This window comes from Bubalus bubalis, chromosome 1, assembly GCF_019923935.1.
Source record: "Bubalus bubalis isolate 160015118507 breed Murrah chromosome 1, NDDB_SH_1, whole genome shotgun sequence".
NCBI lineage: Eukaryota > Metazoa > Chordata > Mammalia > Artiodactyla > Bovidae > Bubalus > Bubalus bubalis.
This window is the reverse complement of record NC_059157.1, coordinates 150,991,689-151,135,867: the sequence shown is the minus strand read 5'-3', so window position 1 is coordinate 151,135,867 and position 144,179 is coordinate 150,991,689. Positions and strand designations below refer to the sequence as shown.

Sequence of the window (144,179 nt, the reverse complement as noted above, 5' to 3'; positions counted from 1 at the left end):
GTTGAGAACTGTGGTAGATGGGTCCAATCATCCATAATGTTGCCTTGGGCATTGTTTGGAGCACACAGGACATGCTGTTACTGCATTAACCAAGTCACTGTACTTCAAGGGCAATTTGGCATCCTTGGCAACATGCCATTCTACCCAAGCACTATGGTGGCTACCCCTTTTATACACCCAAATCCACTGTATCTATTAAAGGATCAGTTGCTAGGGCTCATACCTGAGCTGGAGCATCAACTTCTGTATTGCCAGGGGGTGTCAATGCCTTATGAGCCAGGATGCAGAAAACAGTGAGGACTGCCTCTGGGGCAAACCCAAATGTCCTTCCACACATCCTGACCCACAGGGGCCCACTCATGAATCACCTGTACTTGCTTTCCATTGGCCAGAGCTGGGACCACAATCAGAGGGGCACTCTCTCCCTCTTTTCTCTGTCATGGTGCCTGACCCATACCTTCTGGAGTCATAGGCATATCCAACTCAAAGGGCAGCTCTGCTTGGGACATACCCAGAGCTTTAATTGGCTTCACTGGTATTTTTACCTTCTCACAGGTGGCTTGCTGCTCTGACCCCTGGTCCCACATGTGCCCTTTCTTTAACACTGTGCTGGGTAGGGAAGAAAAGTCCTATAAAAGCATAAAATCCTTATGAAAGCTGGCATCTCTTTCACATTAGGGATTGTACAGGCTTGCATTTTATCAAACACAGCTTCTGGGACAACACAGGTCTTACCCTACTAAACAACTCCTGTCAAAACTTTACAGTAGTGCCTGGGCCTTGACTTTTCTGTGAGTTCACTCCCATCTTCTCGCTTGTAGAGGTTCTAGCAAAGCCTGTAAAGTGTCCTGCAGCAGAGGCAAGTCTTCACATGTTAGTGTGATATTATCATCAAACAAAACAAGACAGTATATCTTCAGTGTAATGGGCCATGTTCCTGATGTGGGGGAGGAGGATAACAGGGACAGGTCTTGGCCACCATCACATGACATAGTTTGGGACTGTGCAGGTAACGAAGCACTTGAAAGGTCCATTGTTGCCTCTCCTATTTGAAGGCAAATTGATCTTAGTTATCAGAAGCCTGTAGTTTTCAAAATCTTTTCTACGACTCTTTTCAAAGATAAGCACTTTTGCAGCTACACTTTTGTCAAAGCAGCAGAGTAAAATAATAACTGCCTGCTAATGACAAAAGACAAAAAATGACCAAGTTAAAGGTCTGATCAGAGTTCATTATAATGCATTATAATGCAATTATCAAAGAACTTGGTTATTTCTGTCACATACATTTTAAAGTTATGACTGATAACATTATACTAGGACATATCAGTTTTGAGGAATTTCATACAAGTATAACCTAAAGAAAATGTTTGACCCCTTCTTAAATTGACAATGCTTCCCATGACATTTAACATATACCAAAAATTATATAGTTGTAAAGCACTTAGCTTCTTTAATAGAGAAGACTGAATTTTCTTAAGTAATCAAAGACCTGATAAAAACAAAATACAAAATCTTTGTTTTCTAGACAGATTAAAGTAAAGAAAAAATTTTGTTCATAATTCCTTACTAGAGCAAACCAATAATTTAAGAACGCTTTGTCCTTTTAACAGGGAGAAAACCAGATTCTAATTTTGTATTATACTTTGATATTAAAACTTTGTTTTATTCTTTTTAAATATATCTATTTCAATTTTAGCTTGACTACACACAAAACTTGTTTCTCAATAGTTTTTTCCTACAAACCTACAACTTTTTATATCCATTCCAGGTTTTGCCCTATCTTTTTTTCAGTCTTGAAACAATCATTTTACTTTAGGACAAAATTACTTTCTTTGCCAAAAAGGTTAAACAATGTTCTTCATACCTTTCTTTATTTAAAAACCCCACATTCTATTTTTTAAAGCTTTTTTTTCATATACAGTCATTCTCTTTCACCCTTGTCATTTCTAGTAGTTTTGTAAAAGACCTTAGCTCTTTTACAAACAATTTTGGTAATACCCTCTGCAGGTAGGAAAAGCTCACACATACACAAACATATGTCTATAGACTTATATAAACATACAGACAAAAACAGAAACTCCATGGCTTTTATCCCAAATCTTTAGCTATGAGTCAGGTACCCACTCATGGCTAGAGCTTTTTATTGATTTTTTTGATCTTATGGAGGCTGTGGACTAGATGTTTGGGCAAAGGAACTTCTGCAACAGTCAGTATTTTAAAAAGTCTCTTTCCCTGTCTTTTTTCTTTTTTCAGTCTCTGTGAGCAGTGTTTTGGTTGTCTCCCAGGGTGTTTATATTTCCAAGACTTGATAAAGATTTACAACTTCAAAAGATAGAGGGAAAAATTTGAGTTTTCTGCTAGGGTTTTGAGGTAATTGCTATTTAAAATTTCCCTTTGTAATTGGATGGCATCAAGTGTTTCTATCTGCTTCCTCATCAATCACCATAGCATTCTCTTTATTCTCTTCACATTCCCAGGGATTTCACCTCTTAGTGAAATCCTAAGTGTCCTAATCAGGCTTTATCACAAGCACTTGGACCTATCCATGACAACTCGTGTCCTCTTATCTTTGCAAAATGGTATGCTAAGGTCTCAAACTTATTGTCCTATCCTCCCGTCTTGTCCGGTGGCCCCAAACCTAAGAGTAATGGACAGTTCCATGTCTTTTTCTAACCTCAGCTTTTTTTCCAACTTTTTAACTCAAGTTCTGGCCTACAATGGAGCTTTGATGTCCAGGGTCAAGCCCGGGTCTCCTGCATTGCAGGCGGATTCTTTAAGAATGCAGGAGTTTGATTCCTGGGTCAGGAAGAACCCCTGGAGAAGGGAATGGCAACCCACTCCAGTATTCTTGCGTGGAGAATCCCATGGACAGAGGAGCCTGGACTTGCAAAGAGTCAGACAAGACTGAGCAATAAACACTTTCACTTTTAGGCTTCCCTGGTGGCTCTGTCGGTAAAGAAATCGCCTGCAATGTGTGAGACCTGGGTTCAATCCCTGGATTGGGAGGATCCCCTGGAGAAGGACATGGCAACCCACTCCAGTATTCTTGCCTGGAGAATTCCATGGACAGAGGAGCCTGGTGGGCTACAGTCCATGGGGTCGCAAAGAGTCAGACATGACTGAGTGACTAAGCATGGCCCACAGTAGAGTCCAGCCCATTGCAGCAGCCCTTCATTTTCCTTCTTTGGTGCAGTGTGCTATGTGCCAAACCCAAAATGCCAGCTGGCATTTTCCAGGCATCCCCACACTCAGGTGGCAGTCCACAAGCATCTGATTTACAGGCCACCCATCCCCACACAGAGATTGATGGTCAACTCAGGATTTCCCCCATGGATGCCTCTTTTTCAAAGCCCATTTCTTCAGTCTCCTGCCTGACTTGCCAATTGTAGGCTTTCAGTCTCCTTGGGAGCTTCCTGGGTATAATCAGAAACTGACCGCTATACACAGAGAGCAGGGAGAGACCCAAGAAAGAGGCAAATCATTCCAGATTTGTACGGGATGGGTTTAATAAGCAAGGGAACTTACTTAAGAGGCTTGCTTTGGGCAGCAGCATGATAAGACGATTTCTGGGGACTTCCCTGATGGTCCAGTGGCTAACACTCCCAATGCAGGCAGCCTGGGTTCAATCCCTAGTCAGGGAACTAGATCCTACATGCCACAACTAAGACCCAGCACAGCCAAATAAATAAATATATATTTTTTAAAAAGTGGATTTCTGCACCCACCTGCTAGAATCTGAAAAGTTTACACAGAGGCCTAAACTGGGTTCAGTTGCATCCTCTGTCCAGACTGTCCCAAGGATTCCATGCTTTCTCAAGGTTGTGTCCTCAGAACAGCTGCCACAGTGGGAGTGGTAGGTAGAGTGTACATTCCAAGAACAGACAGTGGGTAAGCAGCCACTGATTGCCTGGGTTCAGCTCAAGGATCATGTCTTTTCAATAACCTCCCCCAACACTACTGCACTTGGTTGGGGTTGTCAGGAGAGATTTCTTAAGAAGGTTGGGATTGGTGATGAGTCTTGAATGTTGGATAAAATGTTAGAGGATTGCCTGCTAGGGAGAGACTGGCATGAGGCAGAAACATGTGTATCGTGTTCGGGAGTGTGGGTTCTGCAGCTCCCTGCTCTGTCACTCCATACCCACTAGTCTCATTTGATCTTTCAGTGAGCAAGTTGGTCCCAGCTCTGCATCTTCACACATGAGCCTCCTCTGGGTCTTGGGTCTCACTTCTCCTCTTGTCTGCTTGGCCATCCTGGGAATAATGTTTTCTTAGAGAAGCCAGACTCAAGTATATCCCACCTTCTTTTGCTGTCTTCTACTGTGTCCTTTGCTTTTACACAATTTATATGTTCATTTGTTTAGCAATTGTTAATATTTATTGAAGACCTGTAGTATTACTGGCATATTATATATGTCTGTTGGCCATCTGTATGCCTCCCTTGGAAAAATGTCTATTCAGATCCTCTGCTCACAGTTTAATTGGGTTGTTGATTTTTTTTTATATATTGAGTTGTATGAATTCTTTATATATATTTGGATATCAGCCCCTTATTGAATAGATCACTTGCATATATATCTCTCATTTGATAGGTTGCCTTGCCACTTTGTTGATGGTTTCCTTTGCTGTGCAAAAACTTGTTAGTTTGGTGTAATCGCATTTGTTTTTGCTTTTGTTGCCCTTATCTGAGGAGATATATCCAAATGCTAAAACTAATGTCAGAGAGCTAACTGCCTGTTTTCTTCTAGAATTTTTGTGGTTTCAATCTTTCACTTAAGCCTAATTCTTTTTGAGTTTATATTTGTACATAGTTGAAGAGTGTGTTATATATTTTCACGTTACTAATTAGCATCATCTTATTTCAGCTGGAAGAACTCCTTTTAGTATTTTTTACTGCCATTTCAATAAGGTGGTAAACTATTAGTGGTGAACTCTCTCAGCTTTTGTTTGTCTGGGAAAGTCTCTATGTTCCTGATCATTTCTAAAGGATGGCTTTGACAAATACAGTACTTCTGGCTGGCAGATTTTTCTTTCAGTATTTTGAATATATCATCCCACCATCTTCTGGACTTTAAGGTTTATGCCGAGAAAACCACTGACAGCCTTATGGGGGTTCCCTTGTACATAACAAGTTATTTTCTCTTACTGCTTTTAGGATTCTCTCTTTATCCTTAACTTTCACCATATTAATTATAATGTGTCAGGTGTGTGTTTCTGGACTTATCTTATTCAGAACTCTCTGGGATTCCTGGACCTGAATGTCTGTTTCCTTCTCCAGACTAGAGATTTCAGTGAGCATTTCTTCAAGTAAGTTTTCTAGTCCTTCCTTGCTCTCTTCTTCTGGGATCTCTTTAATGTGAATTTTATTCTATTGATTTTGTCCCAAAGGTCCCTTGAGGTATCTTCACTTTTAAAGTTATTTTTTCATTTCCCTTCTCTGTCTGGGCGAGTTAAATTGTTTTGTCTTCCAGCTTGCTGATTTATTTTTCTGCCTCGTCCAATCTGCTATTGAACTCCTTTAGGGTATTTTTCAGTTGTTATAACTTATATTTGATATTTTCTTGTATTTTCTATCTCTTTGTTGAAGTTCTCACTATGGTCATCCATTCTTCTTCTGAGTTCAGTTAGCATCTTTATAACCATTTCTTTGAACTCTTTATCAAGGAGATTGTTTATCTTGTTTAGTTTAGTTTTTTGTTTAGTTATTTTTCTGGGGTTTTATTTTGTTCTTGGATTGGAACATATTCCTCTTTCTCCTCATTTTGTGTAAAGCTCTGTGCTTGTTTCTGTATATTAGGTAAATCAGCTATCTGATTTGTCTTGAAGGAGTGGCCTTATTTAGGAGATGTCCTGTGGAGTTCAGAAGTGCAATCCCACTGGTCCACCAGAGCCAGGAGCTCAAGAGATGCTCCTTATGTGGTCTATGTCCCCCTTCCTGTTGTGGTGGGGCCACAGCTGCTGTGGTGTGCTGGTAGGCTGGGCTATTGCCTGCCTTTCCCCAGCTGTGAGGCCCGGCTGAGCTGTAGGGATGGGCAGGACCCTCAGTGGGCATGCCCAATGATGCTAACAGATTAAGGAGAATTCCAAAATGGCACCCTCCAGTGCTGGCATTAGTAAGGTAGCTTGAGTTCACAAAAATGGCTCCCATCAGTGTCTCAGTCCCTGGGGAGTGTCCCAACTGGTTCTTTCCTCTCAAGTAGATGATAGATTATGATAGAAGATAATGACTTAATAGATTAGTGAGTCCCCTTCACCTATGGTTCATGTGCTTTTCAGCCTGATGTTTTTCTGCTGGATTTTGGGTTGAGTTAGCCTGCACATGAGCTCTTTGAGAGTGGATTTCTGTTACCTACAGTTCTATAGTTTTCTTTGGTATATTTTCCATTGATTTTTAAAGTCAGGTATTCTAGGGGTTCATTTCTCCTGTGTAGGATCTAGGGGCTGATGTGGAGCTCTAATCTCTCATTCCTTAGGGAAAAGATCTGTACCTTTGTGATCTCTCTTAATTGTGGATCACTGTGACTGGGATGTGCATTTTTTTTCTTGGTGAGGCCCCATATCTCTGCCTCTCCTCTCAAGCTCAGTGTGGTTCTTTTGCCTTTTGTTGTGGAAGCTCTGTTCATCCAGTTATTCTCTATATAGTCATAGGTATGTTGTGTTTGTGGGAGGAGATAAGTCAGGATCTTCCTATGCTACCATCTTATATACATGTTTGTGAGGGATTTTTTTAATGTGTATATTATGTTGGAAATGTTGGTATTCAAAAAAGTAGTTTGGATATATTCTAAAATCTAAAAATTTAGATTTCATCAATTCATTAAAATCAGAAAAAAGTTAATGGCTTTATTGTTAAAAGAAATGTTCATTCTTTTAAGACTTAACTGAGACTTAATTTATACATAAATGATTGCTTGCCAAAGTATCAAACATGAATAGCAGGGTAGCCAGAAAATAAATGAGCATAAATAATTATTTACACAGCAAAAAAAACAATCAACAAAGTGAAGAGACAACTTACAGAGTGGAAAAAAATACTTGTAAACCATATATTCAGGAGGATGGTTAACATAAAAAAATATAAAAACTCATATAACTCAACAGCAAAACAAACAGTCCAACTCAAAAAATGGGAAAATGACTTGAATAGACATTTCTTTTCAAAGGAAATACAGGAATGGCCAACAAGTGCATGAAAATATGCTCAATGTTATTAGCCATTGCATGCGTGCTAAGTTGCTTTAGTCGTGTCTGACTCTGAGACGTCATGGATTGTAACCCACCATGGAATTTTTTGTCCATGGAATTTTCCAGGCAAGAATACTGGAGTAAGTTGCCAGTCCCTTCTCCAGGGGACCTTCCCAACCCAGGGGTTGAACCTATGTCTCCTGTGTCTCCTGAGCTGTCAGGCAGGTTCTTGACCACTAGCGCCACTTGGGAAACCCATTAGCTGTAAGGGAAATGCAAATCAAAATCACAGTGAGATATTACCTCATGCCTATCAGGATGGCCATCATCGAAAAGAGAAGAGATACCAGATGCTTGTGAGGATCTGAAGAAAAGGGAACCCTTGTGTACTATTGTTGGTGCGATTGTAAATTGGTACAGCCATTATGGAAAACTATATGGAGATTCTTTAAAAAATTAAAAATATAACTACCACATGATCCAACAATTGCACATCTAGGAATATATCCAAAGAAAAGAAAAGAAAAGCACTAACTAGAAATGATAACTTCACTCTTATTTTCTTAGCAGCGTTATTTATAATATCTAAGACATGGAAACAGTCTAAATCCTCATCAATGAATGAGTAGATAAATAAGTTATGGTATACATGTAATAGAATATTACTAAACCATTAAAACACACACACAAGAAAATCCTGCTATTTGCAGCAACAAGGATGGACCTTAGGCATTATCCAAAGTGAAACAAGTCAGGTAGACATTGACAGATACTAATATGATTTTAGTCATATGTGAAATCTTAAAGCAAAACAAACTCATAGAAAAACAGATTATATTTATGGTTACCAGAGGTAGGGGTGGGGGAGTAAGTAGAACTGAAAGAAGGAGGTCAAGAGGTACAAATTTTTGGTATATATATAAGTACAAAGGATGTAATGTATGACATGATGACTATAGCTAACACTACTGTCTGATATGTATATATATGAAAATTATTAACAGTAAATCCTAAGAATTCTCACCACCAGAAAAAATTTTTTTTGCTTTTTATAAACTGTATCTATATAAGATTATGGGTCCTACATAAATTTATTATGTTCATTTCAGAGTATATGTAAGTCAAACCATTATGCTGTACACCTTAAACATATACACTGTTATATATTAATTACATCTCAATAAAACTGGGAAAAACAATTATTTAACCAGCAGTAATAATCTACTTATATGCAGAGTACATCATGAGAAATGCTGGGCTGGAAGAAGCACAAGCTGGAATCAAGATTGCCAGGAGAAATATCAATAACCTCAGATATGCAGGTGACACCACCCTTATGGCAGAAAGTGAAGAGGAACTAAAAAGCCTCTTGATGAAAGTGAAAGTGGAGAGTGAAAAAGTTGGCTTAAAGCTCAAGATTCAGAAAATGAAGATCATGGCATCTGGTCCCATCACTTCATGGGAAATAGATGGGGAAACAGTGGAAACAGTGACAGACTTTATTGTTTTGGGCTCCAAAATCACTGCAGATGGTGACTGCAGCCATGAAATTAAAAGACGCTTACTCCTTGGAAGGAAAGTTATGACCAACCTAGATAGCATATTGAAAAGCAGAGACATTACTTTGCCAACAAAGGTCCATCTAGTCAAGGCTACGGTTTTTCCAGTGGTCATGTATGGATGTGAGAGTTGGACTGTGAAGAAGGCTGAGCGCTGAAGAATGGATGCTTTTGAAGTGTGGTGTTGGAGAAGACTCTTGAGAGTCCCTTGGACTGCAAGGAGATCCAACCAGTCCATTCTGAAGGAGAACAGCCCTGGGATTTCTTTGGAAGGAATGATGCTAAAGCTGAAACTCCAGTACTTTGGCCACCTCATGCGAAGAGTTGACTCATTGGAAGACCCTGATGCTGGGAGGGATTGGGTGCAGGAGGAGAAGGGGACAACAGAGGATGAGATGGCTGGATGGCATCACTGACTCGATGGACATGAGGTCCATCACACCATCACCATCACACCAGGAGATGGTGATGGACAGGGAGGCCTGGCGTGCTGCGATTCATGGGGTCACAAAGCGTCGGACACGACTAAGCAACTAAACTGAACTGAACTGAATAATCTAGACTACCTTATCACAAATTTTGGATGCACAATGAACAGAAAATATTCTCATAAGATTTTGCAGCATACAAAAATGTTTGATCCTAATTCATTATCATTAATACTCCTGTCTTCTTTGATAGTGATGGAACTAATTTATCTTCTGTCAATTCACTAGGTTTACTTTATTTTTTAATTTTTTCTGGCTGCTCTGCCACAGTTTGTCAAATCTTAATTCCCAGACCAGGGACTGAACCCAGGCCCTCGAGAGTGGGAGCATGGAGTCCTACCACTGGACTGCCAAGAAATTTCCTCATTAGGTTTATTACATGAGCCATAATATAGGCATATGTGCAGGATAGGGCTGAATGCCAACATTTGTCATAGAGTACTTTAAAAAGATACAGGACTTCACTGTTGATTTCGTTTCCTAGGTGTAACCTTTTCTTTTGAGTTGGATCATGCTACCCTTTTGTTGTTCTTTTCTTCAGGAGGAATGAATGAGCTGCAAGATCGACAAGTAATGCACTTAACTGCTAAAACAGACAATAGGCAAAGCAAGAAAGTAGAGAAAACCATCTCATCCTGGGGGATCCTGGCTCTGCAGGGCTGGGATGGCTCAGGATACACTGGAAGCAGCCCCTGTCCCATACAGGCCATGTTTTCTCTAGCACATTCCTGGAGTACCTTCACCTTTAGTTGAAACTGCTGGTCCTGCACCGACATTGGCTGCCTCAGTCTTAGCTGGGCCATACTGTTGCCTATGGCTATAGCTTGTTCATTTTCTCTGCTATATAGCATTCCATTGTTGGAGGCTGCCATAACTTATTTAATTTGATGAATTCTTTTTTAACATCTCTCATTCCTCTAGGCTGATCTGCCTGCAATGCAGGAGCCATAGGAGATGCAGGTTCAATGCCTGGGTTGGGAAAAGAGCACAGCAACCCACCCCAGCGTTCTTGCCTGGAGAATTCCACGGACAGAAGAGCCTGGCAGGTTATAGTCTGTAGGATTGCAAAGAGTCAGACATGACTGAAGCAGTTTAGCACTTGTGCACTCTAGGCTGCATCTCCACATAGGGTCCAATTGATTTTTTGTTGGATAAATGGATACTAAGTGGATGATGTGAGATAATAAGGGAGAGGTAGTTGGGGTCTTATTGTAGAGAAACCTAAAAATATATTAAGAAGTGTACACTAGTTTCTTGGACAAACAAGCTTTAGGGAGGTGAGGTTAAAACTACAGAGTATGGAGGCAGCCTATTTGGATTTGAAGGCCAGTTCTACTTACTAGTATTTACTGGCTACGGAACTTGGGGCAACTTACCTAATATTTCTGTGGCTCAATTTCCTTATCTAAAATGAATGGGTATCACAGGAAGATTATAAAGATTAAATGAATAAATCTAGTAAATTATAAGATTGACTAGACCAGTACACAACACTTAGTTCTATAGCAGTAATTGTTTAATAAAATGAGAATCCACTGTAGGTTTTTGAACAGGGAAGTGACATTTTTGGTGTAGGATGAAAGGGTAGTAAAGGGAGGGCCAGTGGTCCAGTTACTATTTAGCTACTGTTTTTGTCAAGAGGCTGATTCTCACTGACCCAAGGTGAACTGACCGCACAGGAAATACTAAAGAGCAACTCACATGTAGAGAAAAAACTTGAAAATTAGAATGAGATATGTACATTTCCAAGATTCCATCCTTTGCCTCTATGGACAAATTGTGAATGGGTGGTTTGGAATTATAACCTGTAATTAGAAAACTTTCATCTTTTGTAATTATCAGTTAGCAAACTGTAGTTGCTACAGCAGTGGAATTTCAAACCAGCAGGAGAGGGTTTTTTCCATTCCACTGAAATGGCACAAAGTAAGAACTGCCCTCTTGCCTATGTACATGGCTGGTCTGGTGAGATTTGCAGAAATTTCCACTGGGAGTTTCCTGCAGTGAAGTTGTCTGGGTTGTGCTATCTCACACACAACCTGATATCTATCCAGGTTATCTCATGGATCAAACTATGGAACAGTGAATATAAAGGTATCTGGATAGAAACAGATGCTACACTCCAACAGCATAATTTGAAAATAATATAAGAAAAGGAACATTTATGGAGAAGCCTGGACTAGATAACTTGGGAAGACCTGGCCATCCTAGGCTGAAGAGGCAGTGGGAGGGAGGGCTTATCAGAACCAGGAGAGGACTAGAGACAGATGTGGGAATTGGTAGAGGAGAAATTCAACTGCTAGCTCCCTGGTAAGGAGGGAGCTGCGAGAATGAATACAGGATAAATACCAGACTTTCCTCTTACCCCACCTAATCTCCTGCCAGTGCACCCACTGGCTGCACCTGTCTGGAAGCTGAAAGGCATGGGAGTCCATAGATGCCTTCATAAGGGTCATCCTTTCAAAGATGCTGAGCAGGTGGAAAAGACAGAGGAGTGGACCTGAAGAGGCAAGTAACTAAGGTCCAGCAGAAACAGAATTGTGGCATGGGCCAGGTAGCCCATTTGGCTACTTCAAAGTCAACCTAATCTCATAAAACAGCTGTAATTAATATTAGTAGTAATAATTGATACAGTAAAAAAAATGTGGCTTTTATCTATTGGGCATCTCCTATGGGCCAGGTGGTATACTCAGCACACTGCATACTTTATTTTATTTAATCTTCACAATAGTCCCATGCCTAGTATCAGTGCTGTCTTGCAGAGTAGGAAAATTGAGATTTAGAGAAATTAGATGACTTGCCCCAAATCCCATAGCTCATAAGATACATGAGAATTAAAGTTTAGTCCCATGTTTTCTAAAGCGAAGGTCCATGCTTTTTTTTTTTTAGATGAATTTATTTGTATTAAATGGGAACAGTACAGACATGATAGACTCAAAAGTTCAATTTTATCTCTGTCCCTCCAAACATGTCCCTCTTCCGGGAGTTGGTGATGGACAGGGAGGTCTGGCGTGCTGCAATTCATGGGGTCGAAAAGAGTCGGACACGACTGAGTGACTGAACTGAACTGAACTGAACTAAACTGATGTCTCCTTCCAGACTCTTTTTTCTATATATTTACAAAGTTGCATATTTATAAGCACCTACATAGCTATTTTATTTTACAAAAATAAGATCATTTTGGTTATAATTTGTTCAACTTATTACTCTGGTCTTTTTTTTCCTCTTTGGACCCCTGCCTACCATAGTGACTTGAATTATGTTATTATTCTGTGGCTTAAATACGAATAGCTACATAATTAGGTATAAAATTCCTTGTGCTTCTAGGTGGTACACAACTATAAAACCAGAATAAATTAAGAACCAACAAAATTTCAAAATAAAAATTAAACTATCATTGTTAATGTAATTCAGTTTAACTTACTTGAATTAAAATTGCCAATGCGTGTGTGCTAAGTTGCTTCAGTTATCGCTGACTCTTTGTGACCCTATGGACTATAGCCCGCCAGGCTCCCCTGTCCATGCAATTCTCCAGGCAAAAATACTGGAGTGAGTTGACATGCCCTCCTCCAGGGATCTTCCCCACCAGGGACTGAACCTCTGTCTCTTATGTCTCCTGCATTGTCAGACAGGTTCTTTACCACTAGCGCCACCTGTGAAGCCCGTAAATTGTCAATGGTTCGGTTTGATAATAGGAAGGACTATTAACAAAAACATTTTCCATGTATTTCTACAATTACATGTTCTGATAGTGAGCTTTTGCAAGCTAATTAGATCAGAGGGCTACATACACTTTCTTCCTAGATGGTACTAATGATTATATTACTAATCTGGATTAATGTGTATGGAGTGATACAACTCTTCAACAAATATTTCCCTCCTCAAATTATTATTAAGCTTTTAGACTGCACAAAATGAGGTAATTTGGCCTGTAGTTGACCTTGGTGCCTCATTTCCATTCTAGGTCTGCTTCAATTCTTTCATTAGACTGCTTCACTAGAGCATGTTTTACATACTGTAATTTTCATCATATATAGCAAAATCTCAGTTTATTAAGTTACTTAAGAAATAGAGTTTTAGTCCATGAGAATGTCTTTCAGTTTTGAGTATCACTTCAAACTCAAGATTTATCTTTGTAATTGGTTAACATAAGTACGATATCAGACATAGAATGTTGTCATTTGGATGTTAGGACATGCCAGCTCAAATGCCTTCAGTTATGCCTATTAGCACATAGAAGTTAAATGCTATCCCTTCAAATGATCAATTAATAATAACCTGATTATAAACCACAGTGCAAAATTATGAGCACTGGAATTAGTATCTGCTGTCAGTACTGAGTGACCCAGATTGGTCACTCAGAATATACGTATGTTATTTTTTTCAAGAGTTTCAGTCATATGAGAATAAAGAATGATAATAATCTCAAGGTATTTGTGGATACCATTCCCTCCAATCCCTAGCCCCTCACTCTAGTATAAGTGAGCATTTCCCAGTTTGAGAATTGGTGTGCACTATGTTCCATTAATACTTTCCTGCGTGGAGTACAAAGGTCATCAAGATTGGAGGCAGTTACCACTCTGCAAGTTTGTACTGTGGCTTGAGCCCCCTTTTTCCTGTTTCAAGATACATTCATTCTAAAAGATGAGAGGGAAAATCACAATGGTGAGCGTATTGGTATGTAATAACCTCAGAAATGTATTATCCTGCTATGTAACTCATCCAGGAGGCACTAGTGCCAGACATGTGTTTCTGTTTCTAGAGCTTTCCTTGCAATTCAATATGAGAATATCTCATTGAAAATGTCCCTTTAAAATGCTCCTTGTTTTCAAAGTTCCTGGTAGTTAAGAAAAAGACACAAAAAGTTAATTTACCTTTTTTCCCTCCCTCTCTCCTTTTCCTCCTTCCCTTTCTCCTCTCCTCCCCCTCTTACTATTTTTTTCTAAAAAAACATCCTATGGGCTACTTTCTTTGGCTTGGAAGTACAAAACAGACACATTCCCAAGTTGATAAAGCTTATTAGAGCAGAGCTATTACTAGACTAGGATCTCCAAGGCTCCCAGGGCTGTGCTATCCATACTAGACATCTGCTGAGTAGCATAAATCAATATTATATTAGGAAACATTCCTCTTTACTGAATTCCAATAATAAATATAGAAGGAATGAGGGAACTACAAGCCACCATTAGGCAAATACCACAGTAATAATTATTGCAGGCAAGATTTACTGATGAATAAAATCAGTGGTTGAAAGCTATTTCTAAACAGGATATTAGCAAAATCTCAAAACTGTCTCTCCCTAGGGAAAAATGATAACTTGTAACAGTAATTTTCAATGAAGAAATCCAAATGGTCAAGGTCAATGTCACTGGTAGTGAGACATAACAGTATTTCTTACCTCTTTATATAATGCACTGAGAATTACACAAGATCACTTTTGCAGGTATCTTGTCAAAAAAGATATAAACTTCTCTTTAATCATGAGATAACATCATTTATGTTGAATCCCAGGGACGGGGGAGCCTGGTGGGCTTCCATCTATGGGGTCGCATAGAGTTGGACACGACTGAAGCGACTTAGCAGCAGTAGCAGCAACATCACTTAAACCCAAATTGAGTGATATTCTACAAAACACCCATCTACTGCTGTTTAAAGGTCATAAAAGACAAAGAAAGACTGAGAAATTGTCACAGATTGGAGGCGATTAGGGAGACAGTCAAATGCAATGTTGGATCCTGAATTGATCCTAGAACAGCAAAAGGACATTAAGAGAAATACTGGAGAAATTCAAATAAGATCTATAGTTGTCAATTGTACTGACTGAATATTGGTATATTAATTTCCTGGTTTTGATACTTGTGCTAAGGTTATACAACATGTTAACATCAGAAGACAGTCGTAAAGGTTATATGGAAACTGTACTACTTTTGAAATTTTTGAATTATTTAAAAGTAGAAAGTTTTTAAAAAATAAAGAGAGGACAGAGATTCTGTCTTCTTGAAAAGGGTAGAAACAGTTGACATCTTTAGGCCTAACTTTAGAGGATCAGGCAAGTTGACAGGATAAAGTTCTTTTAGAACATCAGTATATTGTAGTTTGCATGAGGAATTTTACCGATTTTATTTTGTATTCCCTTTCTCATTCTCCATCAAAATATCTTGCTATTCCTTGGCAAGTGTGATTTTAAAAATTGTGTTGTTTTTTAAATGTTATTTTTTAAAATTCTGAGCATGCAATTTTTTCTGTTGAGAACTCATTTCCAACTCTATAGGAAGACAAAATGAGTTTTGATTCTCCCAGTTAGCTGTGGTAATCTGCTTTGAGGGACTGTATCTCATCTTTTAAATGAGTCACAGTTGTATCTAAATCTAATAAAATTAATCAATCATCAAGTGTCTCCTTACCTCTTGCTGAGAACTCAGAACATAGCTGCTGTCTTCTATTGAACTTATTAGCTCACAACGTCTTTGAAGAAACCAGGTGAACACTGAGAAATCAGGGCAAAACCTTCAATGAAGCCCTGAATGAGATCCTGGTATAGGATTTAAGCACTGCTGGAGGAGAAGGGGTTACGGACTGGAATGGTCAGTGTAAGTTTCCTGCACACAAAATTATTTGAGTATTAATACATCAATTTATACATCTTAAATATATATAATTATATATTAAAGGTAATCTCCATTAAGCTGTTAAAAAATAAATTATTCTATCTCAGTCTTAAATTGTGAGCAGAATTCCACAGATGGTAGAGAAGGAAAAGATTTCATAGAGATAACGAACCACCCTGGGGTGGTCAATGACAGGGACAGCCTACCTAGAGCGGGCAGTGGATGCCAACTTCAGGCACTGGATGACCTGAAGTTGGATCAGTAAGCAGTAGTAGGGGAAGAGGGGAGGTTGGATTATGGAGATTCCTGAAAAGCAGGTCAAGGATATTAGAGTACAAGTCTGCTGCAAATAATAGAGAGCCTTTCCATGTTTGGGAATAGGGAGGCTGTTGTAATAACCCAGATGGGACCTGAGACCATGCTAGGTTTGCATGTTGATAGTGGGGATGAGGAGAAGGCAATGGCACCCCACTCCAGTACTCTTGCCTGGAAAATCCCATGGACGGAGGAGCCTGGTAGGCTGCAGTCCATGGGGTCGCTAGAGTCAGACATGACTGAGCGACTTCACTATCACTTTTCACTTTCATGCATTGGAGAAGGAAATGGCAACCCACTCCAGTGTTCTTGCCTGGAGAATCCCAGGGACGGGGAAGCCTGGTTGGCTGCTGTCTATGGGGTCGCACAGAGTCGGACACGACTGAAGCGACTTAGCAGCAGCAGCAGCAGCAGTGGGGATGGAGAATGGATATGGCATAGAATTCATAGGAAATGTTAAGATTTGATGAATATGAGATATGAGGGAAATAGAGAGGAGTCACAAAGGACATGAAACTTTTAGTCTCAGATGGGTGGATACCGCTACCACTGACAACAGGAAATTCAGGAGGCAAAGGAATTTAGGGGAAAAGGATATCATTTCGATGTAAAGTTTGAGAAATTGCAAGAGATTCAGATGGAAATGTTTTAATTATAGTTTTATCAACATTCATTCATTCAACAAATGATTACTTGCTTTGTGCTAGGATTTAATGTGAGGTGTTGAGGATTAAAACAAACCTGTGATATGGAGCTTATCCTTAGGGAATCTGATAGAAACAGACATACATGCTATATTTGTAGGGAGAATGTAAAGATTCTAGGAGGGCAAAGGAGGTACAATTCCCCCAAGGTTTGGGGAGTATAGGATTACATTAGTAGCTCAGGCAAAATAGGAAACATGTGAAATTTTTTGAGTCATTAGCAAGAAGTAGTAAGTGATATCTAAGATTGACTGAGTCCAATTTTAATGAAAAAAAAAAAAAGGCAGGTGATCAAGGTGTGAGTCCCATTGATACTCTCACTGAGAGAATAGGAGAAAGTTGAGAATCAGTGACAGAAACAGAGAAAGTACTGGAAAAGTTGGAGAATCTGTAGTGGTGTCACAGACACCAAGAGAAGAGTTTCAGGGAGAAGAGAGTTTGCCAATTGCTTGGATTTGAAACAGATTTGAGGGGATTAGTTCAGTGAAGTGGAAAGGGCAGAAGCTGGACAGTAACTAGAGAGGAAATGAGCACTGAGCGCTCATTTGAAAAGTGTGTAATGAAAGAAAGTTGTGCAATAGGAAGGTAACCAGAGTGGGCACCAAGAACTAGTGCAGTAAAATCTCCACTTGTTCACTCTACTCAAAAAATATTGATTCATTTACCAGGCACCGGAATGGGTACTTCATATATATATTTCTCTTGTAGTCCTCATGACTTTTTGAGTGGGTATTAACTCTTCAGCAAACATTTACTGAGGGCTCCTTGGTAGCAGATAGCATTTCAGGTGATGATGATACAATAGTGGACAAAGGTAGTCACAGTTCCTGCCCTCTTGGCACTATTGTCTGAAAGGAGAATTCACATTAAATAAATCATGTCACACATTATGAAAAACTCCTACGGGAAAGAAAGCATACTAGTATGGGAAATAGTGATCATTCACATAGGGTGGTGCTCCGGTTCAACTTTGTCCTGTGAACAAAAGCTTTGCTAAACAAATTAGCAGAGGAAAGGCCATGACATCTTCATGAAAAATGTTCCAATTTGCAGAGAAATATGCAAATCCCTTACAATTATACAGTGGAAGTGAGAAATAGATTTAAGGCACTAGATCTGAGAGACACAGTGCCAGATGAACTATGGATGGAGGTTCATGACATTGTATAGGAGACAGGGAGCAAGGCCATCCCCAAGAAAGAGAAATGCAAAAAAGCAAAATGGCTGTCTGAGGAGGCCTTACAAATAGACGTGAAAAGAAGAGAAGTAAAAAGCAAAGGAGAAAAGGAAAGATATACCCATTTGAATGCAGAGTTCCAAAGAATAGCAAGGAGAGATAAGAAAGCCTTCCTCAGTGATCATTGCAAAGAAATAGAGGAAAACAATAGAATGGGAAAGACTAGAGATCTCTTCAAGAAAATTAGAGATACCAAGGGAACATTTCATGCAAAGATGGGCTCAATAAAGGACAGAAATCGTATGGACCTAAGAGAAGCAGAAGATATTAAGAAGAGGTGGCAACAATACACAGAGGAACCATACAAAAAATGACCCAGATAATCACGATGGTGTGATCACTCACCTAGAGCCAGACATCCTGGAATGTGAAGTTAAATGGGCCTTAGAAAGCATCACTACGAACAAAGCTAGTGGAGGTGATGGAATTCCAGCTGAGCTATTTCAAATCCTGAAAGATAATGCTGTGAAAGTGCTGCACTCAATATGCCAGAAAATTTGAAAAACTCAGCAGTGGCTGAAGGACTGGAAAAGGTCAGTTTTCATTCCAATCCCAAAGAAAGGCAATGCCAAAGAATGCTCAAACTACTGCACAATTGCATGCATCTCACATGCTAGTAAAGTAATGCTCAAAATTCTCCAAGCCAGGCTTCAACAATACATGAACCATGAACTTCCAGATGTTCAAGCTGGTTTTAGAAAAGGCAGAGGAACCAGATATCAAATATCCAACATCCATTGGATCATTGAAAAATCAAGAGCATTCCAGAAAAGCATCTATTTCTGCTTTATTGACTATGCCAAAGCCTTTGTGTGGATCACAATGAACTGTGGAAATTTCTGAAAGAGATGGGAATACCAGACCACCTGACCTGCCTCTTGAGAAATCTGTATGCAGGTTAGGAAGCAACAGTTAGAACTGGACATCGAGCAACAGACTGATTCCAAATAGCAAGTCTGTATATTGTCATCATGCTTATTTAGCTGATATGCAGAGTACATCATGAGAAACACTGAGCTGGATGAAGCACAAGCTGGAATCAAGATTGCCAGGAGAAATCTCAATAACCTCAGATATGCAGATGACACCACCCTTATGGCAGAAAGTGAAGAAGAACTAAAGAGCCTCTTGATGAAAGTGAAAGAGGAGAGTGAAAAAGTTCGCTTAAGCTCAACATTCAGAAAACTAAGATCATGGCATCTGGTCCCATCACTTCATGGCAAATAGATGGGGAAACACTGGAAACAGTGTCAGGCTTTTTTTTTTTGGCTCCAAAATCACTGCAGATGGTGACTGCAGCCATGAAATTAAAAGACGCTTACACCTTGTAAGAAAAGTTATGAATAACCTAGACAGCATATTAAAAAGCAGAGACATTACTTTGCCAACAAAGGTCCGTCATAATCAAGGCTATGGTTTTTCCAGTAGTCATGTATGGATGTGAGAGTTGGACTATAAAGAAAACTGAACATCGAAGAATTGATGCTTTTCAGCTGTGGTGTTGGAGAAGACTCTTGAGAGTCCCTTGGACTGCAAGGAGATCCAACCAGTGTGTCCTAAAGGAAATCAGTCCTGAATATTGATTGGAAGGACTGATGTTGAAGCTGAAACTCCAATCTTTTGGCCACCTGATATGAAGAACTGACTCATTGGAAAATACCCTGATGCTGGGAAAGACTGAAGGTGGGAGGAAAGGGGACGAGAGAGGGTGAGGTGGTTGGATGGCATAACCGACTCAATGGACATGAGTTTGAGTAAACTCTGGGAGTTGGTGATAGACAGGGAGGCCTGGTGTGCTGCAGTCCATGGGGTCACAAAGAGTTGGACACAACTGAGCGACTGAACTGAACTGAACTGATGCAAATGGGCACACTGGGTTTGCTGTTACTTTTAGGGCCACTTTGATTGTGGACACTGATGTTAGATGACTTCAGGTGGAGACTTGTTCTGCTGCCCTCCTAAATGTTTTGACTCATGAGTGGTATCTTTTCAAAGTCAGAAATGGTTCCAAGAATGTGCTCCAAAAGTGGTGGAGCTGGTGTTTGGCACTGGACACTGGATCAGTTTGACCAAACATCCCCTAGTCCTCAACCTCTCTGGAATTTAGAACCTTCAGAAACCCCTTACCAGGGCTGGGAACTGGGGAGGTTTGGGCAGTATTCCCACTCCAGGTGCTGAATTTTCTCACTTCGGTCTGGACTCCCTCTTTCTGTTCTCCTAGCCCCTGATTATTTTCCCATTTTCCCAGATCCTGATGGTAAAGTGAAATCACCTCTGACTGGTTTCTTGTTGTTTATAAGTCAATTTTTGTCTGTGGAAGAGTCAGGCTTCCACCCTCCTGTTAAATTTTATCAATTTTTCCCCTTGCCCATTATCTGGCAGGCAGGCACCTTTAAGTTTCCTGGATATATGATCATCTTTAAAGCAGATAGAGTTCTGAACTGGGTTTGAGTGTCCTCTTATGGTAATTAACTCAGAGCCATCCTGGTGTGGCTTTGGAGAAGTGAAAAGTGTCCTTCCTGCCTTTCTTCTCTGAGCTTCTCAATGCATTCAGGTAAATGTGTCTTACAAGGCTTGTATCTCTGCTTGGCTGTAGAATAAGGCACCATTGTGGTCAGGTTGAAAATTATTCATTATTATAATACATTTGAAAATACATGACTGTTAAAGTCATGATCACCAAACCAGAAACAAATAAAGATGAAGTCCAATGTGGTTCCCTCTTATTCTTTCTCTGATTAGCGTGCTTTCCTATTAGCTCAATCCTCCCTAAGCTAGGTCTCAGAGTATAAGTAGAATCAATTTTTATTTGTCTGAAACTCACCAAAATGTAGCATCTTTTCCCTCACATCCTCATGGAGTTACCGCTCATTACCTTTGATTTATTGGAGAGTCTGAAGTCTTGACTGTAAGAAGAAACTGTTTCCCTCATTCTCTTGTGTCCTGAAATATTTGGCTCCAAATATTTTTTGGAGCCAAAAAGATTCCTAACTTTTTGGAATCAAGAGTTTCATTAAATCTTTCCCTCCCTGTCTAACAACCCAAGGACATCATCTGGAAGTGACCTTTTAAAGCTTTCTACATGTAAAGTAAGCTACCATGATTATGATGGGACTGATTTTTTTTTAGTTTCAGGAAAAGTTACTATGAATCCATTCGCATTATATTTAGGTTCATGAGTCATACCCACATTATGTCCCTGGTAAAAATTATGAAAAGCCACAGAAATAGGAGAAAAGGACCATATGAGTGTCTATTTATGGGTCCATGTTTGCTTTCCTACCTCAAATAGAAATACTCGACTCCACACTCTCTGGGAAAATTAGTCTTTGATTCAAAAAGATGTTCTATGACAGTATTACAGCCCTAACCATACCATCAGCCCACCAGGAAGAGAGACAGGAAGGCAACCAGAAGGACAGAAACTTCCTCTCACCAGGAAGTAACCAGCTCCAAACAAAAGATGAGTCACTTGGTGCCACCAGAGGAAAGATAATTTAGCCATTGTGTTCATGATTAAGAAGCATTCCAATTCACTCATGGAAGACTTTTAGTGTCACTAGTGCCTGGAGCCAAATGTAATCTTTCCAAGCTGTGGTTGGGATGGAGAGTCATCTACAGAACAAGGTCAATTTGCGACCCTGGCTGGGCACTCAGTAGCTGAGCTTGGGTCCAGACCAATCTCCACAGTCACAGTTGCCCTGTGCTGTGACCGTGGTGCCCATGAGCAGAGTTGCTGCAGCTCACCGAAGGTGTCCACAAGGAAAAGGGCTCGCAAGAGACGGCGCAAACAAGCTGCTGTGCTTAGGCTCGGGTCCATGCTATTGATGGTCAAGCAGGACAAGTCAAGGTGGTAGGAATGAGACAGGCTGGGACCTGGGAATCTTTACTGGAGGGCTTGCACTTGTACTTGGACAAATATCTCCTCAAGCAAGAGAACATAAAGAAACAATTAGGGACTGAAAATAACTACGCTCATGGGCAGGTGGGGCAAATTATGAACAATCAAATACAAAATGCCACAAACCAACTAAGCTTTCTGATGTGCTGAGAGCAAAAGCAAGGTCCTACCCATGATACCTGCACACAGCACTACCAAGAGGGTGAGCAGACCATGTAAGCCACCCTTCTAGCCTGACCGGCCTATCCGCCCTCCCCTCCCTCCATTTAGGAACCAGCATGCCTTCCTTGGAGAGTGGAGGAAGGGCACCTGTTCATTTTCTCTCCCTTTGCAGCAGCGTGAATCCCAATAAAGCACTGCCTGAGTTCTTCATCTGGCCTTTTATCAATTTCTATTGATTAAAATAGAACTCCTTGGAGCTTCAGGCATTGCCCCCAAGGAGCATCAGCACTTGTGCTAATGTTCAGGCAAAAAGACCCTCTAGGTGTCCAAGGACACTCTCCAGTTCTGCCAGGACATGTTGGCATTTCCTGCTGCTCTCCTCAGCAGTGGCTGGAGATTTCTTCTTCACCACGTCCTCTCCCGGGTCTGCACTTCCAGTTCTGGGGGTACCATTATTATCCTAGGACTGAACTTTATTCTAACAGGTAATTTAGTGTTTTCTTTGAATTTGGGGAAGGGATAGTCAATTTCATTTACAAAAGGATGTATTCTGGAGTCCAAACAATATGATAAATTGGCAAGGAAGAATCTTTGTATTAGAGAACAAACTGATCCTAACTCCCAATTTTAATGTGACTAATTGGTTTTTATCCCTAAATAACTCAGTGACTCAGGCATCGCTTCATGAAGGAATGCTTCTCTGAATTTCCCCACCTCCTTCCAAAGACACAGAGTCAGAAAACGAGAATGTATGGTCACCCTCTATAAAATTATGTCTCAATCTCAGAGTGCTTTCCATACTAATAGATCTTCTGTACTCACACAATCACAAAATGATAGAATGCAAAAAAACAAAACAATACAAAACACAACTATGGTATAGGGGATGGTTGTCCTCGATATTCAGAAGGTACCATTTCATCCAATGGTTAAACACATTTCTTTAGAGCAGACTGCCTCGGTTCACACTTCAGCTCTCTCACTGACTGTAATCTTGAGCAAGTCACTTAACCTGTGCCTCAACTTTCTCCACCTGTAGAATAGGAATAAATAGTATCTACCCAAGAGGGTTGGTGTGAGAATTTAATGAATTATATGTACAAAATGCTTACAACACTGCTTGACACATTGTAAATGCTACTGAAGTATTACCGATTAATATTCTGGCATATGGTTGGTCTAGTAAAAGAGGTAGAATTTGGGATGAAGCTCAAGGATAAGTGAGTTGGATAAAGAACTTTTTACCAGGATTCAGGAACACACTTTAATAAGGCTATAAAAACTAGTGGTTAAGATGATGTAAATAGTTGTTTTCATTTTATTTCTACTAGTCTCTATTCACAGCAGTGGTCTGGGAAAGTAATCTTTCGGTATTTGGCCCAGTGGAACTTACACTCCACTTCCCTACTCCTGAGCTCATGACAGATTCTGATATATTGATAATGGTATTCTTTCCAGTGAGAAGATGCAACCTTAAAATGCTTCTCACCATGGGCCTCCTGGGAGGCCCTGCCAATGATTGGAGGAACCAAGAAGATAAAACCACATACGGCATTCCCTGGTGAGTCCCTTGTTTCACCATAGAGAGACTTAAAGTCTAAAGAAGTTAAGTGACTTGCCCAAATGTTACACAGCCAGCCAGAGTGAGAACTGGAACTTGGACTTTTCTACTCTTTGGTTGATATTTGTCATTCCATCATATATAATGGTATTTATTTTCCTAACATATCAGTTGGTTAGCTTAGTTCCTAATTAGAATGGCTTCTGACACCAAGTACATTGATGTAATTTTATTAATAAATGGTTAAATATACATATATATAAAATACATGTGTATGTATGTGTATATGCATGTGTGTAGATGGGTTGTCAAAAGCTCATCAGTAACAGAAGTAAAACCAATGAATCATTGAACTGGTAATCAGTAAAAGTTTATTGTGCACACATCACAAAGACAGTTCACGGACCAGGAGCCCTCAAACCAAAACATGGAATGAGGCTCAAAGTGTATTGCTAAAAAACAAATTATTCATTGGAAAGACAGTGCCTTTTTATTCTTCACCATGATTGGTTATAATATTAGAATTTTGTTAAATGATAGGGAACTGGGTTAGTGATTGCCACATAATCTGTTTGGGGAAACAGTTGTAAGTTTTGCTTTTGATTTTCAGAGGCATAAGCAAGAAATGACCCAGGTCAAGTCGGTCTTATAAAATAAACTAAGCTTTGCTTGTATGATTGAACTGATTTTTTCTGCTCAGGGAATTTTCCAGGCTGGTCTCTGTTTGTTTCTGATTTTGACAATATCACATATTTATTAAAGACATGTAGATGCAAATAATGAAAAACAATAGGAAACATGATACACTCATTCATCCAGGAGATGCCCTACACCATTGTAGTGAAATTCATAAGCCTTGCTTTCTCTGCAGCAGTCCTGATGGCACTATCTATCAGGCTTAACCAAATTATTGTGACATGATCTTGTACTCAGGTTGCAAATTGAAAAGCTCCACCAAGCTCAACAGCATACTGAGAATACTTAGAGCTTCATGTCTGTAAGCATAAATTGTGATATTTTACAGCTTTTAAATGATGCACGATGAAATGATTGAAGACATCATTACGTGGAACAATATCCAGCAGACAGTGTGATGTTCTTAATGATTTAGCACTTCAAGCCCTTATGGGAGTGTTAAGTACTTTTACTAAAGAACTGTAGGGAAGTGGTGTTTGTTACAGTTAAGAGTGAATCTAGACCAACAGTAGAGTCTTGACCATATCATAGACATGTTCAGGGAACCTGGCAAATGGGAGAAAGTAAGTGGAGTGTCTGGCTCTAAGCTGAATGTGAGTGACTTACTGAGCATTACTGAAACCCTGGTAAAGTGGTTCTCAAGCTTTGCTGAATATTAGATTCACCTGCGGACTTTTAACCCTCCCATGCTGGGGGTCTGTTCTAGGGATTGTGGACTAGTTTTTTGGGTGGGGCCAGGCAGTGGTGGTTTTCAAAGCTCCCAGATGATTCTAATGTTTATCCTAAAACATGAACCAATGATGTGGTCCTTGGGGAGCAAATGTATCAATTAGTCTTTTTTTTTTATCCTCTTTTTTAACAACTCTCCTGTAGGGATTGCTGTGAGAATAAATGTAGGAGTGGAGAGAATGAGCAACAGGTAGGAAAATACAAAGGATGGGGAACAATTTCTCAAAACCATCACCTACTTGTTCAGAGTTTGGAAGCTCTCCTTGTAGATGAATCATTCAATACAATTTATAATGACAAATCATGTGTGGAATATGACTATGCTTCCTAACATGGATTCAGAAAAATGACTTATTCATCAATTAAATTCACTTAATGAACTTTTGCAAGAATACATGGGACAAAAAAGCATAGTCTCTGCTCTCCAGAAATGACAGCTGGATAATTTTGTGGAAAATATTATAGGAGAGGCACAAAATATGCATATTTGGGCAATGGACTTTTCTTCTTTCCTCTCCTTTGGAGCCAGGTACTTTCTATGGTTCATGCAAATGTAACTTGGGCGGGGAGGATGGTACTGCCTTTGTATAAGGTGCAAGAAATAAACAACAGAAGATCATATTCAACAGCTGATTTTTTTTGGATCTTTTTTCTATTGGCTAGACCAGGGCATGAACCCCCTTCCCTCTTTTTTAAATTCTACTTAGAGCTGTACTTCCTCACCTCTGATTCCTCATCTTTCTGCCACCTGGTGGTGACAACTGAGATTGCAGTGAATGACAGTGAAACCTTGCTGGGGCTACATGTAATACTGGACAGGGTGAGGGCTAGGAGGAGGTTAAAAGGACTGAGGGGCTATGGGGGATTGGGTGGATGGGGTATGGATTAGGTGTATGTAGCTATTGAAATGCAAGCTGAAGCCCCCAGAGAGGCCTCTCCCATAAACCCACTATTCATTGAATGAATAGATTTTCTCACCCCAGCCTCAGGTAAAAGACTGATTGATTGCTCTTTGGGATTTTGTATAATTGTTTGTTCATTTGTTTTATTTGTAGACTATATTATTTCCACAACAATGAGGGTTAATGCTGGGATTAGGAAGGCCATAGGATTTCAGAGAGAGGTCAGACGCTTGTCAGTAACCAAAGCTTCAGGAAGCTGAAGCTAGACTTTCAAAGACTGTGAGTGAGTGAATGAGTGAGTGAAGTCGCTCAGTCGTGTCCGACTCTTTGCGACCCCATGGACTGTAGCCTACCAGGCTCCTCCCTCCATGGGATTCTCCAGGCAAGAGTACTGGAGTGGGTTGCCATTGCCTTCTCCAGGGTATCTTCCTGACCCAGGGATCGAACCCGGGTCTCCTGCATTGCAGGCAGACGCTTTAACCTCTGAGCCACCAGGGAATCTCCTTCATAGACTGTAGACTTTTCAATTGGAAAAGTCACTGGAGAGACTTCACTCCACTCTGATTTTCTAACGAAGTGACCTAACCTTGAGAAATAGTGATGGAGTGCGGTGGAGATGAGGTGAGGCAGAGGGAACCTTATAAGCCAGGCTATAAGAGAAGGGAATACCAAGGACCCACTGAATAAAGGAGAGATCAGTTGCCTGATTATTCATGTTTTAACATTGGGTAAAAGTGAATTATTTTAACTAAAGAAATGGAAATATTAATATGAACCAGATGTGAAGCATTTAGTTATGCTGCTGCTGCTAAGTCACTTCAGTCGTGTTCGACTCTCTGCAACCGTATTGACGGCAGCCCACCAGGCTCTCCCGTCCCTGGGATTCTCCAGGCAAGAACACTGGAGTGGGTTGCCATTTCCTTTTCCAATGCATGAAAGTGAAAAGTGAAAGTGAAGTTGCTCAGTCGTATCTGACTCTTTGCGACCCCATGGACTGCAGCCTACCAGGCTCCTCCATCCATGGGATTTTCCAGGCAAGAGTACTGGAGTGGGGTGCTATTGCCTTCTCCAATTTATTTATAACTCATGCTAGAGAAAAAATAAAAGATTAGGGTAGTTCTTGGAGAGATAAGGACAGAGGAGCAGCATTGCAATTTACTTGGAAGTGTTTTGTTCAGTCACTAAGTCATGTCTGATTCTTTGCGACCCCATCAACTGCAGCACGCCAGGCTTCCCTGTCCTTTACTATCTCTTGGAGTTTGCTCAAACTCATGTCCATTGAATCAGTGATGCCATCCAGCCATCTCATTCTCTGTCACCCCCTTTTCCCCCTGCCCTCAATCTTTCCCAGCATCATGGTGTTTTCCAATAAACTAGCTCTTCGCATCAGGTGGCCAAAGTATTGGAGCTTCAGTTTCAGCATCAGTACTTGCAATGATTATTCAGTGTTGGTTTCCTCTAGTATTGACTAGTTTGATCTCCTTGCTGTCAGTTTGAAAGCATCAGTTCTTCGGTGCTCAGCTTTCTTTATAGTCCAACTCTCACATCCATACATGACTACTGGAAAAACCATAGCATTGACTAAATGGACCTTTGTTGGCAAAGTGATGTCTCTACTTTTTAATATGCTGTTTAAGAAGTGAGGCCTTCCCATGTAAGCTCTGAAAACAAAAGGATAATGCTTCTTCCTTTTCCTTTTCCCTCTTCACTACTCTCCCACATTTACTCTCCTCTTCCCTTTCTCCAGTCCAGTGTCATCAATGAGTGGGAATCCATGCTGAGTGACATGAGGCTCTCTCCAATCAGTGCTTCCCTAGTAATGTAGATGGTGCCACCCAGGGAACTCACCTGCTGTGTGTGGGGATGGCTGGTGCCAGCAGAGGATGGAAGGTAGGGCATGGGGAGCTCTCGCCTCCATTTTGCAGTCTCCCTCTGCCCCACAATCAGATATCTGGGTTAAGTGTTACCTCTGTTAGAAGTAGAAATTCAACAATAAAAAGGAGCAATTTGAATTTTAAATTTCATGTGGAAATGATTAGGAGTATGATTATTGTCAATGGAATGCATCATCATTGCTATAAAAATAGACTTTGGCATGACAGTAAAAGCAACTGTAATTTTATTTTGGAACTCCTTTGCCTTCTCTTTCTTTATAATCTCCAAGAAAATAATTGAAATAAAAAATTGGTCCTCTCTTCCCTGCTAACCCCACCATTAAATCTCCTTAATACTATCACATTCATTGTTATCAACATAATAATTCAAGAATGAATCAAAGAGAACCCAAACCCTGAAGTTTGCTCTCAAAGCCTTTTCAAGCTCTAGAACTTAGTGTTGGGTTTATTTAATCTGCAGGAATAGTGATGTTACTGGTGTTTTGGTTAGTCAACTTCGATGATGCAATGTACCTAGAGAATAACATTCTATTTCATGGTGGAAAATTGTAGTCTTTCCTTTCAATCAGAAGTGTAAGGACTCTTGATGAGATACAGTGAAGCTTCAAAAGCTAGCAAAAGTAGGTGAAAATATATGAAGTTTGTTTCCTTGGACCTCTCAAAAAGACTATATTCTTTGTTTAGGGCAGCTAATCGCTCTGCAAATAACTTTCCCAAAATGAGGAGAAAGTTTCCTTTAGATGATTAAAAAAAAATACTTTATGTATTTACTGAAATTACTCCTTTGCTCCAACCCATAAGCAAGATATGTTGACTTTATAGCTCCAAAAATTACATCACATCACAGTGTTTCTGTCTCTGATGCCACCACCTTACTCTGGCTCTCATCTGTGTTGGCTCCACCTGCTCAGACTCATGCCCCCATTCCATCTTCTCACATACAACAGCTGGTGTCCTCATCATAGAGTGTAAATGACCTCCCACCCCACATTGCTTACCTGCTGAAAGACTTGCCCTGAGAGAAGTTTGAATTCCTCTAATGCAGTCTCCTCTCTCCCATCCTCTTGCTTTCTCTCCAGCACTCTGCTCTTTCTTTTAAAAGACTACAATAATTTGAAAATAGTTCATTTGCTTATTTTTTTATTGTATCATTTTGCCTAGCAGATTGTATGATTCATAAATTCAGGAATATTTCTGTCTTGTTTATCTTTGGTTCCTGGTGGCAAGTGCAATAATGGACATGATGGACTTTTCCTGCAGCATTTTTGAAATAAAAAATTTCAAGCATATACTATAGAGAACTTTATAATGAACACCTGAACACCTAACCCCTAGTTTCTACTGTACTTTCTTCATCATGTATTTATCCATCTCTCCATTCCTTTACCCATCAACACATGGTTGACTTTTAATACATTTGTTGAATGAATGGGTAAATGAAGAATTTACCGTTTGGTAAATAGAAGTTGTATGTCCTAAGGTGACTCAACACAGCACTACGCTTCCTTGTTTCTGTGTGGACACAGGGTATGGGGAACTATGTCATGTTCCGTACTACATGTATCTGTTTAGCTCTGTACCGGGCATTGGACCAGAAAACTGAGGAGGCCAGAAAAATGAGAAATAAGACAAATTTCCTGCTTTTCAGAGGCACATGCTCGAATAGTGAGAAGATCCAAATATGTTAGTGATAGAAGAAGAAAGAAGTAGACAATGTCGACTAGAGATTTTTTTTTTGCATGCATGCATGACTTGTTAATAAAGACCAACCAGTGCTATCTCAACGTTAAAACTGCCTGATTTCTTGGCCTTTTGTGTTTGTTGTTGCACAAGTAGGTGGAAACAATTGTTGATTTGGCCAATACCAATGAAGGAATATTTTATGATTCCTAGTTTAGTGAGTGACAAATGCAAGCCCATTGGAATCATGAAACTCTTAGCTTTTTTTTTTTTTTTTTTTTTAAGTTCTGTACATACCATTGAAATATACACATTATAGAAGCAAAGGAAAACATATAAAAAGTATTGCTTATCTAGGCTAACTGTGGTCAAGGTAAAGAGCATCTCTGCCTAGTCTGCAAAACTGACAGAGAAGAGCAGGTAGAGCTTTCTTCCTTCTGCATGCAGATAGTTTTTTTTCAAACTACGGTCGATTATATCTTTTGGACCCTGCATTTATTATTTTGATTGCTCAGAGGAAATGCTTACCTTTGAAGTGACATCCTGGGGCAGTGCTTCGCAATATCCTTTATTAAGCTTTACTGTGTCTATTCACATTTATTTTAATTCTTATTTTTAGAAGGAGGATTTTAAGAAGGTCAATGCATTTAAGAAGGTCAGTGATTGAATTCCAAGAGTACTTAGCAGGGGTCCCTGTATATAAAGGGTTGAATCATTGTGAACTGGGAATGCATCCAAGTTTATGCCTAACTGAGAATCCTCTGTGAAATATTTAAAAGTGAAAGCGTTCTTTTAAAACAGGCCCATGGGCCTGGACAACATAGAAATGGTGAACACAACGCTGCATACGCAGCAGAAGCAGAGTTGAGATCTGGGCTTGCTGTTCTTCTGATCTTGACTGTATCCTCAGCCCCTCACCCCTTTTATTGATGACATTCTGCTTTCTAGCATGTCAGGGGCCCTCAGCCAATTAACTTTCATTTGCTTACATTGTCCTCCCATGGGCTTCTACGTGGCAAATATTTCAGGGCCCAGTATGGTCCTGACCTGGATTTGCTTCCTGGCTTTGCCACTAGTAGTTAAAGGACCTTGAACAAGAAATGTACTTTTTCTAAGTTCTAGGTTTCTTATCTGTAATTGGGAGACCTTAATACCTATCTGAACATGTAAAACATGTCTGCCATGTAGAAGACTCTTGATAAATGTAGTCTTACCCTGCCATCTTAAGATCAGTTGCCACCTTGGATTAGTAAGAAATGATATTTGCAGAGAAGTATGGAGGTAAGCATCTAGATATTGAGTGCAATAGGAGGAAAAAGCAAATCTGGAGATGGATATTTTATTTATAAAATTAAACCTAATTTTATTTTGCAAAAATCAACAAATACATGTTCAGATCTGTTTTATCTTCAAAACACGTTTTTGTTTTTTAACAAACATGCAAGGTAATTTGGCATGCCAAACATCTTTCCCTCTAGCTCTCCTTGAAATTTTCTTTCATAACACAAAGAAAGGTGAAATATTGTCCAAAAACTATTTATATTTTTACCCTCCAGAATTACTAACATTAATATTTATTGAGAGGAAAACTGCAAGGTTTGTTCTTTGGCATTCACATTTGACTCAACAGTATAATTAAAAACTTGTATTTGTTTCTAAGATAAACACTTTGAAGGAAATTTAATAAATCTTGTTTTTGCTCTGCAAAGGAGCCACTATATCAAAGCACTTAACTGAAGCTGTCGAGTTCCTGCTGGTAGAATATTACTTCCAGCCTATTTATTAGCTTTTCTTCCCGTAGCCCAATATATGATCCCTACCCCCCTCTCCACTGAGTGAAAGCACAGAAAGGATGCAATTTCTTGTCTCTTTTCCCCCAGCGTCATGCAAGGCAAGGCAGCATCACAATCACAACATCTGAATTTATTTTGATTATATATTTTTTCTTATGCTTAAAATTATTTTGTTTTATAATACTTACTGGGTTATCGAAAGTCAACATTGTTGATTTTAAACTGTTATAAAGCCAGACTTTTAGAGACATTTGAAACAATTCATGAAACATGTCTGAAAGGAGTTAATTGCCTTAAACCAATGCCTTCAATTCTTTTGCACTTGAAGGAAAAGAATTTTAGGTATCAGCAGGTTACTAGAAAATAAGACTTTAGGGGTCTATATAATTTATTCAGATCTTTTTGTATATTGTAAACAAAGATAGGATACTTTGTAGCTTATGAACAAATTTTTTAAAAATATATCCTTCACTATAGAATAGGTATCAAGGGAGCATTTTAAATATGATTCTGATAGATCTCTTATGAGCCTATTTTTCCAGAATAAGCTTATAGGCAATTTACCAATTAAAAACAAAATCTAAACTCATAGATTTAAGTTGAAAGAATATGGTACGTGAGGTAAGGTCATTGTGTTATCCATGGTCTGATGCACAACATGGTGTGTATAAAAGAACCTAAAGAGACATCTATCTCAAATTTCAGGCAGGATCTAAGACTGCATAGAGAGGGGAGAGCTTTTGAGGTTAGACAGTGAAAGAAGCCACAGTATTCACCTAAATCAATGCGTTGGAAGCAGCATACACATATGCAATGCCAGTTTGCAGAATGCAGAAAAGATCAATTAGAAATTGTACTGTGATAGCCACACATTTTGGAGAAAAATTCCCAAGCCAGGCGAATGTGGATTGGGATAAAAACATAGGCAGTGTACACTACCATAGCAAAGATGGTTAGTATGATGGTATTGAACATAGATTGCTCCCAAGGCTCCAAGACAGCACAGCAGCTAATGATTTGATATTGATAGTAGAGCCAGGATAAATAGTCCTTCACACGCTTGAAATCCATGGCTGGTTCCTTCAAGCTGCAGAAAGTCTGTCCTGTTAAAAAAGGTAACAGATTAGAACAAAACATAAATAAGGCACTGAACACAGAATCTCCTTAGATTTTCATGATCTCAGCATGTTAAAAATTTTCAAAGAAGGTTAATGATCATTGAGTGAATTACTAATAGGAATATTACATGGAAATAATACACAGCATGTTAATCATAAGAATTAATAATATTGTCATTACTACTAATAATTACTACTAGAATTAATAGCAATATTATTAACAGTAATATTTATCTAAAAATCATTAATGCTAGTAATAATTCTAGTGATAGTAGTATTTACAATCGAGGCTAACCACATTTTATTTAGCCCTGTACATCAAGAGAAATAAACATGAATTTTCTATTTCCTATGACTATATTTTGTAAGAAGAAGTTTAAAAAATAGTATGTGGGAAAGAGTTAATACAGCAAGCCTGAGGCCGCTATCTTTAGAAGGGCCCCTGGCTGGCATCTGGGAACTTGGTTTTTGGAATGTTCTCTTCATTCCCTAATGGATAAGGATGATTCACCATGCCCAGACTGTGTAAACACTGTAATTTATGGTGAACACCTGCTTTATTCTGGGAGCCTGGAATTTTTGTAATTGCCAGGCAGAGAGTGTCCATATAGCCAGCCCCAATAAAAATCTTGGTGCTGAGTCTCTAATGGGCTGCCCTGGGCAGAAACTTGACATGTATCATGGTACTTTTTGTTGGTAAAGAAAGAAGCACGCTCTGGGTGTCCACTCATGGGAGGGAGGGAACATCTGAAGCCTATATATGAATTTCTTCAGACTCTGCCCATGTCTCTCTTCCTTGCTGATCCTGTTGTTTATCATTTTGCTACAATAAACCTTAGCTGTGAGTGTGAACATATGCTGAGTCCTATGAGTCTTTCTAGCGAGGCACTTGACATGTGGTTGGTCTTAGAACCTCGGAAACAAAGGGGAAGCCGAAAGTGTACCTTTGGGTGGTCATTTGGTTTGTGGGTAGAGAACTTATGAAAGCCAAAAGAATGTTTTGTTGGCCCTCGGATAGGATCACAGTTAAAACTTCCTAGAAGGAAGGCCATCAGACACTCATAGACATGGTGGATGTCCTTGTATATATAAGCTGACCTGTGCTTGTTCTGCTTATTCCTAAGAATATCATGGTGCCACATCATCTAAGTCCACCTTGATGACTTTTACTATTCAAATCACAGTTACATCTTTTGAAGATCATTCCTATGTTCTGACATGAACGTATTTCTCTTTTCTTTGATTCTCATTTGAGTAAAAGCAAGATATTTTTGCTGCATAAGACCATGGACTCCTCAGGTTATGGGGAGATTCTCATGATCCTAAGGCCTAGCATAAACACAGTCATCAGTGAATACTTGCTGAACAAATAAGTAAATGAAAGAACAACATGTAACTAACTTAAAAAAAATAGAGATGACTCAGTCTGGACCTAAGTGGGATACAGTTTGCTATTGCTGACTTTCAATAGCTTGGCTTTGATAATAAGTAACCCTTTCTCATTGGAGAAGGCAATGGCAACCCACTCTAGTACTCTTGCCTGGAAAATCCCATGGATGGAGGAGCTTGGTGGGTTGCAGTCCATGGGGTAGCTATGAGTCGGGCACGACTGAACGACTTCACTTTCACTTTTCACTTTCCTGCACTGGGGAAGGAAATGGCAATCCACTCCAGTGTTCTTGCCTGGAGAATCCCAGGGATGGAGGAGCCTGGTGGGCTTCCGTCTGTGGGGTTGCACAGAGTCGGACACGACTGAAGCGACTTAGCAACATCAGCAGCAGCAGCAGCAGCAAGCCCTTCTGATAAGGATAATTTCCACAAAACTTAAAATGGGAAAGCCTTTGTGTTACTAGGTCATGATTATTTGTAATAATGGTCAGAATAATCCAAATAAGTAGATAATAGAAACTGAAGTTGTTTTTCCTTTCCTATGAAAAGAAAAGTGAGCCTCTTTTCTAGAAGCCGGAGTGGGGAACTAAGTAATTAGATATAAATACATTGCCCTGGCAGGTGGACTTAAGTGAGGAGTTACCTCCAGTGTTCTTCATTCCTAACTCTAGTTGCAGAGAAAGAGCAAAGGTCAAAGGTCTTAGAGAAAATGAGTGACAGAAGGAGTGATAATTTTAGTGAATAATATTATCCAAGTAACCAAGACTTTCCACTGATAGACTGATAGAGAAAATTAGGAGATATGACTATTTGAGCTATTAGGCTGTTTCATTAGACAACTGTATGTTTCAAACTAAATTTGATTTTTAAGAATCTCATTCATGGATACCCATACTTGCTCCCTCTTCATTACCTAGACAGTTTAGGGTGGTGCCAGGTAAGTGACTAGGAATGTGAGAGTCCGTTCATCAGATATGAATTTCCAGACTGTGCTAGGTGAAGGTGGCAGAATGATGGCTCAGGGAAGCCCAGATCTTCCCCTTAAGAAGCTTGATCCAGTTGGGAAGACAAGTAGCAATCAAACAATATATGTAAATATATAATTATCAACTACATTATGCCCTAAAGGACAGGAGCAATGTATAAAGGGGCTATGGGAAAATTAATCCAGCCTAAGTATGTCTCTGAGGAAGAGATATTTGAGGTAAAATCCAAGAGATGACTGTGAATCTAACAGATAAGTCAGGTGGGGAGAATGGTCAAGACAGAAGAATCAACTTGTTTGTTCAAAAGTTAGAGGATGGAAGGAGTTTGATAGGAGGTTGGGTGGGGCAGTGAATGGAGCACAGAGATCTGGGGAGGGAGACTGGGAGTATGAGAAAACTGAAGAGGAGGAAATGACCAGAGTGAGGCCACACACCCTAAGCTTGAACCTATGAGTGAGGGGGCTCCAGAGGTTTTTAATACGGGAATGCTATAGTGGGTTTGAGAGGATGAGGCTTTAAGTTCATATAGACATGTTGCCTTCCGTGTATTCTAAAGCCAAGTTGAAACGCTTTTGAATTTTCAGTAAATCTCTGCCTCTGCCCTCCCATAGGAATTACTTATTCAGAATCAACCATGTACTGGAAATCTGTTTAAAATATTTTCAATTACTCTTTTTACTTTTATAAATGAGATAAATCACTCTTTTAGAAATATCATTGACTTTTTCCCCTATACATTTTAGCTTTTAAAAATGTACTAATTTAAAAAAATGTACTAATTAATTGCCTAGCTATTGGTTTCTCTTAAAAAATTAAATTTCTTGCTTGAGTAGCCCCAGTGGACACCTTAATTGTACCATTGTGAGGGAACCTGAGCCGAGGCACTAAGCTAACTTGTGCCCACATTTCTAAGTCATAGAAACCCTGAGGTGATCAGTGTTCATTGTTTTTAGCTGTTAAAGTCAAACGATCAAGGAAACAATGGCTCTAAAGCATACCAACATGCATCACACCAAAGCTGGATACCTGGTAAAGCCTTGGTTACATATTGCTAACAATTTAAAGGATTAAGATTGAATTTTTGTATTCTCACCCATTTCTACAGTGCCCTGGATCATTTCCCAGCCCTCTCTGTTGTCACCTCTGACATGCTTTTATGGTCCCATTTCATTCCAGTCTCACAAAGTAGGAGAGTCAATAAAAAGCATTGATGTCCCCTTTTCCTTTGGTTATTTTCCCCCTTATTAATGAGATGCAGTTTTAAAGATTATCTATTTACTGTTGGTCATGAAAAGGTGAGAAGAGTTGGTTATTATTGGTAAACCATCTGCTACAACCTATTGTTAGAATATACACTATATTTAGATTCTAGATTTGCTTAGATAATATGTTTTTCCTTCCTACTGAGTCTATTTTTAAATTTCCTATGGGAAAACATGCAAGATTTAAGAAAACCACTTTAGACAATTTAAGATGAGTAATGTGGGAAGGAGAATTCATTCATTCATTAAACAACTGCACTTTGAGTACTGCTATGTGGTTTTTTCTGAGTAGTAACAGCTTCAAAAGGAATCTATTCCAAAATGGCATTGCAGACAGAAGATGCTCTTCTTGGCAGCAGCAAACTGGACCACGTAGCAAACATGCTGTGATGAGGGCCAGGAATGAGCACTAAATGAGGGGAAAGGGCATGGAAAATGCTAAGAAGCAAGCTAGGAAAACAGGCTGAATTTGGGAAATAAGATGACAAAAATGGCATGAAATTAATTATCCACAGGTAACCTGGAACTGTTTTTGTTGTTCTTTAGTTGCTAAGTTGTGTTCAACTCTTTTGTGACCCCATGATCTATAGCCTGCCAGGCTCCTCTGTTGATGGGATTTCCCAGGCAAGAATACTGGATTAGGTTGCCATTTCCTTCTCTAGGGGATCTTCTTCACCAGGAACTGAACCCGCATCTTCTGCATCTACTGCATTGGCAGGATTCTTTATCACTGAGCCACCAGGAAAGCCCAACCTAGAACTAGATAACAGCAAACATCTTAATGTCTTAATTTTCACTGTGAAGTGTGAAATTAACTTGCCCTTAAAGACCTGATGGCATATCCTAGTAATGCTAAAAAAAGACATAAAATGCTTACTCTATTTAAGCATACTATGTTTTTAATTGTGTTTTTTAAAAGATGATTTCCTGTATACGGAAAAGAGGGAGCAAGTAGTTTGTTCTTTCTCTTCCTCCTCCTCCTTTTACTTTTTCCTCTAAACTTGATGATTTTTTAAAACCCTCTTAAATGTTTAAGGAGGCTGTGCGTTCAAAGGTGACCCTGCCTAAGCACACGGTGGTATGTGTTCAGTAGTGTGTTCAGTAGTACAGTGGCCTGGATGGGTTTGGCTCTAGCAGCTGAAGCTGTGCGTAATGCCTTCAGGTGAGTGGGGAGGACTGGGAGCCCCTTCAGGACACAAAGTCAGTGAAGTGCTTGGTAAAAAATGAGGGTGGGACAAAGGCCAGCACAGTTGCCTGGAGGGATGGATTGTGAGGCCAGAGGAAAAGCTTTCTCTGGGCCATTGTTTGATTTTTAATGTTTCTTTCTTTTAATGGAAGTATAGTTGTCAATGTTGTGTTAGTTTGAGGTGTATAGAAGTGATTCAATTTCTATGTGTATTTATATGTGTAAGTGTGTGTAAATATATGTATATATACATGTATGCATATGTATATATGTATATGTGACTAAGCCTAAGCACTGGCTCAAGTTCTGACTCCTCCACTTGCTGGGCATGTAACCTTGGCACAGTTACTTCATTATTCTGGACCTCCAGTTCCTCATCTGTAAATGGAAATAACAATCCCTTCTGTTTAAGGTTGCTGTGACGATTAGCAAAAATGCAAGCAAAGCATCAAGTAAAGGGATTTGTATATGGAAGAAGTACATAGATAGGAAGATGGAATCTAACCAGAGAAAGACTTTCCTCTCTCTACCTTCCTTTTTATTTACTACCATCCTGGTAATTGCACTAGGAACTGGAGATTCCACAGTGACTGAGACAATCATGGCCACTGTTCCCAAGAATGATAATTATAATTTAGCTGGATATATTCCACATATATGCATTTTAGACAATATTTACCACGTGTTAAGTAGCTAAAGTGGAATCCTAGAATGTTAGTGGCTGGATGGACTGTAGAATCCCCTGCTGCTAAGTCACTTCAGTCGTGTCCGACTCTGTGTGACCCCATAGACGGCAGCCCACCAGGCTCTCCTGCCCCTGGGATTCTCCAGGCAAGAACACTGGAGTGGGTTGCCATTTCCTTCTCCAAAGCATGAAAGTGAAAAAGTGAAAGTGAAGTCGCTCAGTCGTGTCCGACTCTTAGCGACCCCATGGACTGCAGCCCACCAGGCTCCTCCATCCATGGGAGGACTTGACTTTCCAGTCAAGAGTGCTGGAGTGGGGTGCCATTGGCTTCTCCAGTAGAATCCCCTAGACCCAGTCATTAATTTTAAAGAAAAGTGTCAAGCCTATGAGGCTAAACATTAAATGGATATTAAATTGCTTGACGTCAAATTGGTTTGTCAAACCGAATTAAAGTGACTAGATTATTCCAGGTGGTGAATACCCTGTGTTTTGTGAACTGATGTTGGATGAAAGAAGTAGACATTCCAGTGGAGGGTTTCTGTGATCTTCAAAGATTCAAAGTTGAGCAAGGACATTGGTATCAAGTGTGTAGTTATCTGGAAGAACTTCAGCCCCACCTTCTCTCAATTTCCCCAGATTCTACTCTTCTCTTACTCAAGACTCCTGAAACCCCAGATTCTCTTCCAGTCAAATAAAGGTCTGAATGCCCACTTATTGCAGATATTACTGGGAACTGGCAAAAGCCAAGGTTACCGTTAGCAGTGTACAACTTAGCATGGATAAAAGACCCAAAGTGGAGTTTTGCCAAGTTGAGGGGAGAAAAAGCTGGGAGAAAGTTATTAGAGAATGATTAAGAGAGTCTTGGGAACCAGAGGGAGAGAGAGATTCCTGCAGGGAACCCAGGGAATGAATGGGGACACAGTGACAGTAGAAAACAGGAGGACTTGGAATTTCCCTAAGAAGTTATGTCATAACTGATTGCAGAGTTAGTGGCTATTTTTAATTTCCAAATGATTTTTTTATTTCTGAATATGATCACTGAGTGATTTTTCTCTCACTAGATTGTATACAGTGAGGAAAGGTAAGTTTTAATCTCGTCTCTTACAATGAAAGGGAGAAGTCCTGGGACTTGGGATCCACATTAGTCAGGGACAAAACTTTCTTCTGGCCTGAGCAGAGAAGAAGGTTAGAATAAATAGAGCAATAAAAAAACCCATATGCTCGCATAAACCCATGTAATACATGAGTCACAAAATGAGAACACTGTTAAAGGAAGCTTCAGGGTGGGGACAAAAGTAGAGGCTGGGCTTGCTCAGGAGGCTTTTTGGTTTTGGATCTCTCCATGGGAATGGACGTGGTAAAAAGTTAGGCAACCACAATGAAAGATGAGTACTTGATGATTTGTCAGGGCGGTGTTTACCTTGGGAACACTGCAAAAGACTTGATCCTGCAGCCCTCCTCTGCCTAAAGAAAGTACTCCAAATGATTGGATTTTCTAAGAAAGGGATTTTCCTTTCTAAACATTGGCTAAAAAATGAATCTTCCCTCCTTAGGTGGGTGTGGGACCTAACACATTTTGGTTTAAATCTCCTTCTAAAATGTCAGAATCTGGGGCTAAAGAGAAAAGTCAGAAGGATCTACAATTGATCGTGGGCTAACTCCTTTCCAACTTATTTTGGAATTCTACGTCAATCACTCAGCTTTTTCTGTGCTTCATATTTGGAACCTGAAAACCTGAGAAGTGGGAAAAGTATCCTGCCTGCTGCCGCAGAGGGAGATGCTGTATCTAAAAAGAGATTGTGTCTGTACTTGGAAGTAGCTTTCTTTAGAAAGAGCTCAATGTGACTGACTCAAGTTGAAGCCTTCCTTTAATTAACTAATTCATTTAGAGGAGCAGAGTGATTTCCTTCCAAAGACTGCAGTGTGAAAAGTGGTGATAAAAGCGAGTAAATTTACAGAGGAGGAGACTGATAAGCTCAGTCAGCTGATCAAGGCCACTATCAACAGTGATAACTCAGGCTGACAGTATGTATCCATGATATCATGGCCTGAAAATGGCACTTTTCTACTGTCTTCCTCTCCCAAACTCACAGCCTCAGTCTAATTATGAAAAAAACAAAACAAAAAAAAAAAAAAAAAAACCACACCAGGCAAATTTTCAACAGAAAAGCCTCTTACAAAATGCCTGCCCTTAAAATTCTTAGCACTTAAAACTCTCAAGGTCATCAGAAACAGGCAAAAACAGAAAAACTGTCACAGCCTAAAGCAGCCTAAGGAAACATGACAACTAAATGTAGTATTTTAGCCTAGATGGAATCCTGAAAAAAGAAAAGGATTTTAGCTAAAAACAAAGTAAATTTGAGTAATGTATTGGCTTTAATAATAGCATATCAACACTGGCTCATTAATTGTAACACATGTCATACTAATGTAAGATGCTGATAGCAGAAGCTGAGTGCAGGGCATATGGTAATTCACTGTATTATTGTCTCAATTTTTCTGTAGGTCTAAAAATGTTCTAAATATTCTAATGTTCTAACAAAAGCAAAAAAAAAAAAAAAAAATTAGGAAGTCCTAAAACATCCAGTTATCCTTACTCCAAACTTCAGTGAATTTTGCTTATGCTGTCTTTCCCATCTGGAAATCTCTTCCTCATAATTCTAAATGTAGCTAAATAATAGCCTTCCACAAAAGACTGACTTTCAAACATTTTCAAACACAATATAAAAGAAAAGTGCACTTTACACTGTGATCCATGGTACACACCCATACATATACCTTTAACTGAAATAAACATCTCTCAAAATAATACTCTTCAGTGCATGCTGACATTTTATTTCCTATTCTGTTCTACTCGACTCATTTCTGTTCTGCTGTCTTCTGTGTTATTGTCTTCATTCATTACAAAATACCAATTGTGAACTACCACATCAATTTTTGGGGGGCCGTGCTGCACAGCTTGTAGGATCTCAGTTACCCAACCAGGGATCCAACCTGGGACATGGCAGTGAAAGCCCAGAATCCTAACCACTGGGTCACCGGAGAACTCCCTACCACATCAATTTCTTAACCCACCAATTGCAACCTGCAGTCGGAAAAACTCTCCTTTAAGGTTTAACTCAAGATGTCTCTGCATTGTCCAGTTTGGCAAACACTAGCCACATGTGGCAATTTAAAATTTTAGTGCTCAGTAGCCGCATGTGGCTCATGGCTAGCATACTGGACAGCACAGATACAGAATATTTCCATCACTGCTAAAAATTTTCTTGGGCAGTGCTGTGGACTCTCTTCATCTCTTGTTTGGACTAATGTAATAGCCCATCTACCACTTGTCTCCTTTTCACCTTACACTTTTCCATGTGGTTGCTGGAATTAACTTTCTAAAATAACAGATTTATTTTTCTGCTTGAAACCCTTCAATAGCTCTCCATTTTCTATGAAATGAAGCATTCATCTAAGACCTCCACCTCTCTGAACTTTCCTGCTAAATGCCATTCACTCTTAAGCTTCTGTGTTCACCTGCTTTTCTTTTCTAGAAATATTTTTTCTTTTAGAGAAAATCTTATTTGTTTTCAAGATGTAGTTCCTATATTGTCTCTTCTATGAAACATTTTCACGAGACTACCTTTCCCAAGGAATGTATATTGCTTTCTTCTATGGGTTTCCATTGTAGCAATTATACTGTATTATAATTAGCCACATATTCAATACAATGTTTCCCCATTAGACTAGGAGGTCTTTGAATACTGAGAACATGCCACAGTCATCTCTCTATCCCCAGTGTCTGGAATGTGGGATACTTATATACCAGCTCATGAGCTGGTTGGCTGACTGACTGACTTACTGAATTGTAAGGTTGTGAAGCACAGGGACTGCACTTGTATTTATTTAATATTTCCGTAGCACAATGTGGGCCCATAAAAGGAACTTATGAATTCTCATTATCTGCTTTCAGGCAATGAGTTTTAGACATATTGTTTTCTAAGTACTGTCAAATTCAGTGTAATCTGTTTTTTGTAAGATGGAAGGGAGTTGGTACTAATTTTTTTTATTATGACAAATGCTTTTTAATTTTCTAGTACTGTTCAAAGCTCATGGACTCTGTGGGGGAAATAAAAACACTTCTAAAGTTGTCTTAAATCCCATTAAAAAGACTTTTTACAAGGGAGTATTCTAGGTGAGTAACAATTTAAGATTGGTAGGTAGAAAAGTGGTTCTAATGGGAATAATTCCAGGATGAAAACATCTGAAGACCTGAAGTGTATTACAGCTTTTTTTCTATTCATCTATTTTTCTCTTTATTTCTCTCAATTCATTCATTACTTTGTGTCTTTGAGAAAGTTCCAAAGTCTTTCCGTGTCACAGCCTCTCTATGTGAAATGGAGATAATTGGTAATTTTCTCTGTCTGTCTCAGTGATGTAGTAAGGAATATAGGTATAGTTTGTGAGTTCTTTAGGAATATTTGTAAGAGTCATAGTAATAGATGTTTGTTGTTGTTCCTTGTGGATTGGTACAACTTTAAACTATTTGCAAGATTTTATTAAATTATAATTTAGAGTCAAAGATTCTTCATAGAATAGCCTATAATGGTCACCTCAACAATGGGGTGCTTGGAGAAAAAACCTCATTCCTATTTATGTTTGCTAGATGAATTGCCTAGTATGTTAAGAAATTATAATAAAACAACACACGTATATGGTCATCGCCGCAAAGCATTACTTGAAAGGTGTTATTATCTTCACACAATTTTTTAAATGTGTTTTGGGCAGGGCCACCACAAACCATTGTGTGGACTGTGTGTTGCATAAGTTTGTGTCATTGTTCATATCTTAGGGACCTAACCACAAACTGCTACTTTACATGAACACAATTTGATTGACAGAGGTACAAATTTGTATTATTAAAGGAAAAAGCTCACATTGTGTCTGTGTAAGAATTAGACATAATAGTTTATTGACTTCCTCTAAGTTTGGCTCTAAGTTTTCTGTGGGTGACTCCAGTTTTTTCTGTATCCCACAGAAGGTTCTATTTTTGCTTAACATTTTTTGGAGAATTTCCTTTTCATCTTAAAATACTCTCCAGTCACCCTTTGGCAAGTCAGATACCAAGGTGAATATTGGATATCAGACCAGAAGTGATGGATTTGAAGTCCAGGTCTTCAGAGGGAGCTTTAAAAAACAAAGACAAAAAAACCTTAAAAGTTTGTGAGAAGCAAATCAAATAACTATAGGGCAATTAAGGAACTTTCTTTATACTTTCATGAATTAGATGGACAATTTATAGACTCCTCGAAGAGGAAGAAATAAACAATTGTAAGTTGAAGCATGTTTCTGCTTTTAGGCAGCTAAGTTACTCAGTTTTATAGTCTTATACTTAGAAGTGAGTTACTGAAATAGTATACTAAGAGGAAAATGTCTCGACAACAATTTAGCCCAGTTGTTGTTGGTGTGGTGTTAGTTTGAGTAATACACAACAGTAGAGTATTTTTGTGGAACCAAACTTTTGGCTTCCAATTTCCATTAAGACCAACAAAAGCAAAACAATAGAAAACACGTATTTCTAGTCCAACTATCAATTGGGGCCACTGGGCAACACAGTGTGTATTGAAATACTAATTTCAAAGCAGTCCTTGCTGTTTCACATTTTATCACAGACTCTAGAGAAATTTATGAATGAAGGACTTCTCTCTGGGAAAGGAAATTTAGAATTTCATTTTAAGAGAAAATTTCATAATCATTTAGGAAATACAAAATTCAGATTAGATCAATTTCAATGTCATGTGGCTATTAAAAAGGTGATGCACATAATAAAACCAAGAAAAAAAAGCAGTACATATATTAATGCTGAATAGATGTTATGAATAGGAAGAGAAACTTGTAATAGGGGATGATATAGTTATTCCTGGGATCCTGTCATCGACTCATACAGGAACAGGGCAAGGGGTATTCCCTGATGGTCCAGTGGTTAGGATGCTGTGATTTCACCATGTCTGGATTGTTATTGGTCAGGAAACTAAGATTCTGCAAGCCATGTGAGGACAAAAAAAAAAAAAAAAAAAAAGCCTCTTAAAAAAAAAAAAACAGCAAAAAAAGAAACAGGGCACGTATCCTTCTTTATTACTGCTAACTTGGGAATGGAGAGTAGGACTTCTGGACCAACTTTTTAACTCTAATGTCACTTCTTAGGATGAACCTCTTTATTGTTTTATTAAAAAAAAGAAAGAAAAATACAGCTTCTGGGTTGTATTTTCCTTCTGCAGGTATTGTTCCCAAAGGTTACCAATTTGTTTTTTGTTTTTAGAAGTAAAACGTGAATACAGCTACAACACTAACAGTTGACTTAAAGACACGAACAGTCATTTTTAAATGTTATTAAATGTACACACATGTTAAAGCACATTATTCACAATAGCCAAAAAGCAATCCAAATGTCTATTGGCAGATGAATGGATAAACAAAATGTATTAATAGCATATACCTACAATGGAATATTATCTATCTTTAGAAAGTAAAGAAATTCTGACACATGCTGTAACAAGGATGAACCTTGAGGATATTATGCCAAGTGAAATAAACTAGTCACAAAAAGACAAATGCTGTATGATTTCACTTATCTGAGATATCTGGAGTGGTCAAACTCAAGCAAACAAAGTAGGATAGTGATTACCAGGGGCTGGAGAAAGGGAGAAATTGGGACTTGTTTATTGGGTATGAAATTTCAGTTTTGCAAGATACGTTAAAAATACTCAGAACAATATCTTTTAAAAGCCATTGAGAGTCTCAATTTGTATTGGAGCTCTACTAGTCTAGCAAAATTGCTTGGATGGACCATCTGTAATTGAATAAATGAATAACCCTAAAATATCTTCAAATAATCATTTTAAAGTCCCAATTGGGGTTTTCCTCTCCTTGGCTTTCAGGGTGTAAGAGGAAAATTGGAAACTGCTGAAATGCAAAGAATCTTCTGAGAGGAGGGTTGATCTATTTAGGTTGATTCTTGGCATCTGTGAAATTTTCATGGTTTAATTTCCTACAGTGGGAATTATAAATTCTGTGATATGCTTACCTGTTTTTGACAAGATTGTGAAATAAGGGGCTTATAAGACTCCTAAACCCAGAATATTTAAAAGTAAGTGGAAAAGTGGCTAAATCATTTGACTAAAGCTATTACCTTTCTACTGTCATTATACACCCCTTTACTGGCAACTATGTGCCATGCACATCATAACAATTCTGACCTTCTCTTTTCATCCCCAGGTCTTCACCATCAAACCTATACTTTGGTAAAGAAAATACCCGCTTACTGTTTGTTTCTAAGGACTCAGTTTCCTTAGGAGCTAGAAACCTGAAGCACAAAAAATCAAGCCTTTATCTCATCCCTGCCTATTGCCATTATATTCGATTTGTCTTCAGAAATAGAAGACTTTTTTTCCCAAGGAAGATCTGAAGGCAAGGAAGGTGAGTTACTACAATACTGCTTTGTCAAAAGCATACTTGCGAAGCATTTGTTCCCAGTGTTCTGCCAATGGAAATCTGGTTGCATAAGCAGTTGGTCAACCAAGACTCTTCCAATAGTATTTTCTAATACTAATTTTCTGTTTTTTTTTTTTTTTTTTTGGTCCTTTGGGGGCAATTTTTTGGATGACATTGAATAGATTTACTCATAAAACTTTCAATTGCTTTTATTTTTCTGTTCTTTCTCCTTCTCCTCTTTCTTTTCCTCATTCTTCTGGCTTATTCTTTACATCTTATTGCATTATCTGGAAAGCTTTTGGTGATGAGTTCAATTTTTTGGTAACTATTAACACTGAACTTGCATAGGTGTGATTTTTTTGTGAGAATAGTAAGATACGCTTACTGGTTTTTCGCTTTTTTTTCAATACCCTTTTACTGCCCTCACCTGACTTGCTTCTGTACCTCAGTTATCACTGCTTTTAAGAAAACGAATGGAGAGCTAGGCTGACTCCAAGGCTCATGGAGATAGATACAGCATTGTCGAGATGTTCTCTCTGCTAACCCCCAGCTCAGGGGAGATTTCCCTACTGGGTTGGTTAACAATGTAGGTCAGTTTCTAGGGTGGGATAGGGAGAGTTGAGAATGGAGCGGCAGGAGTAATAGAGTTACGTCAAGACATCATTGCTTTTAGACAATTAAATTAATTAGATTTTGTAATCTGATACTTAGAAATGAGTAACTTAAGTTAGATACTAAAAGAAAAAAGCATCAGTGACAATTTAGCCTAGTGGATTCCTCATTCTTCTGGGCAGAATGGTATAGACATATTATGCTGGCTTCATTCTCCTTTACCTGCTCCCAGGTGCATGGGTACCTGCATGCTTCTAGTGAAAAGCAGAAAAGGGCTGAGCTCCAAGATTTTTCTTCTAAATAAGTAACAATTGTTTGTTTCCTAAGAACATTGTTGATTCTCAAGGAGAAGGCTAATGGCAACTGGGCATATTAAGAAAAATATTTCAACCAATAGATTTGTTACCAATTTAACTATAGGCTCAAACTGGATGAGATGAAACATTCTTTGCCCTCTTTGAAAAAATATGGGCTTGTTTGTCAAGAATACCAGAGGAAATCTGCCAAGACAGAAAAATATTTGGGTTAAGACATTGTAGTAGGTTGAATGGTGACCCTGCAAAAGATACATCCACATCCAGAAACCTGTGAATATAACTTTATTTGGGAAAAGTGTCTTTGTGGAAGTAATGAATTTATAGATGTCTGCAAAAGCTCATCTTAGATTACCCAGGCCAGTCTTAAATCTAATGACAAGTGTCCTCGGAAGACAGGCATGGAAGCGAGGGCTAGCAAAGACAGGCAGAGATTGGAATTATGTAGCCATAAGCCAATAAGCCATCAGAAGCTGAAAGAGGAAAAGTAGAATGTCCCCTAGAGTCTTTAGAGGGATTGCAGCCCTGCTGATATGTTGATTTCAGACTTCTAGCCTCCAGAATTAACAGAAGATAATTTTCTTGCTTTCAGTCACTGACACTGTGGTCCAGTGTTACAGCAGCCCTAGGAAATGAATTCAGATCTCTTCCTTAAAGGTACTAGAATCACATCATGTGGAATTCTCTTTAGGGAACAGAAACAGCATTTATTAAGTAGCACTGTGGCAGGCACTGGCTAAATGTTTAACTTAAATGATTCCTATTTTATGATGAAGAAATTGAGGCCCAAAGTCTCACAGTGACCACGTGAGGAGCTGGGTGAGAATCCAGGTGAGAATACTGCCAAGAGGCAGGGTGGTGAGTGTTTATGAGCCCTATCTCTGGATCCTGTCTGGGTTTGGCCCTGGCTAAGTTGCTCAATCCTTCAGACTCAATTTCCTCTACTAGAAAAAAAGGACTGATAGTAGAACTTCATTCATACAATTTCTGGGAATATTAAAAGGTGTAAAGTATTTAGAATAAAACATAGAAAGAAGGCCTAAGTGAATGTTAACTGTTACGATTATTATATGCTACACTAATATGTTATTGCTGAGGCTATGAATACCAGGCAAAGAATAAATGAGAATGAGATCATTTCAAGGCAAAATGTGTGAACTTTGGAGAAGGAAATGGAAACCTATTTCAGTATTCTTGCCTGGGAAATCCCATGGACAGAGGAGCCTGGTGAGCTACAGACCATGCGGTCACAAGAGTCAAACACGACTTAGAAACTAAACCACTACAACACAGATTTAATAAAAGTGGGTATGTGGCCAGTGGTAGTCAAGGTTTTTTCCACTCCATTTCCTTTTCTTTCTTTCTTAAAAATAAAATAAGTTGAAAGAAAATGAATGTCCCATATGAACATTGACTAGCCTTACTTTCATTAACATTTTTTATGAAAATGTTTTTATTTTATCAAATTTCTCTCTTAATTTGGTTAACTGAGAATTTATTGAAACATTTACTCCTTTCTTGTATCAGAAGTCTTCCAGGATAAGACAGTGCTCCATTTAAATAAAAAATGAAGGATGCAGAAACAGAGCAGCTTTAACCAGCAGACCCATAAATAAGATAGTGGTTGGTGCTATGTAATCCTTACCTTGGCATTTGTACTAGAATTGGCCAGAGGTTCTTAACCAGGAGGCCAATAACTTGCTGTGTGTGCGAGGGGGGAGGATGTGGAATCTATGAACCCCTTGAAATGTTTTCAAATTTTGCATAGACATTTTTTGATATCCATTTCAAAGTGCTAGTCTCTCAGTCATGTCTGAGTCTTTGTGACCCCATGGACAGTAGCCCGCCAGGCTCCTCAGTCCATGGAATTCTCCAGGCAAGAAATGCTGGAGGTGGTAGCCACTCTGTTCTCTAGGGGATCTTCCTAACCTAAGGAATCATACCTGTGTCTCCTGCATTACAGGCAGTTTCTTTACCATCTGAGACATCAGAGAAGCCCACTTCAAAGGAGCCTGTAATGTCTATAAGTTAAGAACCACTGTTTCAAAGCCTCATTATTAAAGCTAATTGCACATTTCTCACATGTATACCTGTGGTGGATTCATTTTGATATTTGGCAAAACTAATACAATTATGTAAAGTTTAAAAATAAAATAAAATAAAATAAAAATAAAGCTAATTGCACATTTCAGTCCTATATATCTTAAGTGCCTTTGTAAAATCAAATATATCGTAAATGTTTCATGGTTGCTTAAGTGAGAACCAGCAACTTTATCTCATTAAAGATGTCATCTTCTAAGGAAAAGGGGCAGATTTCTAAAAACAATACTCCATGATATAACCAGAAGAATCTACCTACCTAGGAGAGTCCAGGTCTGGGTTCTTGTCCTTGTTTCCCCTGGGGAATGATTCTGTGTGTATTACTTCTCCTCTCTGGGTTGCAGTTTCTTCATCTGTGAAATTAAGATTTGAATTAAATAAACTCAAAGATGACTTCAAACTTTAAAACAATTCTATTCTATATAAAAGGTCTTTAAACCTTAGAGAGATGATCTCCCACAGAATTCTAGAATGTATTATATTAATAAAAACAAGGTATCAGAAACCAGCCTTATTTTAAAATTTAGTTTTAGAGAAGGTTACAGTTTGAGGACATGCCATTGACTAGTGACTTCCCAATGTATTCTGAGGATTATAAGGTGCCACATTACTATCTATGATGGGGTTGAAGGGAGGCCCCAGGTGGGACAAGAGAGAGAATCTAAGAGCCCCCATCTCACTTATATCAGAATAGACTGCTTTTAATCTGCTTTAAACACTAGGTTTCTGGGTTTTCTATATTTTCTATAAACAAAAACACTAGATTTTGTTTATAGAAAAAAATATTTCATGATTTTAATTAGTCTCTGTTGATATCTATATGAGGGGAAAAGGAAAAATATTAGTTAATCATTGTATTTAAACATTCTTCTTTGACAAAGCACTAGAAGCAGAGACAGAAGCTCTAAGGCTTGTTTCCTGTTTTGTCATTTATTAGCTGTATCACATCAGGCAAGTCAGATAGTCTTTCTGAAGCTCTGGCCTCGTGTATAAGAATGGTGGTACTAGTGGTAAAGAATCTGCCTGCCAATGCAGGAGACAGAAGAGACACGCGTTCAATCCCTGGATTGGGAAATCCCCTAGAGGAGGACCTGGCAACACCCTCCAGTGTTCTTGACTGGAAAATTCCATGGACAGAGGAGCCTGGCGGGTTACAGTCCATGGGGCTACAGAGAGTCATACATGACTGAGCACAAGCACAATAGAATGATGATAATATTTTTTTCACAGGTGAATTATAAGAATTAAATGAAATGATATTTGTGAAATTGTTTCGTAATTGGTGAAGCATTTTATAAAGATGGTGAGTAGGACTTTAGTGATGAGCTCTAGGGCTCTGCATCTTGTCCTGACCATTGTAGCATTTTTGTCCATCTGAATTATGTCAGAGAGAGTATCACTTCAGTTCTATTGCTCATTTGTGTCCGACTCTTTGTGACCCCATGGACTGCAGCACGCCAGGCCTCCCTGTCCATCACCAACTCCCGGAGTTTACTCAAACTCATGTCCATTGAGTTGGTGATACCATCCAACCACCTCACCCGCTGTCATCCCCTTCTCCTCCCACCTTCAATCTTTCCCAGCATCAGGGTCTTTTCAAATGAGTCAGTTCTTCACATCAGGTGGCCAAAGGATTGGAGTTTCAGCTTCAACATCAGTCCTTTCAATGAATATTCAGGACTGATGTCCTTTAGGACGTACTGGTTGGATCTCCTTGCAGTCCAAGGGACTCTCAAGAGTCTTCTCCAACACCACAGTTCAAAAGCATCAATTCTTTGGCACTCAGCTTTCTTTTTAGTCCAACTCTCACCTCCATACATGACTACTGGAAAACCCATAGCCTTGACCAGACAGACCTTTGCTGGCAAAGTAATGTCTCTGCTTTTTAATATGCTGTCTAGGTTGGTCATAGCTTTTCTTCCAAGGAGTAAGTGTCTTTTAATTTCATGGCTGCAATCACCATCTGCAGTGATTTTGGAGCCCAGAAAAATAAAGTCTGCCACTGTTTCTCCATCTATTTGCCATGAAGTGACGGGACTGGATGCCATGATCTTCGTTTTCTGAATGTTGAGCTTAAGCCAACTTTTTCACTCTCCTCTTTCACTTTCATCAAGAGGCTCTTTAGTTCTTTGCTTTCTGCCATAAGGGTGGTGTCATCTGCATATCTGAGGTTATTGATATTTCTCCATGTAATCTTGATTCCAGCTTGTGCTTCATCCAGCCCAGATAAAGTATAGGTGGTCAAATTTGCAGATGAACCAGAGTTATGGGATGGAGTTATAAAAGACTTAGTTGATTACAGAGTCCCAAGAATGACCAAGGGTAAAACTTTGAGAAAAATACAAAGTCTTGTTCTTCAGTTAAAAAAGTTAATTGTCCAAGGATAAGATAGGGGAAAATGTGGCCAACAATCAATTCAAATAAAAAAGACTAAGGAATTTTATCTGACTTCAAGTTCATTATGAACCAATAGTGTCGTGAAATGGTTTACAAAGAAGTGATCCAATTGTCTTAGTCTGTTTGGTTTATTATAACAAAATACCATAGACTAGGTGACTTATAAATAATAGAAATTCATTTCTCATGGTTCTGGAGACTAGGAAGTCTAAGATCAAGGCACCAGTGTGGTTGTGTTCTGGCCAAGTCGTCTTTCTATTCCTAGTTACTACCTTCTGGCTGGTCAAAGGGACAAGGGATCACTCCAGAGCCTGAAGAACACTAATGTCATCATGAAGATCCCGTTCTCACAACTAAAGCACCTCTCAAAGGACCCACCTCCTAATACCATCTCCTATGGGGGTCAGGATTTGACATATGAATTTTGAGGGGGAAACATTCAGACCATAGCACCAATATTCTTTATATTTATAGAAGTGTTGTGCCAGAAGAAAAGGGGGCCACAGCTCTTGGCTTTGGTTAGCATCCTTCTTCCATTTGATGAAAACAGTAGGAAGCTGACCATGTCCTCAGGAAGCCAGATGGAGAAAATCTGGAAGGCTTTGAACAGGAAAGGTTGCAAGAAGATTTGGGGGGAAGGAATGTATCATGGAAGTCTTAAAAGATCTAAGAGATTTTAAATGGTGTTATAAGCTATGATGGAGGGAAAGGTTTGGAATTGTTTTATTGTTTTCAGAGGTTAATCTCAGGAAAAACTAGGGAATTCCCTGGTGGTTCAGTGGTTAGGACTCAGCCCTTTCACTGTGGTGGCCTGGGTTCAATCCCTGATTGGGGAACTAAGATACCATAAGCTGTGTGACATGGCCACAGACAAAAACAAAAAACTCAAGAAAAACTTTAAACAGTAAGAATAATCTAAAGGGGAAAGGGTTAGCTGATTGAAGTAGTGAGAATTCCATTAGGGAACTGTTCACAGAATCTGGATAATACCTTCTGGGGGTTGCTAACAATCAGGAGGAAGGGTTGAAGAAGATATTATTAAGCTTTCATCAAATCTAAGGTGATATTTCCATAATAGAATTCAATATCCCACTGGAGAATGATTTGCTTCATTAATTTTTTTCCATAATAAGAGAATATGGATTTTGAAATTGGCAAACTGGAGTTTGCTGTCATGGGATATTCAGGATATTGATTAACCTCTATAAACATCAGTTAAGTGTTGGTAACACAGAGATGATTAGTTATTTCTGTGTTGTTGTAAAGATTACATAACATTGGTAAAGGATACTTAATGGAGCCTGGTTTTAATAATGGCTCAAAGATGGTAACTTTTATCAGAATATTATTTGTTCCTCTTATTTTCTACATGCATTTTATAGTTTCTCCTAAGAAAGTCCTTTTAGGTGACTCTTTTGAACTCATAAAGCACAAATGATGTAACTGGGTAAAATGGTGACTCTCATGAGTCTGGGAGAAAGAATTCACCCTGTAGGTCATGGGGAGGGGTACCATATCATCTATTTTACATTTGCATCAGGGTTTCCTAAATGGAGGAAACCTGTAGAACCACTCTTTTTGTCCTGAATTATAACATGATTTTCCTGCCCATCAAGATCAGAACTAGGCCAACCTGATTGATTTTTCCTTTGTTTAAAGTTTTGCAATAAGATATCCTATTAAAAATTTAATGACCAAGCTCTCCCTTGTGGAGTAAAATATCTGCAGCCTCAAGGAATAAAAAGAGTTGGTAACTGAAGTATCAGGGTTTGTTACAAATTCTTACTCTAATTTTTTTCTATCCATAAAATGACTCTCAGCTAACTTTAATTAAAAATTACTCTTCAATGGATGAGTTAATAAAGGAGAATCAGTTTGCTTTTAGGAAAAGATAAAAAAAAAAAAAGAGAGAGAGAGATTCCCCTATGATGGGGGAAGAGGCAAAAAGAATTCTCTTTAATAGCAGTAGAGGGAAATGTTAAAATTACTAGGTTTCCACAGATAGTTACAAGTTGGCATTTCACCTTATTTAGAAGGTAATAAACACAGTATTTGAAGAAGTACTAGGATTATCCTGATTACAGATCTCACACAAAAAGGATTATTAAACTTTCAAAAGAAACAAAAAAGATTATATAGCACTCTTAGGTTTAGATAAGGCTTGACTTCAAATAAAATTTTTTCCCACTCTTCTTTCTTCTTCTGCACCAGTAAATTATTGGGCATGACATCCTATGAGGCACAAGTATGTTCTAGAACAGAGATGAACTGGCATGTTGGCTGGTGGATGTGAGAGAAGCAGAGGTATTATTGCCCCAGAAAAATTGCTTTGGACATGCCATCTTGAGCACTTTTACTTTTTTAATTTTCTTGTTCAATTTCTACTTATATTCATTTCCAAATTCTCCTTTTAATCTTTTCAGAGATCTTGAGCCCAAAATGATAACTTTAGCCCTAATGGACATCCTTTGATTTTATAATGGAGCCAAAAGGGCAGGGATGTGATATTTGGATAGCAAATGGTCACCAAGGAAACCACCATTCTGTACTGATAATGATAGTGGATATTTATTGAGCAACTTATGTGTCACAATTTTATATGTATTACCTTAGTCCACTTAAACAACACTACACCAGAGGCACTATTTCTATATCCATTTTACAAATGAGGAAACTGAGGCATTGAGAAACTTAAATATTGACCCAAAGTCTCACAGTTAATGTTGAGAACACACTCTTAACTACTGTTCTTCCAGACTGCCTCTCTTGGCAGAGACCTCTGGTTACAACCTGGCAAATCATCCATCCATCCGTCCATCTAGTCAAATATTCAGTAAGCATGTACTAGGGGTATATAAGGAGAAGGCAATGGCACCCCACTCCAGTACTCTTACCTGGAAAATCCATGGATGGAGGAGCCTGGTAGGCTGCAGTCCATGGGGTCGCTAAGAGTCGGACATGACTGAGCGACTTCACTTTCACATTTTACTTTCATGCATTGGAGAAGGCAATGGCAACCCACTCCAGTGTTCTTGCCTGGAGAATCCCAGGGCCGGCAGAGCCTGGTGGGCTGCCATCTATGGGGTCGCACAGAGTCGGACATGACTAAAGCGACTTAGCAGCAGCAGCAGTAGCAGCAGGGATATATAAACTGTGAATAACACTGACGTACTCTCTTCAGACCACTTTTCAGCGAGGCGGAGAGGCAGTTACACAGGCATCCCATACACATTTAATTAATCCCAAAATTAAAAAAGAGGCAGTTACACAGGTGCTATGACAGGGAAGTGGAGGGTACTCTGGGGCATGGAAAGAGGCTCTAATCTAAACTAGAAGCGAGTGTCAGGACAAGCAGGTCAAAAAGTTCTTGTCCTCATCGTTGTGTGCTCTGACTACTCTGTGACAAAGGGCATATGAGGTAACCCGAAAGAAAGGTCTTTGAAGCAAGGCCTGTGTTGTTCCTCCAGTACCTGACATATGGTGGCTGCTCAATTAAAATATATTTACTAAATAAATGAGAATTTGAATGCTCCATAACGATTCCATTACAACGGGAGGTTTTTATTTCTAACCTGACTCTTAAACACTTCTGGTCGAAGCCTAAAATAAATGTTCCCTTTTGACTTAAAAAATAATCAAGTCCCTGATCCCTTTTAAGCCATTTTCTAAAAGTCCTATTTCAGGCGAGCTGCCACACCCATTATATTTTACTAGAACAGTGTGTTCTCAGGTATCTTTTAAGTATCAGATATCAGATATCTCAGGTATCTTTAATCCTGAGGAGAGACTGTGGGTTGGTCTGGGAAAGCAGGTTGCTTTTTCCCTTTTCTCCAGTTGATCGGTGGGGTTCCTATGTTCTGTAGTTCTGAAAGATCTATTCTCCTTTCACCTTTCCAGAGAGGCCTGGACATTTTTTTCCACTCAAACTCTCCCGTACTCGCTTCACTCTTTCAAAAGGTGTTAACTTTGGGAAAGTGGTTCTTAATCATTGACCACACAATCCTCTTGCAGACTACAAGAATCCAGGGCACAGCAAGAGAGAAAAGCCAGAAGAAACTGAAATACTAGGCTAATGATTTTCCTTAACAATAATTTTTGTTGTCATAAGGCGGTGTTTTATTTGGGTTGCAGTTCTTTAAAAAAGGCAAGAAGTTCTGTCTTCCTTGTGCTTGCTTGGAATGTTAGGGCTAATGTAATATTTTCTTTGGTGAAACAGCAGTAAATTCAAGGTAATAAAACAATGCTGACGGGAAGGGGAAATGAAGCTCCCGGGGGAAAAAATTAACTTGGAGCAGGTAATCCTCATGGCCCATCCCATACATGATCTTTATATTATCGAATTACATAACTGTACTTCCTAGCCTGATGCCACAGTTTAAAATTGTAACTTGTTCCCTTCCCTGTTTAATTTTTCTCTAGAGCCCTTATCTCCTACTCATGCACTGTATAATTCACTTAAAAATTACATATTTATATGACAGCCCCTCTGGAATGTTAAGTTCCTTAAGGGTAGGAATTTTGTCTGTTTTATTACTCATCCAGGGCCTAGAGTTGTCCTGGTACAGAGTAGATGCACCATGAATATGTTGAATAAAGAATCATTAATCCCAATCAAAGCAATATTAATAAATAATAACTACAATCAGATTTTTCCTACATGGATTTAATTTATAGACAATTGGTTGGACATTTAAACTATTTTATAGAAATCTGACAAAACATGACAATACAATCTCTATAAAACCTTCAATGGTCAAAAATTGCATGGAACCCATTTTCATCAGCATGGTATGCTCTTCTAAACATATATATGGAAGGATAAGCTTGACCTGGTGAGAATGGAAAATCCTGAGGTTTCCTGATGCAGGTGGATTTGCGTGATCCCTAAAGCTAAGGATATGCTTTGGCTCAGTGTGCTCATACTTGTTTCTGGCAACAAGTTCAGGTGTTAGTGACTACCCCTCTGAAACTCAGACTCACTAATTTTATCTTCCCATTTTTTAACAAAACATTATCTCCAATTCCATGGTTTTTAATAGAGGATCAGGTAGTTTATAGAAACTCAAAATATAGAAGTTGAGTAGAGGAGAATATTAATTATTTGGAATCTTCTATATTTGAGATTGTTAAAACCACTAGAGATGCTTCCCAGCAGTGACATGTCAGTGTGCTCTGAGTACTATCGTGGCTGCTCCAGCTCTTCCTTTCTCCTTAAGACTTCTACTTCTGAGCCATTCTAGTGTAAGTGAAACTGGGGTTGTCTAAGTGTCAGACAAGTACACTTTTGGCTGAGATTCAGGTACCCTCCTTCTCTCACCTACTGTGGCTTCTCTCAACAACTGGCCTGAAGAACTGATAAAGGACTAGACTTACTAGTTACGGGAGGAATGATTGGCCTCACTGAACTTGTATTAATCTAATGATTGCATGAGTTAAAAAAGTTAGGGTATTGCAAACCAGTTCTCTATAGGACTGCATTAAAGACATTTGACATTTCAAAACAGAGAAAAGCTTGGGCAGGTGTGTTGCTGCTGCTGCTGCTGCTAAGTCACTTCAGTCGTGTCCGACTCTGTGTGACCCCATAGACGGCAGCCCACCAGGCTCCCCCATCCCTGGGATTCTCCAGGCAAGAACACTGGAGTGGGTTGCCATTTCCTTCTCCAAGGCTGAAAATCACATTTGTATCACGTGTATCACTCAATTATTTCATCTATTTCAATGTGGGCCCTTAGGAAAGAGCTTCATGTAAACTATTGGTCTAGTGGTACATGAAGATTCATGAACTCCAAATTCTGAACCTATGTATTCTTTTAATAGCTTGTATAATTTATTAAAAACAGCTCAGTAAAGAGATATAATTCAAACAGCATACAATTCACCCAAAGCACACAATTCAGTGGTTTTTAGTATACTCATAGTTATGCAACCATTACTAATCGGTTTTAGACCATTTTTGTTAGTCCATAAAGACACCTTGTACCCTTTAGCAGTAACTCCCCATTCCTGCTCAACTTCACCCCCGCCCCCCCACTTCAGTCATACTTAACCACACACACACAAAATCTACTTTCTGTCTATAGGTTTGCCTGCTGTGGACATATTATATAGATGGAATTATACTATATATGGTCTTTCACTTAGTATAGTCTTAGATGTTCATCCATGTTGTGGCACATATCTTTTCCTTTTCATTGCTGAATAATATTCCATTATTCCATTCCATATCACATTTTATCTATCCATTCACCAGTCAATGGATACTTGAGTTGAGGTCTCTTTTTGCGTATTATAAGTAATGCTGCAGTGAACATCAGTGCACAAGTTCTTACATGGACCTAGATTTTCAATTCTCTTGGATAATACTTAGGAGTGAAATTATATGAGTTATATGGCTGGGCTATAATGGTAAATTTCAGTTTTTTGAGGAATGCACAACCTATCTTCCACAGCAACTCACTCATTTTACGTTCCCACCAGCAATAAAACCCAGCAATGCTGGTTCTAATTTCTCCACTTTCTCTCCAACAACTGTTACTATCTTTCTTTTTAATTAGAGTCTTTTTGGTTGGTATAAAGTGGTATCATGTGTTTTTGATATTTATTTCCCTAATGGCTAATGATGGTAAGCACCTCTTCATGTGTTGATTGGCTGTTTACTCATCTTCTTTAGAGAAATACCTGAAGTCCCTTGCCCATTATAAAATGGGTTAGTTCTTTTTTAGTTGTTGAGTTTTTTCTCTTTTGCCTTAAGAATAGGGGATGGTTGGAAGAAGAGAGCCTCAGACCATTCACTTGCTCTTGACTAAAATAGAGCTTCTACAACCCTGGTGGTGGATGAGATGCTGGTGGCCTATTTTCTTGGGACATAACATAGCCCTCAACTGTGATCTAGGTTGAAAGTGAGCCCAGTGTTCTTGGCTGCACTCCCCCTCAGAGTAGAGCACCATCATGTCCAGGTGGAGTTGGTGAAGGAAGTGGGTTGTAGCTCAGAATCCAAGCTCTTGCTGTTCTTACTGAAACTTAATAGATTGTCTTTAACAAAGTTTTCTTCATTTGTTTTATTTCCTCAGGACAGTTTCTAGAGACCAAATAGTTGTTTATGTACAATTTTCAACAGTAATTTTAAAGTTATTGTTGTTTTGCTTGAGAGGGTAGGTTCACAGAGTTCCTCATACCACCATATTGGAAGTTGAGTCCCATTTGGATAATTTTTAATGAAGAGTTTCCATCTTGTATACTTGGTAGTAAAATAGTTTATGCTGACATAAAAGCCCAGTAGATATAGAATTACAAAGGACAGTTTTTACATATTTGCAAATTTACAAACAGAGGACTAAGAAAGCTAATTGAAGTTGAGTATTGGTTGACTTTGAACTTCATATCCACTACATTTCTAGAATGCCCATGAATTTGGTTGGCAAACCATTGTTAATTTCTTGTTATCAAATAGTTGTATAGAAATCTTTGGGTAATGAGAGTGATAGTACATTTCACATATTTGCTGTTGCTCTAGTAATCTATGTGTAAAACCATCAACAGCCATTGAAACAATCATCAAAATGATGCCTGTTTTATGGACTTATGGATTCCAGGGGTGGAAGAGAGGGATTGGATGAATCAAGAGATTGGGACTGACATATACACACTACTTCTTGCCTGGGAAATCCCATGGACAGAGGAGCCTGGTGAGTTGCAGTATATGGGATAGCAAAGAATCAGACACAACTGAGCAACTAAACAACAACTTATAAAATAGATAACACAGGTAGCACAGGGAACTCTACTTAGTGCTCTGTGGTGACCTAAATGGGAAGGAAATCCAAAAAAGAGGAGTTATAGCTGATTCACTTTGCTCTACAACAGAAACTAACACAACATTGTAAAGCACTATCCTCCAATAAAAACCAATTAAAAATAACAATAAAAGATGTCTTTTAAAAAGTATAGGAATAATTCAGAAGTGAAAATTAAGTTATTAAAACCTCATTGATTTTACACACTAATCTACAAAACTCACAAGCAAAAATAATCATGCATTTCTTCACATTTATTTAATTCAAAAGAACTACCAGACCACAAAGTTATACAGGAAAACAATTGCCCCAACTTTCTTGGTGCATTTATTTGTAGTTTTTGGGCTAAAATTTAAAGTTAATAATTCTTCAAATTCTTTATTTGATCAAGGGCTGGGTTCATATGTTAATTGCCAGTCAGTTGAATGTCATTTTAGTTGACACAGATCTAGAATCTCTGCTCATATCTAAATTCTTTTCTATCCATTATGCCATATCCTCACTCCCTTGTCAAAGTTATCTATATGTACTTTTCTCCTTGGGTTTAGAAGTCTAGTTACTTATAAGTGGTCACTTAATCATCTTAAAGAAAATACATACTGCTTAATTGGAGACGGAAATGGCAACCTACTCCAGCATTCTTGCCTGGGAAATCCCATGGACAGAGGAGCCTGGTGGGCTACAGTCCAGGGGTTTGCAAAAGAGTCGGACAAGACTTGTCAACTAAAACAAACAGCAATACAGCTTAATAATCATGATAAAATGTTAAAATGTATCCCTTGTTGGAAATTCTTTACTTTGGGGGCAATTGACTTGTGTGTATTATTGCCTCAAGTAGCTTATGGGCAAAAAGTATTGTATAAAAACATGAAACAAGATAAACAAAATATTTAAGAATGAAATCAAGCAACAACCAATGACATTTCTCTGAATAGTGTTACTGCATTATACAAAGATAAAAAACAAAAGTAATTAACAAAGTAATTTTCTCTTCTTTTGGCTGGGAAAGTTTCAGTAGTAAAGTTTGGCTTCTGTTGATGGAAACATCTTAGTTTCTAACATAGTTAAAGGCAAATGGAAAAACCCATTCAATTTTTAAAAATTTTAGTGCAGTTAAATAATAAGCTGGTACATTGCTTTATGCATCGGTATTATTTTTTCTTCTAAAGACAGGAATTCTATCCTTTAAAAGCTACGTTACCGTTCAAGCATGTATTTGGAAGATGCTTACCTCCCGGTTGGGTTGGATATATCTCCTGCGGCTTAGGTGAGCACCAGTGCTTTGGCTCCTCCCCAACTGCTGCGAGCTTCCTACTGCGCTGGGCACCTCAAAGCTCCGGGACTTAGGTGTTCGGCCCCGCCCTCTGCACTATTGCTAAAACTCCAATTCTGTCAGCCTGATTCCGGCGATTAATTATTGACGAAAGGAAAACACTCCCAGGCAAACTTGTGTCCAACCGGTCACTGCTCCCAACGACTCCTTTCAGAAGGGAATGCCGGCTGCACCACTCCCCTCCCCCCGTGCTCTATGGTCCCAACTTCCCACACGCTGCCACACTCGGTCCTGGGCGATCAGGCTCGTCCTCGGAGGAATGCAGCCCAGCGACTTCTACATTTTTAAATTTGGTTTCCTGCAGCACGTTAGCACTTCTCCAGGGACCAGCCTCTCAGAAGGAGGCGCTTTCCGGAGGCTGGGGAAGCCGGGGCTCTGAGAGCAACGGAGGAGGCTCGGGCGTCGCTGTCACCTCCGGCTGCCGCAGTAAAACCCCGAGTCGCGGCGGGGATGGGGAGGAGGGGATGGGGAGGCGCCCTTTCCCTCGTTCGGGTGGCAGCGCCAACACTACCAGAGGGGCACGTACTTCGATGGTAGTGGTGGGAGCGGGCAAATAAATAGAAGGCGAAGGTGGGAGCTTTGGGGCTTTAGCCTAGGGAAAAGCCTACGCCCAGCATCTGTCGATCTCAGACTTCGGCAAGGGGGCAAAGCCGGGCGGATGCTGAGTACTGCGGTCTGAAACTCAGCAGCAGGCTGCGAAGTGGACCCAGGGCTCCGGGTCGGGGCGGCAGTCGGCCCAGCAGGCATCCCACTGCATTAGTCTGTCAGAAACGGAAGAAAGCAAACCCTTTTAGCTTTGGCAGTGAATTTTGGTGCTTCTGAACGTGCAAAATGCCTCCCACCCCTCACTCCATCCATCCTGCACCTCCCCTCCTCCCCGTAGCTGGGAGGTTAATGGTTGAAAGGCTGGATGCCATCGGGGAAACGGAAGGATCGTGCCCAGGGAAGAGAATTAATTTGGGCCCGGACTGCGGCAGGAAGGCAATTTCGAGAGAGAGGGCTTGGAGGAGGCCCGGTGCCTACACACACCGCACAGGCTGCCGCGGCTCCGAAACCACCGAACCCAGCGCTCTTGCTCTCGGCGCTCAATTATCTTCCCCAGGAGGCGCAGGACCGTGAGGAGCATCTTCCCTGAAAACCCTCATGCAGAACACCATGGATCCCTTTTCTACCGAGGACATAGTGCTTAGACAGAATGCCGCGATTGCTGGATGAGATCGCAGAGGCCCTTGAAGCTTCCAGCCCAAATATCTCCGTAGCTAACGCTATGCCCAAGACCTGCGGGAGTCCGGAGCGAAAGCGTCCTTTGATTGACAAGTCTTTGGGCAACAGCTGCCAGTCAACCCCCACAGCCTAAGGAAGACGCCGTACTTGCTCGGCCTCATTGTGCTGAAGCGCGAATTTTAGCTGCGGGCAGGTTTCTGCTCCCTCCACAACTCGCTTCCAGTAGGTTCCAAGCTGCCTGCCTTTGCAACGGACAGAGACTCACACAGTTGGGCGGGGGTTTCTCCAAGCAGGAGGGAGGTGTCCTCAAAGGAACCTGAAGGTGTTGGGTCCAGGGAAGGGAACCAATAGAAAATGAACACCTTGGAGTCTGTGTTGGCCGTTTTACATTTTGTTATCTTTTATCTTGTATCTAAATATTAGCAACCTCTGCTAATATTTTTTATTTATTACTTTATGTTCACATTTCTTACCTCTTGGCTTCCTCTGACAAACCTCGTCAAGTTGGGAGCACAGGCATGACCATTCCCATTGAGAGATAAGGAAATAGAAACCTTGAGGAGTGACTTGTCCAAGGTCACCAAGCCATTTTGTGGTGGGATCAATACTATTTACACTCGTTTTTAGGTCTTATTATTTATTGTTTAGTTTTCTTATCAGATTTTGACAGCCTCCCCGCATCCTCCCTGTGACTGTGCATTTGTGGAAATGTAGAAACAAGTCTCTCTTCTTCCTGTCAAAGGTTTTTGAAATGGCAATGAGACCTTGCAATTATTTGAACTGTAGGTGGGGAGAAACTGGTATCTCTTGCAGATGCATCTATAACCATTAAAAATCATTTTAAATGATATATGTAATATAACCACACACATCTTTTCACCCCCCAAATGGAGCATAGGTGTTTTTTTTTTTAAATACAAACAGAATATTCTCAAAACTTAACTAGATCACAGATAAAGATCCACCCTTTTCTTTTTTCTTTTTCATTTATTTTTTTAAGCTTTTTATTTTGCATTGGAGTATAGCCAGTTCGGAGAAGGCAATGGCACCCCACTCCAGTACACTTGCCTGGAAAATTCCATGGATGGAGGAGCCTGGTGGGCTGCAGTCCATGGGGTCACTAAGAGTCAGACACGACTGAGTGACTTCACTTTCTCTTTTCACTTTCATGCATTGGAGAAGGAAATGGCAACCCACTCCAGTGTTCTTGCCTGGAGAATCCGAGGGACGGGGGAGCCTGGTATGCTGCCGTCTCTGGGGTCGCACAGAGTCGGACACGACTGAAGTGACTTAGCATAGCATAGCATAGCCAGTTAGCATTGTTGTGATAATTTCAGGTGAACAGCAAAGAGACATACATGTACATGTATCCATTCTCCCCCAGTCTCCTCTCCTATTCAAGCTGCCATATAACAATGAGCAGAGTTGCATGTGCTATACAATAGGTCCTTGCTGGTCATTCATTGTCAACACTGTTTTTTCTAGATGGACACATTTTAAGTGGCAGAAATTATAAATAGCACATTTCCCCTTGATTGATAGAGCACAATTAAAAATTTAAGAATGTGTTAAACCTAGATTAAAGGGAAGCACAAATGGGAAACTACAAACTCTTTAGAAACAGAAGAAAACAAAAATCCTACATAAAATCAGGAGAGTATAAAAAAGCTATACAATCTTCAATGTATTTATTGCAAAACAACATACAAACCAAGAAACTTAGAAGAAATTGCAAAAAATTATGTTAATTCATTGAAAATAAAAATAGAAATTAATAAAATGGAAAAATAAAAAGCAAGGCAAATTGATCAAAAAAAGAAAAATCTTTTATTGAAAAGATAAAGAAAAAAATCAAGAAACAAAAATACAAGCCTCATTAAAAAAAGAAAGATGGTATACAACCACAGGTGAGTAGGATATTAAAAACAAAATAACAGACAATGTTTTTTGCCCTCAAGGAGGAGCCTCCCTTTGTGCTGATAACTAGAAATTGTGAGGTAACAAATGGTTAAGTCGTACCACAGCTTATGGAAAGTGGAATAAGGTTTGAAGAAGTAGGCAAAATTGTTTAGCATGTAATAGTGTAAGAATATAAAGTAATTCTAATTGTATCAACTGAATTTTGAACCAGGCCTTTCATCATGATTATCATAAAGCAGTTGTTGAATAACTGAAGAACACATGTGTGCTAGAGTAGAAAACTTTATAAAGTACTAAAAGTTAAAAGACTCTATGCCTTCCAGGTTACCTGGGAGGTTTGAGGACAGAAATTACAGGGAAGGGAATAGGATCACTTTGTAAAAGCTGTATTTATGACCCAGAAAGATCGTTTGGAAATGATCTCTGGAGTTCAGAACACCGGGAAGGAGAAAGGGCTTGATGTGAGAATCCACTGAAAATAACCAGCCGTCAGTTATCCAACCTTGTACATATCTGCTGAGGATGGTCTTACCTCTAGGGAACCAAAATTAACAGCCTGAGATGTGAGTTTTCCCAAGCTCCAAACCTGCCCAGGATGGTGTGGTAGAAAGAGTATGTACTTTGGGGCAAAGTCTGGGTTCTATTTAACAGCTTTTCTACTAAGAAACTGTGGTGGTGGTAGTTTAGTCCCTAAACCATGTCCAGCTCTTTGTGACCCGTGGATTGTAAGCTGCCATGCTCCCCTGTCCTTGGGATTTTCCAGGCAAGAATACTGGATTGGGCTGCCATGCCCTTCTCCAGGGGATCAGGAAGATCCAAGGATCTAACGTGGGTCTCTTGCATTGGAGCAGATTCTTTACAGTCTGAGCCACCAGGGAAGCCCAAGAAACTCTGTATTCTGAGACAAATTGTCTAATATTTCTAAGTTTTAGTTTTCTTATCTATGATGTGCAAATTATATTGCCTCCATGGGGTTCTTTTGAAAAATTAAAAGAGCCTGTGTTTATAAAGTACTTGTATAGTTCTCTATCTTCCCTACTCCCTGTTCACCCCCTCTCCCCTGTGCTGATACCTCCCCCCTTCTCTAAACATCATCTTTCAGGATATTCTCTTCTGTCCATTGACATGTTTCCTATTTTGTCAATAGGACTCTACCTTCCTTCCCTTCCTTTCAGTGACCTAGGTACCCTCTCTATGACTCCTCAGCAATCAGGAATCCAAACATCATGATTGAGTACCTTTGGAATCTAAATCTGAATCTAAAAATAACTCACCCTTCTCTTATAAGATGGATGGCAAAAGCAGGATTGCCCTTCCTCCCTCCCTTCTTTTCTTCTTAATTAATATACATTTTGAGTTCCTATGTGGCTATTCTCTAGCAACATGAGTGTCATTGTGCCAACTCACTGATTACAGTTTAACAGCGATGCAGTGCTTCAGTTGAAGTCTTTAATGGAAAGATTCTGACATTTAGCCATTCCTAGATTTAATATTAGGATAAAGATCATAATAAGAATCAGTAGTTTGTTCTAAATATTGGAAAAGCAGTATTTCATTAAGGTACTAATTGCCTGTCCCATTAATCATCAACAAACATATGAGATATATCATAATAGGCACAATTATGACCTTAAACGGCTATTCTTAGCAATAAAGATACCCCAAGAGAACAATACAGAAATTCCCAGAGCAGCAGTGAGATCAATTTAACTGAAGATTTTCTGAAGCATCTATTCTTAAGCAGCATCAAACACTGTCTTTTCATACAATGTCCTAGGTATAACTGCATCAATGTGGATAAGACAGAGAAGACAATGAAAAGTCAAAGGAATTGAGAGAAAATAATAAGGCTCCAACCAGCTATATCAGCATCAAGTATCTCCTTTTAGGTATTAACTCTTGTTCTCTTTTATTGATCTTATTATCAGGAGGGGGAAAAGAAAAAAAAAAAAGTAACATATATTTAAAAGCAAGAACAGAAGTTTGAAGCAAATTTTATTTACTTCCTTCTGGTTTGCTTTTATGGTGTGGAGATTAACCCTTCCTTATTTCTTTTAAACCTTGTAAATTAGCACCACTTATTTTTATTGTTGTGTGACAAAAAAAAGTTGCCTGCCATTTTAGTAAACAATATTGCACCCCATCAGTCATGGGAGTCTGCCCATTGGTGTGCCCTGAGGGGAATTCAGGATGGAGAAAAACAGGATACTGGCTCTAGATAATTAAGATGCATAATAAAGAAATAATTTCAATGACTACAGATTCTTGCATCTTCCCGTGGGTAGAAAAGCACTAGAATCATTACCTTGAGGTGTGTGCTTTTGTTTGCTGTTTGTGATTAACAGTAATCTTTTGATGTTCTACTACTTTTTCCCCTCCACAGCAAAAACTCATAAACGGAGACTCCTGTCTTACCTCTTAGGCTTCCCTGGTGGCTCAGACAGTAAAGCATCTGCTTGCAATGTGGGAGATATGGGTTAGACCCCTGGGTCAGGAAGATCCCCTGGAGAAGGAAATGGCAACCCACTCCAGTATTCTTGCCTGGAAAATCCCATGGGTAGAGGAGCCTGGTAGACTACAGTCGATGGGAATACAAAGAGTCAGACAGGACTGAGCGACTTCACTTTCACTTTCACTCTTTGGAACAATTCCAAGGAACTGTCTGAGAGGTTGCCTTCCCAGGCAATAGTCCTCAATAAGGTCACCAAATAAATCATAGCTTGCAACTTTTAGGTTGTGTGTTTCTTGTTTTTATTTTTATTTTTCAGTTGACAGTGGAATACTCTCCCAGAGCAGAACTCTTTATAACACTCAATAGATTTATAAAGGTATTTGAAGGGATTGTCATATGTTAATGAATCTGACATATTTTATTTTTTAACTTTTTATTTTGTATTGCGGTATAGCCAATTAACAATGTTGTGATAGTTTTAGGTGAACAACGAGGGGAATCAGCCATACATATACATGTATCTAGTCTCCTCCAAACTCCCCTCCCATCCAGGCTGCTACATGATGTTGAGTGGAGTTCCATGTGCTATATAGTAGGTCTTTGTTGGTTATGTATTTTAAATATAGCAGTGTTTTTAGTCTTCACTGAGTTACCAACTAGCTATACATTTTGGCTAAACCAGCTAACTAACTTCTCCAGAACCATATCACAATTAATCAAGTACTTGAATAGATTATTGGAATACATTAATCAACTAAAGGAACCAATCTCCAATTATCTGCTAGCTACTACAAAGTCCCTTTTCTAATTTTTATATTTATTCTTTTTTTTTTTTCAGAATAAGTAGATAATTCTGTTTTCCTGGTAAATGGAAAACATTTTTTCCCCCTCTTCTGGCTATGTTGATATAAAAATGCACCTGTTAGTCCTCATTACTATCAATTCTTTTGTTTCAATTTTCCTTTATCGACATTTTATTTTCTTCATTAATTAGGACTGTTAGGTTAAAAACAAATAAAACAGGGAAGTTGTATGACTGGAGTCCTTGACCTGTCTGCAAAACTTCAAAAGAGTAATAATAATGATAATAATGACTATCATTTATTGAGCTGCTACCAAGGTTTTCCTTAATCATCTGTTTTTCTTGCTACAAATTTGCAAGGTAGCTTTTATTTCATTTTTATAGACAATAAACCAAGAATCAGGGAGGTGGTAACTTTCCTAAGGTGATGCAATTATAAGACTTGGATGCCAAAGCCTGGCTTTTTACCCTATACTCTTAGTTCACTTTATACAATTTCTCCATGATTTCTCAAATGTCTTTTTTTCCTGATACTTTTCTCAAAGAAAGTGGCTGTGTTGTGCTGTGTGTTAAGAGAACCAATGTTGGAGCCAAGCCTCCCATGTTTAAATCCCAACTTGACCACTTAACTTTTGTGAACAAGGCCAGCTAACTTAAATCTCTCTAAAGCCTCAGTTTCCTCATCTGCCATAAAGGATAATAACCATATTGAATTATTTAAGTTAATATACAGAAAGCATGTAGAAAAATAAATGTCCCATAAGTGTGCATTACTACTGTTCAGAGAATTCAATGAGATTATAACTCAGTATCTGGCCCTTAGACAACACTTAATACAACAATTTCATTTTTAAAAGCATTTTATTTTAATAACATATATAGTTTTTTTTAAATTTTATTTTATTTTTAAACTTTACATAATTGTATTAGTTTTGCCAAATATCAAAATGAATCTGCCACAGGTATGCATGTGTTCCCCATCCTGAACCCTCCTCCCTCCTCCCTCCCCATTCCATCCCTCTGGGTCGTCCCAGTGCACCAGCCCCAAGCATCCGGTATTGTGCATCGAACCTGGACTGGCAACTCGTTTCATACATGATATTTTACATGTTAATCTTCCCACCCTCTCCCTCTCTCACAGAGTCCATAAGACTGTTCTATACATCAGTGTCTCTTTTGCTGTCTCATACACAGGGTTATTGTTACCATCTTTCTAAATTCCATATATATGCGTTAGTATACTGTATTGGTGTTTTTCTTTCTGGCTTACTTCACTCTGTATAATAGGCTCCAGTTTCATCCACCTCATTAGAACTGATTCAAATGTATTCTTTTTAATGACTGAGTAATACTCCATTGTGTATATGTACCACAGCTTTCTTATCCATTCATCTGCTGATGGACATCTAGGTTGCTTCCATGTCCTGGCTATTATAAACAGTGCTGCGATGAACATTGGGGTACACGTGTCTCTTTCCCTTCTGGTTTCCTCAGTGTGTATGCCCAGCAGTGGGATTGCTGGATCATAAGGCAGGTCTATTTCCAGTTTTTTAAGGAATCTCCACACTGTTCTCCATAGTGGCTGTACGAGTTTGCATTGCCGCCAACAGTGTAAGAGGGTTCCCTTTTCTCCACACCCTCTCCAGCATTTATTACTTGTAGACTTTTGGATCACAGCCATTCTGACTGGTGTGAAATGGTACCTCATAGTGGTTTTGATTTGCATTTCTCTGATAATGAGTGATGTTGAGCATCTTCTCATGTGTTTGTTAGCCATCTGTATGTCTTCTTTGGAGAAATGTCTATTTAGTTCTTTGGCCCATTTTTTGATTGGGTCATTTATTTTTCTGGAGTTGAGCTGTAGGAGTTGCTTGTATATTTTTGAGATTAGTTGTTTGTCAGTTGCTTCATTTGCTATTATTTTCTCCCATTCTGAAGGCTGTCTTTTCACCTTGCTAATAGTTTCCTTTGATGTGCAGAAGCTTTTAAGGTTAATTAGGTCCCATTTGTTTATTTTTGCTTTTATTTCCAATATTCTGGGAGGTGGGTCATAGAGGATCCTGCTGTGAAGTATGTCAGAGAGTGTTTTGCCTATGTTCTCCTCTAGGCGTTTTATAGTTTCTGGTCTTACGTTGAGATCTTTAATCCATTTGAGTTTATTTTGTGTATGGTGTTAGAAAGTGTTCTAGTTTCATTCTTTTACACGTGGTTGACCAGATTTCCCAGCACCACTTGTTAAAGAGATTGTCTTTAATCCATTGTATATTCTTGCCTCCTTTGTCAAAGATAAGGTGTCCATATGTGCGTGGATTTATCTCTGGGCTTTCTATTTTGTTCCATTGATCTATATTTCTGTCTTTGTGCCAGTACCATACTGTCTTGATAACTGTGGCTTTGTAGTAGAGCCTGAAGTCAGGTAGGTTGATTCCTCCAGTTCCATTCTTCTTTCTCAAGATCGCTTTGGCTATTCGAGGTTTTTTGTATTTCCATACAAATTGTGAAATTATTTGTTCTAGCTCTGTGAAGAATGCTGTTGGTAGCTTGATAGGGATTGCATTGAATCTATAGATTGCTTTGGGTAGTATACTCATTTTCACTACATTGATTCTTCCAATCCATGAACATGGTATATTTCTCCATCTATTAGTGTCCTCTTTGATTTCTTTCACCAGTGTTTTATAGTTTTCTATATATAGCTCTTTAGTTTCTTTAGGTAGATATATTCCTAAGTATTTTATTCTTTCCGTTGCAATGGTGAATGGAATTGTTTCCTTAATTTCTCTTTCTGTTTTCTCATTATTAGTGTATAGGAATGCAAGGGATTTCTGTGTGTTGATTTTATATCCTGCAACTTTACTATAGTCATTGATTAGTTCTAGTAATTTTCTGGTGTAGTCTTTAGGGTTTAATAACATATATAGTTTTAAACTACTCTTTCAGGAATATGATTAGGTTCTTCCTTCCTTCCTTTCATTACTCCCTTTCCCTTTGTAACTATCATTCCCTATCTTTTGCTCCTCCCTTTTTGTGCCGATAACTAGGACTTACTCAACTCTACTATTGACAAACCATTTTTTTTTTCCAGAGAGACCCATTGTTTACCCTAATGTGTCAGACCAACATAAATATACTTTAACTCAGTATCACATATTCAGGGACAGAGCTATTTATTTCCCTCATCTTTTTAAAAGACTTTTGCTAAAACAGTAGTTGATAAAAAATAAGAATGTTCAGGTTTTAAAAGGAAAAATTAGCTTAAATGTGAAAACTTTCTATTTTATGAGTAAGAAAAGTTGATTGAATACAATAATGATAGAACTCTCAGTATCTGAAAAACAGATTTGTCTAATGTGGCTGTGTTAGGGTTCTCCAAGAAACACAACCAATTATCTATTGATCTGTCAAGATATTTAGTTTAAGGAATTGGCTTATTCAGGATTCTGGAGGCCGAGGAGCCCCCATATCTAAGGCTGGCAAACTGGAGACTCAGGAGAACCGATGGTGTAAATTCCAGTCCAAAAGCTGGCAAGCTTGGGACTCAAAAAGAGTTAATTTTTTTTTTTAATTGGGGGATAATTGCTTTACAATTCTGTGTCGGCTTCTGAATCAGCCATAAGTATACACATGTCCCCTCTCTTGAACCTCCTCCCCACTCCCCACCCCATCCCAGCCATCTAGATTGTCACATAGTACTATGTTAAGCTCCCTGTGTTATACAGCAACTTCCCACTAGCTATCTATTTTACATATGGTAATGTATATGTTTCACTGCTACTCTCTCAATTCATCCCCGACCCCTTGTCTAGCTGTGTCCAAAGTCTGTTCTCTATGTCTGCATCTCTCTTCCTGTCCTGCAAATAAGTTCATCAGTACCATTTTTCTAGATTCAGCATCCCACTACTGGGCATACACCCTAAGAGCTGATTTTTTAGTTCAGGTCTGTAGACAGGAAAAGATTGACCTGCAGCTCAAGCTGTCAGGCAGGAAGAGTTTTACCTCTTACTCAGCTTTTTTGTTCTATTGGTCCTCAACTGATTGGATGAAGCCTCAAAAGAATCTGCAATAGAGAGGGCAATCTGCTTTACTTAAGTCTACAGATTCTAAGGTTAATCTCACCTAGAAACACCTTCACAGACAAACTGATATTAATAATAAATGTTTGAGTAAATTTCTGGGCATCCTATGGTCCAGTCAAGTAGATACATAAAATTGATCATCACAGTGGCCAAAAATTTTGATTGATCCAACCACTGCTTTTGACTTTGACATAAGACTGCATCTTTTCCAGAATAAGCATAGTTCACCCATCCTTTGCTAAGGGATTTATTGCTTCTTTTAAGGCTTTTGATTTGATTTCTCTTCTTATATTTAATTAATTGAGTAAGACTCTTTAGCTATAATGAATAACTGTGTAATAAGAAAGTGAAGAATCTTATACCATCATTGCCTGCTCCCTGTTGAGTGAGTTGTCTGCCATCTTCAACAAAACCTCTTTCTCTGACTCTTATGCACTATGAAAATTCACAGCTGTTCTAGTATCTTGACATTTTTCTGTAGAGAATTTGACATTCATTGTAAAGTTATTTTTAATGACTGTCAAGTTAAACTTAGGGGCCAGGGATAAAAAGAACAAATCCAGAGTGAAAATAAAACACAAGAAAATAAGGCAACAAGAAAATGCATATGTCAAGAGTAAACAACAGGAAATGAAGCTTATGGAAACACAATGGCAACTGAAAATGAAGACATGGTCCTTTTTGGTTCATCTGCCCCAGTTTTTAATATCTGATCTGTGACCTGTAGTTGAAATTTGTATGATATTTTTTTGGAGGACATCAGGGAAATTTAGTGAAGCCTCTCACAAACCATGTATTAATCACCTAAGAAATTCTTCCCAGCAGGTTTAGACTTTTAAATATCAGGCAGACACAGCATGCATCTGTGTAAATTAAAACAGAATCCCACCAAACTAGCCACTGAAAGTTTATATTGACTTCCTCATCTTTCTACAATGGCTGTAGCTTTCTTCTGTTATATATATATTTTTAAAAAACAGCATTGTGATATAAGTCGCATACCATTTAAGTCACTCATTTATAAGATGAACTTCAGTGGTTTTTAGTGAGTTCACAGAGCTGTGCAACCATCATTACTAATTCCAGAATATTTTCATGACCCCAAGAAGGAATTTCATATTTTTTAATTGTCACCTCCAACCCTAGGCAACTACTACTTAGCTTTCTGACTCTATGGTTTGCCTATTCTGGACATTTCATGTAAGTAGAATCACGCACTTAGTGGTCTTTTGTGACTGGTTTCTTTTATGTGGCATAACATTTTTAAGGTTCATTCATCTTGTACCATTAATCAATTTTCCATTCATTTTTATTTCTGAATAACATTCTATTGTGTGACTACACCATGTTTTATTTATCCATTCATCATTTGATGGGCATTTGTATTGTTTCTACTTTGGGAGTATTATGAACATTTGTGTACATACTTTTGGTAGAGGTATATTTTTATTTCTCTTGTGTATAAACCTAGGAATGGAATGGCTGGGTCATGAGATAACTCTAACTTTCCGAAGTACTACAAAACTATTTTCTAAGTTGGGTGCACAATTTTACATTCCCACTAGTAATGTATGAGGGTTCCAATTTTTTTCACATCCTGGTCAACACTTGCTATTGTTTGTCTTTGTGATTTTAGCCATTCTGGTGTGTGTGTGAAATGATATCTCATTGTGATTTTGATTTGCATTTCCTTAATGAATCATTATACTAAGCAATTTTTCTTTTTATTTATTTATTTATTTATTTATTTTTTTTACTTTTTTTTTTTAATTTTATTTTATTTTTAAACTTTACATAACTGTATTAGATTTGCCAAATATCAAAATGAATCCACCACAGGTATACATGTGTTCCCCATCCTGAGCCCTCCTAAGCAATTTTTCATAAATGTATTCACTATATGTACATCTTTAGACACATGCATATTCAATTTTTTGTTAGTTTTTAAAATTTGGTTATTTAATTGGATCTTTTTATTGTTGAGTTGTAAAGAGATTTTCTACATATTTTGGATACAAGTCCTTTGCCAGTATACAATTTGAAGACATTTTCTCCCATCCTGTCACTTGTCTTTTCACTTTCTTGATGGTGTTCTTTGAAGCATAAATGGTTTTTAGTAATCTGATGAAGTCTAATTTGTCTTTTTTTCTTTGATCTGTTGTTCTTTTGGTGTTGAAGATAAGAAAGCATTGCTTAGCCAAGGTAATGAAGATTTCCTCTCATGTTTTCTTCTGGGATTTTTAGAATTTTAGATTTTACATTTAAGTGTATGACCCATTTTGAGTTAATTTTTGTGTAGAGTGTGAGGTAAGTATCCAAATTCATTCGTTTGCATGTGGATGTCAGGCTGTCCCAACATCATTCATTGAAAAGACTACTTTTCTGCATTAAATTTTCTTAGCACCCTTGCCAAATAAGTGTCCATTTGCATGGACTGAATGTTTGTGTCCCCCAAGGGACTTCCCTGATGATCCAGTGATTAAGAATCTCCCTTCCAATGCAGGGGATGTGGGTTCAATCCCTGGTCAGGAAACTAAGATCCCACATGCCACAGGACAATTGAGCCCATGCACCACAACTGGAGAGAAGCCCATGCACCGCAACGGAGATATTGCATGCCACATCAAAGACCCAACACAGCCATAAATAAATTCATAAATATTTTTTAAAAATATGAATGTTTATGTTCCACAACATTCATACTTTGAAATCTAATCCCCAGTGTGGTAGTAGTTGGAATTAAGAACTTTAGGAACTGCTTAAGTAAAGAGGGTGGAATCCTCATGAATGGGGTGAGCACACTTGTAAGAAGCAGCCAGAAAGCTAAATAGCTATTTTTTTCACCCCCATGAGAACACAGTAAGAAGTCAGAAGTCTGCAGCTTGGAAGAGAGTGCTTTCAAGAGCTCAACCATAATAATACACTGATCATGGATTTCAGCCTCCAGAATAGTGAGAAATAAATTTCTATTGTTTATAAGCCTCCTAGTTTGATTTTTATTATAGCAGATAATGTAAGAGATTATTTTTGGAGACTCAATTCTATTCCTCTAGTAGCCTTATGCCATATCATACTGTTTTGATTACTGTAGGTTTACTATAAGTTTTGAAATTGGAAAATGTTGGTTTTCCAGTTTTTTTCTCCTCTTTTAAGATTGTTTTGACTATTCTGGATCCCTTGCATTTTCATATGAATTTTAGAAGCAGCTGTCAATTTATTTGAAAAAGGCAGCTAAAATTTGATAGGAATTTATATCACTTTATACAGATTGAATCTACAGATCAATTTGGGGAGTATGCCATCTTAACAATATTAAATCTTCTGATCTATGAACATGAACTGTCTTTCCATTTCTGTAGATCTTTGATTTTTTTCCAAAAATGTCTTGTAATTTTCAGTGTACAAGTCTTATACTTCTTTTATTAAACTCTTATTCTAAGCCCCAAATTTGAATAAAGATTAGTAATGTTCAGGAATTATGCCTTGGTTAACCCAGCATCCTGCTTACCTGGTTTAGTGTCCTGAATTGTGTTTGTTGATCCCTGTGCTTACTGAAGTAAATTGAGAAAATACATTTTATAGTTACAGAAAGTTTACAGTATTTTTAATTTTTATTGCAGCATCCCTTTAAGAAAACAGAACAATTATTGACCTATTTAATAAGAAAGTTAACTGATGGATATATAAAGGCCAAGAAGTTTAATTGGCATGACCAAAGATACTCAGTCCATGTCAAATATAAAACTAGAACACAATTAAACATGTTTCCTAATGTTGTATTAATTCTGAAAGCTTTTAGCCTAAGAAGCATATTGAGAAGTTCAGGGTGAAATGGGGGATGGCACTAAGTGATTTTTATTGAATTACATTAAAAATGTATACTGTCATATTATCCAGCTTCTTTAGGGCTAAAATAAGGGTTTCACTCTGGGGATGTATTTCTTGAACTTTTAAGTTAGCAAAGTGTTTGTAAAAATGCTTACAGTTAATTTCATGCCACATTTCAGTGATTTGTAGCCGATGTCAGGTTACAAGAAATTTGACTTAATGAAAGTTAAGGTGTAACTGTCATAGATGGAGTTAAAGATGTGGCAAACCTTGTAGACTGTCTCTTCTACTTTGTATTTCAAAGGTACAGATCTCTTACAAGTTGACACCTCCTATAATGGTCTCTGATTCAGGCTTTAGATTTGAACATCCAGTTAAGCACTCAGTTAAGCAACTGATAACGAAGCTTGTGATGGGATGAAACAGGTAATTAAGAGACTGAAAGGAGAGCAGCATGTGGGTGTCTAGCATTTATAGGGAGTGCTTACCAGCCAGGAGGACATTGTCATGTTCAGGCAAATGGACCAAGAGAAGAGTACTAGCCTTGACTACAAGATGCTGATGACACAACTCTCATTAGAAAGGGGAAAGGAGGCCTACTGGACATTTCTTTATGATGAGAACAGGAGGTGCAATAAGAGAAATGCCTGTTATCAAGAGTATCAGACATTATGGCCGAGAAGAAACTAGTGACTGATTGCTGCTTTTCAGGTCAGAACTGGATGGATATGATGGCTGCCTGGACCCCAGGTGAATAAATTTTAATTATAAATAGTTAAAAAAAATGGCTTTTTACTCCAGGAAGTATTCCTTGAGGTAACCAGGTGAAAATAATGGGGTTTTTGTTCTCTGTAGGAAAATTTGGTAGGGGAAGGTTTCTGAAATAAAAGTTAAACACAAAAGAACTTGAAGAAAAAAATGTGAGTTGAGTTGTTCTTTACCATATACATGTTACCTATCAATTGTTTAAGGGGCAAATCAATGAATATAAAGGAAAGGTAAACACTTAATCTGTCAGTTCAGTTCAGTCCCTCAGTTGTGTCTGACTCTTTGCGACCCTATGGACTGAAGAACAACAGGTTTCCCTGTCCGTCACCAACTCCCCGCGCTTACTCAAACTCATGTCCATTGCGTTAGTGATGCCATCCGACCATCTCATCTTCTGTCATCTCCTTCTCCTCCCACCTTCAATCTCTCCCAGCATCCGGGTATGTTCAAATGAGTCAGTCCTTTACATCAGGTGGCCAAAGTATTAGAGTTTCAGCTTCAACATCGGTCCTTCTGATATATATTCAGGACTGATTTCCTTTACGATGGACTGGTTGGGTCTCCTTGCAGTCCAAGGGACTCTCAAGAGTCTTCTCCAACATCACAGTTTAAAAGCATCAATTCTTCAGTGCTCAGCTTTCTTTATAGTCCAACTCTCACATCAATACATGACCACTGGAAAAACCGTAACCTTGACTAGACGGACCTTTGTTGGCAAAGTAATGTCTCTGCTTTTTAATATGCTGTCTAGGTTGGGCATAGCTTTTCTTCTAAGGAGTAAGCGTCTTTTAATTTCATGGCTGCAGTCACCATCTGCAGTGATTTTGGAGCCCAAGAAAATAAAGTCTGTCACTGTTTCCATTATTTCCTTGTCTATTTGCCGTGAAGTGAAGGGACCAGATGCCATGATCTTAGTTTTCTGAATGTTGAGCTTTAAGCCAACTTTTTCACTCTCCTCTTTCACTTTCATCAAGAGGCTCTTTAGTTCTTCTTCGCTTTCTGCCATAAGGGTGGTGTCATCTACATATCTGAGGTTATTGATATTTCTCCCAGCAATCTTGATTCCAGCTTGTGCTTCATCCAGCCCGGCATTTTGCATTATGTACTCTGCATATAAGTTAAATAAATACTCTACATATAAGCAGGATGACAGTATATAGCCTTGACGTACTCCATTCCCCATTTGGAACCAGTCTGTTTTTCCATGTCCAGTTCTAATGAAGTTCTAAACACTTAATGAAGGCCATGAAATAGACCGTTGACCTATGTGGGTATAATATTTTTAGTTCTACTATGTTCAGATCATTCTAGCAGTTCATGAAATTTGTAACTGTGCTAAGCCACAGGCCTGACTTCTGAATTTGAGGTTAGAATGAAAGAGCAAGTTGCTTAATTAGGAAGTGCCCTATTTAGTAAATAAGAGGTAATCTTTAAAAAGTTGTTGGTTATCTAGGCATTTCCCTCAAACTGTTTATGTGAATAATGTATAATCAATTCCAGGTTATAAGGGTGAAAGTTATTTTAACTGCAGTGACTGTTCGCGTGTCACACGATTTTGTGGAGGGTGTACTCAAAAGTCTGAGAGGCCTTTGGAAACTACAAATCAAAACATAAATCCTTCTAAGGGCTAAGGCTATTTCAGGTCCCAAAAGAGTAGCACCAGGGTTAGGCCCATTGAATTCAACAAGAAAGGACCTGATTTTGGGAAACAAAGAGCAGAACTGTGAATCTGGACTCATGGTAGGACCTGATGGTAGCTCTGAAGCTGTAAGGGATCTTGGAGCACAGATTTTTGTTCTTTGATGTTCATAAGCAGGACAAATCTTTTCAGTCAGCAATATATTAGTATTTGTGTCCTCCCTTTGGAGGCATTTGGCTCTGAGGTTGCCTCTAAGTTTAGAAGCTGCAGAGGCAAGAAGACACCCTCCTTTCTTCCTTTGTCCCTCTCTCTGCAGGCATTTGAGGGATAAACAAATGAATAAATGTGCAGCCCTCCTTCTGATTTTGAAATCAATAATGACAAAGGAAGGAGCAATTAAGGGTTAGATCAATAGCTGAAACAAAATGAGCACTGGGAATCTCTCTTTTCTTTTGAAAAATACATTAAGATAATTTTTTTTTTTTTTTCCTGTTTCAGGATTTCATTCTTTACCCTGAAACAATATAGTGGTTTGTGTCACTGTGTCTCAGTAATGGTGCATTTCCCCCAAATCTTCTATAATGGAATTTTTCTTTCATCATGGCTTTTACTTTTAATTTTTTTTTAGCTCAGTGATTGGCTTTACAAGTAGTCAGGTATTCCTAGATAACATCTTGCAGTGTGTGCTTCTCCTGGCCTGCAAAAATCATGGTTTTCCTAATTCAAATAAGAAAATTTGTTTTCCAAATTCAATGAAATTTTCCAAATTCAAATAAATGGAAAGGCATCTAATGTCCATGGATCAGAAGACAATTTTGTTAAGATGGCATACTCCCCAAATTGATCTACAGATTCAATCTGTAGAGAGGGATAGCAATCCTGTTGAAAATTTAGCCACCTTTTCCACAGAAATTGACAAGCTGTTTCTAAAATCCACACGAAAATGCAAGGGATCCAGCATAGTCAAAGTAATTTTAAAGGTGAAAAACAAAATTGAAAATCCAACACTTGCCGATTTCAAATCTTTTTACAATAAAGCTACAGATAATGTAAACATTGCTTTTCATGGAGGCATAGAGCAAGGTTTTTTGGTCTTAGCAGATTTCAAGACAATTGTAAAACCTCGTAGTTTTAAACAAGACTGAAGCTCATTAAAACAACAACAACAAACTGAGGCATTCTTATGGGAGAACTATAAACTTTTCCAAACAAGGTCTTTGACACTGAAGACTCCAGTTCTGGTTTATGGCTACTGACTTTTAACCATCCTAGTAAACATTACTGTATAATGGGAGATTTTTTACCTCCTGGGCCTCTTATGAATGATGGGATGATCATCTCTACTCTTGCTAAATCCTTTTAAAATATCGTTTGCAGCCCTTACGGTTGACTTCCCCCTGCCGCCCTTTTTTTTTGTCCGTGAGAAAGTAATCACCATCCTTTGAAATGCCTGTCCTCTCTAGCTATCTCAAATAGTATTCTGGCCTGACTGGGAAACATTTTTCCGATTCTTATCTCCTAAAGCTAATGTTTATTTTCTCCAGTTTTAGTCACTTAACACATATACAAGGCAGATGTTAGGTGTTAGAAATTTAGTTTTCAACTTAGCTGTTAGGCCATTTAATTTAAACACAAAATGTGCCTGATTCACTTACTGTTGGTTTCAATAGATATCTGGATATCTAGATTACTTGGCTATCCGAAAATTAGTGCCTATTGACATGCTGAATAAGATGATGCTTATAAGAGTCTTTCCCACCACATAGCAGGTATTTAGTGGTTATTTGTTTTCTTCCTTAATAGTGAAGTTGACAGTGGAAGATTTTTTAAGTGACAAAATTACAATCTAAAGTTAAATGGGTTAACTTGAGTTTTCCTCCTGAGTAGATCATATATACAGAGAGCCTTGTTAGGATCCAACTAAAATTAAAAATTCAAAAAAGTTACTACACTAATTTAAACTAATGTTTCATACTTTCATCCATGGCTTAACACACTTTAAGTTTTCTCTATTTCAAAATGCCCCTTTGGCATCACTAGCAAGTGTTTTGTGTAGAAAACACAGTTCCTTATGATTTCAAACTCAAGCTAAGGATTGTGGGATCCTCAGCAATAGAATAAGTCATTTGAATTATTCTGGAAAGTTACAAAATGTTATTAGAGCTATGAATACCTATGATGGTCTCATTCGCTCATTAATTTATCCAACTAATGTTCACTGTTACTTTGGCCACCTGATGTGAAGAACTGACTCATTGGAAAAGACCCTGATGCTGGGAAAGATTGAAGGCAGAAGGAGAAAGGGATGACAGAGGATAAGATGGTTGGATGGCATCACCGACTCAATGGATATGAATCTGAGCAAGCTCCAGGAGTTGGTGATGGACAGGGAAGCCTGGCGTGCTGCAGTCCATGGGGTGGCAAAGAGTTGGACACGACTGAGTGACTAAACTGAACTGAATGTTCATTGAGCATCTGTATCCAGCTGTGCCTACTCTGGTATTCAGCTGGTGACAGACACAGGCTGATTTCCTCCCTTCACGGAGTATTATTTCTGTGATGGTAAATTAATTGATCAAGCCTGTTTTAGATACCATAGTTTTGAAGGATTTATTTATTTATTTTTATTTTTTTCCTTGTTTATTTGAAGTTTTCTTTCCATATCTTTTCAGGTGAAAAACAACATAACTATATTTTTCTCTCAATATGGGGTCATGATATTTTTCTCTCAATCTCTGTGTTGAAGGATTTATTTTAAACAACAATCCTATCATTGAAGAATAGGTCAGGGAGCCAGGTAAAGTTGCCCCGAATGAGAGATGTCTTGAAGATCTCTGTCTTCACCTTTTGGACAACTGTCATACTTAAATCTCCCAAGAGTATTGTAGGGAAGATTCTTATAATACAAGCTGATGAGAAGTTAAACCAAAATCTTTCTAAGGCCCTCTTCAGCCCAGGAACTGGTGAATTGGTGGTAAACCTGAGAAGAGGGACCTCTCCAAAATAACCCCAGAAAAACGCAAAAAGTGCCACTTAATTCTGTGTCACTACAGAAAGCTCTAATGAGCAGGCAGCTCTGGGTAATGTCTATTACACTATTGACCATTGCTCATCCTTTATCATTTTGAGCAGAGAAAGTCTGGAGACTAATGGAAAAGCATTATAGAATTTTATTGTTCTCTGCTTCTCACTGTGAACTGGACGTAGAGACTTGTTAAGCTAAATGAACTCAACTGAGACTCTGGCTGTCAACATTTACTCAGAACCTGTGCATTAGCCTCTGGGTCTTCAAGGGTTTTCTTCTGACCAGGCATAAACATTGCATACGGACAATTTTGACTTGGGATTTCTGGTAATTATTTTAAAAATGTGACCTTTTACTTTTTTAGTGAAATATAGCAACTTTTGTTGTTTGTTTTTCAGAAATAGATATATTAAGAATTTTTTATTATAAGGTATTTTTCAACTTTAACATTTGGTAGCATTTCCTCATGGTGAGTAAGTAAAATTATGACCTCCTGCTTTGATGAGTGGGCAGTGTTAATCTCACTTCAGTGTCCTTTGTGGTTGGAGCTATTTAAGCAGAGGCTTGGGAGGGGATTAATACCTATAGGGCGATGTCTTTCAAAGTGTGGGCTTTAGACCAGGAGCATTAGACTCAACTGGGGACTTGTTGGAACTACCCCCTGGTCCCACTGGTTCGTATCCATGCTAAAATCTGAGAACCCTGTAATAGGGATATGAGCCTTAGATCAGTACTTCTGTAGAAAGAAGAAGCTGAAGGAGAGTATCAGCAATGCTTGTTTTTTTTTTTTTTTCCCTGAAGCTTACAGTTTCTCTTTTCCCTGCCTTCTACTCCTATTGCTGCACACTGAGCTATTGCTTTGAGGATCTGACTTGTGCTTTGGAAGCTTTGGGATGGACCATTGGACTAGATGAATGAAAATTTGTAGGATTTGGTCAGTTATGATGAAGTTATGCCCTGACATCATGGCTTTTTCAGGATTTGTAAAGTTCTGTCATCTTTGAATTTACTACAGATAAACTGATAGCCCCAAATGCTACTATGAGTTAGACAGAAATGGTTGAAGATGGATGTTATTTCACAATCTTGAACTAGCTTCTGGTTGTTGACCTTTCCTAGAGAAGTTGGGAATGTTCCACTCCTTTCTGAAATAAGGTTTTGAGTCCTGTTGTGTAATGCCTGGCACTTTGGGTTTCTCGAAAGTAAGCCACCCATTGAGAGAAGCCACTGCAATGGCTGGGCTGACCATATGGCCTTCTAGGCCACTTGGGCACAAATGCTGGTTCTGGTGCTTGCTCCATGTATGACCTTAGGAAAGTCCCTTACTTCCTCTTGGTCAGTTTCTTCATTTGTAAATCGGGCTGGTAATAATGTCTACCTTTTACTAGGTTTAAGCATTCATTTTAGGAATCAGTGAACTAAAATGGACTGGAAGGGGTGAATTTAACTCAGAAGACTATTATATCTACTACTGTGGGCAAGAAACCCTTAGAAGAAATGGAGTAGCCATCATAGTCAACAAGAGAGTCTGAAATGCAGTACCTGGATGCAGTCTCAAAAACGACACAAAGATCTCTGTTCATTTCCAAGGCAAACCATTTAATATCATGGTAATCCAAGTCTATTCCCCTACCGGTAATGCTGAAGAAGCTGAACTTGAACAGTTCTATGAAGACCTACAGGAATTAACATCTAAAAAAGATGTCCTTTTCATTATAGGGGACTGGAATGCAAAAGTAGGAAGTCAATAAAAACCTGGAGTAACAGGGAAATTTGGCCTTGGAGTACAGAATGAAAGAGTTCTGCCATGAGAACGCACTGGTCGTAGCAAACACCCTCTTTCACAACACAAGAAAAGATTCTACACATGGACATCACCAGATGGTCAGCACCAAAATCATATTTATTATATTCTTTGCAGCCAAAGATGGAGAAGCTCTATGCAGTCAGCAAAACCAAGACTGGGAGCTGACTGTGGCTCAGATCATGAACTCCTTATTACCAAATTCAGACTTAAATGGAAGAAAGTAGGGAAAACTACTAGACCATTCAGGTATGACCTAAATCAAATCCCTAACAATTATACAGTGGAAGTGAGAAATAGATTTAAGGGACTAGATCTGATAGACACCATGCCTGATGAACTGTGGATGGAGGTTTGTGACATTGTACAGGAGACAAGGAGCAAGACCATCCCCAAGAAAAAGAAATGCAAAAAAGCAAAATGGCTGTCTGAGGAGGGCTGACAAATAGCTGTGAAAAGAAGAGAAGTAAAAAGCAAAAGAGAAAAGGAAAGATATATCCATTTGAATGCAGAGTTCCAAAGAATAGCAAGGAGAGATAAGAAAGCCTTCCTCAGTGATCAGTGCAAAGAAACAGAGGAAAACAGAGGAGTTGGTGATGGACAGGGAGGCCTGGCATGCTGCAGTCCAAGGGGTCGCAAAGAATGGGACATGACTGAGCGACCGAACTGAACTAAACTGGGGCATTTCATGAGTTCAGTTCAGTTCTGTCACTCAGTTGTGTCTGATTCTTTGGGACCCCATGAACCACAGCACACCAGGCCTCCCTGTCCACCACCTACTCCCGGAGTCCACTCAAACCCATGTCCATCGAGTCGGTGATGCCATCCAACCATCTCATCCTCGGTCATCCCCTTCTCCTCCTGCCCTCAATCTTTCCCAGAATCAGGGTCTTTTCCAATGAGTCAACTCTTCGCATGAGGTGGCCAAAGTATTGGAGTTTGTGCTTCAACATCAGTCCTTCCAATGTGCACCCAGGACTGATCTCTTTTAGGATGAACTGGTTGGATCTCCTTGCAGTCCAAGGGACTCTCAAGAGTCTTCTCCAAAACCACAGTTCAAAAGTATCAATTCTTCGGTGCTCAGCTTTCTTTATAGTTCAACTCTCACACCCATACGTGACCACTGGAAAAACCATAACCTTGACTAGATGGACCTTTGTTAGCAAAGTAATGTCTTTGCTTTTTAATATGCTGTCTAGGTTGGTCATAACTTTCCTTCCAAGGAGTAAGCGTCTTTTAATTTCATGGCTGCAATTACCATCTGCAGTGATTTTGGAGCCCAGAAAAAAAAGTCAGCCACTGTTTCCACTGTTTCCCCATCTATTTGCCATAAAGTGATGGGACCAGATGCCATGATCTTAGTTGTCTGAATGTTGAGCTTTAAGCCAACTTTTTCACTCTCCTGCTCACTTTCATCGAGAGGCTCTTTAGTTCTTTCACTTTCTGCCATAAGGGTGGTGTAATCTGTATATATGAGGTTATTAATATTTCTCCCGGCAATCTTGATTCCAGCTTGTGCTTCATCCAGCCCAGCGTCTCTCATGATGTACTCTGCATATAAGTTAAACAAGCAGGGTGACAACATACAGCCTTGATGTACTCCTTTTCCTATTTGGAACCAGTCTGTTGTTTCATGTCCAGTTCTAACTGTTGCTTCCTGACCTGCATACAGGTTTCTCAAGAGGCAGGTCAGGTGGTCTGGTATTCCCATCTCTTTCAGAATTTTCCACAGTTTATTTTGATCCACACAGTCAAAGGCTTTGGCATAGTCAATATAGCAGAAATAGATGTTTTCTGGAACTCTCTTGCTTTTTCTATGATCCAGCGGATGTTGGCAATTTGGTCTCTGTTTCCTCTGCCTTTTCTAAAACCAGCTTGAACATCTGGAAGTTCATGATTCACGTATTGCTGAAGCCTGGCTTGGAGAATTTTGAGCATTACTTTACTAACGTGTGAGATGAGTGCAATTGTGCGGAAGTTTGAGCATTCTTTGGCATTGCCTTTCTTTGGGATTGGGATGAAAACTGACCTTTTCCAGTCCTGTGGCCACTGTTGAGTTTTCCAAATTTGATGGCATATTGAGTGCAGTACTTTCACAGCATCATCTTTCAGGATTTGAAATAGCTCAACTGGAATTCCATCACCTCCACTAGCTTTGTTCATAGTGATGCTTCCCAAGACCCACTTGACTTCACATTCCAGGAAATCTGGCTCTAGGTGAGTGATTGCACCATTGTGATTATCTGGGTTGTGAAGATCTTTTTTGTACAGTTCTTCTGTGTATTCTTGACACCTCTTCTTAATATCTTCTGCTTCTGTTAGGTCCCTACCATTTCTGTCCTTTATTGAGCCCATCTTTGCATGAAATGTTCCCTTGGTATCTCTAATTTTCTTGAAGATATCTCTAGTCTTTCCCATTCTGTTGTTTTCCTCTATTTCTTTGCATTGATCACTGAGGAAGGCTTTCTTATCTCTCCTTGCTATTCTTTGGAATTCTGCATTCAAATGGGTATATCTTTCCTTTTCTCTTTTGCTTTTCACTTCTCTTCTTTTCACAGCTTTTTGTCAGGCCTCCTCAGACAGCCATTTTGCTTTTTTGCATTTCTTTTTCTTGGGGATGGTCTTGACCCCTGTCTCCTGTACAGTGTCTTGAACCTCCATCCATAGTTCATCTGGCACGGTGTCTATCAGATCTAGTCCCTTAAATCTATTTCTCACTTCCACTGTATAGTCATAAAGGATTTGATTTAGGTCATACCTGAATGGTCTAGTGATTTTCTCCACTTTCTTCAATTTCAGTCTGATTTTGGCAATAAGGAGTTCATGATCCAAGCCACAGTCAGCTCCCGATATTGTTTTTGCTGACTGCATAGAGCTTCTCCATCTTTGGCTGCAAAGAATATAATCAATCTGATTTTGGTGTCGACCATCTGATGATGTCCATGTGTAGAGTCATCTCTTGTGTTGTTGGAAGAGGCTGTTTGCTATGACCAGTGCGTTCTCATGGCAGAACTCTATTAGCCTTTGCCCTGCTTCATTTTACATGTTAAATTCCTGACACTTGATAAATACTCAATAAACTTTAGATATTACTATTATCACAGGGGCTTCCCAGTGGCTCAGTGGTAAAGAATCTGCCTACCAATGCAGGAGACCTAGATTTCATCTATGGGTTGAAAAAATTCCCTGGAGAAGGAAATGGCAACCCATTCCAGTATTCTTGCCTGGGAAGTCCCATGGATGGTGGAGCCTTGTGGGCTATAGTCCATGGGGTTGCAAAGAGTCAGACACATCTTAGTGACTAAACAACAACAAATTACTATTATGACTGTTGTGTAATAAGAAAATTACCTACAACTGAAGAGATAGCTAATTAGTATAGTAAGTACAACTGGGAAATACATGTAATCTGTCAGGATAGAGTAAAAAAGCTATAGAGTCAGACACACACCAATTCGATTTCTCAGTATGCGTTTTTTGGCAAATAATTTAGTCACTCCTGGGCCTTGATATTCTTATCTCTGAAATGGTACTAATTTCTGCTTTGCAGGGCAGTTGTGAGCAGAAACAGGAACATTTTGGAAGAGGCTGATATATTCAATACAAATGGTATTATTCTTTTTATTGCTGCTTGCTTTTCTTGAGCTAAATTTTAAATAGCAGCTTCTCTTCCCTATGGAAACCTAGGGAGTCTGATATAGAGGAAATGTGTATATGCTGTGGAATGGCCCATATGCCACTTTGTTATTAGAATATGACTCATTATTTCTAAACTTAGTGTTGCTTTATTTTTATGCTATTTGCTTTTCTGAAAAATCACTATGTTCAGATCCAATCATAAACTTTGGATAATAAAAGAAAGTAACCTCAGTTAAATGCATTTTTGGGAGCTACAGCTAGTCACTCATATGAGGTTATTCAACCAATTAGTGATGTCATACTTAGTCACTCAATTGTATCTGATTCTTTGCAACCCTATAGACTGTAGCCCACTAGGATCCTCTTTGCATAGGATTTTCTAGGCAAGAATACTGGAGTGGGTTGCCATTTCCTTCTCTAGCAGATCTTCTCCACACAGGGATGGAATCAGTGTCTCCTGTGTTTCCTGCATTGCAAGTAGATTCTTTACCCACTTAGCCATTGGGGAAGCCCTAATTAGTGACATATAGAGGACTAATACTTTGGTAAGCAACTGTGAAATTTATTGTACTAGGTCTTTGTTGCTGCGTGTGGGCTTTCTCTAGTTGTGGTGAGCTAGGGCTACACTTCATTGCTGTACATGGGTTTCTCATTGTGGTGGCTTCTCCTGTAATGGAGCATAGGCTCTAGGCATGCAGGCTTCAGTAGCTGCAGCACATCGGTTCAGTAGTTATGGCTCGAGGGCTCCAGAGTTTGGACTCAGTAGTTGTGGCTCATACATGGGCTTAGTTTCTCTGTGGCATGTGGAATATTCCTGGACTAAGGATTGAACCCATGTTCAATTGGCAAGTGAATTCTTATCCTCTGTACCACCAGGGATGTTTGAGCCAACGAGTGTCTGAGGCTGGTCCAAGGGTTGAAGCAGAACAGGGGATCTGGGTGGAACTGGGTTAGGGTACAGATCTTCAGATTTGTTCAGATGTTCCAAAGATGCTCTAAGAGAGAAGCTTTGTCTTCCAGAGTACAAAAGGGGAAAAGCATGGGCACAGAGTAGGAGAAGCCTCTTTTAAGTCCCAGCTTGCCATACACTGGCTGAGGGAGTCCAAGCAACTCCATCTGTAGATCTTCTTCATTTGAGTCTGTTTCTCCATCTGGAAAGAGGTATTAATAGTTTAATGCTTCCCTCCCAGGTTCCAGTGAGAAGTTCCTGACACAGAACTGGCTCTTTCTGTGCTGTATTAAGGGTGGTCTTCAGGGAGGATTTCCCTAGTGGCTCAGACGGTAAAGCATCAGTCTACAATGCAGGAGACCTGGGTTCTATCCCTGAGTCAGGAAGATCCCCTGGAGAATGAAATGGCAATGCACTCCAGTACTATTGCCTGGAAAATCCCATGAACAGAGGAGCCTGGTAGGCTACAGTCCATGGGGTCGCAAAGAGTCGGACACGACTGAGCGACTTCACTTTCCTTTTCCTTTCCTTTTTTTTTTCAGGGAGCATTAATAATGTGCTGTTGACCTTGCTGTGGAATTTCCATGTATGGAAGCACTTATCCTCCCCTTTATCTCTGAAGACGCTAATTCATAACTTATAGACTCTGAATAGAAGCAAGAAACTTTGCTTGTCAATAAAGTCCTCATGAAAATAAAGCAAAGAAGGACACAGAGGAATTTGTTGGCTTTAAGAGAGCTGGGAAAATGAATACAGCTAATTACGTGCCATGAAGACACTTTTTTCTTATCCCTTCTTAAGAAGAACGCAGACATCTTCAGGATGATGTCCCTTGTTCAGGAAGCTGATTAGGCTGTACAGGTAAAGAAATCTTGAAGAAAAAACAAAAGGGGGAAGCATTTTACCCTCAGACTCCATCACCCCCATTCCTGGTGTGTTATGGATTCAGCAATGTCTCTGGGTCTCCATCTCTTTGTCTATGACCCTTAAAGAGCACACACCTCAGGATTGATGTGAAATTTGATGGGTTCAGTTTTCCAGTGCTTTATGTGGATGCAAAGATTTCAGTGAAAAAATTTATCTGTGTACTATGTAGTTTGAGGTTAAGTGTGCCATCCAGGAAAACATTACAAACTGTGAAAAAAATTGATATATGATATCTTAACAGTAGGATACATTAAATTATGGTCATAGCAAAAATTGGGAGGAGTCTTAGAAAAACCTAGGGTTGGATGATTAGCTTGGTGAGTAAGAGCATCTGAGGAGATTTCAGACAGTTCATGACATTGAAAAGTGAAAGTGTTAGTCACTCAGTCATGTTTGACTCTGCGACCCCATGGACTGTAGTCTGACAGGCTCCTCTGTCCATAGAATTCTCCAGGCTAGAATGCTGGAGTGGGTTGCCATTTCCTTCTCCAGGGGATCTTCCTGACCCAGGGATCAAATCCAGGTCTCCTGCATTTCAGGGCGATTCTTTATTATCATGACATTACTGAAATGTTTTCAACCAGGATTGTAAAAAGCTGATCTCAAGTGATCCAACGAGGACCTGCGGCTCTGCAGAGCAGCCTTGCTTCCCAGTGCTTACCTTTACACTGTCCCTCCGTATTCCTAAGAAAGGGCCATGCTTCTAAGGGAAACCAGTTCTAATAGTCTGGGAATCAAAGCAAAGTGTTTCTGCAGGAAACTGAATGATAGGCTTCATTTATGGTTTTCCATAATTGGCATTTAAACACAGTGGTTCTGCTTGCTTAGCTTTATAATGTAACAGATCCCCTGTGTGTAGGAGGGAGGAAGAATGAATATGCCTCTAAAAGTTGGGTGCCCTTTTCATGAAGAATACTTGAGAGGAAAGAGAAGACCATCAGACAAAGATGAAAAAAAGGAGCATGGGACAGAGAAAAAAAGACATCCCATGCAGTGTATGGTTATATGACAATGGTTTGGTTCAGGCATTTTGTTGGAGAACATTTTCTTTCAGAATTTACATCATTTTTTGTGTTGCTTTTCAAGCATATTGCATAATTTCCTATTTATTTATATATTTATCTCCCTTCCAGGCATAAAGGAAAAGACACTTTGAGTTTCAGGTGATGATAGGCATGCAATTTTAACCACTCATTTAAAAGGTGACATATATTGAGTGCTTTTTTTAATGTGCCAGGTACTGACATAATCACTTGTATTTTTATTGCTTTATTATTTTCTCATAACAGTCATATGAGAAAAGTATAATTATTATTTTTATTACTATCACCTTGTGTGTGCATGTGTACTCAGTTGTGTCCGACTCTTGGTGACCCCATGGATTGTAGACCACCAGGCTCCTCTATCCATGGAATTTTCCAAGCAAGAATACTGGAGTGGATTGTTACTTCCTTCTCCAGGGGATCTTCCCAACCCAGGGATCAAACTCATGTCTCTTGTCTCTCCTTCATTGACAGGGATTCTTTACCAACTGAGCCATTGGGGGAAGCCCATTATCACCTTAGAGATGAGGAAACCAAAGACAGGAAGTTTCCAAGTTTAGGCAACTATCAAAGCCAGGCACATGTTAAAGCCACATGTCAAAGTTTAGGCACATGTCAAAGCCAGGGCATTTAGCTACATTTTTATTCTGTATCGAACTTCTTGATGGTGGATGTTCTATCTCATCCCTCTTGGTATCTTCAGCTCTCAGCTCAGTGTTTATAATATAATGTCTGTTGAATGATTTATAGAACCCAAACATCTTTAAAAGGACTTCTACAAAACTACAGATAATCTCTTTTCCCACCATGAACATAAAGAGGTGCAGATTATTAAGGGAAAATTTGGGATCCCATTTGGAAATGTTAGCTTTGAAATGCCAATTAGACACCCAAATGTGAATGTTGGTTAAATAATAGTATTTATGGGCCCAGAGCTTAGTGAGAGAAGTCAGGGCTGAAAATGAAAATATGATTGTCTTCAGTGAATAGATAGCATCTAAAATCATGGGCCTTGATGACATCTATGGTGAGGTAGGGTGGGGGGGAAGATAAACGAACTGAAGACTTAGTCCTCAGTTCAGTTCAGTCGCTCATTCGTGTCTGACTCTTTGTAACCCCATGAATCACAGCATGCCAGGCCTCCCTGTCCATCACCATCTCCTGGAGTTCACTCAATCTCACGTCCATCGAGTCAGTGATGCCATCCAGCCATCTCATCCTCTGTCGTCCCCTTTTCCTCCTGCCCCCAATCCCTCCCAGCATCAGAATCTTTTCCAATGAGTCAACTCTTCGCATGAGGTGGCCAAAGTTCTGGAGTTTCAGCTTTAGCATCATTCCTTCCAAAGAACACCCAGGGCTGATCTCCTTCAGAATGGACTGGTTGGATTACCTTGCCGTCCAAGGGACTCTCAAGAGTCTTCTCCAACACCACAATTCGAAAGCATCAATTTTTCAGTGCTCAGCTTTCTTCAGAGTCCAACTCTCACATCCATACATGACCACTGGAAAAACCATAGCCTTGACTAGATGGACCTTTGTTGGCAAAGTAATGTCTCTGCTTTTCAATATGCTATCTAGGTTGGTCATAACTTTCCTTCCAAGGAGTAAGCGTCTTTTAATTTCATGGCTGCAGTCACCATCTGCAGTGATTTTGGAGCCCCCCCAAAATAAAGTCTGCCACTATTTCCACTGTTTCCCCATCTATTTCCCATGAAGTGATGGGACCAGATGCCATGATCTTTGTTTTCTGAATGTTGAACTTTAAGCCAACTTTTTCACTCTCCTCTTTCACTTTCATCAAGAGGCTTTTGAGTTCCTCTTCACTTTTTGCCATAAGGGTGGTGTCATCTGCATATCTGAGGTTATTGATATTTCTCCCTGCAATCTTGATTCCTGGGCTTCTATACTTAGCAGCTGGGCACAGAAGTAAAAGTTGAAACTGGAGAACTTGGAGTGAGGGATCATGGATGTTAAGAGAAGAAAGTGATTTGTGAAGATGAGTGTGGAAGGCTGTGTCAAAATGCAGTTGGATGAGGACAAATAACTGACCACTATGTTTGCTGAAGGTCCTTGATAAGAGTTGTTTCATGGGCACAGTGGGAAAGAACAGATGGTTAGAGAGGTTGGAGAGAGAATGGAAAGCGAGGATTTGTCCATCTTTTAAGGTGCTGCTATAAAGAGCTGAGGGATGGGGCGAAAGCTGAATGGGGACAAAAGGTCAAGGGAGAGATTTTTTTTTCTTAAATAGGTGACTATTAAGGCATATTTTATGCTCAAGGGAATGACCTAGTAGTGAAGGAAAAACTGAAGGTGCAGGAGAGAGAGGGGAGTGATTAGGATGCAAAGAGGTGAGGGAAACAAAGCAAACAGAGCTCCAGTGGAGCATCTCCCATATTCCAGGAGGGATAGCAGGATATGTGGTGCTGATGGTAGCATTCCTCCTTTACTCCTTTCTTTCACATTATTAAACTTACAAGAGCTGGTGGATTTCAAAAATCCTGACACAAGGATATGCTTACAGATAAATACACACACAGAAACTATTTCGCCAGAAGCTGCTGTGAGAATCAGGTAAAATTTAATAACCTAAGACTATTTTATTATCAGACCTACATTTAATATTGAACTTTAAACTGCTTGCTGTTTTCTAGGGATGTTATCTCAGATTAAAGGAAGAAATTTGCATTAAAAGCAAACCCAAGAAAATTGCTAATTAAATGTAAAATGTGAAAGTTTCCAAATCAAGAATGATGTCTTCTGTTTTTGCTCGAAAAATTTACATCTTTGCAGAAATGATGGGAATACTGGTGTCTATGATCAATTGTTGTAACCTCAGTGTACTGAGAACCTATCCTATTCCTGGCACTTTTCAAACATTCTTGCAGACTTTTACAACAAAGCAAACAGAGTGGTTTTATTATGGTTTGACAAGTGAGAAAATTGTCAGTGTGGTTCTGCAAGGTTTAATGATTTGCTCAAGGTCACCCAGCTGGTAAGGTGAGATTGAAAGCTCATTCTGGATTCAGAATTGCTGTCCCTTATACACTGTCTTCGAGGAAGGCAATGGCACTCCACTCCAGTACTCTTGCCTGGAAAATCCCATGGGCAGAGGAGCCTGGTAGGCTGCCGTCCATGGGGTCTCGAAGAGTCGGACACGACTGAGTGACTTCATTTTCACTTTTCACTTTCATGCATTGGAGAAGGAAATGGCAACCTCCTACAGAGTTCTTGCCTGGAGAATCCCAGGGACGAGGGAGCCTGGTGGGCTGCCATCTCTGGGGTCGCGCAGAGTCGGACACGACTGAAGTGACTTAGCAGCAGCAGCAGCATACACTGTCTTGATATAGTAAATGTTTTGGTATAAATAATGTCCCCATTTAACATGGAAAAACATTTGGTCCAAAATACTTCTATTTTTCTTCCAGTCTAGTGTATAGATATGGTTAAAAAGAAGGAAGGGAGAAAGGCAGGCAGGCTTGGAGGAGAAAAAACTATGAAAACTAGGAAGAATATTCTCATGAACCCTCATACGCTGTTCTGGCTTCAACAGGGGTCAACTCCTGGCCAGACTTGTTTCTTCTCTATCTAATCATGTTTTCTTTCCCCTGACAATAGATAATTTTGAAGCAAATCCCAGCTATCACATCACATCATTCATTAGTATTGCATTGTATATTTCTAAAATATGAAAGACTGTTTTTAAAATGTGACTTCAAGACCATTGTTGTTCAGTTGCAGTCACTAAGTCATATCTGACTCTTTTTGATCCTGTGGACTGCAGCACTCCAGGCTTCCCTGTCCTTCACTATCTCCTTGAGTTTGCTCAAACTCATGTCCATTGAGTCGGTGATGCCATCTAACCATCTCATCCTCTGTCAGCCTCTTTTCCTCCTGCCTTCAATCTTTCTCAGCATCAGGGTCTTTTCCAATGAGTTGGCTCTTTGCATCAGATGGCCAAAGTATTGGAGCTTCAATACCATTACCACATGTTAAAAAATTAGCAATAACTTCTTAGATTCGCCAAATATCCAGTCGGTATTTAAATCACTCCAACTGTCTCATGAATGATGTTACAGTCAGCTTACTCCATCCCAGCAAGTGTCCATTTAGCAGTGTTGCTGCCTGAGCGGTTTCAGAAGTCTCTGTTTCTCCAGCCTCTGCTTTCCTCTTCCTTGCAATCTGTTTATTTGTCCTGTAGAGTGGTCACATTCTGGCTTTTGCTGATCCCATCACTGGGCTTTGGTTTAATATGTTTCCCTGATAATATTTCTTAGAAATTGATTACTGATGCTTGATAAAATTCAGCAGTTTGATAGCAGCCATATACTATATACTATATAGCTAAATATTTAAAGTTATCAATATTAAAGTTTTCAACTAAAGTCAGCTAGTCATTCCCACCCACAGTTCCTCTCCTCCTGGAGCTGAAGGAGCCTCATGTTCCTGGGGACCTGCTTGCCCTGTGAGCCCCTGAGTGGCTGTCAGATGCGCTGGGGCAGGGCGGGATGGAGTCAGGCTCTGGGACTGTGGCTCCTGGTTGCAGCTGGATCCACCTGCACCTGAGTGGGGACTAGGCAGATTAAATTCCCCAGAGATCCAGGGGAGCAGTTCATCTTTTCCCACACCTTGCTTCTCCAGGAAGTATAAAACGTCCCAAAATTATGCCTCCAAATAGAGGGGTGGGAGGGAGCACCATTGTCTGGGGGGAAACCAGTCTGCTGTGCGCCCTCCTTCCATCAGTGCTTTGCTGTTTCTGTTCAGTGAGAGCACTGTTGACTGTTGCCATCTTCCCTTTCTCCTCTCAGTTATCACAGAGCTTCCCATACCCTGTGAACACTTCTGTATGGGGGATGCAGGCCTGCTCTGCTCTGGACCTCATTAAGAGTCTTTCTAAGCTGTGAAATTCTATAGCTTTGCCTGTGGAAGTCACCCTGCTGTTACACCCAAGCTCAGTCAGCTGCAAAAGGGCCCAGAGATCAGACACAAGAACTGCTAAACTCTGGGAAAATCATATGCCCACTTTACTTAAATGCCACAGAAGACAGATTTCAATAATTTTGTGTTTAATAGTTTGAATCCATCATCTCTAGCATCAAAAATCATACAGTTTGAATCAGATTGTCTCATTTCAGTTGAAGAGAAACAAAATCACTCTCCCATCTAGATTCATCCATGGTTACTATGGAGATGACTTCCTTTGTGTCAAGATTTACACAGACATTTTAGAGGGGCAGAGAATTTGGGCTATTAAATTCTTTAAAGACCTTGAGAGGTGGGGTGAAACCAAAAGCAGACAATATATACAAACCTTGAATTTGAGCTGCTGACATTTTAGTTAGGACACATCACTTGTTCATGGATGGTGAGCGGGGTGGCCTGTGTTATGCAGATAATGGTATCCATCTTCACAAGTATTTAACCTCATATATAACACTGTTGGGGCTTCCCAGGTGGGAGTAGTGGTAAAGAACCCGCCTGCCAATGCAGGAGATGTAAAAGATGTGGGTTTGATCCCTGGGTTGGGAAGATGCTCTGGAGAAGGGAATGGAAACCTGTTCCAGTATGCTTGCCTGGAGGATCCCATGGACAGAGGAGCCTGGCGAGCTATAGTCCATGGGGTCGCAAAGAGTGGGGCACGACTGAAACAACTTAGCACGCATGCATACTGCTGTCAGCTCTAATGCAGTCATTCTGTTCATAGCTTGCTCTTTGATTTCATGGAATTGTCAAGTCCATGACTGTGTGGATCACAACAAACTCTGGAAAATTCTTCAAGAGATGGGCATACCAGACCACCTTACCTGCTCCTGAGAAATCTATATGCAGGTCAAGAAGCAACAGTCAGAACCAGACATGGAACAATGGACTTGTTCCAAATTGGGAAAGGAGTACGTCAAGGCTGTATATTGTCACTGTGCTTATTTAACTTATATGCAGAGTACATCATGTGAAATGCCAGGCTGGATGAAGCATAAGCTAGAATCAAGATTGCTGGGAGAGATTTCAATAATCTCAGATACGCAGATGACATCACCCTTATGGCAGAAAGTGAAGAGGAACTAAAGAGCCTCTTGATGAAAGTGAAAGAGGAGAGTGAAAAAGTTGGCTTAAAGCTCAACAGTCAGAAAATGAAGATCATGGCATCCGGTCCCATCACTTCATGGCAAATACATGGGAGAAACAATGGAAACAGTGACAGACTTTATTTCTTGGGCTCCAAAATCACTGCAAATGGTGATTGCAGCCATGAAATTAAAAGACACTTTCTCCTTGGAAGAAAAGCTATGACCAATCAAGACAGCATATTAAAAAGCAGAGACATTACTTTGTCATCAAAAGTCCATCTACTCAAGGCTATGGTTTTTCCAGTAGTCATGTATGGATGTGAGAGTTGGACTGTGAAGAAAGCTGAGTGCTGAAGAACTGATGCTTTTGAACTGTGGTGTTGGAGAAGACTCTTGAGAGTCCTTTGGACTGCAAGGAGATCCAACCAGTTCTATCCTAAAGGAAATCAGTCCTGAATATTCATTGGAAGGACTGATGTTGAAGCTGAAACTCTAATACTTTGGCCACCTGATGAGAGGTGACTCATTTGAAAAGACACTGATGTTGGGAAAGATTGAAGGCGGGAGGATAAGGGGACGACAGAGGATGAGAGGTTGGATGGCATAACTGACGTGATGGACATGAATTTGAGTAAGCTCCAGGAGTTGGTGATGGACAGGGAAGCCTGGTGTGCTGCCGTCCATGGGTCGCAAAGAGTTGGACATGACTGAGAGACTGAACTGAACTGAAAATAGGTAGCCAGTAGGATCAGAATTATAAAGCACATATGAGCTCTACTGAAAGTAAAAATAGGGGAAAAGGAAAGGAATTTTAAAAACATACTGATACCCAGTGAGTCTGTTTTGGGTCTTACTGAGTGGTCCGGGATTGTTTTTCATCCTAAAGCGTACGAGCCATTGGGCTGTGCTGGACATGTCCATCAGTGTTCCAAAATGTTTCCCTGGAGAGCATTAAGAGCCAGTATATTTACTTTACTCTCTCTGCTCCCTCAATCCTTTCACATGCTCCCAAACAGGCCAGCACTAAATTATTTTTAATCTTTGATTAAAATGAAAATCTTGTGCAAGATTTATGTTCTACTGCATAATGTTTTGGTGTAAGTGTTTTAATATAAACTATTTCAAATCAATAAATTACCCTAGATATTCAAATAAAATAAATGCTCCAGAATCATATGTCCTTTGGCTCTGAGGACAGTGTAGTGTACGGCCCATCCTCCTAGTGGTGCACAGAATTCCATCCGACAAATCATGGGGAAGGATACTTTTTGCTAAAAGCTGAGAAGATCCATTGCCTCTGGTTCTCTGTGGTGTTTGATATTCCATTTAAAATGATGATTTTTTCAGCTGTGTGTTCTCCTTGACAATGCAGCTAGAAAGAGGAGCATAATCAATAATTCACATATTATTATTCACTAGCAGTGGCTAGTGATACCTCAAGGAGAACATGCATTTAAACAATGATAAAGTGAAAAGTGAAGTCGCTCAGTCATGTCCGACTTTTAGCGACTCCATGGACTACAGCCCACCAGGCCCTCCATCCATGGGATATTCCAGGCAAGAGTACTGGAGTGGGGTGCCATTGCCTTCTCCATTAACAGTGGCTAGGCATATTATATTTACTTGGAGCTGGTATACTTAATTACAGCCTTAGTGCCCTTGGACACGGTGTGCTTGGTCAGCTCCCCGGGTAGCAGCAAGCGCACAGTGGTCTGCATCTCCCTGGATGTGATAGTCGAGTGCTTGTTGTAATGCGCCAGGCGCAATGCCTCCCCAGCGATGCGCTCGAAAATGTCCTTGACGAAGGAGTTCATGATTCCCATGGCCTTGGACGAGATGCTGGTGTCAGGATGGACTTGCTTCAGCACCTTGTACACGAACACGGAGTAGCTCTCCTTGTGGCTGCGCTTGCGCTTCTTGCTGTCCTTCTTCTGGGCCTTGGTCACAGCTTTTTTAGAGCCCTTTTTAGGGGCAGGAGCAGACTTAGCCGGTTCAGGCATGTCTATAATGACAACACCCAACAACACAGATAGTTGCATAATAATTGGTTATGGGGGAAATCATGAATGAAAATTAAGTGGCTGTTCAATTAATATATTTTAGGGATGAGAAAACCAAAATAATTACCTGTAAGGCATGGAACTGGGTAATGAACACCTAGGGAGTCTGGAGCTTATTTCATTATTTTTGGTTTCTTAAAGCCTAGCTCTTGTGTGTGTGTGTGCACACACGCACACGCGTGCTTAGCCGCCCAGTTGTATCTGACTCTTTGCTACTGCATAGACTGTAACCCACCAGGCTCCTCTGTCCATGGGATTCTCCGGGCAAGAACACTGGAATGGGTTGTCATTTTCTCCTCCTGGGCATCTTCCCAACTCAGGGATCGAACCCGCAGCTCCTGCTTCTCTTGCATTGGCAGGGGAATTCTTTACCACTGAGTTACCTGGGAGGCCCAGTGCCTAGCACATAGGAAGTACTAAATAAATTCTAGTTAAATGAACAACTGGGGAAAGTAGGATTCACTTCCAAGGCCACCGTGATTTCCATTTGGGGAACCACAGGTTCTTGGTGCCATAGGGACAGATTTACATTAACTCAAAGAGGATTTCTGCTTGTTGTATCACTCAATTCTCTCTCTGGAACTCGTGGTTGAAATTTGACTTATACTGCATTTATCCATTCTGTGTCCTGTCCTGTGGCTTCTTCCTTTGCAAAGCCTTCCTATTTCTTAATTTTTCTGTCTTTCTCTGGCTCAGACCCTGGTGCTTTTCCTGATAGAGAATTACACTAGCCTTCCAGCTGGCCTTTCTGCTTTCAGACACTTTCCCCTGCAAATATCCTGGCAGGCTGTCTATAGGGTAGTATTACCAATTCACATATCATTTGTACTACCTCTTGCCTAAAAACCTTTATCAATGATCCAGCAAGTCCAGCTGAATTTCTTTCCTTGGTATTGAAAATCTTCCCACTCTCACCTAACCTCCTTTTGGGGCTTATCTACAAGGCCTAAAACCTACATCACAAAAGACATAAAACCTATCTACATCCTTGACAATCTAGTTGTTTTACAACACTTCCTCATGCCTGAGGATGTGGTATGAGAACATTTTGTTAACTTGAGAGGTTACCTTTGACACTTGATGGTTATCAGCTTAAGGGTGTGGGATGTGTCTTGTGTATCTTTGAATTTATTCTCCAACACAGCAAATACCACGGTGGAGATGCCCACCAAAGATGCTAACTCTAGCTTTTCTGTGGGTCCCCTGGCATGAATCAGGAGGTGGGATGCGGATGTGGAGGGCTGTCCCTGATGCTGAGGTGCAGGGTTAGGGCACATGAAAAAGGGAGCAACAGACTCAGAGTGATGGGCAAGATTGGGAGGGATGATGCTGACGGCATGTTTCATGTTTCAAGTTCCTACAAGTGTTGAATCCCTTTGGGCAATCCTGGTGTTCTCTGTTCTCAGGCTTGCAGAATGGCAGATGATGAAACACACTCAGAAATGTTCCAAATAATGTCATGGAGGGGAATCAGCTGGGTGAAAATCCCAGTGTAAGCTAGCACAGAAGTCCCCAGGTTGACAGCTTGAAGACATGAACCAGGGATAATAACCAACTTTCCCATACAGGGGACCAGGATGCCTTATAGGGGCATGACTGGCTCTGCAGGTATTGCAGGGTCAAAAACCTCATTTAAATACAAAAACCAGTCCAAAAATTTCAGTGTGCATTAAGATATCCCAGTGTTTGGAGAAATCTGGCTATCGTTTTAACATATGTGTGTGTGTGTGTGTGTGTGTGTCTGTGTGTGTGTGTGTGTGTCTGTGTCTGTGTGTGTGTAGCTTAAGTGAAGAAGGCTGTAGATGGTGCTAAGACTTTCTGAAGCCACACACCACAGAGCCTAGCGAAAGAATTTGTTAACTCCAAAGACAAAACCTGGGTCTAGTACAACTCTGATTTCAAATATTCTCTGAACTCTTCCCCAAATAGCACTCATATGTATTATACCCTGTGCCTTTATATCTCCTGCCCAAAGGGTAGCTCTTTTCAATCACAACACCATAGTCACAGGATTTTCTTTGAATACAAATAGAACATTTTCCCTTTGCTGTATCCTACTTTCCTTTTTCTGCTTTGCCTTCTCTCACTGCTCCTCGAGAACTTTCTTTTGCACCTTGCCGGAGGGTCAGCACTCAGAATCAAATCCAAAGTGAAGCTTTGTGGAGGAGGGTGGGACCCAGAGGCGCAAAATTCTTTTGTTTTTTGCCATGGTTTTTTTTTTTTTTTTTTTGGTAGCACGGTAGTAAGAACCCTTAAAGTTGTAAGAATTAAAATTTCTCTTGAGAAATGTTTACTTATGGTAGAACAAAAGTCAGGAGATGGCAAAGTTGTCACCAGGAATAGAACATTTTCCAGCTCCAAAAATTCTTTTCAAAGCAAATATGTACATTTGATACCTGCAAGTTTTGAATGTGCAAATAATGACTCAGTAGATGGATGAACCCATGCTCTGGTTTTTTTTTTTTTTTTCCCTTAAGGGTTGGGCCTATTATAACTCTGGCTAAAGATTATATATTTTTTTCTTCCTTGTGCATGCTAAGTTGCTTCACTCGTGTCCAACTCTTTGCAACCCTATGAACTGTAGCCCACCAGGCTCCTTTGTTCATGGGGATTCTCCAGGCAAGAATACTGGAGTGGGTTACCATTCCCTCCTCCGGGGCATCTTCCCAACCCAGTGGTGGAACCCATATCTCTTATGTCTCCTGCATTGGCAGGCAGATTCTTTACCACTAGAGCCATCTGGGAAGCCTTTTTTCTTCACCAACTGATGAATTTTCTGGAATGAGATATTTTCCATCCCTGTCTCTAAAATATATAACATCTGTGGAAAATGCTAAACAGATTTTTATCTCCCAGGGACCCCCTTTGAAAATTCATATTATGATTTAGGCTAAATAACCTAGTCTCACCCTATCAATTCTTCAGGGACCCTGACTGATGACTTACATCTGGTTACCAAGGGATTTGGTGGGAATCTCCAAGACGTTGGACTCATTTGATTTTTAGTACTCTCATTTTGAGATGGGTAAAAAAAACTGCCCTCACATAAGCAAGGCAACTTAAATAATGGAATTTCAAAATGCTTTCAGAATTAGTTCTAGAGATTAACATGTACATAAAATCCTAAACTGTGGAGCAACATTCCCTGATGGCTCAGATGCTAAAGACTCTGCCTGCAGAGCAGGAGACTTGGGTTCTACCCCTGGGTCAGGAAGATCCCTGGAGAAGGGAATGGCTACCCACTCCAATATTCTTGCCTAGAGAATTCCATGGACACTGGAGCCTGGCGGGCTATAGTCCTTGGGGTCACAAAGAGTCAGATACGACTGAATGACTGACACTTTCACTTTCAAAGCTATATGCTTACATAAAGTCACAAACAGTAAGGCAGTATTCAAAGTTAGTTTTCTTAAATATGATGTGCAAAGCAAGGTATTCATGGTTGAATCATTAGCATCACTCGGTATTGCCCTGGCCTTCAACACCTAAAGTTTCTACCTTCAACGTGAAAAGCAGGTGAGTAAATCAAGTCAACCTACTTGGCACATCATTTCATGAAAGTCTGTAAACTTACCTTCAAAAATGTTACTCAAAGGCCATTTTTATTTTTTGTTTAAAAATTTTTTTATTGATGTACTGTTGATTTACAATGTTGTATTAGTTTCTGTTTTACAGCTAAGTGATTCAGTTTTACATATATTGATATACACATTTTTAATATTCTTTTCCATATGGCTTATCACAGGATATTAAATATAGTTCTCTATGCTATACAGTAGGACCTTATTGTTTATTCATTCTATATGTACGAGTTTGTCTCTGCTAATCTCAAAAGAAAGAAAGTGACATTGGAGTTGCTTAGTCGTGTCTAACTCTGTGACCCCACGGACTGTAGCCTGCCAGGCTCCTCTGTCCATGGGATTTTCCAGGCAAGAATACTGGAGTGGGTTGCCGTGTCCTTCTCCAAACTCCCAATCGATCCTTCCCCCACTCGGCAACCACATGTTGCCCCAGCCTCCCCCTGGACACCTCATGTCCATTCTCTATATCTGAGTCTGCTTCTTTCTGTTTTGTAGATAATAAGTTCATTTGTGTCGTATTTTAGATTCCACATAAAAGTGATATAATGTATTTGTCTTTCTATTTCTGATTTCATTTAGTATGATAATCTCAAGAGCAGTTTTAAATGCATAAATTTAATCTGTGACAGGTCTACAATCTACAGTTATTGGCTACTTTTACTTGTGGCCCAGTGGAAAACCCCCAAGTCCTGATGGAGCTCGTTCACCTAGGTGCCACTGGTTCTGAGTCATGTCTCCAGGTGGCCCCTAATCCCTGTTGGGGGCAAATTGGATTTGAGGAAGGACCTTGGTTTCCTTTATATCAAGAAATTGTAGGAGGTTATCTCCTGCTTTATGCTTCTGGGTTTAGGTCACCTTGAGAATCTTGGAAGCAAGCAGGTGATGCCACCATCTTCTTGAATTAACCTGCTGCTGCTGCTGCTAAGTCGCTTCAGTCGTGTCTGACTCTATGCGACCCTATAGACGGCAGCCCACCAGGCTCCCCCGTCCCTGGTATTCTCCAGGCAAGAACACTGGAGTGGGTTGCCATTTCTTTCTCCAACGCATGAAAGTGAAAAGTGAAAGGAAGTCACTCAGTCCTGTCCGACTCTTTGCAACCCCATGGACTGCAGCCTACCAGGCTCCTCCGTCCATGGGATTTTCCAGGCAAGATTTTTAATCAAATCTTACATGGCAACAGAGTGTTACATTGGGACTTTCTTCCAGCCCTCTCTAGTAAGCTATCAGTGGCTTCCCTGATAGCTCAGTTGGTAAAGAATCTGCCTGCAGTGCAGGAAACCCCAGTTCAGATTCCTGGGTCAGGAAGATCCCCTAGAGAAGGGTTAGGCTACTCATTTCAGTATTCTTGGGGTTCCCTTGTGGCTCAGTTGGTAAAGAATCCACCTGCAATGCAGGAGACCTGGGTTTGATCCCTGGGTTGGGAAGATCCCCTGGAGAAGGGAAAGGCTACCCACTCCAGTATTCTGGCCTGGAGAATTCCATGAACTGTATAGTCCATGGGGTCGCAAAGAGTTGGACATGACTGAATGACTTTCACTCACTTCACTCTCTAGCAAGCAGGTGGGATTAGGCCCATTTTATAAATAAGAACATGTAGACCCAAAGAGGTATAACTTGCCCAAGGTATAACTTTAGTTCTTAATATTCTTTTATGCTTCTGATACGTAGCTCTGATTGCCATTGGAAAGGTTTCATAGAACTTGGAATTCCTGGCAGTAATTCTTAAAATCAGTTCTTAGCATATTATTTTTGGAGTAAGCTGTGGTTGTGGTTCTGGAAATTTTTGCAGTTAAAGAGGGTTTTTTAAAAAATGTAAAGTAGTTTTTTTTTTCTTTTTAATGTGAAATATGTGATGGCACCATGTTGCCCCCTTATGGAATTTTTGATATATGCAAAGTTCTTTACTAAATTAGTCTTTTATTGAACCGAGGTACATAAAACACAATTTACAAGCAATAGCTTTTCTTAGGGTAACATGTTATCTTACAGTTTTCTTTTCTTTTTTTTTTTTTTTATATCTTACAGTTTTCATCTTTCAAATGTACTATTGCTGAAATTTTGCCAAATTTAAGAAAAATATGATTATGGGTAAATTGACATAAATCTTTGTGAAAACTTTTAACTATATGTCATGGTCTCTATCACCCACATCCACAGGCCTAATAATTTTGTACACATTTTAAAAATGTATCTGACAAAATGGGGTGGTAGTATTAATATTTTACTAAACTTGAGGCATATTTGTGAAATGTTTGGAAATTTGGTTAAGTTTTTTTTAAAAAGTGAGTTTAAGTTCCAGCTCTGCCTCTTGTTGGTTGCATAGCCTCAGGTAAGACTCTTGATTTCTTTGAGCCTCAGCATTTTCCTTTGTAAAATGGGGAGAATGGTGCCATTTGTGGCTCATTTGAAACAATTCCTGGTGCAGGGTACGTATGCAAGAGTGAAAGTGGCCGCGGTAGTTGCAGTAGCTGTAAGCCCCGGGACTTCATCTCCTCAATTATGATGTGGGGAGGTTGTACTGAAGGAGGTCCAGGTCCTCTTGGGTTCTTTCTCTCTGATCTTAGGGGCACAGGACAGATGGGGAAGGAGGCGGCACCAAGGTCAGTGTTTTCATCTCTGAACTGAGAAGTCGTTCCCTCTCCACCAAACCTGGGAGGAGCAGAAATTTCAGTTAATTTGCTAGTAGGGGCTCGTGGTGTGGGCCACTGTTTCTGAGCACTGAAGGGAGTTAGATACAGTGGGGTGACTTCAGATATGAGCTCCCTCCAGGCGTGTGCAACCACACGCCCCCAGGACCACACTCCTCAAATGAGACACTGATGGAGAAACAATCATCAGGTACAGGGGAGCTGGTGGTAGGGAGTGACTGGGTTGCAGAGAACTTAGAATGCCAGGCACTAACAACATCTAGAAATGGAATGTAGAAGGCTCATCAAAGGAACCCGTGACAGGGAAATTCTGTTGTCCCAATCACCTTCACCCTGTCAAGGGTAAACAAAGCTGGACAGGAGTTAAAGCTGTGAAAACGAATCTGATTCCGTAGCTACTGACAGTAGGGGAAAGAGCTGAGCTCCTTTCTGACTTGTGTAGAGGTGACCAGGCATTTAACAGAGGAAAGTAGGGAGGAGAAAGGGCAGGGGATCCAGTGAAACCGTGGAAATGTGCCTAGACAGCTCTGGGCACTGGCTGGCAATGATGGCATTAGGGTTCCGCCTCCTGCCTGTGGAGACTGGGAGACTGGGGCCCCATCCTTGGATGTTTACACTTCAAAGGAATGGCTCCCAGGTCCTCTAGGAAGACACTCCCAGGTTGTAGGAGAAGCAGTACATCTCCCAGGAACAGAGGAAGGATTAGCAATTGTGAGCCCTTTTTAAGGAAATGCTCTATGAAAGGGAGGTCAAAGCCCATCCTCAGGGGTTGGCAGGGAAGCAGTATATTTGCTGGCAGCATTGTGCTTTCTCAGGCAGGCATTTTAATGGGGCAGGGGAGGGGGTGTTGGGGTCATTCCAGGGACACAGCCTTGTGTGCTGGAAACCAGGCTTTGCTGAGGCAAAGCAGAGGTTTCAGTGCAGGGCTCACCAGGAGGCCTTCTCTGACCGGTATCACCCTGGTGGGCCTCCATCTGTCAGCCTTGTTGGCATTTGGAAACCAGAGCACTCATGGTTGGTCCACTCACTCCACAAGGATTAGTTGGGAGCCTTTTACATGAGGGACAGTGCTCAAGAGTCAGGAGTTTTAGAACTGTCTACTTAAAAAAACACCTGCAGCCTAAAAGTTGAGAGTTATGATTTATTTGGTGGCAATTTTAGGACTCCAGGGCTTCCCTGGTGGCTCAGCTGGTAAAGAATCTGCTGCAATGTGGGAGACCTGGGTTTGATTCCTGAGTTGGGAAGATTCCCTGCAGAAGGGAATGGCTACCCACTCCAGTATTCTGGCCTGGAGAATTCCATGGACTACACAGTCCATTGGGTTGCAAAGAGTTGGACATGACTGAGTGACTTTCACTTCACTTTTAGGACTCCAAGCCTGGGAGAGAGCATCTCAAGTAACCCTAAGAGAACTGCTCCAAGGAGATGGGGGAGAGGGGAGGTGCTTTTCTATATATGGGAAAATGCAAGAGTCTAGGCTTTCTTAAATCATTCCTTTGATATGCACCTCATCTACCCGGGGCCAGTATCCTGTTTTCAGATCCTGAGCTTCCTTTCCTCAGGGCTCACCATAGGGAGTGGCTACAGTCTGATGGCTGCTAGATGTCAGGTATTCTTTCCTTTCTGAGTTCCTCAGGACTCACTAGCTCACCATCCATGGTGGCTGCAATGGCTGGTGCAGCTTGCTGACTGATAAAGCAGGATGGCACCCCACTCCAGCACTCTTGCCTGGAAAATCCCATGGACGGAGGAGCCTGGTAGGCTGCAGTCCATGGGGTTGCTAAGAGTCGGACATGACTGAGCGACTTCACTTTCACTTTTCACTTTCATGCATTGGAGAAGGAAATGGCAACCCACTCCAGCGTTCTTGCCTGGAGAATCCCAGGGATGGGGGAGCCTGCTGGGCTGCCGTCTATGGGGTCGCATAGAGTCAGACATGACTGAAGTGACTTAGCAGCATCCCATTTCTCAGAACTGTTTGCATTTTTCTCTGGTTGTTTTGTTTGTGTTAGTTTTACCTTAACTAAATAGATAATGTCTTTGAGGTTAGAGACCCTATCTTATTTATCTATCTTCCATTCAGTTTGTAATTTAGTAGTTTAGTTCAGTTGCTCAATCGTGTCTGACTCTTTGCGATCCCATGAATCACAGCACGCCAGGCCTCTCTGTCCATCACCAACTCCCAGAGTTCACTCAGACTCACGTCCATCGAGTCAGTGATGGACTGGATGGACTGGATCGATGCCATCCAGCCATCTCATCCTCTGTAGGCCCCTTCTCCTCCTGCCCCCAATCCCTCCTAGCATCAGAGTCTTTTCCAATGAGTCAACTCTTCGCATGAGGTGGCCAAAGTACTGGAGTTTCAGCTTTAGCATCAGTCCTTCTAAAGAAATCCCAGGGCTGATCTCCTTCAGAATGGACTGCTTGGATCTCCTTGCAGTCCAAGGGACTCTCAAGAGTCTTCTCCAACACCACAGTTCAAAAGCATCAATTCTTCAGTGCTCAGTTTTCTTCACAGTCCAACTCTCACATCCATACATGACCACAGGAAAAACCATAGCCTTGACTAAATGGACCTTTGTTGGCAAAGTAATGTCTCTGCTTTTCAATATGCTATCTAGGTTGGTCATAACTTTTCTTTCAAAGAGTAAGCATCTTTTAATTTCATGGCTGCAATCACCATCTGCAGTGATTTTGGAGCCCAGAAAAATAAAGTCTGACACTGTTTTCACTGTTTCCCCATCTATTTCCCATGACATGTTGGGACCAGATGCCATAATCTTTGTTTTCTGAATGTTGAGCCTTAAGCCAACTTGTTCACTCTCCTCTTTCACCTTCATCAAGAGGCTTTTTAGTTCCTCTTCACTTTCTGCCATAAGGGTGGTGTAATCTGCATATCTGAGGTTATTGATATTTCTCCTGGCAATCTTGATTCCAGCTTGTGCTTCATCCAGCCCAGTGTCTCTCATGATGTACTCTGCATATAAGTTAAACAAGCAGGGTGACAATATACAGCCTTGATGTACTCCTTTTCCTATTTGGAACCAGTCTGTTGTTCCATGTCCCGTTCTAACTGTTGCTTCCTGACCTGCATACAGGTTTCTCAAGAGGCAGGTCAGGTGGTCTGGTATTCCCATCTCTTTCAGAATTTCCCACAGTTTATTGTGATCCACACAGTCAAAGGCTTTGGCATAGTCAATAAAGCAGAAAGAGATGTTTTTCTGGAACTCTCTTGCTTTTTCCATGATCCAGCAGATGTTGGCAATTTGATCTCTGGTTCCTCTGCCTTTTCTAAAACCAGCTTGAACATCTGAAAGTTCATGGTTCACATATTGCTGAAGCCTGGCTTGGAGAATTTTGAACATTACTAGTGTGTGAGATGAGTGCAATTGTGCGGTAGTTTGAGTATTCTTTGGCATTGCCTTTCTTTGGGATTGGAACGAAAACTGACCTTTTCCAGTCCTGTGGCCACTGCTGAGTTTTCCAAATTTGCTGAAATATTGAGTGCAGCACTTTCACAGCATCATCTTTCAGGATTTGAAATACCTCAACTGGAATTCCATCACCTCCACTAGCTTTGTTTGTAGTGATGCTTTCTAAGGCCCACTTGACTTCACATTCCAGGATGTCTGGCTCTCAGTCAGTGATCACACCATTGTGATTATCTGGGTTGTGAAGATCTTTTTTGTACAGTTCTTCTGTGTATTCTTGCCACCTCTTTTTAATATCTTCTGCTTCTGTTAAGTCCATACCATTTCTGTCTTTTATTGAGCCCAAGAAATAGTCAATTGAATTTATTCAATATAATTGAATCACAGAATAAATGGAGAAGGTAAAGGAAAACAAAATTTGACTAATTTGGTTGTCAAATGGAGAAGAAAAAGAAAATGGCAATATCGAAATGATTTTAAAATATTATTTTACTACCCTTTTTGACATGAAGAAGAAACTCAAATTCAGCCTAAAGGCCACTCTAACTTCCCTTATTTTTCTGAAATATTGTAAAAAATGTTTGCTATTTGCTTCCCTAGTTATAATGAATCTCTGAGATAACACTGTATAGGTGATATATTTAATATTGCTGAAAATAGTAAAAATTTCTACTAGTTAACATTTATCTAAACCCTAAGAAAAGATATAAAGAATTTTATTCCTCCTAGATGTTAAGAATATTCTCAGATCTTTCCAGCTCTGCAGAAAACAGAGTGGGTAACCCTCCGATGGCAGGTTTCCCTGGAGGGAGGCCAGGCTGCAGTTGCCTGAGTTGTAATATTTTCATCTGAGGTGTTGGCATAAAGGCTCCCACAACTGCTTCTAAAGGCAGGCCAAGGTTGGGCAAGGGTTAGGGCTGGAACAGAACTGGAAGACATAGGGCTGCTTTTATAAAGATACATGCATTTTATCTAGCAGCCTTTCTCCATTATAGCCCCACATGTCTTAATATATTTCAGTGGTCTCAGTTAGGGTGGTTCTGCCTCCCAGGGGACATTTAGCAGTGTCTGAAGATATTTTTGATAGTCACAATGGGGGGATTTACTGCTGGCATCTAGTAGGCAGAGGACAAGGATGCTGCTAAATACCCTACAGTGCATAGAACATCTCCACACAACAAAGAATCATTCAGCCTAAAATGTCAAGATTGCCAACATGGAGAAACCCGTTCATTCTGAACTGTGTCAGCTAACACCTTAGTACTCAAGAGTGTGGTCCCCAGAGGACATCAGCATCACTTGGAAGTTTGTGAGAAATGCAGATTCTCAGGATCCACTACAGACTCACTGGATTAGGATCTGCACTTTCATAAGATCCTATCCTCAGGTGGTTCATAGGCACACTCAGTTTTGAGAAGTACGACCAACACTCTCTGAGAACTATAGCGGGCAAGACGGTGATAAGTGTCTCAGAGTAACCAAATTAAGAAGAGGCAGAATCCCAGCTCTGCCTATGTACTGTCTGTAAATCCTCAAAAACTCACTTCTCCAGCTATTTTTGTTTTTCATTTTCATTTAAGTATCTTTCACTTCTTTAATCCCTTTCCTTCCTTCCTTCCTCTCTAGTTACTCTGCTTCATCAAAGCTATATTCTTTTGTCTTTATCCCACATGTGTGCATTGCTTTTTCTAGGTCTTTAATTTTGAGCCACTCTTGATGCCAAAAAAAAAAAAAAAGAAAGAAAAAAGGCAGACACTTATCTCTTTAATTAAAGAAAATTATCCTAGAGGGAAAAGTGGGTAGAATCTGGAAGGACAGCCGTACTTTCTGAAACATGATATAACACAATTAAATTCAACCTTCCTGCACTGAGCCTTCAGTGGTAAGATATTAAAAAGGAAGGCAATAAAGCTTATCCAGTCCTAATTTAATCAGAAGCCAGTGCAATCGGTTTCTTTGATATACCTTTTGTCAACGCAGCTTCAGGTTTTGCATAGACAATCTAAAACCCTGGAAATTTGCCATACTGACTTACCAGCAAAATTTCTGCTGAACCAAAGTATAATAATAGGACTGATGAACAAATAAAATTTAGCCTGCATACCATGTCAGTGTACCATAAAATTATGGAAATTTTTTTAGCTATTTAGGAATTCTCTCTTTTTAAGTGTTTGCTTATGTCAAGTTCACCATGTATTAGCTCTATAGAAAATATGAGCTAAAGTTTTAAACCACTGAAGCAAACTTCAGTTAAACTTGATGTACATTTTTTAAGCATCTACTGCTTACAAGAACTGGAATAAGAATTATGGGATATTAAAAGAGATTAAGATACTATCCCTGCCCTAGCTTGTAATCTGGTGTGTATGTGTGTCCATGTTTGTGTGTTGGAATGAATGTGAAGTGAGAGTCATTCAGTCATGTCCGACTCTTTGCGACCCCATGGACTATATAGTCCTGGGAAATTCTCCAGGCCAGAATATTGGAGTGGATAGCCTTTCCATTCTCCAAGAGATCTTCCCAACCCAGGGATCAAACCCAGGTCTCCCACATTGCAGGAAGATTCTTTACCAGCTGAGCCACAAGGGAACCCTGAGAATACTGAAGTGGGTAGCCTATCCCTTCTCTAGGGGATCTTCCTGATCCAGGAGTTGAACCGGGGTCTCCTGAATTGAAGATGGATTCTTTAAGTGAATAAGCATATGCAGAAATTTGTTCATGGTGTATTAATACAGGAATCAACCAAGAGTTGTAGAAGTTTATAATGAAATATGCATGCCTACTGTCTCTTTGTTCCAGAAAAGTGGATTTTGAAATTAAAAAAATGAAAAATAGGACTGAAGAAGTTCTAGTCCCTAAAATACTGTTTTTTCTCAATGACATTTTACATCCTGGTTAACAGTTTCAGGAAAGCTTAAGGAGCATAAGCAAACCTGATATTCTTAGAAAATTATCACTCCTATTTATGCTTGTTTTCCCCAGAATTTCTTCATAGCTTTATTTTTCAAAACATCTCATCATAGCTGCATAACTCTTTTCCCTCCCTTTTAAAACTCTGGAGATACCAAAGCAGAAACTTACTCTTTTTGATTGTGAATCTAAGCCATCCATGGAAGACAGTGACACTGTTTTGTAAATACTGAAGAGAATCTACTAAAAGTGATAAGAAGCAGATATTTAAATAAGTTTAATTAAATAACATTTATTTTGCTTAGAAATGACTTGTAGAAATAGTACCTGTAACAGTCACTATGCAAATTTTTTTCACCTGGCATCTGTTTGAGGTTTTAATAAGGAGGCTCTAGAAGTGATCTCCAACTTTTCTCTGAGTCCTAATTAATATTCGAAAGAACATATGCTATCTAGAAATGACAAGTAATGAGAAAGCTAGTCTTTTTGCTTATAGCCCATGACCTTGCAAACGACTCTTTGTGCCAAAAATTGCATCAATATTTGGACTGAATTCCTAAAGTAAATCAAAGGACCTTGAGTCATACTAAAGCTTCATTCAGTTAAGCATTAGAAGATTAATTTTTAAAAGAAGCTAGAAAAACTGGTCTTACATGATAAGTTTCATAGGGCAGTGCTCACCTTTTGAAACTGGCAGGTATGTGCTCACTGTATGATATTGAAGATTATTAAAGTAAGAGTGTATGTTCACCATCATATAAAGCTAATCTACTTCATTAATAATGCTGGCCTTGAATTTTTCAAAAATACTTGTATTTGCCTCAAATTCCATGAATCATGTTCTCTATGAATCAAACCCTGTGTTTCATTTCTCACATGTGGTTCTTCTGCTGCCTCCATTCTAACACTGCTGGCTGCTTTTGACGTGATGCCAAATCTTGGAGTTAGGTGGGTTTGTTTTGTTTTTCAAATAAGATAATGAAAAGTTCTGTTTGGAATAAAGATATGCTGGCATATTAGGAAGCGAAAAGTAGTGAAGGAACTTTTGAAAGGAATTCAGAAATCTTGCTTCTGAGGAAATAGATATAAAGAAATCATATTTTATATAATATTGAACAGATGTACTTCTGTTTTGTCTTAGAATCATTTTTTCTCTTTTAGTCTTTCACCTTCAAGCCTGAACCATGACATCAAAAGCTTCAGAGAAGTGGAGTATGGGCTCCATCTGGGCACCCTTTGAACCGAGTGCATCATGAGGATTCTGTAGGTACGTCCTGGTTAGACCCCGTCCTTGTGGGAGGAAGGAGGTATCAGAAGCAGAGGGAACACATGGTGACAAAGTTTCTGGGGGACTTTTCTAGACTACAGTGCTGAACGTGGAAACGCTCAGGTGGAGGGAGAGAAGAGGTGAAAGAAGGGTGGCTTTTGCGCCATTTCTTATTGAGAGAAGGAATCTCACAAGGTGATTCTTCTCATGACCGTGTGAACAACTGCAGAGTCAAGTAGATGGAGTGAGAGCCTGATTCCCCTGAATATCCCTTTCTAGAAACTTCTGAGAATACTGTCGAGAACTGTCTAGATAGCTAAGGGCATTGGGTGAAATTAAAAGGAGGGGTGTGACTCCAGTAGGGCAACGTGACACTAAGCAAGGGTGGGCCCACCTGGGGTGGAGGTAAAATGAAGTCAACGGTCAGACCTCAGCAGACCCAGTTGAGAAAGACTCGACAGTTCCTCAGGCCCAGGAGATGCCAGGTGTGGCTCCATGCTTGAAATAGGACATGGAAGGCAGGGGATGGTGATCATGTACCCGGGACCCCACCACCACTCTCTGAGCTGCCATCTTGAAGAAGAGCCGAGGGAGCGGAGAAAGTTTAAAATGCTTGGGCCTGTGCTCTGAAAGTCTGAGTTATATCTGTGGTTTTCTCTCTTAACGGGGTAGGGGCCCTCCCTAAGAAGTGTCAGCAATTCTAGAACATAAATAAGCAGAAGGGTTTCTGAGCATAGCTGAGTGTAGGATGGTAAAATTTCCCAGGCTGCCAGACAGATCTGGCTCCCTAATCCTGGGGCCTATTAATGTAATTTACATCAATTGGGTTTTTTCAGTTTCAAGAATTTTTAAGCTGTAAAACTATACAGTAAACTTTTAGGCAAGACCGTAATGATGGTATTATCGCAGTGTTTGAGGTTTTGGTAGTGAGAAGGTTTACCTTTGGGAGTGTAGCCCCCTGAGGGGCTGCTGGGAGGGATTCCGTGTTTCCTACACGGAGCCCTTAGGAAGAAGCGTGGGAGAAGGCTGCACAGGCTCCTTGTTTTTCTGAGTTGCTCTCAATGTCCATCTTCCCCTTGCCACTTCCAGGCTGACTCTTCCTCTTCTTTCATTTTCAATGGGTCTTTTGTTCCTTGTTGGAATTGCCTAATGGGTAGGTTGGGCCCAGGGACCCCAGAATGAAGGCCTCTCAGATAAGCTTTCTAACAGTCAAATAACTACAGTCACCACTGAAGAAAGCACAAAGCCATTTCCTGTAAGGAGAGTACATTCCTTCCGTAATGCCTGCTCCAAGAGTTAGAACCACAGGGTGATTAAAGCCTGGCCAAGCAGTTCTGGTTTGTTCATTTCAGTTTGCTCTTCACTACTGCAATGGAGAAAAACGTTCCTAGTTTTTGAAGGAATGCTCACTTCTTCCTCCTTATAAATGTGTTTTTACTAAACTCCTCTTCACTGTCAAGTATGAGAACAAATGTGCAGATGTCCATTAAGAGATTTATGATAAATGGTTATTTACCTTATAAATAAATGGTATTTATCTTATAAATGGTATTTATCTTATAGGAGATTATTCATGAATTTGTGCTACTTAATGCCACACCCTTCCTTTTTCCCCACAAAACACCTGTGATGTGGAGTGGGTGGTTTGTGGAGCCTAAAGTAACCCATTTTGTTAATGAACAAAAGCAAAGAAAAAGAGATCTAGACAAGAAAGAAAAGGCAGCCATGTTAAAAAACATGTCTTTTTGAGAACTCATGAGAGAAACCATCACTCAGGTTTGCAAGGGAAACTGATGGCAGTGGAAATATATTTATTTTTAATATGCATTTTATTAATATATGTTACCGATGAAGATAATAGAATACATAGAAACAGTACAAGTTCTTGAGACTGTGATCTTACATTAGGGTGAGGGGATTAAGAAGATAGTGGAGAGAAATCCTTCAGGTACAGTTAGACTGAGAGACTCATTTAGTGTATAAGTAATTCCTGCCCATAGAATCATCTGTCCTTCAGTAAAAACCTAACTGTCTTCTTTCATGATTCTTGGCAAGAATGAATGAATAAAATTTTGAGGAAGGTAATTAATTTGCAAGATGTTGTCAATTAGGTAAGAGGAAAAAATGAGAAAAAAGTAGGAAAATGATCCGTGGTGGAATAATCTACTTTTCTTATAGTTAGTGTGAGAATTTTTAAATTGAAGTATAGTTGTATAATATTATTTAAGTTACAGGTGTACAATATAGTGATTCATAATTTTAAAGTTATACTCCACTTATAGTTATTATTAACTTATAGTTATTATAGTTATCGTGACTTCCCTGGTGGCTCAGACAGTAAAGCTTCTGCCTATAATGCGGGGCACCTGGGTTCGATCTCTGGGTCAGGAAGATTCCCTGGAGAAGGAAATGGCAACCCCCTCCAGTACTCTTGCTTGGAAAATCCCCTGAACGGAGGAGCCTGGTAGGCTACAGTCCATGGAATTACAAGGAGTCGGACATGACTGAGTGACTTTACTTTCACTTTATAGTTATTATAAAATATTGATCGTATCCCCCATATTGTACAATATGCCCTTATAGTTTAGTTTATACCTAACAGTTTGTACCTGTTAATCCCCTCCTCTATCTTGCCCCTCCCCCTTCCTTCTCCCCTCTGGGTAACCACTGTTGTTCTCTATATCTGTGAGTCTTCTGCTTTTTTGTTATATTCACTGTGTGTGTGCATGCTCAGTCATGTCCGACTCTTTGTGATCCCCATAGACTGTACCCCTCCAGGCTCCTCTGTCCATGGAATTTCCCAGGCAAGAATTCTGGAATGGGTTTCCATTTCCTACACCAAAGGATCTTCCCGGCCCAGGGATTGAACATGAATTTCCTATTATATTTTTTAGATTCCACACAAAAATCATCCTACAGTTTTTGTCTTCCTTTGTCGGACTTCCTTCACTTAGACTATCGCCCTCCAAGTCCATCCATATTGCTACAGATGGCAAAGTTTCACTCTTTTAATGGCTGAGTAGTATTCCACTGTGTGTATAAAGAAAATCTTTACACATTCATCTGTTGATGGACATTTAGGTTGCTTTCATATTTGGCATTTGTAAATAATGCTGCTATGAATGTTGGGATGCATGTATCTTTTCATGTTAGAGGTTTTGTTTTTTTTTTAATATATATACCCAGGAGTGTAATTGCTGGGTCATTGTGCTTCCCTGGTAGCTCAGCTGGTGAAGAATCTACCTGTAATGCAGGAGACCCTGGTTCTATTCCTGGGTCAGAAAGATCCCCTGGAGAAGGGATAGGTTACCCTCTCTAGTATTTTGGGGCTTCCCTGGTGGCTCACGTGGTAAAGAATCTGCCTGCAATGTGGAAGATCTGGGTTTGATCCCTGGGTTGGGAAGATCCCCTGGAGGAGACATGGCAACCCAGTCCAGTATTCTTTCCTGGAGAATCCCCATGGATAGAGGAGCCTGGTGGGCTACAGTCCATGAGGGTCGCAAAGAGCTGGACATGACTGAGCAACTAAGCACAGCACAGTATGATAGTTCTATTTGTAGTTTTTGGGGAAACCTCCATACTGTTTTCCACAGTGGCTGCACCAATTTACACTTCCACCAACAGTGTACAAGAATTCCCATTTTTTCCATTGTGGAATAATTTTTATGTGCTAGCCCAATGCTTAGCACATAGTATCTATTGAACAAATAATTGAATCATATTTATAACATATAAGAAAGTAAGTTTCCTAAAACCAACATTTGACAGCCACATGATCCCAGGGCTGCTAACTGACACTAATTCTGCAGTATCCACTGTGTCATGCCACCTCCTGTTTACCTTGATTAAGCACCTACACTGGATGTATGGTCAGCTTTCTGTGTATGCTGATTCCACATCCTTGGGTTCTATATCCATGGATTCCACCAACTGCAGATTGAGACTCTACAGAAAAAAAATTCAGAAAGTTCTGAAAGGCAAAATTTGAATTTACTATTGAGTCAGCAACTATTTACACAACACTGACATTGTATTTATATCTATATGCTTGGTATAACTTTGTATTAGGTATTATATAAATGATCTAGAGATGATTTAAAATATAAAGGAGGATATGTAAAGAATATGGGAGGTTATATGCAAATACTGTACCATTTTATATAAGGAACTTGAGCATCCATGGATATCAATATTGGCAGGGGTGCTGGAACCAATCCCCTGCAGTATTAAGGGGCAACTATATAATGGTTTGATGTGAGCTGCTAATAATGAAAGTGTCTAGGGGTAGATACTTTCTACCAAATGAAATAAATGCAGGCTGTCCAATTAAATTTGAATTTCAGAAAAATATCGAACATTTTTTTTTTTTAGTAAAAACATGCCCCAAGTATTGTTTTGTGGTCCTGCTGGGTCCAGCACTCCATTCTTTCTCTTCTGCCTTGATTCTCATCAATTCATTCACTCAACATACACTTTAATGGGCAGCTTCTCTGTGCTGTGTTCTGGGTGTGGGGAGAAGAAGCAACAGAACTGGCAAGTTCGCTGTCCTCAGGGAGGCAGGGATTACACCAGATAAGGAAATACCTCACAGACTTTCAGAAATGTCAAGGGCATCAAAGCAAAGGCAAGGGAGTGATGGGATGGTTCACATGAAGCGTAGAGACCATGGCTAAGTCGCTGTCCAGGAAGGACATCTCTGAGATAGTGACATCGGATTTGAGGACAGAACGATGTGAAAATGTGAGTCACCTAGAGATCCGGGATGAAACCGTCAAGTCAGTGCACTTAGTCACTCAGTCATGTCCTACTTTTTGTGACCCCATGGACTATAGCCCACCAGGCTCCTCTGTCCATGGGGATTCTCCAGGCAAGAATACTGGAATGGGCTGCTATGCCCTCCTTCAGGGGATCTTCCCAAGCCAGGGATTGAACCCAGGTCTCCCACATTGCAGGTGGATTCTGTCCAGTCAGAGAGGACAGCAAATATGCCAGGTAGCTAACCTAAATTTAGAAAGATTTAATAATTATTTATTTTTAGCAGCACTTCTATTCCCTACCCCCACAATTATTTTTAATTGTCCATTTTATCAAATGGACAATTTGTATCAAATCAGTAGAAGACACAAAGGAACTAGCCAACCTGGCTTCTCTGCTGCAGCAGAAGATACTATGGGCAAAACCCTGCTTTTTCTCGTGGGGAGTTTGTCCTGAGAAGTCACTTCCTTGCCCCAGCCCAGTCTTGGATAATGAGAGGCAGCATCTTCTGAAGCCAACGTCATCCATGCACTGGGGCTTTGAGCAATGGTCAGCAGAGTAATTAGGCTGCTCTACTTTAACTTAATCAGAAGACAAGGTACTAACTTTGTCATAAAAACAGCTCCTATAAGGCACATTCCCCAATAAAATACAGAATAAAGTGCCATGGGGAATACTGACCTTAGTTTCTCAATAAAAATTGTTCCCACCTCCTGGCGTGTGGGTCCATACAGTTGGCCACATGCTAAAGATGGCTAAAGTCCTACTTTCGCACTAGATCCTGTCCTCTTGCCTACTCAGTGGCATAGCTTTGGAAAGTATCATTTCTTACTTGCAACCGCCAGTTTTCGCCTCTCTACTGCAAATAATGTAAAGTCATACTCTCTTCTCACATCTTCTGAAAACCCTCTTTTGACCTCATATCTTTCTCCAGCTATTGCTTCATTTCTGAGTCCTGTTTCTGTCATTCATGTATGCGTGCGTGCTAAGTTGCTTCAGGTGTGTCTGACTCTTTGAGACCCTAAGGACTGTAGCCCGCCAGGCTCTTCTGTCCATAGGATTCTCCAAGCAAGAATACTGGAGTGGGTTGCTATGCCCTCCTCCAGGGGATCTTCCAGGCCCAGGGATTTAACGTGCAACTCTTATATCTATCTCCTGCATTGGCAGACAGGTTCTTTATCACTAGCGCCACCTGCGAAGCCCTGTCATAATTCCTTGAAATAACAGTCATGCTTGCTGCCTCCTGTATTACTGTTTATCTCTGTAATTCTCTCTGATCAGGCTTTAGGACCCACCATTCCAGGAACACTGCTCTTGTCAAGGCCACATAGTCCACCCAGCTGACATCAAGGCATCAGGCTCTGCCCTCAGCTTCCGATGGTGCATCACTTCTGCTCTTGGAAGCAGCTGGCTTCCAGACCCCTCATTCTTGTCCTTCTCCTGTCTCACTTGACACTCTTTCTCAGCCTCTATAGATAGCGTGTCCTCATGGCCCTGACTTCTAAATGTTGGATGCTCCAGGGTTTGGTTGTCAGACGTTTCTTTCCTTTCTACACTCATTCTCTCAGTGGTTTTATTCTATTTCTATACTTTTTGTGTCCCAAATTTGTCTTTCCAACCAGGACTTCTGCCTTGAATGCCCATCTCCCATATGCAACTACCTATTCAAACTGCTCACAGGCACCTCAAATGTTGTCTGCCTCAACATCTTTCCTGGGCTGCTCTCACCATGGTGCCCAGCACCACTGTCTCTCACCTAATGAACTATAGTAGTTTTTAAACTAGTCTTCCTGTTTCTGCCCTTGTCCCTCTGTGGTCTGTTTTGGAGATGGTAGTTGGAGTGATGCTTCGTATGCACGTAGATTGTATCCTGCTGTTCTTAAAGTCCCAACTTTTTCTCAAGCCCCAACTTTTCTCTACGTCAGAGGAAAAGCCTGAGTCCTGATGCTGGCTGCCAAGGCCCCCTGTTCTCTGGCCCCTTTTCTCTTCCTGGCTCACTTTCTCTCTTGCCACTCTAATTCCTTGCTGTTTCCCACCAGTCAGATCCCTTGTGCCCGTGTTCCTTCTCTGCACGGAGTGATCTTTCTTCGGATCTTTGTGACTCTGTGTTCTTTAAGCTTTCTGTTCATATGGAAAGCCAAGAAATCTCCACTGGCCACTCTATTTAAATAGTATCCTCATGTCCCCAGTGTGCTATCTCCCTTTCCAGTCTTATTTTGGTCTCAGCACCTGTAACCTTCTAGTGTGTATATAAGACACACATGCCTGTATAGGCTTCTTGCCCTACCTTTCTAGCATATAAGCCCTTTGAGGTCAGGGATTTCTGTTTCCTTCATTACCATATTTGCAGGCCCCAGAACAGTGCCCTGCAAATGCAAATGATCAGCAAAAATTTATTAAAAGAAAAAGATCATGTTTTATCTTTTAGTACCTGGTCAGCCAGTGGGATAAAACATTTGGAATCAAGAATTAATCTGGTTGCGTTTCAAGAAGCTTCTTCAGGAGTCAGTTGTTTTCCTTAGTTTATCCTAATGGTTTATGAAGTTTCAATTATAAATCGCACTGTAAACAAATTCTGAAAGTAATAATAGTTTCAGTTGTTGTTGTTTAATTGCTAAGTCACGTCTGACTCTTTGTGACCCCTTGAACTGTAGCCCACCAGGCTCCTCTGTCCATGAGGTTCTACAGACAAGAATACTAGAGTGGGTTGCCATTCCCTTCTCTGGGGGATCTTCCTGACCCAGGGATTGAACCTGCGTCTCTTGAGTCTCCTCATTGGCAGGCGAATTCTTTACCACTGTGTCACCTGGGAAACTCCATAGTTTCAGTAAATCTATGTAATAATGAATGCTAATAAAGACATAGTTTTCATCTGATTATGGGCTTCCCTGGTGGCTCACTCAGAATCCACCAGCAATGCCGGAGACCTGGGTTCAATCCCTGGGTTGGGAAGATCGGAGGGCATGGCAACCTGCTCCTGTATTCTTGCCTGGAGAATCCCCGTGGACAGAGGAGCCTGGAAGGCTACAGTCCATGGAGTCACAGAGTCGGACATGACTGAGTGACTAAGCGTGGTTATAATGATCGAAATTCCATTTGTACATTTTGTGTTGAAATAAATTAACAAAAAATTTAAATAATCATGTGTTATATAAACAATTAAGTATTTATAACTCTTTGCAAGTGTTTTTTAGAAAAATACTTTCTAAAGACCGTAAATTGAGCAGTCTGTGCTGCAGAAGCCAGAAAATAATAGATGGGCTAATACTGCCCTCTAGTGGCAAATAGGAGACATACAACATTGGAATCTGATACTTCAAAGACTCCATTCCATTATTTTAGTTCAGGGAATAATGCCTCGAGCTGGATGTTTCCAATTTATCATTTGCTTTTATAGTGTTGTGTGTTAGTCACTCAGTCGTGTCTGACTCTTTGCGACCCAATGGACTGTAGTGTACCAGGCTATTCTGTCCATGGGATTCTCTGGGCAAGAATATTGGAGTGGGTTGCCATTTATAGTGTTGAGTTACAAATTTTAATTTTATAGTTAAAATCTGAATTATATAAAAGCCGTGAATAAGCAATGTATAAAAAACATATATGACCAGTCAACTTTTCAAAAATGTGTTCATATTTCATAAGAATCGAAAAATACAAATTAAGAAAAGAGAGATATACCTTTTCATCTATCAAATCAGTAAGTAGTTTGAAAAGAAATTGAAGGTATGAGCAAGGATCGTTGTTGGTAGGAGCATAGTTGGCTTCATTTCTTTACCTGGAGTTCTTTTTTGAGGGGGAAATTCCCTAAAATTGTGTAAAGATTTTTGTGTGTATTTATATTTTTTTCTGAAGAGTGGTAAAATCCATCAGATTCTCAAAGCCCATGGTCCCAAATGTTAAGAACAAATGTTTAAATTATTTCTGGGGATGCAAATTGGCAATTTAAAAAAAGTGATTTAATTTATTTATTTTTGGCTGTGTTGGGTCTTTATTGTTTCCTGGACTTTTCTGTTTGCAGCAAGCGGGGGCTACTCTGTAGCTGCAGTGAGGAGGCTTCTCATTGCAGTGGCTTCTCTTATTGTGGAGCCCGGGCTTCAGGGCTGGCGAGACTCAACAGTTGTGGCCCCGGATCTTTAGACCACAGGCTCAATAGCTGTGGCACATGGGCTTAATTGTTCCACGCCATGTGGGATCTTTCTGGACCAGGGATCGAACCCATGTCTCCTGAATTGGCAGGTGAATTCTTTACCACTGAGTCACCAGGGAAGCCTGGAAATTGGCAATTTGTGCCAAAAAAATATTCACGGGTATGTGCATAACTGCATTGTTTTGATGTTTAGCAGTTACAAACCATGTAAATGCTGAACAATAGGGAAGTTTCAAATAAATTACATTCCAGCCCTAGGAGGGTGTCACTGTGGCTATCAGCAATCGTATTGTAGAATTAATGATTCTTTCACCTGTAAATTTTATTAGCAAAGAAACTAGTGAGGGAGGCTGTGTAGGGAAGCAATAATTCCTAAGCCTGATTTTTCTTTTAACTGCAAACCACCAAGCAGAATGTCTCTAGTACAATGGCACCATTGAAGACCTTGGTTAAGTCTATCTTTCCATTTGATACTGTGTTTTAGGTAAGAACCTGCCTTCTGGGCCCTCCATAGAAATGGGGGTGGGCAGAGGGCGCATTGTAGTACTGTGAGAAAACTGCATTGCTTATACAGATAATGTTCCACCCAAAGAGGAATCATGATTTTGGAAACACGAGTGCAGCAATTACAACACATGAAACAGCTAATAATAAGGCAGGATCTTCAAGACACAAGGTAAAGAGAAAAAAGCCAGGAGCTGGACAGTCTGCTATCCTCGGTGTCAGTTTATATGTACCTTTTTTTTTAAGACTCTGGATACCAAGGACCCTGGCAGCAGTGGTGGCCTGAGGGAAGGGAACTGTGGAAACTGGGAGGCGCAGACAGAGACTTCCTTTATTTTCACTGCAAAGCTTTTGTGCATCTGAGCTCCCCAATCCTGACCTATGGATCACTTCATCAGATTACAGAGACAAAGCCGCCATACAAAAATATCTACCCAAAGAAAACTTTGTCATTGAAAAAAATGCTTCCAGCGGCTTCTTTGTTTGGAGCAACATCAAAATGTTTATGTATTTAGTTAAAACCCATTTTTAGCTTTTAGCCAAGCGCTCTCATGTTTTTTATTTCCCATTGCAAGATTTCTGAAATCCCATCTGGTCAACAAAGTGATTTTTATCTGAACTATTAATTGTAATATATGAAAGTAAATAATAAATGTAAAACATTAATTACAGAGTCCCTACTTCTTAAAAAATTAGATAAAATCCTAGGAAGATATACTGTTTCTATGAAGGTAAGACCCTTTCTCTCATATACATAAAGTTACATCTTCATGCTCCAGTGCAGATGGCTTGCAATATAAAAAGACTGACAACTAGAGTTATAATTAGGTTTTGCTTGTTTCCTTTGGAGTTTATAGTCCAGAAAGCTCATGGAAATGATGAGAGTCTTATAACCTCTTACGGGTTGATTTGTGCCCCAGCTTCATCCCCCCATTCTTATGCTGAAGTCCGAAGCATCCCATCCCCCACCTAGAATGTGATCTTATTTGGAAAAAGTGTCCTTGCAGGTGTAATTAGTTAAGATGAAGTCATACTGGAATAGGGTGGGCTTTAATCCAATATGATATTGGTGTCCTTATAAAAAGGGGAAATTTGGACGCAGACATGCACACAGGGAGCACACTGTGTGAAGATAAATGCAGAGTTTGGGGTGATGGTTCTACAAGCCAAGGAAAGCCAAAGACTGCCAGCCAAATACCAAAAGTCAGGGGAGAGGCATGAAACAGATTCTTCGTCACAGCCTTAAGAAGGAACAGACTCTGCCAACATCTCTATCTTCAACTTCTAGCCTTCCAAATTGTAAGTTCTGGAAAGACAATAAGCTCTCTTTTAAGTTACTCCAGCAAATGAATATACCTCCCAACCCAAATGAAATCAATCAGGAAAACAAACTTGAAAAAGTGAAGACAGACCATTCTGGAGGGGCCAGAGCACCCTCTCCTTAAAAAAAACTTAGAATGTTTTTAATAATGAAAGAAGACTCTATGTGCAAACAGCAAAAAATGAGGGAGTCCAATTCCCAAAGAAGCAAGAGCTCAATAGGTGTAACTGAATAGTAACCACACGTGCCTGCCTTGGTGCTGAGTGCTTTGCTTAGATAACTACTAATTCTTCCAACAGTGCGCAAAGTTGATATAGTTTACAGAGGCTACTGAGCCTGAGAAGAATAAATGATGATCACAAGAGATTGTAGGCAGTAAGTCTTGAGTTCAAGATTTAGACCCAGGTTTAACATTCTCTGATTCAGAATTTCTGGACTTTAAGTTTTTCAACAGTGATTTTGAGATGCTTATTCAGAACATTTTAAACTATGTAGGATTTATCCATTGTTTTAGATAATGTGGAGTAGCAAAGAGCAGTGACCCCAAAAGAGACTGACCCAGACTTGCCTGTGAGTATTCAGGAATCTCTGGCAGAGGCGTGGATCAGCAGTGGCCTGCTGCAGGGTTGGGGGTGCTGAGCGTAGCAGTGCGTACACAGGAGCTTTTGAAGGCAGTTGCCATTTTCTTCATTACCTCCACCATAGTTTGGTCTCAGGTCAAACAACAGGGAGGGAGCACAGCCTCACCCATCAACAGAAAATTGGATTAAAGATTTACTGAACATGGTCCCGCCCATCAGAACAAGACCCAGTTTCCCCCACAGTCAGTCTCTCCCATCAGGAAGCTTTCATAAGCCTCTTATCCTTATCCATCAGAGGGCAGTTCAGTTCAATCACTTTGTTGTGTCCCACTCTTTGTGACCACATGGACTGCAGCACGCCAGGCCTCCCTGTCTATCACCAACTCCTGGAGTTTACTCAAACTCATGTCCATTGAGTTGGTGATGCCATCCAACTGTCTCATCCTCTGTCGTCCCCTTCTCCTCCCACATTCAATCTTTCTCAGCATCAGGGTCTTTTCAAATGAGTCAGCTCTTCACATAAGGTGGCCAAAGTATTGGAGTTTAGCTTCAGCATCAGTCCTTCCAATGAAAATTCAAGACTAATCTCCTTTAGGATGGACTGGTTGGATCTCCTTGCAGTCCAAGGGACAAGAGTCTCAAGAGTCTTCTCCAACACCACAGTTCAAAAGCATCAATTCTTCACACTTAGCTTCCTTTATAGTCCAACTCTCATATCTATACATAACTACTGGAAAAACCATAGCCTTGACTAGATGGGCATTTGTTGATAAAGTAATGTCTCTGCTTTTTAATATGCTGCCTAGATTGGTCATAACTTTTCTTCCAAGGAGTAAGCGTCTTTTAATCTCATGGCTGCAGTCACTATCTGCAGTGATTTTGGAGCCCAAAAAGAAAAGACCATCACTGTTTCCATGGTTTCCCCATCTATTTCCCATGAAGTGATGGGACCAGATGCCATGATCTTAGTTTTCTGAATGTTGAACTATAAGCCAACTTGTTCACTCTCCTCTTTCACTTTCATCAAGAGGCTCTTTAGTTCTTCTTTGCTTTCTGCTATAAAGGTGGTGTCATCTGCATATCTGAGGTCATTGATATTTCTCCCAGCAATCTTGACTCCAGCTTGTGCTTCATCCAGCCCAGAATTTTGCATGATGTACTCTGCATAGAAGTTAAATAAGTAGGGTGACAATATATAGCCTTGACGTACTCCTTTTCCTATTTGGAACCAGTCTGTTGTTCCATGTCCAGTTCTAACTGTTGCTTCCTGACCTGCATAAGGTTTCTCAATAGGCAGGTCATGTGGTCTGGTATTTGCATCTCCTTCAGAATTTTCCACAGTTTATTGTGATCCACATAGTCAAAGGCTTTGGCATAGTCAATAAAGCAGAAATAGATGTTTTTCTGAAACTCTCTTGCTTTTTTGATGATCCAACAGATGTTGGCAATTAGATCTCTGGTTCCTCTGCCTTTTCTAAAACCAGCTTGAACATCTGGAAGTTCACAGCTCATGTATTGCGTAAGCCTGGCTTGGAGAAGTTTGAGCATTACTTTACTAGCGTGTGAGATGAGTGCAATTGTGCAGGTAGTTTGAGCATTCTTTGGCATTGCCTTTCTTTGGGACTGGAATGAAAACTGACCTTTTCCAGGCCTGTGGCCACTGCTGAGTTTCCCAAATTTGCTGACATATCACGTGCAGCTCTTTCACAGGATCATCTTTTAGGATTTGAAATAGCTCAAATGGAATCCATCACCTCCCCTAGCTTTGTTTGTAGTGATGCTTCCTAAGGCCCTTAACTTCACATTCCAGGATGTTTGGCTCTAGGTGGGTGTGAGTGATCACACCATCGTGATTATATGGTTCATGAAGATCTTTTTTGTACAGTTCTTCTGTGTATTCTTGCCACCTCTTCTGAATATCTTCTGCTTCTGTTAGGTCCATACCATTTCTGTCCTTTATCGAGCCCATCTTTGCATGAAATGGTCACTTGGTAGCTCTAATTTTCTTGAAGGTATATCTAGTCTTTCCCATTCTATTGTTTTCCTCTATTTCTTTGCATTGATTGCTGAGGAATGCTTTCTTATCTCTCCTTGCTATTCTTTGGAACACTGCATTCAAATGGATATGTCTTTCCTTTTCTCCTTTGCTTTTCAATTCTCTTCTTTTCACAGCTATTTGTCAGGCCTCCCCAGACAGCCATTTTACTTTTTTGCATTTCTTTTTCTTGGGGATGATATTGATTCCTGTCTCCTGTACAATGTCATGAACCTCTTTCCGTAATTCATCAGGCACTCTGTCTATCAGATCTAGTCCCTTAAATCTATTTTTCACTTCCACTGTATAGTCATAAGGGATTTGATTTAGGTCATACCTGAATAATCTAGTGGTTTCCCTCATTTTCTTCAATTTAAGTCTGAATTTGGCAATAAGGAGTTCATGATCTGAGCCACAGTCAGCTCCCAGTGTTGTTTTGCTGACTGTATAGAGTTTCTCTATCTTTGGCTGCAAAGAATATAATTAATCTGATTTCAGTGTTGACCATCTGGTGATGTCCATGTGTAGAGTGGTCTCTTGTGTTGTTAGAAGAGGGTGTTTGCTATGACCAGTGTGTTCTCTTGGCAGAAGTCTATTAGTCTTCGCCCTGCTTCATTTTGTACTCCAAGACCAAATTTGCCTGTTACTCCAGGTGTTTCTTGACTTCCTACTTTTGCATTCCAGTCCCCTATAATGAAAAGGACATCTTTTTTGAAGTGTTAGTTCTAGAAGGTCTTGTAGGTCTTCATAGAACCATTCAACTTCAGCTTCTTCAGCGTTACTGGTTGGGGCATACACTTGGATTACTGTGATATTGAATGGTTTGTCTTGGAAACGAACAGAGATCATTCTGTCATTTTTGAGATTGCATACAAGTACTGTATTTCAGACTCTTTTGTTGACTATGATGGCTACTGCATTTCTTCTGAGGGATTCCTGCCCGCAGTAGTAGATATAATGGTCATCTGAGTTAAATTCACACATTCCAGTCCATCTTAGTTTGCTGATTCCTACAATGTCGATGTTCACTCTTGCCATCTCCTGTTGACCACTTCCAATTTGCCTTGATTCATGGACCTAACATTCCAGGTTCCTATGCAATGTTGCTCTTTACAGCATTGGACGTTGCTTCTATCACCAGTCATATCCACAACTGCGTATTGTTTTTGCTTTGGCTCCATCCCTTCATTCTTTCTGGAGTTATTTCTCCACTGATCTCCAGTAGCATATTGGGCACTTACTGACCTGGGGAGTTCATCTTTCAGTTTCCTATCTTTTTGCCTTTTCATACTGTTCATGGGGTTCTCAAGGCAAGAATACTGAAGTTTTGCCATTCCCTTCTCCAGTGAACCACATTCTGTCAGACCTTTCCACCATGCCCCATACGTCTTGAGTGGCTGCACATGGCGTGGCTTAGTTTCACTGAGTTAGACGTGGCTGTGGTCCATGTGATCAGATTGGCTAGTTGTCTATGATTGTGGTTTAAGTCTGTCTGTCCTCTGATGCCCTCTCTCAGCACCTACCATCTTACTTGGGTTTCTCTTACCTTGGACTTGGGGTATCTCTTCACGGCTGCTCCAGCAAAGTGCAGCCGCTGCTCCTTACCTTGGACGTTAGGTATCTCCTCTCGGCCGCTGCCCCTGAAATTGTACGTGGGGTAGCTCCTCTCCGCCACTCCTGTGCCATTGCAGCTGCTGCTTTTCATGCAAAGTTGGGCACAACAAAGGACAGAAATGGTATGGACCTCAGAGAAGCAGAAGATATTAAGAAGAGGTGTCAAGAATACACAGAAGAGGTCGAGGGAACAAGATGGCAGAGGAGTACGTGGACATGGAGTACATCTATCTCCACGGATACCTCAGGAATATACCTTCAGACACAGAAGTGCATGCAGAACTCCAGCTGAGAGTGGACAGGAGTATCTGACCAGTGGAAAAGAATATATAGAACCACACAAAACTCGGTAGGATGAAGGAACTAGGGGGGAAAAACAGGAGTGTTAGTAGGACTGGACCTGCACTTGGCTGCTGGGGGAACTGAAGCAGGGGTCAGTCCCCACATGGTGGCAATTATCTGAGTCAGAGGAGAAACATTTAAGTCTGAGAGTGAAACAGCTGATCTGTGGCAGCCTAAATGGAATGAGAATCAGACAGTCCTTTCCACAGCCATACATACCCTGGACAGGGACGCAGGTCCCCTAGAAGGCACAGCAGCTGGGAGCTGGAGTTTAGGGATTGTGGAGCAATCTCAGGACAAGGGCTGCTGTTAACTGTGGAGAGACAAATCGAGGGGAAGTGAGGGAGGAGATTGTGGTGGGAAGTGCCTGTGGAGGAAAGCCAGGCAGCCATGGAAGCAAGGCAATACGGCTGAGTCATGCGTAGGGGCTGGAGCCATCACCATAGCCTCTCTCTCCCTACAGCCAGCATTGGCAGCTGAACAATAGACAGACTGGTCCATCAAACTCCTGACACACTGAACTACAGAATAGGACCCCACCCAGTGTGCCCCTTTAAGTGCCTGAAATGCCAATCTACAGAGTAGGACTCTAGCCAGGGGGGCCCCTCTATGTGCCTGACATGCCGAACAACAGAGAAGGACCCCAGGCAAGGGAGCCCTCTTAGTGCCTGAATGAGTGGAGTGATGGAGAAAGACTGGCCAAAGAGGCCTTCTGATCGCCAGCTACAAGAGGCTCAGAAAGAGATTCTGATAGGGCCATAACTCCTGTGATGGGGGCAGTCTGTGTCCCTGTACGCTTGGCAATGCCAGGTCCCTGCAAGCCAAGCAGCTGTGCCACCTTCACTCTCAACTCTGACTGGGGCAGAACTGCCACAGGCAAAAAAAGTCTTGTGTCTGTGCATGCAGGGTGCTTTGGTAGTGTCTGACTCTTTGCGACCCTGTAGACTGTGGCCTGCCAGGCTTCTCTGTCAGGGAGCAGGGCTCTCCAGGCAAGAATACTGGAGTGTATTGGCCAATAATGGTTGCCATACCCTTCTGAAGCACTCTATTTCTTGCTGCCCTAGCTGTCAACTCCCCTGAGTATCTGGTGCTGCCAGAACACTTTCAACCCAAGCAGCTGCACCACCTCCACACCTGGTCCTCACAGGGGCAAACCCAAGTCCTCCAGGGTAGCCTCAGGAGCAAACTCCAGTGGATGACCTGAATACAGAGGTGGAAATAAAACCATAAATGAAACCCAGGGGCAATGTGTCTAAGGAAGAAGACCCAAAACCTTCCCACCAGCTGTGCAAGCTGCAGATTAAATCCACACAATCAACTAGGCAGACTCTGTGTCTATGGAATATATTAAAGGTCATTGAGAGCTCCCACGAAAGAAAGTACACTGGTTCTGATAGCTGTGGACATTGAGGGCAAGAACACACAGGAATAGGACCAGATTAGAATCTGAACTGCTCCCACAGCAGGTCCAGAGATCAGCATGGTGTTGGAGGGCATCCTAGGTGAACTGTGACTCCCAGTAAGGCAAAGGACTCTGACAGCAGTGACTCAAACAAAAACAAAAACAAACAAAAAAAACCCCCAAAACATTTATTATTCTCATGTTTTGATTTGTTCTATAGATTCTTTTGGATTTTTTTCTTTTTTGTTTTTCCTTTATTTTCCCCTTCTGTTGTAGTTGTCGATTTTATTGGCACTGTGAAATCTAATTAAGCTTTTTTCTTTCCCTCAGTCATGTTCTTTATTGTTGTTATAAACCTCTGCCTCTACGTTGGGCTTTTGCAGTTTTGTGGAGTTTTACTTTTTTTCCTTTTTATCTTTTTTGTTCCATTTTTTTTCCTTTTCTCTTTTTTATAATTTTAATTTTTAATATTTTTAAACCTATTATAATTTTCTACATTTATTCCTTTGTTTGCCTTTCCTACTGTTCTTTTCTCCTTGCAGTTAATCTTTAATATATATGTCTTATTCATCTACCTCTATTTAACTTTGCATATTTATTCTTTCCTTTCCTCTCAACATATTTGTTAGTTTTGTTTTCATTGCTTTATTCTCCACTTGGCACATTGCTTTAGTCTTGTTTTCCCGTTTGTGCTTTAGCTAACTGGTAAATATAATTTTTGGTTTCCTTTGTTTTCTGGATCAGTCTACTGTACTTTATTTTTGTTAGCCTGTTTTGACTTTGCTCATGGGTGTATATACATATGTGTATATTCTATTATTGTAATTATTATTTGCCTGATTTTGTAATGGCCATTTGTCTGGGGTCATCTTTGGTTTCTTGCTTTTGGATATTTGTTTCAATCTCACTTAATGCTATAACAAAACATTTGTGGAATCTTCATTCCTGGCCAGAGATCAAGCTCTAAGCCTTTGGAATGGGAGCACTGACTCCAAGACCCTATCCTACCAGAGAACTAACCCTAGGGAGTATCAAATAGTGAGAACTCACACAAAGGAAACCACTTGAATACAAGACCCAGCACCACCCAACTACCAGTAGCACCCTGTGCAGGACGCCTCATCTAAACAACAAACAAAACAAAAACACAAACCCTGTCATCAGCAGACAGGATTACCATAACACTTAGCCTTGCCCATCAGAGGAAAACCAAACAAACAAACAATTAAAAACTCAGCACAAATCTCACCCTATACAAAGCTTACATAAACCACTGGACCAACCTTAGGAGGGCAGAAACCAAAAGGAAGAAAGAATTCAACCCTGAAGCCTGGGAAAAGGAGACTTCAAACACACACACACACACACACACACACACACACACACACAAAAGGAAAAGGCAGAGAAATACTGCACAAATGAAGGAACAAACCAGAAACACAGAAGTCCAAATAAATGAAGAAGAAATAGGCAAACTACCTGAAAAAGTATTCAGAATGATAATAGTAAAGATGATCAAAAACCTTGAAAGCAAAATGGAGAAAATGCAAGAATCAATTAACAAAGACCTAGAAGAATTAAAGAATAATCATATGGAGACAAACAATACAATTACTGAAATTAAAAATATACTCTAGAAGAAATCAATAGCAGAATATCTGAAGCAGAATGAATCTGTGAGCTGGAAGATAAAATGGTGGAAATCACTTCTGAAGAGCAGAATAAAATGAAAAGAATGAAAAGAACTGAGGATAATCTCAGAGACCTCTGGGACAACATCAAATGCACCAACATTCAAATTATAGGGGTCCCAGAAGAAGAAGAGAAAAAGAAAGGGTATGAGAAAATTTTTGAAGAGGTTATAGTTGAAAATTTCCCCAACTTGGAAAAGGAAATAGTCAATCAAGTCCAAGAGGCACAAAGAGTCCCATACAGGATAAACCCAAGGAGAAAAATGCTAAGACACATACTAATTAAATTAACAAAGACTAAACACAAAAAATATTAAAAGCAGCAAGGGAGAAGCAACAAGTAACATACAAAGGAAATCCCATATGCTTGACAGCTGATCTTTCAGCAGAGATTCTGCAGGCCAGAAGGGAATGGCAGAATATATTGAAAGGGAAAAATCTACAACCAAGAGTACTGTACCTGACAAGGATCTCATTCAAAATTGATGGAGAAATAAAAAGCTTTTCAGACAAGCAAAAGTTAGGAGAATTCAGTACCTCCAAACCAGCTTTACAATAAATGTTAAGGGGACTTCTATAATCAAGAAATACAAGAGAAGAAAAAAGATCTACAAAATCAACCCAGAACAATTAAGAAAATTGCAATAGGAACATATACATCAATAATTACTTTAAATATAAATGGATTAAATGCTCCAACCAAAAGACACAGACTGGCTGAATGGATACAAAAACAAGACCCATATATATGCTGTCTACAAGAAACCCACTTCAGACTTCAAGACACATATAGACTGAAAGTGAAAGGATGGAAAAATATATTCCATGAAAATGGGAAGCAAAAGAAAGCTGGAGTAGCAATCCTCATATCAGACAAAATAGACCTTAAAATAGAGAAGATTACAAGAGATAAGGAAAGACACTACATAATGATCAAGGGATCAATCCTAGAGAAAGACATAACAATTGTAAATATCTGTGCATCCAACATAGGAGCACCTCAAAACATAAGACAAACACTAACAGACATAAAAGGAGTATTGTATTGTATTGTATTGTACACAATTGTATTGTAACACAATAATAGGAGGAGACTTTAATACCCTCACCAATGGACAGATCATCAAAACAGAAAATTAATAGGGAAACACAAGTCTTAAATGATACATTAGATGAGATGGATCTCATTGATATCTTAGGACATTCCATCCAAATGCAGAAGACTACACTTTCTTCTCAAGTGCACACGGAACCTTCTCCATGATAGACCACATCTTGGATCACAAATCAAACCTCGGTAAATTTAAGAAAATTGAAATTGTATCAAGCATCTTCTCTGACCATGACGCTGTGAGACTAGATATCAATTATAAGAAAAAAACTGTGAGAAACACAAACACATGGAGATTAAACAACACGTTTCAACAGGTTATTGAAGAAATCAAAATGGAAATCAAAACATTTTTAGAAACAAATGACAACAAAAATGACAACTCAAAACCTATGAGATGCAGCAAAAGCAGTTCTAAGAGGGAATTTTTATAGCAATACAATCCTACCCTAAGAAAAACATTGAATAGACAACCTAACTTCACACCTAAAACAACTGGAGAAAGAAGAAGAAGAACAACAACAAAAAACCCAAAATTAGTAGAATGAAAGAAATCATTAAGATCTGAGCAGAAATAAATGAAAAAGAAACAAAAGAAACAATAGTAAATATTAATAAAACTAAAAGCTGGTTCTTTGAGAAGATAAACAAAATTGACAAACCTTTAGCTAGACTCATCAAGAAAAAGAGAAGAATCAAATCATCAGAATTAGAAATGAAAAAGGAGAGGTTACAACAGACAATGCAGAAATGCAAAGGATTATAAGAGATTATTATGAACATCTATATGGCAGTAAAATGGATAATCTGGAAGAAATGGACAGATTCTTAGAAAAGTTCAATCTTCCAAGACTGAACCAGTAAGAAATAGAAATTATGAATAACCCAATTACAAGCACTGAAATTGAAGCTGTGATCAAAAATCTCCCCAAAAACAAAAGCCCAGGATCAGATGGTTTCACAGGAGAATTCTACCAAACATTTAGAGAAGAGCTAATGCATATCCTTCTAAAACTCTTTCAGAAAATTGCAGAGGAAGGAACACTTCCAAACTCATTCTATGAGGCCACCATCACCCTGATACCAAAACCAAACACAATACAAAAAAAGAAAACTACAGGCCAATATCACTGATGAACAACATGAACATGTTGAGCAAAAATCCTCAACAAATTTTAGCAAACAGAATTCAACAACACATCAAAAGGCTCCTACACCATGATCAAGTTGGGTTTACTCCAAGAATGCAAGGATTCTTCAATATATATGCAAATCAATCAAGGTGATACACCATATTAACAAATTGAAAGATAAGAACCATATGATAATCTCAATAGATTCAGAAAAAGCCTTTGACAAACTTTAGCGCCTATTTATGATCAAAACTCTTCAAAAAATGGGCATAGAAGGAACCTACCTCAACATAGTAAAGACCATATATGATAAGTCTACAACAAACATTATTCTCAATGGTTAAAAACTGAAAGCATTCCCCCTAAGATCAGGAACAAGACAAGGGTGCCCACTTTGACCACTATTATTCAACATAGTTCTGGAAGTTTTAGCTACAGCAATTAAAGAAGAAAAAGAAATAAAAGGAATCCAGATTGGAAAAGCAGAAGTAAAGCTCTCACTGCTTGCACATGACATGATACTCTACACAGAAAAACCTAAAGAGAGTATCAGAAAATTACTAGAGCTAATCAGTGAGTTTAGCAAAGTTCAGTTCAGTTCAGTTCAGTTGCTCAGTCGTGTCCGACTCTTTGCAACCCCATGAATAGCAGCACGCCAGGCCTCCCTGTCCATCACCAACTCCCAGAGTTCACCCAGACTCACGTCCATCGAGTCAGTGATAGAAAGTTACAGGATACAAAATTGATACACAGAAATCACTTGCATTTCTATATACTAACAATGAAAACTCAGGGAAATTAAGGAATCAATCCCATTCACCACTGCAACAAGAAGAATTACATATCTAGGGATAAACTTACCTAAGGGAGACAAAAGACCTGTACACAGAAAATTATAAGACACTAATAAATGATATCATAGATGACATAAACAGATGGAGAGATATTCCATGTTTCTGGGTAGGAAGAATCGATATTGTGAAAATGACTATACTACCAAATGCAATCTACAGATTCAATGCTATCCCTATCAAATTACCAATGGCATTTTTCACAGAACTAGAACAAAGAATTTCACAATTCATATGGAAACACAAAAGACCCTGAATAGCCAAAGCAGTCTTGAGAAAGAAGAATGGCACTGGAGGAATCAACCTTCCTGACTTCAGATTATACTACAAAGCTACAGTCATCAAGACAGTATGGTACTGGCACAAAAACAGAAATATAGACCATTGGAACAAGATAGAAAGCTCAGAAATAAACCCATTCACCTATGGGTACCTTATTTTTGACAAATGAGGAAAGAATAGACAATGGGGCAAAGACAGCCTCTTCAATAAATGGTGCTGGGAAAACTGGACAGCTACATGTAAAAAAATGAAATTAGAACATTTCCTAACACCATACGCAAAGATAAACTCAAAATGGATTAAAGACCTAAATGTAAGACCAGAAGCTATAAAACTCTTAGAGGAAAACATAAGGAGAACACTCGATGCCATAAATCAAAGCAAGATCCTCTATGACCCACCTCCTAGAGTAATAGGAATAAAAACGAAAGTAAACAAGTGGGACCTGATTAAACTGAAAAGCTTTTGCATAGCGAAGGAAACTATAAGCAAGGTGAAAAGACAGCCGTTAGAATGGGAGAAAATAATAGCAAATGAAACAGCTGACAGAGGATTAATTTCCAAAATATGCAAGCAGCTCATACAACTCAATGCCTGAAAAACAAACAATCCATTCAAAAAGTGGGAAAAGACCTAAACAGACATTTCTCCAAAGAAGACATACAGATGGCTAACAAACACATGAAAAGATGTGCAACATTGCTCAATATCAGAGAAATGCAAATCAAAACTACAATGAGATATCACCTCACACCAGTCAGAATGGCCATCATCAAAAAGTCTACAAACAATAAATGCTGGAGAGGGTGTGGAGAAAAGTGCAGGAATGCTCCTGCACTGTTGATAGGAATGTAAATTGATACGTACAGCCACTTTGGGAGATGGTATGCATATACCCTGAGGAAACCAAAATTGAAAAAACACATGAATCCCATTGTTCATTGCAGCACTATTTATGATAGCTAGAACACGGAAGCAACCTAGATGTTCATCGACAGATGAATGGATGAGGAAGTTGTGGTTCATACATAAAAGGAATATTACTTAGCCATAAAAGGAACACATTTGAGTCAGTTCTGATGAGGTGGATGAACCTAGAACTTAATATACAGAGTGAAGTGAGTCAGAAAGAGAAGATAAATATTGTATTCTAACACATATAAATGGAATCTAGAAGAATGGTACTGAAGAACTTATTTACAGAGCAGCAATGGAAAAACAATCATAGAGAATAGATTTATGGACATGGGGAGAGGGAAGGAGAGGGTGAGATATATGGAAAGAGTAACATAGAAACTTACATTACCATATGTAAAATAGATAGCCAACAGGAATTTGCTCGGGAAACTCAAACAGGGTCTCTGTATCAACCTAGAGGGGTGGAATGTGGAGGGAGATGGGAAGAAGGTTCAAAAGGGAGGGGATATATGTATACCTATGGCTGATTCATGTTGAGGTTTGACAGAAAACAAAATTCTGTAAAGCAATTATCCTTCAATAAAAAAACAAATTAAAAAGAAAAATGAATACACAGAAGAACTATACAAAAAATATCTTCATGACCCAGATGACCACAATGGTGTGTTCACTCACCTAGAGCCAGACGTCCTGGAATGTGAAGTCAAGTGGGCCTTAGGAAGCATCACTACAAACAAAGCTAGTGGATGTGATGGAATTCCAGTTGAGCTATTTCAAATCCTAAAAGATGATGCTGTTAAAGTGCTGCATTCAATATGCCAGCAAATTTGGAAAACTCAGCAGTGGCCACAGGACTGGAAAAGGTCAGTTTTCATTCCAATCCCAAAGAAGGGCAATGCCAAAGAATGTTCAAACTGCCGCACAATTGCACTCATCTCCCACAGTAGTAAAGTAATGCTCAAAATTCTCCAAGCCAGGCTTCAACAGTATGTGAACCATGAACTTCCAGATGTTTAAGCTGGTTTTAGAAAAGGCAGAGGAACCAGAGATCAAATTGCCAACATTCGTTGGATCACAGACAAAGCAAGAGAATTCCAGAAAAACATCTGCTTCGGCTTTATTGACTACACCAAAGCATTTGACTGTGTAGATTACAACAAACTATGGAAAATTCTTCGAGAGATGAGAATACCAGACCACCTTACCTGCCTCCTGAGAAATCTGTATGCAGGTCAAGAAGCAACAGTTAGAACCGGACATGGAAACTGGACTGGTTCCAAATTGGGACAGGAGTATGTCAAGGCTGTATATTGTTACCCTGCTTATTTGAATTATATGCAGAGTACATCATGTGAAATGCCAGGCTGGATGAAGCACAAGCTGGAATCAAGATTGCGGGGAGAATTATCAATAACCTCAGATATGCAGGTGACACCACCCTTATGGTAGAAAGCGAAGAGGAACTAAAGACTGTCTTGATGAAAGTGAAAAAAGAAAGTGAAAAAGCTGGCTCAAAACTCAACATTAAAAATGTAACATCATGGTAACTGGTCCCATTATTTTGTGGCAAAGAAAAGGGGGAAACAATGGATATGGTGAGAGACTTTATTTTGGGGGGCTTCAAAATCACTGCAGATGGTGACTGCAGACATGAAATTAAACGATGCTTGCTTTTTGGGAGAAAAGCTATGACCAACCAAGACAGCGTATTAAAAAGCACAGACATTACTTTGCTGACAAAGGTCTGCCTAGTCAAAGCTATGGTTTTTTCAGTAGTCATGTGTGGATATGAGAGTTGGATTATAAAGAAAGCTGAGCACTGTAGAATTGATGCTTTTGACCTGTGGTGTTGGAGAAGGCTCTTGAGAGTCCCTTGGACTGCAAGGAGATCAGACCAGTCCTAATCCTAAAGGAAATCAGTCCTGAATATTCATTGGAAGGACTGATGCTGAAGCTGAAACTCCAATACTTTGGCCACCTGATGCAAAGAACTGACTCATTAGAAAAGACCCTAATTCTGGGAAAGATTGAAGGCAGTACGAGAAGGGAACGGCAGAGGATGAGATGGCTCGGTGGCATCACTGACTCAATGGACATGAGTTGGTGATGCACAGGGAAGCCTGGTTTGCTGTAGTCCATGGGGTCTCAAACAGTCGGACATGACTGAGTGATTGAACTGAACTGAACTGAGCAGAGATGGCACCGGGGATAGGTTGAATGGTGGTCCAATCACTGGAGCCTCAATAAAAGGGCTACTGACTGTGTGTGCATGTGAATGTATGTGTGAGTGTGAATATGTGGGATTGTGTGTGTGTGCACATGTATCAGGGGAGTAGACGTTGATAGTCTGAGCTTGTGGAGAAATGGAGAAATGCTCCCAGTAAAATTGATGTTTTCTATGAGAGTAAAGAATATGGCCAAACTTCTTTCATCTATTTTTTCATCACTTTAAGGATGGATGCTCACTCATGCTTGCTCAGTCATGTCTGACTCTTTGCAACCCTCTGGTCTATAGCCCACCAGGCTCCTCTGTCTATGGGATTTTCCAGGCAAGAATACTGGAGTTGCCATTTCCTCCTCCAGGGAATCTTCTCCACTTAGAGATTGAATCCACCTCTCTCATGCCTCCTGCATTGCAGGTGGATTCTTTACCACTGAGCCACCTGGAAAGCCCTTAAAGGATGGAGGGAAGTTTCTCTAGGATGTCACTCAGTGACATCTGGTGATTTTGTAACCTGATGTTGATTTATTAGAACTTTCTTGGGTAAAATTGTTTTATTTTCTGTTCCCTTGTTGTACAGAGTCTTTAGTTTACTTGAAATTTCTAAAAATTTTTATGATAGCAGTTAAATCAAAACCTTATAGCTTCCCACAAAATTCTTATGTAATGTTAAAACATAATTTAATTGAATCCATATCTGACATTTGATTATGAGAAAATGATATATGCATTTTAATATTTAGTTTATGTGTTGAGGAGTAGAATAAAGAGTTCTCCACCTGAGCACCTCTGCTCTCCTCCATAAAATAAGAGAAAACTTGTTTTTCTTCTTTTAACATATGCTGTATTTTAAGGTAGAGTTTCATTTAAATGCAAAACATTGTTATTGAAACTAGGAAATGAAATCTCATTTGCTTTTATCTTCTGCTATACTTTCTGATTTAATTTTGCAATCTATTGGCCCCTTTTCCTTATTTGTTGCTAGTTACTGCATTAAAAATTATGTCATTTCTACATAAATTAAAGCCTAGCAAATTTGTTGTATGTTAATGCTCCATCACAGTGGTTCACTTACAATCTCCTCTCACATATTTTGAGAGATTTAAAAAGTATTTTGGTTCCAAAGACATGACTTCTGAGCATTATTTTTTCTTTATTTCTATTAACAGCATGTGTGAGTAAGTATTAGGAACCATTAAAAACCTTCTCTTTGGGGAGCAGAGTTCCTTTACATCACTTTTACAATAGCATTTACTGCCCTGTTTTTTCAGGTGTATGGTTTCCAATTTACTCACACAAGCTCTCTGATGAGCTGTCTAGGGGCCTATAACCCTGTTCTATCTTCAGACTGCCCAACATGTTATTGGCCTCGCAATGCGGCAGAGCGTTTTAAACAAACCTCCTCTGTCATCAGGCTTACTTTAAAAGAGCTCTGCAACCGACCCAGGTGCAGATGGCCGGGTGGCACCTGTGTGCCCAGCCGCCTGTAACTTCCACCCCTGCCACTGTTTCCCAAAGTGAGGTAGATGGAGTGGAATAATACTCATCATCAAGAGGAGGGTTCTTTTTAATGCGTTCTTGGTCTCAGAGAACCAATCATTTAAAAACAATTCACCACCACAAACTGGTGATAAAACTGCCATTTTAGAGAAAAATGAAATAGAACAGAAGAAGTGTGTTTTCTTTCTTTTTTAAAATTGAAGTACAGTTGATTTACAGTGTTGTGTTAAGAAATCTGTTTTCTGAACAATTCAACTGGCTGGTTCCAGCAAAGGCAATGCACTGGGTTACTAAGTGGCTTGTGTTTTACAAACATCACCAAACTGTAATGTGTCTGTAAACCCAGAGAAGCCAGAAGAAAACCAGTGTCAGGATCCTTTCCCTTTAGATGGTTGTCATTCTTTGCCTAAATCTCAGCTTTCTTTCAGAGAAGGCAATGGCACCCCACTCCAGTACTCTTGACGGGAAAATCCAATGGATGGAGCCTGGTGGGCTGCAATCCATGGGGTCGCTAAGAGTTGGACACGACTGAGCGACTTCACTTTCACTTTTCACTTTCCTGCATTGTAGAAGGCAATGGCAACCCACTACAGTGTTCTTGCCTTGAGAATTCCAGGGATGGGGGAGCCTGGTGGGCTGCTGTCTATGGGGTCGCACAGAGTCAGACACGACTGAAGCAACTTAGCAGCAGCAGCAGCAGCAGCAGGTTTCTTTACTAAAGCAGGTTACTATTTTTTTTTTTTTTTGATGCTTGGAGTAACTTTTATTTTATTATTAATTTAAAAGTTTATATTAGAGCATAGTTGATTTACAATGTTTTGTTAGTTTCAGGTATACAGCAAAATGATTCAGTTATACATGTACATATATCTATTCTTTTTCAGTTTCTTTTTCCACATAGGTTATTACAGAATGTTGAGTAGAGTTCCCTGTGTTATACAGTAGGTCTTTGCTGATAACCTATTTTATACATTGTAGGTGTGTGTATGGAGTAACTTTTAAAAAAGCAATTACAGCTGCCATTTTATCAAGTCCTTGCTGGGAGATGGGACTTCCCTGGTAGCTCAGCTGGTAAAGAATCCGCCTGCAATGCAGGAGACCCTGATTCAATTGTTGGGCTGGGAAGATCCTCTGGAGAAGGGATAGGCTACCCACTCCAGTATTCTTGGGGTTCCCTGGTGGCTCAGCTGGTAAAGAATCTGCCTGCAATGTGGGAGACCTGGGTTCGATCCCTGGGTTGGGAAGATCCCCTGGAGAAGAGAAAGGCTACACACTCCAGTATTCTGGCCTGGAGAATTACATGGACTGTATAGTCCATGGGGGTCACAAAGAGTCGGACACGACTGAGTGACTCTCACTTTCACTTTGCTGGGGGTTACCTGGCTGCATGCTGAACCTATTACTCAGGGTAAATACTATCATCCACCTCTTGTAGATGCAGAAATTAAGGCTTTGTCCATGAAGTAAGCAACTTACCCTTCGAAAGAGTTACAGTTGCTAGGATGTGATGGGCCCAGGAGTCACCTCTAGGTGATTGGTCTCCAGTTTTCTTATTCTTATAAACTAAGCTCATCTACTTATCTGAATAAATCAATAGTCAGAGACCCAAAGAGGAAAAGGAATTTGCAGGACAAGACAGCAAGACCTTAAAGCCAAGTCTATAGATTCTTTCAGTCAGTTTCAGTATAAAGTAGGTTACTATTATTGAATTGTGTGCTTGAATAACAATAAAAACTGGCACAAAATGATTAAAATGACTCTATGAAGTATTTCTTAATTTCCGATTACAAATGATAAAAGCTGTGCCCAGCAGACTTGAACAGGAACAGAAGTTTTTGGGAAAATAACTCAAAGAATTCTTCTGAAAGTAGGTATGTCCAGTATCTTTTTGATGAGAGGCTTCCATCTCTAGAGAAGAAAAGGCACCATGGGATTACCAGAAAAGAATCTATCATCTCAAATTTGTTTTCTATTGATAGTGGTGTATCACATCATTTCCCCCAAGTTTGTTCCATTAAAGTATTGAGTGAAGTATATTTAGAAATTAACTTTTATAAAATCTTTAGTCATTTTGTCTTAGAAGACAGAAAATTAAGCCACAGGGATTCCCCCCTCCTAGGTACATTGACTATTCTTTTGAATACAAATTAACTATGACCTATCAAAAGGAGTTTCAGGAAAGTATTATTTGCCGGGAGCCAGCATGAGGACCTCCACCCATGGCAAAGGTCATGAGGAAGGAGGCTCGACATACACAAAGGCGGGATCGAGCCTCAGGAGTCCCCCTGGAAATTCTCGAGCATCTACCCCCAAAACCAGAGTCTGCCTACTTTACTGCTTTGTGCTCTCACCTACACCTCTGACTTTACGGCGGGCTGTCCGTCACCACCTCTTTCAGAGAAGGAGTTAACTTAGAGCTCCAGTTAATAATAATTCCTGGGCGTGATAGGAGTGTTGCAACCTAAAAACTCCTCTGAAGGTTCTCTAGCCTGCCTGACAGGCTTGTCCGGCCACATGTGATTGCTCACAGCCTCCCAACCGTGAGAGGCACAAGATGCTTTAAACCTTCTAAAAACAGGTTCTTTAGAGAAGTTAGAAAACTATTAGTATAGTATAGTAGGCTGATTAGAAATTGTATTGGTGAAGGGTTTTTCATTTGTTGAGCCAGTGTTTACTGCTAAGTCTCCACATCCCCTGCCCTTATACACATTAATAAATATATAGAAGAAATAAGTATTAACCTTTGATATTAATCACGTTAGACCTTAGGCTAAGCAAATTCTTTCCTTAATTAAAACCCACTGCACCCTCACCCTATAGGAATGTAACTTTATCTGGTACCTTCGGAAGGTGGTGTCTGTTTTAAGAATAATCACCCTTGGAGAAATAAGTGTTCTGGTTGCCTGACTGCTGTCACATGGAGAGGGTCATAAATTGTCAGCAGGCCCCCTGGCCAGAAGATGATGTAACACCCCTAAGACCTCTGTATACATTTGTATGAAGCACCTGACTTTAATAAAAGTCAGGACTGCTGACCCCGCGTGACTTATGTATAACATCTCAGTGTATAAAAACAGACCCTGGAAAAATAAAAAATGGGATCAGTTCCCCTAAAGACTGGTCTCCCCATGTCGTTCTTTTTCTCACCTTCTGGCTGAATCCCCATCTGGAACGTGGAGGCTCGTCAAGCCTACTAATTATGCCTGGGCTTCTAAGATCTGACTGGGGAGGCCTTAGTGTCTCCTCTCCTTTGGGAGAACAGGAGGATGCCTGCGGCCTACTTAGGTGATGTAAATTTCTTGCCTTGGAATTATTATCTTTCCACGTAAACCAAGCTATTCAGCCTCTTTTCTCCACTGAGTTTTCCTACTGAGCTATCCCTATTTAACCACTCTTTATATCTTTAATTAATGCTTAATTGATCTATTGTTTCCTGATCGCCGAAGCTGTCTCCCCTTCGAATTCCCTGGACCCACCGGGGCTGGACCCCGGCAATTATTAACATGCTTTTTGCTTTTTTCCATGTGTGGCTTCTTAGAGCATAGTAACAAGGGTATTTTACCATAGTTCCAACTTGTCCTAGGAACCTGTCTTCAAGGGAGGTCTCATGAGTATGTTCAGATACTGAATATGAGGCTGCCCTAAGGGGTTATTTAGCTATGAACTGAGGAAAGTCTCAAGGCACCTTATGACAGTCTTGCCAGAAGTCAGTGGGTAGTCTATTTTATACGTCAACTGAGAAAGGAGCCGGCAGGACCATAGCTCTCACTGGTGAGACTTTGTGTTACAAGATGGATGCTCATTTATTTGCAGGACTGAAACTCTTCTAAGATCTTGGGAGGTGAGATGCATAAAACCATCTCCTTGGTTGAGGCAGAAGATACTCAAGGCCATGAGCCCCGACTTGGGACATAGTAAGGGGAGATAGAAGAAAAACCCAGGAGACGAAAATTCTTCCAGTGGGAAGGAAGATTTTTGGAATGAAGAGGCTTGAGGAAGCATCTACATCAGCTGAATCATAATGTCTCCCCTCCCATGTAGTGATCCCTTTCTGAAAAGTGTCTGAACATGCCTCCACTGCCTGGTGAGCTAGTCCTGGGCCACTTAATAGTGGTAGAGGAGAAGGGAAACCTGTGCATCTAACTCCTCCCAGTCTCCAGGGGAGAGAGGGCTGCAGCCTTTCAAGGGGATTGGGTCAGAGTTTTGTGGTGTAGGTGGGGGAATTACAAGAGCCAGGGAGAGCCCACCCCAAGCCATAGCAGGGAGTGACAGACACTCCTGTGGTGCTAGGGGAGCAGTCTGAAGAAGATGATGTGAGATGACAGTAACAGCAAGCTTTCTTGCTCCAGTGACATCTAGAGGGGCAAAGTGGCAGGGCAAGCTTCTCTATGGCTTTAGCAAGGGAGGGAGTGGTGGGTGGGGGTGTGGGGGGCAATGCAAAAGAGACTAGGAATATGTACAACCGTAGTCTTCCTAAACTCTTAGGAAAGATTAAAATTTCATCAGCTACTGATGATCAAGGTCTGTTATTATTTTATACATGTAAACAAAGTGTTCTGAAAGAAATGGTGATAAGTGTTTTATAATTCAGATTTTACATTCATCTTTTCTTATAGACTAGGCTGCAGTCACATAGGCCTTCTGTCAGCTCCTGCAACTTTCCTGATTCAAGATCTTTGCTTTGGCTGTTTGCTCTGCTAGAACACTCTTCCCTGACTTTTTGTGGGACTGGCTCTTTTTCACTCATTGTGATGATTTTCTAAAATTGAAGTACATTTGATTTACAAAATTATATTACTTTCAAGTGTACAACACAGTGATTCAACATTTTTATAAATTATACTCCATTTATAGTTATTATAAATATTGGCTTTATTCCCTATGCTGTACAATAAATCTTTGCACCTTACTTATTTTATACATAGTAGTTTGTACCTCTGAATCTTCTACCCCTATCTTGCCTCTTCCTACTTGCCTCTCCCCACTGGTAACCATGAGTTTGTTCTCTATATCTGTGAGTTTGTTTCTTTTCTGTTATAGTCACTAGTCTGTTTTATTCTTTAGATTCCCCATGTAAGTGGTAACATACTGTATTTGTCTTTCTCTGTCTGACTTATTTCACTAAGGATAATACCCTTCAGGTCCATCCATGTTGTTGCAAATGGCAACATTTATTTTTTCTCTGATCTTTATGATTTCTTTCTTTTTACTAATTTTGGGTTTTGTTTGTTCTTCTTCCTCTAGTATCTATGAGTATGATGTTAGCTGTAGGTTTGTCATATATGGCCTTTATTATGTTGAGGTATGTTCCCTCTAACCCACTTTCTGCCGAGTTTTTTTTTTTTTTTATCATAAATGGATGCTGAATTTTGTCAAAAGTTTTTCTGTGTATAATGAGATGATCATATGGCTTTTATTCTTTAGTTTATTAATGTGATTTGTCCCATTGAATGATTTGTGGATATTGAACCATCCTTTCATCCCTGGGATAAATCCTGCTTGGATCTGATATGGTCTTTTTAATATATTATGGAATTTGATTTGCTAATATATTATTGAAGATTTTTACATCTATGTTTATCAGTGATATTGGTCTCTATGTTTCTTTTTCTGTGATATTTAGGTCTGCTTTTGGTATCAAGGTGAGGCTGTCCTCTTAGAACAAGTTCAGAAACAGTACTTCCTCTGTAGCTGTTGAAATAGTTTGAAAAGGATAGTTTGAAAATGGTGTTAACTTTTTCCTAAATGTTTTGTAGAATTCATCTGTGAAGCCATCTGGTCCAGGACTTTTATATGTTGCTTTTTGAAAATAACTGATTTAATTTCAGCACTTGTAATTGATTTGTTCATATTTTCTATTTTTTCCTGGTTCAGTCTTGGTAGATTGTGCATTTCTAGGAACTTGTCCAGTTCTTTTAAGTTGTCCACTGTATTGGCACATAGTTGTTCATTTTTATCTCTTGTGATCCTTCGTATATCTATGTTGTCAGTTGTAACCTCTCCTTTTTATTTTCTGGCTATATTGATTTGGGCTGCCTCTTTTTTTTTTTCTTGATGAATCTGGCTAAAATTTTATCAGTTTTACTTATCTTTTCAAGCAGCCTGTTCTTAGTTTCATTGAGATTTTCTTTTGTTTTTTTTTAGAGCCTCCAAGATCAGCTGGTGGATCTGACGCAGGCTCCTTTCAAATTACTGCTTCTGTCCTGGGTCCTGGAGCATGTAAGATTTTGTGTGTGCCCTTTAAGAGTGGGTCTCTATTTTCTTCAGCCCTCTGGGACTCCTGAAAGCCCCACTAGTCTTCAAAGCCAAATGTTCTAGGGTTTCATCTTTCTAGCACAAGACCCTGGACTCGGGAGCCCAATGTGGGGTTCAGATCCTTGCCCCCTGGGGAGAACATCTGGAGTTGTAATTATTTTCTCATCTGTGGTTTGCCTACAAGACAGAGTAGGTTTTACCATATCATGACTCTGCCCCTCTTAGCCATCTTTTTGTGGCTCCATCTTTATATCTTTAGTTGTAGAAGATCTTTTCTGGTACTTTCTGAACTTTTTCACTGATGATTATTCTGTAAATCATTGTAATTTTGGTGTGCCTGTGAAAGGAGGTATACTCAGGGTCTTTCTACTCCACCATCTTCCCATTACACTGATTTTAAATAATATACCTTCACCTTATCTGGGCTTCCCTGGTGGCTCAGGTGATAAAGAATCCACTTGCAATGCTGGAGACCTGGGTTCAATCCCAAGGTTGGGAAGATGCCCTGGAGAAGGGCACAGCTACCCACTCCAGTATTCTGGCCTGGAGAATTCCGTGGACAGAGGAGCCTGGCAGGCTACAGTCCATGGGGTCGCAAAGAGTCGTATATGATTGAGCTACTTCCACACTTTCACCTTATCTGACTAAACTTTGCCTCTCCTACAGTTCCCCATTTATCTCCTTTCCAGCATCTCTCTAAATGTGTAATTTTTGTATCTATACATTTCTTTTCTTGCCTCCTATGTGTCTATTTCATTGGAATATAACCCTTATGAAGGCAGGGGTCTTGTCTGTCTTGTTCAACTTTGTCTTTAGTACTTAGCACAGTGCTTGGTAGTGGAATTTATGAAAAGAAAAAACTGTCAATTGATGGACAAATGTAAATCTGGTATGTTTATACATTTAGTTGTGTTGTAAATATTGGCAGGGAATTCTTGAAAAGTTATCATTGTCTCAGTCACTTCAAGACACCCACCTCTTAATACAAAGTTGTTAGAGAGATCCTCAAGTCATTCTGATGTACTTCCTTTCCAAATGAGTTGATTACCAAAATAAATCTCATTTATGTCCAGAAATTTTTTAATTGTCCTTCCTCTTTGACTGTTTGCAAATGTCTTAAGAAACATGGTTGGGCTTCCCTGGTGACTCAGATGGTAAAGAATCTGCCTGCAGTGCAGGAGACCTGGGTTTGAGGTCTGAGTCAGGAAAACTCCCTTGGAGAAGGGAATGGGTATCCATTCTAGTATTCTTGCCTGGAAAATTCCATGAACTGAGGAGCCTGGTGGGCTACAGTCCCTGGGGTCACAAAGAGACAGACATGACTGAGTGACTAACACACACATACTAAGAAAGATGGTGGTCTGTTTTAATATCTGTCACCGCAGTGGTATTACTGTTCAT

The 144,179-nt window shown here is 39.9% G+C and overlaps 1 protein-coding gene and 1 long non-coding RNA gene across 4 annotated transcripts; one reads left to right on the top strand and one right to left on the bottom strand.

Annotated features, from left to right (window-relative positions):
• Positions 1 to 30,953: 30,953 nt before the first annotated feature.
• On the bottom strand, positions 30,954 to 61,679 carry SPTSSB (serine palmitoyltransferase small subunit B). Of its 3 annotated transcripts, XM_045166191.1 has the most exons (5): positions 61,429 to 61,640; positions 59,956 to 60,818; positions 48,794 to 48,887; positions 39,141 to 39,204; positions 30,954 to 32,512 (listed from the first exon to the last, which is right to left on the bottom strand). In XM_045166191.1, exon 5 carries the CDS (start codon positions 32,478 to 32,480, stop codon positions 32,250 to 32,252), a length of 231 nt encoding a protein of 76 aa, XP_045022126.1. In that variant the 5' UTR covers positions 32,481 to 32,512; positions 39,141 to 39,204; positions 48,794 to 48,887; positions 59,956 to 60,818; positions 61,429 to 61,640; the 3' UTR covers positions 30,954 to 32,249. The 3 variants fall into 3 exon arrangements, 2 of the variants coding, with proteins under 2 accessions (XP_045022126.1, XP_045022125.1); XM_045166190.1 differs by lacking the exon at positions 39,141 to 39,204 and having other exon boundaries at positions 61,429 to 61,616; XR_006551985.2 differs by lacking the exons at positions 30,954 to 32,512; positions 39,141 to 39,204 and adding an exon at positions 42,959 to 43,204 and having other exon boundaries at positions 61,429 to 61,679.
• On the top strand, positions 45,374 to 120,175 carry LOC112578026. Its single transcript, XR_006641233.1, has 3 exons — positions 45,374 to 45,493; positions 110,010 to 110,115; positions 119,768 to 120,175. It is a non-coding gene; the product is annotated as an uncharacterized LOC112578026 (long non-coding RNA).
• The last annotated feature ends 24,004 nt before the right edge of the window (positions 120,176 to 144,179 follow it).

Coding starts and splice junctions, on each gene's coding strand:
- SPTSSB (XM_045166191.1), bottom strand. CDS start 32,480: ATGGATTTCAAGCGTGTGAAGGACTATTTATCCTGGCTCTACTATCAA.